The sequence below is a fragment of the Triticum aestivum genome, chromosome 7A, assembly GCF_018294505.1.
Source record: "Triticum aestivum cultivar Chinese Spring chromosome 7A, IWGSC CS RefSeq v2.1, whole genome shotgun sequence".
NCBI lineage: Eukaryota > Viridiplantae > Streptophyta > Magnoliopsida > Poales > Poaceae > Triticum > Triticum aestivum.
Window position 1 is genome coordinate 684,414,127 of NC_057812.1, and position 140,146 is coordinate 684,554,272.

Below are 140,146 nucleotides of genomic sequence, written 5' to 3' on the forward strand. Positions count from 1 at the left end.
AATATGCCAACCCAACATGTACCTTTGGAGACACCTGTAGAGCTCCTTTATAATCACCCAGTTACATTGTGACGTTTGGTAGCACACAAAGTGTTCCTCTGGCAAACGGGAGTTGCATAATCTCATAGTCATAGGAACATGTATAAGTCATGAAGAAAGCAATAGCAACATACTAAACGATCGGGTGCTAAGCTAATGGAATGGGTCATGTCAATCAGATCATTCAACTAATGATGTGATCCCGTTATCAAATAACAACTCTTTGTCCATGGTTAGGAAAAATAACCATCTTTGATTAACGAGCTAGTCAAGTAGAGGCATACTAGTGACACTCTGTTTGTCTATGTATTCACACATGTATTATGTTTCCGGTTAATACAATTCTAGCATGAATAATAAACTTTTATCATGATATAAGGAAATAAATAATAACTTTATTATTGCCTCTAGGGCATATTTCCTTCACTTTCAAGCACATCGAAGAAAGAAGTCGCAACAGTATGCATGGATGGGCAGAACGCTACCTAGCGTGTGCCGGGAGGGAGGTACTTTTGAAATCTGGTACACGGACCATTCCCACCCATAGTATGAGTTGTTTTAGGCTGACAAAGAAGGTCTGCAAGCAGCTCACATCATCCATGGCAAAAATTTTGTGGAGTAGTTCTATTGACAGGCGTTCTCTGCATTGGATATCTTGGGAGAAGCTGTCCACACCAAAAGTACATGGCGGCATGGGCTTTCGGGAGTTTGAGAAGTTCAATCTGGCACTTCTCGAGAAGCATGGCTGATGGCTCCTAACCCATCCGGACACCCTCTGTTCGAGAGTTCTCAAAGGAAAATATTTTCCTAATGGAGATTTCATGCAGGCTAATGCTCTAGCTTCTGCTTCGGCAACATGGAAGGCGATCATAGTGGGGCGCACATCATTGCAAACAGGTCTAATCAAGAGGGTAGGCAATGGCGAGCCAATTTCTGTTTGGAATGACACATGGATTCCTACCACCACCTATCTCAAACCTATGGGACGGCAAGGGACCGATCATATCGAGCGGGTCTTTGAACTAATTGATCACCAGTCTGGTACTTGGGATGTTCGGGTAGTGAGGCGAAATTTTCTTGCACTTGATGCCGAGTCAATACTCAATATTCTGATTCGATTTAATGGTGAAGAAGATGTTCTAGCGTGGGCTCTTGAAAAATCCAGTGAATACACTGTGAAATCAACCTACCGTGCTCTGGTGACTCGAGACGAGTTGCATGCTCTAGAGGAAGGGACGGTAGTGGAGACCTCAATGTCAGAAAAACAATTGTGGACTGCTCTGTGGAAACTCAAGGTCTTACCTAGAGTTCGGGTCTTCTGGTGGAGGGTGCTTCGGGGCATCCTTCCAAATTATGCTACCATGCACTATCGCCATATCCGCACCACATCGCTTTGTGATCTTTGCAAAGCCATGGACGAGGATCTGATGCATGCCTTGGTCCATTGTTCTCATGCTAAGGCGTTCTGTACAGCGGTAAAAGAAGTCCTTGGGATCAAACTTCCAAGACTACACCCGCATACATGGGCGAGGAACCTAGTGGTGGATACTATGTTCTCATATTACGAGGATGCAAAATTATTAAGATCATGTATTTGATACGTCTCCATCGTATCTACTTTTCCAAACACTTTGGCCCTTGTTTTGGACTCTAACTTGTATGATTTGAATGGAACTAACCCGGACTGACACTGTTTTCAGCAGAACTGCCATGATGTTGTTTTACATGCAGAAAACAAAAGTTCTCAGAATGACCTAAAACTCCACGGAATATCTTACAATAGATAAGAAATAATCCTCGCCAAAGATGATGACCAGGGGGCCCACACCCTGTTCACGAGGGTGGGGGGCGCCCCCCCTAGGGCGCGCCCCTACCTCGTGGGCCCCCTGGAGACCTCCCAACTCCAACTCCAACTCTATATATCTGCTTTTGGGGAGAAAAAATAGGAGAGAAGATTTCATTGCGTTTTACGATACGGAGCCGCCGCCAAGCCCTAAAACCTCTCAGGAGGGCTGATCTGGAGTCCGTTCGGGGCTCCGAAGAAGGGGATTCATCGTCGTCGTCATCATCAACCATCCTCCATCACCAATTTCATGATGCTCACCGCCGTGCGTGAGTAATTCCATCGTAGGCTTGCTGGACGGTGATGGGTTGGATGAGATTTATCATGTAATCAAGTTAGTTTTGTTAGGGTTTGATCCCTAGTATCCACTATGTTTTGAGATTGATGTTGCTATGACTTTGCTATGCTTAATGCTTGTCACTAGGGCCCGAGTGCCATGATTTCAGATCTGAACCTATTATGTTTTCATCAATATATGAGTGTTCTTGATCCTATCTTGCAAGTCTATAGTCACCTATTATGTGTTATGATCCTTTAACCCCGAAGTGACAATAATCGGGATACTTACCGGCGATGACCGTAGTTTGAGGAGTTCATGTATTCACTATGTGCTAATGCTTTGTTCCGGTTCTCTATTAAAAGGAGGCCTTAATATCCCTTAGTTTCCATTAGGACCCCGCTGCCACGGGAGGGTAGGACAAAAGATGTCATGCAAGTTCTTTTCCATAAGCACGTATGACTATATTCGGAATACATGCCTACATTACATTGATGAATTGGAGCTAGTTCTGTGTCACCCTATGTTATGACTGTTACATGATGAACCACATCCGGCATTGATACGTCTCCAACGTATCTATAATTTTTGATTGCTCCATGCTATATTACCTACTGTTTTGGACTATATTGGGCTTTATTTTCCACTTTTATATTATTTTTGGGACTAACCTATTAACCGGAGGCCCAGCCCAGAATTGCTGTTTTTTTGCCTATTTCAGTGTTTCGGAGAAACAGAATATCAAACGGAGTCCAAATGGGATGAAACCTTCGGGAACGCGATTTTCTCATCAGATAAGACCCAGGAGACTTGGACCCTCCGTCAAGAAAGCCACGAGGCGGTCACGAGGGTGGAGGGCGCCCCTCCCTAGGGTGCTCCCCCTGCCTCGTGGGCCCCTCAAAGCTCCACCGACGTACTCCTTCCTCCTATATATACCTACGTACCCCCAAACGATCAGATACGGAGCCAAAAACCTAATTCCACCGCCGCAACTTTCTCTATCCATGAGATCCCATCTTGGGGCCTGTTCCGGAGCTCCGCCAGAGGGGGCATCGATCACGGAGGGCTTCTACTCATCATCCAAGCCTCTTCGATGAAGTGTGAGTAGTTTACTTCAGACCTATGGGTCCATAGTTAGTAGCTAGATGGCTTCTTCTCTCTTTTTGGATCTCAATACAATGTTCTCCCCCTCTCTCGTGGAGATCTATTCGATGTAACCTTCTTTTTGCGGTGTGTTTGTTGAGACTGATGAATTGTGGGTTTATGATCCAGTCTATCTATGAATAATATTTGAATCTTCTCTGAATTCTTTTATGTATGATTGGTTATCTTTGCAAGTCTCTTCGAATTATCAGTTTGGTTTGGCCTACTAGATTGGTTGTTCTTGCCATGGGAGAAGTGCTTAGCTTTGGGTTCGATCTTGCGGTGTCCTTTCCCAGTGACAGAAGGGGCAGCAAGGCACGTATTGTATTGTTGCCATCGAGGATAACAAGATGGTTTTTTATCATATTGCGTGAAACTATCCCTCTACATCATGTCATCTTGCTTAAGGCGTTACTCTGTTTTTAACTTAATACTCTAGATGCATGCTGGATAGCGGTCGATGAGTGGAGTCATAGTAGTAGATGCAGGCAGGAGTCGCTCTACTTGTCTCGGATGTGATGCCTATATACATGATCATACCTAGATATTCTCATAACTATGCTCAATTCTGTCAATTGCTCAACAGTAATTTGTTCACCCACCGTAGAATACTTATGCTCTTGAGAGAAGCCACTAGTGAAACGACTGGCTCGAAGCCAAAGAGCCGGTCAACCGCTTCAGAGCTCAAGAAGACGAGAACTACAGAGGCTGAAGCCAGGAAGAGGAAACACTCTGAAGCCTCTCCTTCTGCCCCCACTCAGAAAAAGCGAAAGATCAAGAAAGCTCGGGCTGCTCCCACAGAGCCCTTGATAGTTGAACCTATTTCTATGGTTCACCCTGACGCAAAACGTCAACTGACGGTTCATGAGCCTGCTTCCACAGAGGCTCCTGAAGCTGAAGACATTCCAGCAGCTGATCCCATCGCTACTGAAGACATTGGTCATTGTGACAATGTAGAAGATGATGCAACCCTTCCTCAGTTAGAACACAGTGAACTCATCAGCATTGGTCGTCCACTGACACCAATTGCACAGGATGCTTCATGGGCGGATCGCCCTCAAGAGGAAGAAGACTATGAGGCCCAGCCCACTCCAACCCCACAGGCGTCGTCTGCGTTCCGCAGGCTTCGCAAAGGTCCAAGGCCTCAAGTCTATGCTGAAGACATTCCGGCTGCATCAGCCGCAGAAGAAGCACCACAAGAGCCCACTCCTCAGCTCCACCAAGAAGCAGTTCTCCAGGAGAACATGCTTGTGACCGACCCTCCAGCTAGTCAAGCGGAGGATGAAAATCTTGAGGCTGCCACAACCAACAACGAAGCTAATGTGGAGCCCTCCCCAGCAAAAGCTTCAGAAGATAGTGAAGCCACTGAACCCACAGCTTCTGTTCCTGAGTCTGCTGCAGGTCCCCAATTCAACTATCATGTTGAGCACAGGCCTCAGGTCCAGAAGCCAATTCCCAGACTGCCAAGGTTTCCAGGTCCTGCATCAGCACCTGGCTTCTTCAACATCAATGGCTTCAGGGCAGACAACACGTTCTTCGATAGCTCCAAGAACCCCTACTCAAGAGAAAGGATATCATCTGATCGGTTCTGGAGCTATCCTCAGCGAAGCTACTACTCTTGCATTCTTTACAACCAAGGTCGCATCTTTCCACACAAGCGCCTTGACGTTGAAGCTATAGCTGGTCTGCCCTGTCTAGAAGAAGCGTTGGATTGCTTCAAGCAAGTGGGTCTGCCGCAGTTTGTCACTGATGAAGAGCATTGGAATGAAGAGCTGCTGCTACAATTCTATGCCACCCTTCACATCAAAGGATACAGTAGAGATCCGAAGACTTGGATCCTGGAGTGGATGACTGGCAACGTCCATCATGAAGCCAATGCATTTGACATCATTGAGCTCACTGGCTTGCCCACTCCAGGTGATCTGTTTGAGCAAGGCTGTCAACTGCATGCTGAAGCTATTGAGAGCATCTTTCAGCGGCCAGAACCTAATATGAGCCAAATGCTCAGCATGATGAAGCCATTGCCCCCAGATGCTGCGTATCCCACAGAGTTCTTTGTTGAAGACCTTGAGTACCTGCCCAGAACCATCTATCACATCATCCGGCGGACTCTCTGGCCTATCAAAGGGCACTCTCCAAATGCCAAGCTTCAGGGGGCAATGAAGACTTTAGTCTTCAACATACTTCATGGCAAATGCTTCAATGCACAGGACTTCTTCATACGCCAACTTGCTGCATCAGGCATGGATCTGCTTGGTTTGAAATTCTACGCCCCTTGGGTCATGCGGCTGATCAAGCTACACTCCGCCATCAAGTATCAGCCCTCAGCCCGCAACCATCGGATCTTCCTGTCTGACATGGACATGTCAACTGAAGCCATATATTCTGAGCCTGGCAAGCAACCTCTAAGTCTTCAGAATGCAGAACATCAGAGCTTCACTTAAAATGTTGAAGGCGGTGAAGCAGTTTCTCGGGTGTATCCTTTGGCTGGCACTACACGTGCACCACACCCTGCTTCAACTGAAGCCACTGACAGTGCCACTGCTTCAAGACCCAAGAAGCGCACTCGCGTTCTCAACAACCGAGAGCTTCTTGTGGCCCTTCATCAGAAACAAGATAGGCATCATGACTAGCTGAAGCGTCAGATGAAAAGCCTCTTGGTGGATGTTAATCGCACTCTAAATCTTGCCACCAAGAACGCTTTCGTTGCCCATGAAACCTGTCGCCGCACATGGAAAGGGCTAACGATGATGCTTTCTGAAGCTGATCTTCAAGAGGATGGCTTCACTAAGAGACTCAAATTTGACTCCACACCTCCTCGAAGAGCTGTGCTGCTGGGGACTCCATCTCTTGAAGACTCTGAGTTTTCTTCCTCTGCTGCCACAGTCACTGCCAGAATCATTGAGGAAGAAGACGATGCTACTTCACCACCATCTGCTTCAGCACCTCCAAGCTCTTCTGCACCGCCAAACAACATCAACAACCCTGCTACTTCATCTACTCCTCATGGGAACGAGTAGAGGCTCTATGTCTTCAAACCTTTTTGGTCATTACTGACAAAAGGGGGAGAATCATATGAGATTAATAGTCTTCAAGCGGGTTCATATGGGCGGGTGCCTTATATTTTGCTTCGTGCTTACAACTCTCGTTTTTGCTACATTTGGTTCTTATGAGTTGTAACACTTAAACCAGATGGTCGTCTGCTACTTGTTTGCCACCCTGTTTTGCGAAGATAAATTCCGCATGTGCGACGATAAATTCCGCACTTATCTCATTCTGCAGACGTCCATTTTCCATTATGCATGTCATTATCTTCATATACTTTCACATGCATAGTGGATTGTCATCATAAGCTGAAGTGGATCTCCACAAGTACAACCTGCCATGTGCATTTGCATTCCAAAAGCAAATTAACTTATATGCACATCTTCAGGGGGAGCCCTTGCAACTTATGAAGACAATTCCTTATCCTTTACAATTTCACAGACTATATTCCCCGTTGAAAACTTCAACTAGTTTGTCATCAATCACCAAAAAGGGGGAGATTGTAAGTGCATCTAGTGCCACCCCTAGTTGGTTTTGGAGTATTGACGACAAACCTAGTTGAGGGACTAATGTGTTTGTGAGAATTGCAGGATAACACATGTAGAAGTCCCTCATTGATTCTGTTTTACTACCAGAGATGACCCCTAAAAATGTATGAAGACATTGAAGTCAAAGGTGGTATATGAAGATATTCACATTGAAGACTATGACAAAAGAAGACACGATATGAAGCCTATGGAGCTCGAAGACTTAGATCTTTCGTAGTTCTTTTTCTTTTGTGTTGAGTCATAGGAACCACCGTACTGTTAAGTGGGGTCCAGGAGAACCAGTCAGAATGACTGAAGTGATGCCTAAACCAAAAACCTATGTCTTCGAGTGAAGACAATGAGAGCGAATCTTGTCCAGAGCCGGACAAGTCAGCTTTGCTTGTAGCCCAAGTAAAGTTGCCATGAGAGTTTGAAATCTGACCGTTGAGACACGTGTCAGTTCCTTAGTGACCCAGGGTCATTTTGGACAAATCAGGTCGGGTTGCCAAGTGGCTATAAATAGCCCACCCCCTACAACCATAAACGGTTGGCTGCTCAGATTGAGAGTACGGCTTTTGTCGTTTGAGAGCAACCCACCTCGAAGCCTTTGAGAGAGAATTCCTTGCGAGGATAAAGCCCTAACCACCAGAGCCTGAGAGAATTGGGCATCACTTAAGTCTTCTTGTCTGTGTGATCTGAAGACTTACTACACTTGAGGACTGTGCATCCTCCAGACGGTTAGGCGTCGCGTTCAGAGCATCCAAGAGACATTGTGGATTGCCAGTGAACGAAGTCTGTGAAGGTTTGGGAGTCTACCTTGAAGACTTACCAGAGTGATTGGGCGAGGACTATGTGACCTTAGCTCAAGGAGAATACGGTGAGGACTTGGTGTTCTGAGCTGCGCGTTCAGGACTGGGTGTCCGGGACTGTGTGTCCTAAGGTTTAAATACCTAGCCGCTCCAACCAGATGTACAGTTGTCACAGCAACTGGAACTGGTCCAACACATCATTGTCTTCAACGAGTCACTGGTTTCGTCTTCACTTCCTTTTACTTACTGATTACTCATTGTGAAGTCATTGCATGTCTGTTCTATCTTTTGTCCTCACAACGTGAGTGAATGATCTGTTTGGCTTCATAACATCTTCCTACCTGATCCTTATTACACTACAGCTATTTGTCACTGTGCTTTCACTCTGTTGATACTTGACCATGGCTTGCCTAGTGTAGTCTACCTTCCGCTGCATAGTAATAGGCATATCTCTACTGTTTGTCTTCATAACTTCCACGTTTTGAAGACTTTCATAAAAATCGCCTCTTCACCCCCCCTCTAGTCGATATAACGCACTTTCAGAACCCCGACATCCTCTTTCTCTCGGAGACAAAATTGGATGGAAGGAGGATGGAAAGATTCAAATGGATACTTGGCATGAGTAATATGGTGATTAGGGATTGTGATGGAAAAAGCGGTGGCCTGGCCTTGATGTGGAAGAAGGGAATAAACATTGAGCTGCACAATTATTCAAGATATCATATTGATGTCGAAGTGGTGGAAAGTGACGGTTTCAGATGGCGGTTTACTGGTGTTTATGGAGAACCCGCAAGGGATAGAAAGTGGAAAACATGGAAACTTATGAGGATTCTTCGTCAACAACTAAACCTCCCATGGTTGTGCGCAGGTGACTTTAATGAAATCTTATATAGTCATGAAAAAAGAGGAGGGCCACCCCGAGCACATAACCAAATGGAGAACTTTAGAGCAGCACTAGATGACTGTGGGTTGCGAGACTTAGGATATATTGGTGATAGATATACCTGGCGCAACCATAGCCATACAGCAGCCAATTATATTAAGGAAAGGCTAGACCGAGCGGTGGCGTCAAGAAGCTGGTGCATGAGGTTTCCTGAGTATAAGGTCCTAAATGGAGATCCTTGTCATTCTGATCATAGGCCGGTTACTGTATTTGTGGAAAAATCAAGCAATGCAGCAACAAGGGCAAATAATGCACACAGTTTCAGATTTGAAGCCAAGTGGCTACAGGAGGAAGAATGTGAGAAAATTGTAAACGATGCTTGGACATCAGTTTCACTTGGAGGAGGCCGAAGCATCTCACAACTATTAAAAGCAGTGGCTCATGACCTCCAAGATTGGGACTCTAATGTCTTGGGCGACCTTCCGAAAAGAATAAAGGAACTAAAGAAGGATCTGGAAAAGGTGAGAAGACAAGAAATCAATCAACAATCCATAGCTAGAGAGCACTTCCTGAGAGATAAGCTAGATAGGCTGGAACACCAATGGGATACTTTTTGGCGCCAACGGGCTCACGTCAAGTGGCTTCAGTCAAGGGATAAAAATACAGCTTTTTTCCACGCATTTGCATCAGAAAGGAAGAAAAAGAACACACTGAAGAGACTGAAGATAGAGGATGGCCACTGGATTGAGGGAAACGAGTCTCTAAAGGAGCATATAGCAGACTACTTCTTCATCATTTTATCCTCTACGGCAAGCCAAAGCAATGGGGTTGTTCTGCAATCTGTCCATCTGAAGATAACTGCAGAAATGAATGAAATATTATGTGAAGATTATTCAGAGGAAGAAGTGAAAGCTGCTCTAAATGATATCAGTGATCTAAAAGCCCCTGGTCCAGACAGGATGCCAGCAGTTTTCTTTAAACGTTTCTGGCATATGGTGGGCGAGCAGGTTACAAAAGAAGTCCTCAATGTTCTAAGAGGAGGACAAATACCAGAAAACTGGAATGACACATTAGTGGTGCTTATTCCAAAAAATGCCAAGCCAGAGAAGATCAAAGACCTGCGACCCATAAGCCTATGCAACGTGACATATAAGCTAGTATCCAAGGTAATTACCAACCGCCTAAAGTTAATTCTTCCAGACATAATATCGCCAAACCAAAGTGCCTTTGTACCAGGACGACTAATATCAGGTAACATCCTCTTGGCATATGAATTAACACATTTCCTGCAGAGAAAGAGAAAGGGATTGGTGGGCTATGCAGCAGTCAAGCTAGACATGAGTAAGGCTTACGACCGTGTAGAGTGGAGTTTCTTGAAGGATATCATGCATAAACTCGGATTTGATAGTGGCTGGATTGAATTAATAATGAAATGAATCACCACTGTAAGATACCAAATTAAGGTAAACAAGGATGTTACAGACATAATAATTCCACAAAGAGGATTGAGGCAGGGGGACCCCCTATCCCCTTATCTTTTCTTACTATGTGCTGAAGGTTTCTCGTCCATGCTATATGCTGCTGAACAAAGTGGAAGACTAAAGGGAGTCAAAATATGCAATGGAGCACCTAGCATCAGCCATCTCCTGTTTGCCGACGACTCGTTACTTTTGATGGAAGCGAATGCTAGAAATGCCCAAGAAGTGAATCACATTCTGGAGACATATGAAGCTTGTTCAGGACAGATGATCAACAAAGACAAATCATCAATCCTCTATAGCAAGAATACAAAACCATGGCATAAAGAGGAAGTGAGGCAGATGTTACATATATCAAGGGAAGGATTATCCTCAAAATATTTGGGACTCCCAACCTATGTTGGTAAATCAAAAACAAAAACATTTGAATATATAAAAGAGAAGGTGTGGAAGAAGATACAAGGATGGAAGGAAAAGATGTTGTCAAAGGCAGGAAAAGAAATACTAAAAAAAGCAGTAGCACAGGCAATCCCAGTGTATACAATGGCTTGCTTTGACATTACAAAGTCCCTATGTGATGATCTGAGTTCCATGATAGGGCGTTATTGGTGGAGCCAAATGGATAAACAGAAAAAGATACACTGGGTGTCATGGGATAAACTTTCAAAGCCAAAGAAGGATGGAGGATTAGGCTTTAGGGACTTGCACTCATTCAATTTAGCTGTGCTAGCTAGACAGGCATGGAGACTGCTACAAAACCCAACGTCATTATGTGCCAAAGTCTTATCTGCAAGATATTATCCAGGGAAATCAATATTGGAAGCCACCCCCAACAAAGGTATCTCCTATGTATGGCGTAGTATATTGAAAGGTTTGCAATTACTGAAAAAAGGCATCATATGGAGGATCGGAGATGGGGAAAATATCAAGATTTGGACTGATTCTTGGATACCAAGGGAAAGCACCAGGAAAGTTATCACGAAAAAAGGACGTAATATCATAACTAAGGTGGCAGAACTAATTGATTTCAGCACAAACACATGGGATGTACAGCTGGTTTAGCAAACATTTATTCCAGAAGATGCTACCATAATTCTGCAAATCCCTATTCAGGAACATGCAGAGGACGTCGTCGCTTGGCACTTCGATAAAAAAGGTATTTTCTCTGTGAAATCTGCCTACAAGGTAGCAGTCGATGCTAGAGACCGTGAGTCTCATTCAGGTCTAACATCTTCTTCCAGTGCAGCTGCTGAAGAAGGTGATTTTAAGTGGAGAAGACTGTGGGAGCTTCCTCATCCCAATAAGATACTACACTTTCTATGGCGGGTGACAACATACATCCTACCTCTACGAATGAAGCTTCGAAGCAGAGGTATGGAAGTGGACACCCGATGCCCTGTATGCGCTAGATTAGATGAAGATGGAGGCCATTGTTTCCTTAAATGCAAAAGAGTGAAGGCCATATGGAGGCAAACCCAACTTGAACATGTTAGGCTCCAACTCTTAGCTTGCCTAGACTCCTTTAAATTCATGGAGGAAGTGCTCAATCTAAAGGAGGAGGAAAAATTAAAAACTTGTTTGCTCTTGTGGTTTTGGTGGCATCAGAGAAATAAATGCAATGCTGGAGATGCTATGAAAACAAATGATGAAATCTCCTTTTCAATTAATCATCAGCTTGCTAATGCAATCAATTCTATGTAGCAAAAAGACAGTGCAAAACTCAAATGTACCTCAAAGTGGGCTCCACCTCCTGCTGATATCCTGAAGATCAACATAGACGGGGCCTTCCACGAAGAATTTCATTCAGGAGGCTGGGGGTTCACTATAAGGAACAACAAAGGCGAGCTTTTGGCAGCGGGAGCAGGTAATTTGGAACATGTGACTGAGCCTCTACATTCAGAAGCACTGGCGATGTTCCATGCCGTAAATGCAGCAATTCAGCTGGGATGTGATCGAGTAATCTTTGAAACCGATTCGTTGGTGCTGAAGCAGGCTATCACATCTGAAGATTATAACCTCTGTGCCTTAGGTGTGGTGTTTAAGGAGATCAAATTTCAATTACAGATTGGCCTATCTGATGTATGTATTAAACATGTTTCAAGGTCGTGTAACCAAGCCGCGCACACCCTTTCTGCGTACGGCACAATCATGAATGTAGGCACTTTTGAGTGCTGGCTTGATCAGTTTCCAGATTTTGTAAATGACTGTGTAGCTGGCGATTTGTCCAGCAATCTTATGTAATGGAATGCATCAGTGTTCCTTTCAAAAAAAAGAGGTTCAGGCACGGCGGCACCGGCGCCTCCCACCTTCCGGAGTCCACGGCCGCTCTGTCTCTAAGGGCACGTCGTCGACCCGGCCGTCCCCGACTCCGCCGCCGCCGCCGCCGCCGAGGTTGGGTCCAGCCTCCGCCGCCACCCCCCTGCTTCCCCCTCCTGTTCGGTTTGAAAGCCTGATGTCCCTTCTGTTTCGTGCCTGGATTACTACGTGTTTACATGTGGATTGTAGGAGGTGTTCCATCTATTGTCCTAGTATATAATATTCTCATCACCCTGATTGCAGAATGCCGTTGTTACATTGCTCTGTTTGCTATTGGGTGGAGTATCCGGTCTATGCCTCCCCACCTGCAAATTAAATAATTAATCATGGATACACTTATGGAAATACATAGAGACGAATAGATCGACCACATGAATTATGAATGGTCTCATTGGTTGCATATGAATCAAATAGCCCTGACACAACCTCTCGAGACAAGTAGCTGGTATGTAAGGGGACAACGCTGTATGGTTTCATTCTGAGTTAATGGAACCAGGGAGAGGCCTCCCTATTCATCGAAAAAATAGCCCTGACACTTGTTTTTGAGTGTCAGTGAAGCCGATTGTTATCCTAGTATTTCTATTGCTCATCGGAGCTATATACTATGCTTATGCCATCTGCTGAAACAAGCTGACTATTACTTTAATGTTCTCACATTAAGCGCCCCGGGTCCTAGCTTCGTCCCGCCCCTCCCGCTCTGGACCTGCCCTGCGTCATGGGCGCCGGTGGCAAGGGATATAAGGCCCCGACCCTGCAGCTGGAGAAGCTGCTGGCGCTCGGCCTCGACCAGCGCACGGCGGAGAACGCGCTTGTCAACAGCAAGGTCACCGCCAACCTAGCCGCCATCATAGCCGAGGTAAAACTATTGCTGCAAGTTAAATCAGTGCCATTTATCTCTTCAAAGCATACAATGTTTCCCCTTAGGACCCTCGCATGTCTCTCGCCCTCGCTCTCGCGATGCTGCACCTCCCGCCCGCCATAGCCGCCGCCGCCCCCGCAAATCCGGCACCGCAGCATGCCTCCGCGTTGCCGGGAGGCGCGGACGCCGACCGCACCCACACCTCCCCTACCCCAGCCACTTTCCCCCGCCACCTACGAGAGATTCCCCGAGGTTCTGTGGCTAATCTCTCCGATACCGCAAGCAGTGCTCATGGTGACTCGAGCGGCGGGGTGGAGGGAGCGCGCAACCAGGATTCGGGATGCCACCTTCGAGTGGATCCGGTGCGTGCAGGAGTGGAAGGCGGCGGACCAGGCGGTGGCGACGGCAACCGAGCCGGTGGCGAGATCTGCAGCTGTGAAGGTCGCGGAGATCTGTCAGAAGAGGGCAGAATTGGAGCAGAGGAAGCTGGCGCGGTGCATCTTCGAAGAGGCCACACTGGAGGAGAGAACAAGGATGCCCCCATTTCCGCACTCGCCGCCGGCGGAGTTCATGATTTGGGCACGGGCAGAGGCGAAATCAAGCAATCAACGACGGGCGCTCCGATGGGAATGCATCCTGGGCGTGCTGCCACCGAGAGATTGAGGACTACGGTGAGGAGCGGGGGCCGCACCAACCCCCCTCCGTGCCACGACGCCCTCGAGCCGCCGTGGTTTGGTGACCGCGGTGAGGTTCCTTCTGGCGCTCGTTCAAGGTCACGCGAGGGGATTTGTATCCCTGGGAACTAGACGACTGCTGTGATTCATCGAATTGAAAGACAGGCGACTGCTGGGCGGAGCTTGTGCTCAGAGAAACAGGGGCTCTCGCCAGCGGTGACGCAAGGGCCACCGAAGTTGGGGGAATTTTTTCCTGTAATTCAAACAGGTCTGGCCCTGCGGAGTGGCATGAGCCCTATTGTCACGTCGCTTCCACCAATCAAGTGCAGACGGGTGAAAACGCCTTTGGAGTTTACGCATTCTGCTTAGGGAGACGCGGATGAGGCTATATCTAGGGTTTTCGGACAGCTTTGGTCCATTCCCTCCCCTCCCCGCCGCCACCCCCATCCTCGTCCCCCAAGTCGAGCTGCATCCACCCTGGGATGGCTCAGGAAGGATTTAGTTCGTGCTGGTTGTTTCTCCCCGTCCGATTTGTTCTTGATCAAGAATCTCCGGCTCTTTGATCCTCCACCAATACAACTCAAGATCGTCAGAGAAGGGATTGGAGGTGGTTCCAAATCCTTTGCTCAGGTGGTTGCCATGGCGAACAAGGGTGCGCCAAGCGGAGTGCAGAAGCAACATGCTCCACCCCCGCAGAAGAACCCAGCTCGTCGTCAAGGGACCGGTGGGGCGCGTCCCAATCCCGTTGCCCCTCCCCCCAAAGGCGCTGCCCCTCCCCAACAAGCTCTGGTAGCGCCTCCGCCGCCGGCTCCACCTGCCCCGCTTGTCCAGATCCTCGACGAGCGGTACAAAGACATGGTATGTTTCAATTGTGGCGGCCCTGGTCATTACGTGGGTAACTGCATTCAGAAAAAGATCTACTTCATCTGCGGACTGGAAGGCCACAACGTGAACAATTGCGCTGCCTGGGCTCAACCCCATCCAGTGGCCACTTTCTTTGGAAGCTCGGCCCTGGGGTTGGGGTTCTACCATATCGATGCACCAGTGGGACGTGAGGCAAACTGGCTCAACTTCAGGAATTGTGGAGAGGTCTGGGTGATGAAAGGTGAGATCAACAGGGCAGATCTAATCAAGAACCTGTCGGGCATCTTTTGCAAGAACAAGAACTGGTCCTGGCAAGTCAGACAACTAGCAGATAAAAAGTTTCTGGTCAGGTTTCCCCCCTGGAAGGATGTAGATGAGCTAATTGAGTTTCCAGCCTTTGAGCTGCCCATTGATGGAGTTTCAGTGTCTGTGGAGAAGTGGACTGGGGCGATCGACCCTTTCAATGAACTGACTGAAGCTTCGGTGATTGTAGAAGGCCTGTCTTCTAAATGGTGCACGTGGAAAGTTCTATCACAGATTGCTTCATGCTTTGGGATCCTGGTGGACCTGGAATGGAATGGTCTGATGAAAAGTTTCTATGAGAAAGTGAGGATTAAGATCGCTTGTAGAAACCCAACAAAAATTCCCTTTGAGCGAATCATGGAAATGAGGAAGAAGTTGTACATTCTGTCTTTCACTGTGGAAGGGTTCGAGCAAATTGGTGCTGATGGTCCCAATGATGACAATGGTCCAACTGATATAACTGTGGATGAGGATAACAAGGATTTTGAAGATGAGGAAACTGACAGGGATATCCTTGACGATGGTGAAGAACCTATCGATGACCTGGACCTGGCCAATAGGACTAACAAAGTGAAATCTCCAGTTGGGAAACAGAAGAACGATGAGGGCAGTGCTTCCTTCCATCCTGCTATCTTGGCTGAAGCTTGCATTTCTCCTATGAAAGTGGACAAAGTGACAGATGAAACACCACAAGTACAAAACGATTGCTCTGTGATACCTTTCTCTGATGCTATCAAGGTCTTAAGTGTTCCCAGCGCTGGGGTCGTGACAGATCTGCTCCCTCTGCAGTCCAGGAGTGTTGTGTAACTCCCTCGATGTCCATCCAGAAAAAGTACTGCTCAGAGTTACTGAAAGAGTTAGATGATGTTGATTCTGACACTACTAGCGAGGCTGCTGATTCTGAAGAGGAGATGGGCACTTTGGATGCTTCTGTGGTCGATGGCCTGAAACTTATGGCCCTGGTGGAAAAACTGCCCCTTCCCAATGAGCAACCTGCTAACAAAAACAAGTGGGGCCCAGTGATTGCTACAAGGCCAAGTACCAGAACTCACAACAGACAAAATATCATGGAGAAGGTTGCTGCCTACAAAATGAAAAAGAACCTGGAGGTCCCCAACACTTTCAAAAGTAAGTCTTTTACTTCTGAATCTACATCTAGTTTAGGAGCTTATGCTTCTGTTGTGAACATAAAAATTGGGGATACTGATAGTGAAAAAGATCAGATCATTGATGACTTGATTAGAGGTGAAACTGAAAGGTGTTTAGTTTTTGCTTCTAAAAACCCTGAGATATCTTTGCCTGACAATTTAGACACTGACATCTATGGGGAAAATGAAGTTTGTACTCCTGTCAGTAGCATTCCAGACAAAAACACGTTAGGGGGCACTGCTGATGCTGTTTTTGACTCTGGGAATGCAGTAAGAGGTGGACTTTTTAGTCTGACACACCCCTTTAAAATACCATGATTGGTGTCTTTTGGAATATTAGAGGTTTAGGGCAAAAAGGTAAACTCCAGTGCCTGTCTGATTTGGTTAGTAAATATAAACCTGATTTTTTAGGTTTTCAGGAAATTAAGAGAGAGACTTTGTCATACGCCTTCCTTAACACTTTAGCTGGTTCCACTGCTTATGAGTGGCATATACTCCTTGCAGTGGGCACTGCTGGTGGTATCCTTGTGGGTACAAATTCTAATTTCTTTGAGGTCCTAGATGTAAATATGAAAAATATTGTATTAGTGTCACCTTGAAGAATAAGAATGATGGCTTCTGTTGGCACCTGGTGGCAGTATATGGGACAGCATATGCTGTGGATAAAGTAGATTTTATTGCAGAATTGCATGAGAGCATGGAGGGCTTATGCTATCCAGTTTTATTTGGGGGAGACTTTAATCTAATTAGGGAGGCCAAGGAAAAAACCTCAGGCAATATCAATAACTCTTGGGCTTTTCTGTTCAATGATTGGATCAACAAATGGGGGTTAATGGAGTATAAACTGTCAAATAGGGTTTTTACCTGGAGTAATAACCAAGATAACCCAATTTTTGCTACTATTGACAGAGTTTTCTCTGCTACTAGCTGGGATAGCCATTTCCCTCTTACTTCTCTGTGTGCCCTGCCAAGGGTTGGGAGTGACCATGCTCCCATCCTGTTAGACTCTGGGGTAGGTGCACACCAGCTAGGCCTTTTAAATTTGAGAAATGGTGGATTGGCAGCCTGATTTTCAAGCTCTAGTTGAAAAAATATGGGCTACACCTTCCCCTTTTACATCTGCCATTGAGACCTGGCAGTTTAAAACTAAGCTTTTTAGGAAACAAGTTAAAGGTTGGAGCATTAATATTGAGGCTGCTATGAAAAAGAAGAAAAAGGAGCTTCTCCAGGAGTTTGATATTTCAGACATTTTCTCTGAACAAAACAGAATTAATAGTGAGGATATCCTCAGAATGAAACAAATCAAGGAAGAGCTTCATGAGATTTGGAGGAAAGAAGAAACTGCCATGTGGCAGAGATCTAGGGACAGGAAAATCAAAGAGGGAGATAGGAATACATCATACTTCCATGATGTGGCTAATCAAAGAAGGAGGAAGAATCAGCTGTCCATCTTAGAAGGCCCTGATGGACCTGTATACTCTACCAAAGATATGCTGGAAGTGGCAACTAACTTCTATAAAAACCTTTTTGGGTTTGAACCTAAACCTAACATTCACCTGGATGATCATTTTTGGTTTGAAGAGGAACGAGTGACTATAGCTGAGAATGAGATATTAGAAAGGCCTTTTTCAGAAGAAGAAATTAAGGAAGCTATTATGGGCTCATATGCCAATGGAGCCCCTGGGCCTGATGGTTTATCCTTTATTTTTTACCAACATTTTTGGGATATTATTAAAGGAGACTTTATGGCTCTTGTGAGGGATTTTGAGAGTGGGTCTCTGGATATCCAGAGGTTAAATTACTCTATAGTCACTCTCATTCCTAAAGAACCAGATGCTAAGAATATGAAAAAATTTCGGCCTATTTGTTTAAGCAACTGCTCTGTGAAGATTTTCAGCAAAGCCATGACAAATAGGTTTCCCCTATAGGACATAGGCTGCTGGCCCCCTGCCAGTCTGCTTTTGTGCGAGGTAGATTTATACTCGAAAGTGTGGTGTCTGCCCATGAGGCTATTCATGAAGTTCATAAATCTAAAGAGCCTGGGATTGTTCTCAAGTTAGATTATGAAAAAGCACACGATCGTGTCAACTGGGATTTCCTAGTGGAGATGTTAACTTCCAGAGGTTTTGGCCCTAAGTGGATTAGGTGGAACTTGTCAATTCTTAAACAAAGTTCTTTCTGTGTTAAAATTAACGATGTTCTAGGTCCTTATTTTGTGGGGGGGGAAAGGGCTAAAACAAGGAGACCCTAGTTCCCCTATGCTATTCAATTTGTTGGCAGATGTATTCTCCCGAATGCCGATGAAGGCGGTCAATAACAATATAATATCTGGGATTGTTCCCAATATTATCCCACGTGGTCTTATCTGCTTGCAATATGCAGATGACACGATATTGTTTCTCAACCCTAAAACTGAGTATGTAAAAAACTTAAAGTGGTTGCTTGCCTGTTTCAGAAACCTTTCTGGGTTGAAAATCAACTATGATAAGTGTGAAGTAGTGCCAATTAATATGAATACTGATGAGGCTAAATTGTTATCCCAAATTTTCTACTGTAAGATGGGAGATTTCCCTCTCAAATATTTGGGGGTTCCTCTCCACTACCTTAAACTAAGAAGGGAGGATATACAATACATTATAGATAAAATCATCAAAAGGATTTGCGGTTGGAAGGGGAGGTTACTCAGTTATGAGGCAAAACTTGTACTACTTAAAGCATGTATCACTAGCATTCCAATGTACTTGATGTCTGTGATAAAATTTCCTAAATGAGCTATAAATGCTATTACATCTCAGATGGCTCACTTCTTCTGGGGTGACCAGGGAGATGAGCACAAATATCATCTTGCTAAATGGGGAATGATTGCTCAGAAAAAAGAGTTTGGAGGTCTGGGGATTCCCAACTTAAGAGAGTTCAACATGGCCTTGCTAGCCTCTTGGGCAAAAAGATACTTCATAAACCATGATAATGATTGGGGGAGACTAATTGATTATAAATATAGAACTGATAAACCCAATTTACTTTGGGCCAAACAGGGTGTAGGGTCGCCCTTTTGGAAAGGGGTTACCTGGGCTTTTGAGGGTATTAGACCTTTTTTCAGATGGAACTTGGGAAAAGGGGACAAAATCAGTTTCTGGGACGACACTTGGGCTGGGGATTCTTCCCTGAAAACTCAATTTTGGGAGGTATATGAAATTTGTCAGCAACAGAAATGTGTAGTAGCTGAGGTGTGGGATGGTACTAATTTGAAACTCACGTTCAGTAGATGTGTGGATTCTGGCTTTATGAGTAAATGGCATGACCTGATTCAGGTAATCTCTACTAAGACCTTAACTGATGAGGAGGACCAGCCTGTCTGGCTTTTGGAACCATCTGGGAATTATTCTGTTAAATCCTTCTACAACATGATAAACTGGGGAGGGGTGTCTACCCCAATTTGGAAAAACTTCTGGAAAATTGTTGTTCCCAACAGATACTTGGTCTTTTTGTGGTTAACAAATAATAACAAAATTCTTACCAGAGACAATTTAAGCAAAAGAAGGGTGGTTGATAACTTGTGTTGTTTGTTTTGTAATGAGAATGAAACTGTTCAGCATTTATTCTTTGATTGTGTAGTGTCTAAGCAAATTTGGCTTGATGTAGCTGATACTTTTAGTATTAATATCCCAAAAGATATGGCTGAACTATCTTCCTTTTGGAAACTGAACAGCAAAACATCTGTGATTAAAATTGCTTGTGTTGCCTCCATCTGGGGGATTTGGACTATGCGTAACGACATGTGTTTTCAGGGGATATCATGGACAAGTACCCGGGCGGTGTTGGGACGGATCAGCTCATCTCTACACCAATGGAAGATCCTATGCAAAGGCGACCAATCGGTGCTGCTCCAACGCTGCCTCCTACTCCTGGACCGACGAAGAGGCGAGCTACTCAGGATCGCCTGGGCTGGGGGCTGAGAGCGTGCTCAAAAAGGCCCCGGGGCGGGGATGTGCTGAAGGCTCATTCGGGGTGACTGGGATCATCCTGTCCCCCGTGTGTGCGCTGATGAACTTCTAGAGTGTGTGAGTTTTGAGCTGCCCTGCGTGGAGCGATTGAGATCTACTGTTATAGTTTGTGGTGTGGGGTGTTGCGTAAAATACTATCTGGTTTGCTGCTTCTTGTGAACCCGGATGCTGTTAACAGTCTGGGTCTGTGCTATGCCCCGTTTTTAATAAAAAGTGGGGTGGGGGGAAACCCCTTTCGATAAAAAGAAAATGTTTCCCCTTTTAACTGGATTTGCCTATGAACAGGTTGGTATCACTTGTTGTGACAAGTTAGTAGGGAATCTCCTGTATGCCGTAAGTATTTTTATTAATTTTTTCTCTACTTTATACAGTTGAGATTTTTGATGTGTGACTTATGAGGATGCACTTGCTCGTGGATGAAATAGGTTGCCACTAAATACCCAAACAATGCACTTGTCCATCGTCCTGCTCTCATCGACTATATTGTGTCCATGAAGGTAATATCTGCCACCTTTTTCATTCTTCTTTTTACATTTTCGGGAGTGCGCATGAAGAATGGACACTTTGTTTCAGAGCTCATTTGTCTTAGTTTTGTTAATCTGAAGTATTTCATTATGTCACTATTTTTCAGATAAAGAACCCTGCACAGCTAGACGCTGCTCTGTCATTTCTTACTAATGTTGGTCCTGATCCTTTGGATACTGGGAAGTTTGAAGAAGCCTGTGGTGTAGGTATGTTGTGCGCAACAACAATATATACGCTTCTAACAATTTTAACTAATGCATGTCACATTCACGGACAGGACACTAAGATCATGTACAGTGCAAGTGCTTAGAGAGATGTTCAGAAAGATAAACCATTTTTTTACTTGCAACGTAGGATAGTCTTCGTGCTTACGTTGATGGATGAGTGCTTGATTAGGCACCAATGTTTAGGAGGTGCTTATTAGTTTAACTAGTACTGTTAATATTATATAATAAATATCTGGAGTAGATGTAATTCACATATTTGCTTAATGATGTGGCAGCCATTCTGCTGCTTGGCCATGGCAGCTGCTCTTTAGTCGCCGGGAGAGTTAAACCCGGTCAGGGCTATAGTTGGGGAGGGCTGTCCCTGGATGGCCCTCCTGGGTAGTGCGCTGCGGCCTGCAGTTTATGGCCTTGCTGTAATCTGGGTGGCCATCGCCGCTTTGTAAAATCTCTCTTCCTATCTTAATAAAGATTGGCTTCGGCCTTTCGATGTGGCAACATTCTCTGTATGAACTCACACACCTTTCAGTCTACATACCCTAAGAAAGTCTATGATGGTGACTCGATAATGTGGTTGTTTGGATGCTACAATAATATAGGACAAGTTTGCATTTTGATGATCAGATATGAAAGGAACACCTTTCTCTGAAGCAGCATATTCAGTCAATTCTTTCAATTGGCCGCCTTATTGATTGGAGTGCAATGTGTAACTGCAGGCGTGGTTGTTTCAATTGAAGAGATTCATTCAACTGTCACCAAGGTTCTACATGAAAATATGGAAGCTATATTGGAGCAGCGTTATCATATAAATGGTTGTCTTCCAATTCACCTTTGTATTACACATTTTTTTGATTTGTTACTTGAGGGAACTGATCCTTCATCCTGTGTTATCCTTCTTCCAGTTGGTAACCTATGCGGACAGGTTAGGAAGAGACACCCCTGGGGTGATGCTAAGGCGACAAAGGTGCAAAACAGTGCTATAGATAAAGCACTTGCTTATTTGGGTTGTATTAACTTCAGTTTAACCTCTTCATATTTTGCTCATACAGGAGGAGATCGAGAAAAGGCTTGCAGAGATATTGGGTCCAAAGACGGAAGCTGACAATGTAAAACCAGTAAAAACAAAGAAAGGAAAACCAGCAAAACCTGAGGTTGGTGCGCTGAAGTAGAGCCTTTGGGTTTAATAAAGTAGGGCGATTTAATTATTAATTAGCTACCTGTGCTTTCTTTGAAATCCAGGAGAAAAAGGTTGCAGTAGCTACTGTTGCCCCACCATCTGAGGACCTGAATCCATACTCGCATTTTCCTGAGCAGGCAGAAAACAACAAGGTATCATGAACTGTTGAGTTAAATCAATTAAATGTCTGTTATTGTTATGCATATAAATTCTGCAAGTACTGTTCTCTGATATCCCCATATGTTAGTATTGTTCTTCTAAGCGCTATCATTGGCTGTTCTGTTGGTTGTCACTTGTAAAGAATGCATGAACTTAAGTGGTTTTGATTTCTTTGCACGAGCTAGGTTCATACAGAAATATTCTTCAGCAATGGGAACATATGGAGGGCACATAACACAAAGGAGATTTTAGAGAAACATCTTATGGCAACTGGTGGAAAAGTGTCGACTCGTTTCCCTCCAGAACCTAATGGATATCTTCATATCGGTCATGCCAAGGTTTTTATAATCTTCATGAAAAGCATTTCCATATATACCACTTCCATGGAAAGTGGAATAGTATGCTTACATTCTTCATTTGATGCAGGCTATGTTTATTGATTTTGGACTGGCTGAAGAGCGGAATGGCTATTGTTACCTTCGGTAATAACATTTGTTTTTTCTTTTCATTTGGAACAATCTTTTCCTGCTTGCCATGCTATCCTTTCCTGGCTATGTTTACTGATTTTGAACCGACTACTTATTTTAGTTGGGTCTGTCCTGACCGAATACTGCTTCAATTTATGTTTCTTCTCTTACATTATATACTGCATCTATTTAATTATATATTTCCATATTCGATCTGGAGTTCTGATTATTTTTGCTTGGTCTGAAAGTGCTTACATAGAATTCTTGCTGCTTTAGTTCTTCCGCATTCTCATTCATGACAAAATGAACTGCTGTCTATCTGAAAAACAGGTTTGATGACACAAACCCTGAAGCTGGAAAGATGGAATATATAGACCATATCCAGGAGATAGTTCATTGGCTGGGATGGGAGCCCTATAAAGTTACATATACAGGTGATTATTTTCAAGCTTTGTATGAGCACGCAGTTGAGTTAATACGGAAAGGGCTGGCCTATGTAGATCACCAGGTTCTTTCTCTCCTCCTTTCTTTATCATGGTACAAAAATTTAAAAGGAGGAAATGAGCATGCATATCGAATCCTTGAGAAATAAGATGTGCAAATGCTGACTGGTATATGATTTCCAGACTGCAGAACAGATCAAGGAAGGCAGGGAAAATAACTTGGATAGTCCATGGAGGGATAGACCTATTGAGGAGTCACTAAAGTTATTTGAAGACATGCGGCGTGGGTTAATTGCTGAGGGCGCAGCAACTCTGCGAATGAAGCAGGACATGCAGAATGATACCAGAAACATGTACGACTTGATTGCATACAGAATAAAAGTAAGTTGCAAAACTCGTTTTGTGAATTGAATGGCCATATCTTATCAATACATAACTAATCCTTTATGCCATATAGTTCACCCCCCATCCACATGCTGGTGACAAATGGTGTATATATCCAAGCTACGATTATGCCCATTGCATGGTGGATTCACTTGAAAACATTACTCATTCGGTAATTTTCCCTTTTCAAAATAGCTTTGGCTTGTTTAAACTATAACACGACTAACTGAGTGTGGTTATTCATTAGCTGTGCACGCTTGAGTTTGACATACGACGTCCGTCGTACTACTGGGTACTTGTTTTTTTTTTTTTTGGAAAAGGGGAACGCCCCGGCCTCTGCATCAGGAGTGATGCATACAGCCATCTTATTTAAGAAGCAACAAAAAGTGCGTACAAAATTCCAAAGTCTCTAACTGAAAACAATAAAAAGCAGCCCACACAGAGCGCAGAAGGCTAGAAACACTAACTAGCCAATAAAGGAGCCACAACCGGCTGGCTATATAGATAGGGAAACTAATTGCCTATCCTATTACATGACCGCCATCCAAACCGGTTGAAGATATCCCGAGCAACCATCTCCCACCGGGTAGATCCAGTAGCCAAATGCTCCCTGGCCTCCATCGGAGTGAGTAATGACCATGAACGGATCAGCGCCGTAGCTCGGAAGATAACCTTCAAAAAATGAATTCGTGATGATCTGTTAAAAACCAAATCATTTCTGCACAGCCAGATGGTCCATAATAAAGCGCAGACTCCAACCCGAATATGTCTTGCTATTGTAGAGTCAAACCCATATAGCCAATTCCCAAATAAAGCATTAACAGTATTCGGTGGAGTTATATTAAAAGCAATGTGGACCGTCTGCCAGAGAACCTTGGCCAGCGGGCAATCAAAAAAGAGATGTTCAATTGTCTCATCTCGATCACAGAAACTACACCTAGTAGGTCCTGTCCAATTACGCTTTATTAAGTTGTCCTTTGTTAGAATAACTTGTTTATGAACAAACCACATAAACACTTTTATTTTCAAAGGTACTTTGACATCCCAGACACTCTTGGACGTTGGAATGGAGCTTGTATTAATAACATCAGTATACATAGACCTGACTGTAAATACCCCAGACGTAGTCAACTTCCAGCGTAATTTATCCGGTTGGTCAGAAAGTTGAACCTCCATTAGTCTCCTAACTAACTGGAGCCAAACCTCCCAACGATTACCCGCTAATGACCGTCTAAACTGAATATTAAGGGGGATAGATTGAAATACCGTTGCCACGAGTACCTCACGTCGTTGAGCAATACGATATAAAGACGGATACTGAATGGCCAGAGGTGAGTCGCCCAGCCAAGCGTCCTCCCAGAAACGTGTAGTTGCCCCATTGCCAATGACAACTTTTGTCCTATTGAACATTAATTGCTTGACTTTCATGAGCCCTTTCCAGAAAGGCGAATCCATCGGCCTAACTGTTACCTGGGACAAAGTCCTAGTCTGGAGATACTTGCTGCGAATGATTTGCGCCCACATAGCTTCCGAACCGCTAGCGAGCTTCCACAACCACTTACTAAGAAGGCATCTGTTCTTAACCTCAAGATTCTCAATGCCAAGCCCGCCTTGGTCTTTGGGTCGACAGATGATATCCCACTTAGCAAGCCGGTATTTTCTTTTAAGCTCATCACCCTGCCAAAAGAATCGTGATCGATAGAAGTCCAGTCTTTTCCTCACTCCCACTGGAACTTCAAAGAACGATAAGAGCAACATAGGCATACTCGTGAGTACCGAGTTTATCAAAACTAATCGGCCTCCATATGACATGAGCTTACCCTTCCAGCAGCTCAGTTTCTTTTCAAATCGATCCTCGATACACTTCCACTCTCTGTTTGTTAGCCTACGATGATGAATCGGAATGCCAAGGTAGGAAAAGGGCAGACTTCCCAACTCGCACCCAAACAGTTGCCTATAAGAGTCATGTTCGTCTTTAGCCCTACCAAAGCAGAACAATTCGCTCTTATGAAAATTAATCTTTAACCCCGATAATTGTTCAAAGAGGCATAACAACAACTTCATATTTCTCGCCTTGGCCAAGTCATGCTCCATGAATATAATTGTATCATCAGCGTATTGAAGAATGGATACACCTCCATCCACCAGATGAGGTACTAAACCACCCACTTGACCATGGTCTTTAGCCCTTCCGATCAATATTGCTAACATATCCACCACGATGTTAAACAGAACGGGGGACATTGGGTCGCCTTGCCTGAGGCCCTTATGAGTCTGGAAGTAATGACCGATATCATCATTGACTTTAATACCCACACTCCCTTTTTGCGTAAAAGATTCAACCTGATGGCGCCAAGCCTCATCAAAACCTTTCATACGCAATGCCTGTTGAAGGAACGGCCACTTGACCTTGTCATACGCCTTCTCAAAATCCACCTTAAAAATTACCCCATCTAATTTTTTAGAGTGAATTTCATGGAGCGTTTCATGAAGGACAACTACCCCTTCGAGGATGTTTCTGTCCGGCATGAAAGCAGTTTGGGATTGCTGTACCACAGAAAGCGCAATCTGTGAGAGCCTGTTTGTCCCGACCTTGGTGAAGATTTTGAAACTAACGTTAAGAAGGCAAATTGGCCTGAATTGCTCAATTCGCACAGCCTCCGTTTTCTTAGGAAGCAATGTGATAGTTCCAAAATTCAACTGAAATAGTTGAAGCTGTCCAGAGAAAAGATCGTGAAACATAGGTAACAGATCCCCCTTAATAATGTGCCAACACCTTTTATAAAACTCCGCCGGAAACCCATCCGGACCGGGAGCCTTGTTGTTTTCCATCTGTGCAATCGCATCGAACACTTCCTTCTCCGTAAATGGGGCTAGCAAGATATCATTTTCGACAGCCGACAGTTGAGGAACATCCTCAGTTCGAGACTCATCCAAAGTTACACAATTAACCTCTGGTGGTCCAAATAACTGCCTATAATACTCGGTGATGTAAGTTTTTAGATTATCTTGCCCAACAATAGTACCCTCATCCTGCTCAAGTTGGAAGATACGTTTCTTACGGTGCTTTCCATTAGCAATGAGGTGAAAGAATTGAGTATTAGCGTCCCCTTGAACCACTTTGTGGACCTTGGCTCGCAACGCCCACTTCAACTCTTCCTCACGGAGAAGTTCTTTCAGCCTCTTTTCAGCCTCATGTTTAACCTGGATCTCAGCAGGCAGCAGAATCATAGATTCGGCTTTAGTGTCGAGGGCCTGTATAAGAGAAAGGAGTCTATCCTTCTCAATCTTATACACCCCACTTAGGTGCTTAGCCCACCCCCGTAAAAAGCTTCTTAGATGTCTTATTTTATTCTGCCAACGCTCGACCGCCGTCATACCCCCGACCCCCTTAGCCCATTCCCTGGCAACGAGGTCTAAGAACCCTTCTCGTTCGAACCAGGCCATTTCGAAAGAGAAGGTGTTTTTGTTTCCCACATAGTTGGACTCCCCGGAGGCGACAAACAGTGGTGTGTGATCTGAAATTTCCCGCGTTAAAGCTTGTACCGTCACCAGAGGGAACTTCTGTTCCCACTCCACGCTGGCGAGAACTCGGTCTAGCTTTTCATAAGTCGGGTTTGGCAACGCATTAGCCCAAGTAAACTTTCTACCAGAAAGTTCAATCTCCCTCAGGTCCAAACTCTCAATAATAGTATTGAACATAAAGGACCATCTCCCGTCAAAGTTATCGTTATTCTTCTCCTCTTTCCTCCGAATGATATTGAAATCACCCCCGACCAACATTGGAAGCTGTTCGGACCCACAAATTCGAACAAGATCCGCCAGAAACTCCGGTTTAAATTCGGGCTGTGCAGCTCCATACACCGCCACCAAAGCCCAGTCGAACCCATCAACCTTTGACCTAACCCGAAACTTAACCGCAAAGTCACCCATTACCACACTCCTGACCTCAAGGGAATCACATCTCACTCCCAACAAGATGCCTCCCGATCGTCCATGTGGCGGTAGGCAATGCCAGTCGAAATCAACACCACCCGCAAGAGAAGAAAGAAACTGCGGTGAAAAATTGTCTCTTCCAGTTTCGGAGAGAGCAATGAAATCTAATCTGTGCTCCAAAGATGCCTCAGCAAGAAACCTTCTTTTAGCCAAGTCCTTAAGACCTCTACTATTCCAAAAGATTCCTTTCATAATTCATCATGGAATTTTTTTGCCGTACGAATCCTAGCGCTTCTACGTACCGCGGATGCTGGATACACCTTTCGCTTCCACTTACGTTTAGATTTGTCATTGTCCACCATCCGGTCCTCATAACCGGGCAGTGTTGGTTGAAGGACGTCAACCTCTACGTTGGTGTCCTCCTCGTCTGGCTCATTACAGGATGGTGCAAGGTCCGCACACAAGGTGTCTAGCACTCTTACTCCCAACATACCAATCTCAGCGTCAGTCATAGGACGCACAGCCGCTAGGTTTCGAATGGTTTCTAATGCGCGATCCGCCTCCAGATCCAAAAGATCATTAACCGAGTTGGAAATTTCAGCATTATTATTCCCTAGCGAAATCCCTACTTGAGTCGCATTATGAATAATCTCATCCGTAGAAAAATGCATAATGGAATTGGATAAATTGACCGACATACCGGAAGTGGCCTCGATACCACGAAGCTTGGCCGCCCTCGTAGCGCACCTCTGCTGCATGTCGTCAACCTCCGGATGATCCAGGAGACGGGAACTCATCCGCCGCCCCTCGGAGACCGGATCAGGGATTCCGCCAAATGCAACAACCTCCTCCCGAGAGGCACCAGTCACGAGAGGAAGTGCCGGACGGCTCCCACCTCCGGCAGTCAGGGGGCCAGGGGTAGAAGGTACCGGGACCACCTGTCCAAGCACTCCTTCCGCCCCGACCCTCAGTGCTGTTGGAGTCGTCATCCCGCCAGCCGAGAATGAGGGATGGCCCGGGATCACCCTCCCCGGACCCCCTCCAATCACGGCAGTCGAAGCCGCCTCCGTCGAAGCCGAAGGGGAAGAGTGTGGGGCCTCCTGCCCCAGACATCCTCCCTCAGAGCCGGCCAGCGCCAGCGCAGTAGGCGTTGCCGGGGCCACCTGCCCCAGACAAGCACCCACCCGCCCAGCAGAAGAAGTAGCAGTCAGCCGGCCAACCGACAAGGACTCGTCCCTCTCAGGAACCCTGATCGCAGCCATCAGGTGATAAGGGATCGAAGGCTCCTGCCTGCGACCCCCCTCCAAGCTCGTAGTCACTACCTGCACCTCAGACGTGCCAACATTATCCAAGGTAGGCGAGATCTCTATCTCCGGACCTTCCTCCAGTCCAGAAACCTCCACTCTCGGACCCTCAAGGTCCAACGCAGGTAAGGAATGCTCGAAAACCTCAGAAAACTCCACCCGCTCACTCCATAGTCTCGGGGGTGCCGAAGCTGGCTCAAAGGTACCAAACCTCAGAGTGGTCGTCGGCACCGAAGAAGGAGGTGCCGTATCCCCGCCGGTGGTCTTGACCCGAGACCCCGGTCCCTTGGCCTCTGGACCAGGATCATCTACCGGAAGCTCCTTGCGCCCCCTGTCATCATCCCCCTCGTGCATATCAACGTCCACTGAAGCAGGTGTGTCGGCAAACAGACTGTCATCCTCAAACTCAATTTGAAGGTTATACACCTGACCGCGATAAGCCCACTTCACCACGTCCGGAACATACTCAATGTCCAGGATACTGACTAGGATGCGAGCCACTCCCTGAGCTCTGGTGAAAGCCATATCTACTCGCTCGGGCTTTCCCACCAAAACAGCCATACTAGCAACAACCCTGGCATCCTGCAAGGGCCTGTGTGGTACCCCCAAAAACCGCAACCAGGCCTGGGTAAGTGGTGTACCCTGAGGCTCACTCAATTTCCACTCGTGGAACTCCAGAATGCCCTCCGTACCTGGCACCTTACACATCCCGAAACTCAATAACCTCTGTAGATCCTCCACCGATGGAAACTCCACCCTGAACGAGTTTGGCTCAAGACTGACTAACTCCCATAGGAAGTCCCCCGGTGCCAGCTCCCGGAGCCGCTGCACAATTTGGGCCTCAGAGACTTCACCTCTAGTCACTTTTACTATTCCAGGCGTCCCACCGCGCACCTCATCCGAGACCTCCTGCTCCATCAGAGACTCGAAAAACGTGAGCTCTGAACAGAACACACCATACATCATCAGCTTTGGTAGCTGCTCCCTCAAAAGTGGACAAGCCCCTGACTCATGGTCCGGCTTACCACACGTATCGCATAAGACCGCCACACACTCAGCAATGAAGTGGCCTTTGTTGCCACAGCGATAGCATAACATTCTTTCTTTTTTTCGCGCATATTTTGCCGCCCTGTCCAGCTCAGCTTTTTCAGATCCCTCCACTGACATTACCTCAACTTCGCCATTATTAGTAGGAACCGCCTCCGCCAACGCTGTAACGACCTCCATAGCCTGGCAAGTCAACTCAGTATCATCGGAATTTACACCAATCGGTGTCTGATCGACGACAACATGCTGCTGCCTTGGGCGATAGCGACCACCTCGGCCGCCCCGTCCACCACGGTTACCACGAAAGCCACCACGGTTCCTATGAGCTGGTCCGGCCGGCCCTTCGACGAAACCTCCCGTAGGCCCCAGGAAAGGTCTCTCGGTCGAGCCATCACCTTGCCAAGCATGCCCCCGCCCACCACCTGTGGACGAGGATCCCCGGTGCTGTCCGTCACCATACGCATCGATACCATCATCACCCCATTGAGCACGGGGCACCGACGAGTCACCCCCCCTCACCGGAGCCATCTGCAGCTGCGCCTGCTCCAAAGTCGGTGCCGTCGGATTGTGCGACTGCCGAGGCACGAACATCGGCGGTCGGGCCCCGGCCTGCATCGCCTGAGGACGCGGCTGTCCAGCCGGCGCTGGAGCAGGTGGCCGATGACCCTGGCCCGCAGTCGCTGTAGGGAAAGGTGCCGGTGGCCTAAGTCCGCCCCGACCAGCGATAGGAGGCGGGGGTCTACCCGCCGGCACAGCTCCGCGGCCGACCGCGCCTGGCCTGGGCTGGCCGCCGTGCAGAGTTTGTCGGGCGCCAGTTGGCCCCTGGGCCACCTGGTTTGAGGCCGGAGGAGCGGCCGCGCGCAGACCCGAGCGGCCCCGACCCGCGGCAATAGAGGCCGCCTCTCCGCCCCGGCCGCCTCCCGCAGGCTGAGGCAAGCCTCCGCGCCCCACGCTGCCCGGGACGCCGGCCTGAGCGCCGGCCTTGGCCAGGGGAGGGCCTCCGCCCGCCATACAACGAAGCGCGGGCACCCGACGAGCGCGCCCCGCCCCACGATCAGAGAAGCAGGAGCGCAGCCTGGGCAGCAGAACCCTAGGCCGCCTCGAACGAGGAACCTCTGTCGACCCGTCGATCGTGCATGGGGGTGTAGCGATCTGCCCTCTAAAACTGTCCAAGTTAACCTGGGCTTCATTCCCGGTTACCTCAGGCCCACCCAAAACAGAGCCCGGCTCACTCAGAACCGGCCCGTCAGGAAGGCCCTCGAGCGCACAGCCCAGGAGAGCGTTCAAACGCGTCGCCCGCTGTTTCGAGATCGAGATCAACCGACTCGCCGGCGATCTCACCATGGCCGCCGCCGGCACACTGCCAGAACGGACAGGCCTCTTCTTCCGTTTCACTTGAATCCAAGAGTCCGGATGAATCATATCGAAAAGAGTCAGGTTCGGTAGACTAACCTTTGGAAGGGGACCCTTCCATGGTCGGACCGCCGTCGCCGCCGTTCGACGGTGAACCACTCGCCGGACCATCTCTTTCTTCTCTCCCGCATGAAGCCCCACCCTTGCCGGATCTTCAACTGGCAGCACTCTATCCACCGTCGAGGCCACCTCGTCCTCATCATAGCCCGCTTGGAAGAACTCGCAGACTAGGTCAGATGGGGTCGGCGTTGGTGGAGAAGCGTCCGGCTCGCCACCGTCACCGTCCGCATCATCCTCGTCGGCTCCGGCCAGCACCCAAAACCGGCCGCCGACCCGATCCACCACCCCCGAGTGCATGTTCCCGGCGCTCGTCGGCCGGGTGGTTGCGTCGCCCCGGTCGTCCCGGTCGCTCGGAAGGTGGATTACCTGTGCAATGGCCGCGGACGCCTCCCGCATCGTCTCAGGCGTCGCCGTCAAATCGATCATTTCGATCTTCTCTGTGTGAACCTCCTGCAAAACTGACAACACATGGACATCGAAGTCAACTAAAAGAAAACGCATCCCTACCTCGATCTGAACGTCCGCCGTCAGGTAATCGCCGGCAAGGATGTCGTTATCCATATCACGAAGTGACGTCCAGCGCGATGACGGAGAGTGCTGTAGCCGTCCCTCGATCCACCCGCAGCTCGGATCCGAGAAACGAACCACCCACTGATCCGCCATGACCCGGATCTCATCATCCCCGGTGTTATCTTCTGAGATCTCCGGCGGAGGTGATGGGGTCGGCCTCGCGACTGGCGGCCAACGTGCGCCGGACGGCAGCGCGCCCGGCGGATTCGCGTCCGGAGGCCTTGCGGCGCCGCCATATGTTTGGGAGTATTCAAGGCTGAACATATCACATAATGTTATGTCTAAAAGAGAGGTATGTTAATAATTGAGAAACCAGCCTTACCACCCTGTTTGATCTATATTTATGGATATTCATTGTCCTTGTTCTGTTGCAGTTGAATCGGCTTGTGACAGAGAAGTGGGTAGATGGGTGGGATGATCCTCGTTTGTTAACACTGGCAGGACTGCGGCGACGGGGAGTGTCAGCAGCTGCAATTAATTCATTTATCCGTGGAATGGGGATAACAAGAAGGTAAATGAACAAATGATATTTAACAAATGGCTTTTCATGAACTGTGCTTTGTGCCAGGCGCACAATCGCAAAATCTCTGTTTCTGCTACTGATTGCCCTTGGTATTCTTTATGTCCAGTGACAATAGCTTAATTCCTTTCGAACGTCTTGAATATCACATCAGAGAAGAACTTAACAAAACAGCTTCTCGAGCCATGGTTGTTCTGCATCCTCTAAAGGTATGGCATCTGGTTCCTGCTGCAAATCACTCCGTGTCTTCAGCCTTTAGAAGTCCCTAACATATTCATGGTGCCTCCTTTTGCTAAATTAGGTTGTAATAACAAACTTGGAAGATGGAGAAGTCATAGACCTTGATGGAAAGAAGTGGCCTGATGCTCCAGCTGATGAAGCTTCGTCCTACTACAAGGTGCCTCTCTTGTTCAGTATATGATGCGAAGAATAGGTTTTGTTGCTACGGCACAACTTTGTTTAAAATTCTGTTTGGAGAATGCAGTAACGGAAATATTATAAGTTCACTTTATCTTTGGTGCTTTATACGTTTTACCTTATGTTCATGCTTCGTAATTTATTATTCGCTATCTTTTGACAGGTTCCGTTCTCAAGAATTGTCTACATTGAAAAAACTGATTTTCGCCTCGAGGACTCGAAAGACTATTATGGGCTAGCTCCTGGTAAATCCGCCCTGCTAAGGTAAGTGATTCAGAACTACTGTTCTTTTGTGGAGAAAGTTGATCTGGATTTACTTTACTATTCATAGTTCACCTACTCTGTATCGGCACAAATTTACAGTATGGTACTTGTCAATTTAATTGCTAGGTATGCGTTCCCGATAAAATGCACAGAGGTTATTCATGGCGATAATCCAGATGAGATTGTTGAGATTCGAGCTGAGTATGACCCCTCAAAGACCTCTAAACCTAAGGTAACTGGTCACTTAAATCCTTACATTCAAATCTGAAAATTCTATAGTTAGTGAGTTGAGGGAAGCCATAAAGAGATGCTGACTTATTTCGCGGTTCGTTCAGGGTGTTGTGCACTGGGTTGCCGAGCCATTAAAGGTGGAAATAAGACTGTTTGAGAAGCTGTTCTTATCAGAGGTATAGTTTTGCTCACCGTTCTTGCTGTCTGTCATTACAACAGACTTGTGTAGGACAGGGAAGTCACTTCCTTGTGAATGCATTTCTTGCCCTTGTGAATGTTTTTTTTTTGTTTTTGGGTGAGCACTTGTTTCATTCATGTTTCCTCCAGTGCTCACTTTGCCTCCCACCTCAACAACATTATTGTGTTGCACCAAAAACAGCTCGCTTGTCAAGTATTTGTATGTTTATATTTAGTGTGTTCCGGAGATACCATGAGCTAGTTTTTATTACCAGATACACAAAATGGAAGATTTATTCAATTTCCGTAGCACATGGTTAACCACATGCTGTGTTGATTTATTCATTTTCTCAATGTATGTTTGAGAACGATTTGATTGTGCTCAGAAATACCAACTACTCCCTCCGTAAACTAATATAAGAGCGTTTAGATCACTAAAGCAGTAATCTAAACGCTTTTATATTAGTTTACAGAGGGAGTACTCCCCAAGCAATAGAAACGTGTGCCTCATTGAAGGCGTAATGTCATGTCGAAGTTCTTGGACTCCAGTTTCCGGTGGCCTATGGTGGTATTTGGTGTTTCTAGAAAAAATGCTAGATATGTTCTCCACACGTCGCATTGAGGGGAAGTGTCCATGGACGTGGATTTTTGGAACCTGGATGCAACCCAAAAAATGGGCAAATAATACTAAAAAAAATGAAAAAAAAATCTGAACTTCATACTCGCAAGTCTTGCAAGGAAATGACATATGTGATATTCCGAGCAAAAAGATAAAATCAGCGCTATAAAATAAACCATGCTTGAATCAATTTAGAGGCTCATTTTTGTTTTCTTCGCCAAGAATACAACAGATGTTGTTACCTCGCGAAACTTCACATGTGAGTGTACCCCCCTTCCCAAAAAGAACTTCACATGTGAGTGGAACGTTCACCATTTTTGCGGCATGTTCACCTTTGTGTTCTTGTATTTTCGAAATTTAAATCCCTAAGAAAATGATGACAGCAACACGCTGCCTTCCGGGCCCACCCTCATAAACTCTCTGTGCTCCGGCCCACATTATCCATCACCCATATCCCCAGGCTCAAATCCATCCACGTAGCACCACTCACGTCCCCCCACGTGGCACCCCTCCCCGCTCTTCCCTCCACCTTCCTCCCGCCTCCATCTTCCACCCACCCCCCTCAACTCTCAAAAACCTCACCTCCCAGTCCAGAAAAATGCTTCACCACCACCACCACCTCCTCTCCTCCTCCGCCTCCTCCTTCCCTCCCGCCGCCGCGCAATCCCTCCTCCTCCTCCCGCGACAGCCGACCGCCAGCCTGCGCGCCCTCCTCTCCATGGCCGACGCCGCCTCAACCTCCAGCTCGTTCCGCCCCCCGCGCGCCGTGCTGGCGGCGGCGGTGCCGTCCCTGGGCGCCGAGGAGACCGCCGCGGCGGCCGACGAGGCATTCCGGAGGCACACCTCGACGGGCCTTCGGAGGGGAGGTGGCGGCGTGGCCGTCGTGTGGTTCAGGAGCGACCTCCGGGTGCTCGACAACGAGGCGCTGGCGCGCGCGTGGGCGGCCTCCGGCGCCGTCCTCCCCGTCTACTGCGTCGACCCCCGCGTCCTCGCCGGCGCCACCCACCGCTTCGGCTTCCCCAAGACCGGAGGCGAGGCACACCACACCACAGCAAATTTCCACGGCATCGACGACACTGAAGCTCGATTGATCCGACTGACCGACTGACTGATCGATCGTTGCAGCACTGAGGGCGCAGTTCCTGATAGAGTGCCTGGGAGACCTGAAGCAGAATCTCCAGAAGCGCGGCCTCGACCTGCTCGTCCGGCACGGCAAGCCCGAAGACATCCTCCCTGCGATCGCCAAGGCCGTCAGCGCACACACAGTAAGCTAGCCCGTCTGCACAAATCTCACATCCACCGAGCCGGTTGATTGCTCCAGCTTGATACTGAATCTCCGGGTCGATCTCCAGGTCTATGCCCACAAGGAGACCTGCAGCGAGGAGCTTCTGGTCGAGCGCCTCGTGCGCAGAGGCCTGGAGCAGGTGGCCGTCCCTCAAGGACAAGGAGGAGCTTCTGGCCGGAGTAATAAGCCTCTCAGCCCGAAGCTTCAGCTCGTCTGGGGGGCGACGATGTACCACATCGACGATCTCCCGTTCCCTGTCAGCGACCTGCCGGACGTGTACACGCAGTTCAGAAAGGTAGGAGCTCTCCATTCATCCTGACTGCTCTGCAAAGTGCAAACTGTGGTGAGGCTGTTGCTGGCTGTTGTTCGTGAAATGTGATGCTTCTGCCGTGCAGGCGGTCGAGTCGAAGTCCTCGGTCCGGAGCTGCGGCAAGCTGCCGCCTTCGCTCGGGCCGGCCCCGGGTTCCGGCCTGGACGAGATCGGAGGGTGGGGCTCGATACCTACTCTGGAGTCATTGGGTCTGAGTGTGACAAAGGCAGGTTCAGTTAACTGTATTCTATTGATCTTCAGTACCCCACTGTAGTACCCTTTGTGGACATGATTCTGGAATTTCAGTTACAGTTCGTACTGTTTGCCCCTCTATGTAGTCAGAGAAGGGAATGCGTTTCGTCGGAGGAGAGAGCGCGGCGCTGGGAAGGGTCCATGAGTACTTCTGGAAGAATGATCAGGTGAAAGTGTACAAAGAGACCAGGAACGGCATGCTTGGGCCGGACTACTCCACCAAGTTCTCCCCTTGGCTTGCTTCGGGCAGTCTTTCGCCGCGCTATGTTTGCGAAGAGGTGGATATTTAACGTTTTTCTGCAGACATTATCAGCTCCTTCTCTCCTGTGCTAAATGTTTGGTGATAATGCAGGTTAAGAGATACGAGAAGCAGAGAATAGCAAATGATTCCACATACTGGTTAGTCAGTGTGCATTTCTGGCCTAAATTTCATGTTGAAGGTCTTGTAAGGAATGCTCAGATTCACTGTCTGGTATGCCGTTCCTGACACGGCGATGGTTTCAGGGTTTTATTTGAGCTGATATGGAGAGACTACTTCAGATTCCTTTCAGCAAAATATGGGAACTCCATTTTCCACTTGGGTAAGGATACAATTGTCTCTCATCGTAAGAAAATGTATCATTCTGAATTCTTGCTTTCCCAGTTTATTACGAAAATAATGCGCAAATGTTTTATCTGGAGAAAAGGTCACGGCCAGCAAAAGAGCATAATCCTTTTGTGAATGCTGTAGGGGGTCCGAGAAAAGTGGCGTCCAAGTGGAGCCAAGATCAGGCATTGTTCGAATCTTGGAAAGATGGTCGGACCGGGTACGGCATACTCCAAGTTGTTCCATCTTTTTGCTGCTTGCCATACCTTCTGAGTTCTGAATCTGGTCATGGTGAATTTCAGGTACCCTCTTATTGATGCCAACATGAAGGAGCTCTTAGCTACAGGTTTCATGTCCAACCGTGGCCGGCAGGTAACTTTCGACATAGTGCTGATCATCAGCATGACTGCGCATTAGAGTTTAATGCAGGCCATCTTTTTGCATATGCCAATCGTTCAATGATCTTCTATGCAGATTGTCTGCTCTTTTTTGGTCCGGGACATGGGCATCGATTGGCGAATGGGAGCTGAATGGTTTGAAACATGCCTTCTGGATTATGACCCTGCTTCAAATTATGGTAATTGGACATATGGAGCAGGTCAGTGTTTCCTTGTGTCTCATTACTATCTTGGTAGTTCATACTAGATAGCATATAATTAGGAGCTCATGCACACATTCAACTGAATTTTGCTGAAATATTAACAGGAGTTGGCAATGATCCACGAGAAGATCGATACTTCAGCATCCCCAAGCAAGTAAGCAGCAAGACTAAATACCACTAATATCTGAATACTTGTTTTTACCAGATGAACTTCAGTTAATCATGCTACCATAAACCATCAGCATATATTAATAAGCAAGTGAGCATCGCGACATAAGAACACCGCAAAATTATACTAGGTTTTATGAGCATCAGCTTATCGCCTCATAACCATAACCATAAGATGATGATGTCAGAGCATGGTGATCTGCACTACTCATATCTTCAACAACCTGACCATGAGTGAACATTCCTCTGTAGGCCAAGACATACGATCCTGATGGCGAATATGTCGCGTACTGGTTACCAGAGCTTCGTTCACTCGCAAAGGAAAGGAGGAACTTCCCAGGGGCCTCATACATCAAGCAGGTAGTTCCACTGAAATTTGATGGTGGGCATCAGAGAAAAGATCAGCAATTCAACAGGCAGACAAGGCCAAAGAATATTTACAGAAGACAAAAGTAATACAGTGTATGTGTTGATTACCATGGATGAAGAGTCAGTAGGAGATGGGGCAAATGTTACAATAGTTGGTTCAAAAGCAAATGAGAGGTGAAGTATCACAAAGCTTCTGTGAAATGTATGTATCAGTGACAAGGTGAGCTCAGAAGTACAAAACCTGATCCTGATCTTGCTGTACTGACCAACAGTCAAAAGATATGCTGATGGTTTATCGTGACGAAAAAGTAGCTCATAACAGCCAATAACACATCCAGCACAGATTAACATGGCAATTATATAGAAACTAAAGAAATGCTGTCATTTCCATTAAACCTGAACAAAAACCTCAATTCTCAACAACAGAGTTTGACAAATTTATTTTGCCAAAACTAGCCTCGCTGCCCGCAAAACTGAACGAAAAGATATATACACATAACTACCGATGACATGCCACAAAGAACCTCGAAAACGGGAAGCTTCCGAAGGTGATGACTTCCTATGTACAATTTTCCCTTGTTACAACTACAACTTCACAGCGAGGTCATGAAACTGATAAATGTAGCTTCAATCCTCTGTAGCAGCCCCTCCCCTTTTGTTGTAGCCAACGCGGTAGCCCCTGGTTGGTATAGGAATGCCGAGTGACTCATCAACGCTTTGTACTTTCCAAGCACAGAACTGCCTGTCATTGACAAGGGGATTGCTTGCACGAACTGGTGGAGATCCCATGAAGTATGGAGGAGAAGCCTGCAGATTGTCAAACCAACTGTTATTAAGAGGGACTTGGTTAAATGACAAGAAAATGTCAGACTGTTTGTTTAGCTGTGCTAACAATTTACTCCAGCACAGCTCAAAAGATAAAAAATGAAAAGAAAGTTCAATCCAAAATGAAATAGCCTATGACTGGAAAGTGCAAGCACATTTCACAAACATCAGAGAAGGAGAGAGAGAGATAGAGACTAACCTTGCTCACCATAAAATCAGAGAGATCTTGTGCACTTTTAAAATCATACTCCCTGTACGGTCTGAATAAAGAAGAAGAAAAATCATGAGTCTTTTAATAAAGATCAAAATGTCAAAACTCAAAAGAAAAATCTGATCAACTTTGCAGATGTTTAAAAGCCCAATTAATTATGAAAATGTCATATCAGAGCAGAGTGTGTACTAGCTGTAAAATCATTGCATATTGTTTATATCCATCTAAAATACAAATGAGAAAAATCCTGATTGGGACAACTCTAGATGATCCAAATGATTTCAGGCAACAATATGCATTCAAAATAGTTAAATTTGGTAATTTCTTAGAAACATACAAGATGCAGAGTGTGAACCGTAGTAAAATCTAGTTGACCAAAGAATTGAAAAAACACCTGCTGCTTTTGCATGGAATTGGACATCTGATCACTCCATCCCTGCTTTCTGTGTTTTGGTAGGCTTCCATCATTTTTTCTGTCCTCTGCTTCTGTAGCTCTTTCTTTTCCTCCATCGTCCCATCACCACGGCGTTCGAGACCTCTTTGTAAGATGTAACCTATGCACAAACAGTCAGTCAGTCACAGTTTGCTGTGCACAGAAACTATATTGGCAGATGGAAACCTTTGGTGGCTAACCTGATGACGGATTCACGACACTCATCAGATGCTCCATCCCCATGTCAGAAAAAGGAAGGAAGATGCTTCACTCAACAAGGACCTGCACATTGATTGAAGTATTCCCCAATCATGAGTAGGAGTACATCAATCTTAAATAAAGATAAAGTATCTCTGCACAGTTTCATGCTTGCATTGAATGGCGAGAGCCCATCAAAGATCTCCCTAGTACTCATTTTACACGCCACTAGAAAAAACAAGTAATGAAATTCTTTGAGCATGTTGTGCACAATCGAGTTCTGATTCAGTAATTATGTTTCAATTATTCTGCAATAGAATAATAATTAATTGTGCCTCAGTTATTCTGCTTAAATTGTTCTGCATAAGTACAACTGGTTCTGCCTCAGTTATTCTGCATAACTACAATTAGTTCCGCTTCAGTGAGCCAGCACAACAATCTCAGACTTTTCTTGTTGATAATAATATATCTGGTCTTGCCACAATCCATGTCGACATGCCACAGAGTCGTAAAATTCAACCGTCTTTTTCCCGGAAAGACTGGGAATTTTCATCGACTGATACGCATCTTAGCAAACATCTTCAGAAAGCAAGAAGTCTCGCAGCAAACCTTCCCCGCACAGACAGATTTAAACCCCCTATTATCGCCTAGCCGCCATCCCTACGGCGGAGCGGCCCAATCTCACGACGGCGGCGCAGCAAGCACGGCCACGACGGCGGAGAAGGGCACAATCTCGCTTCCTCCAAAGAACCCGCTAACCAGAGGCACGAGAGACGAAACCAAGAAGGAGAAGGAGGCGGGAGGAGGATAAGGGCCAAGAACTCACCTGAGCGCGTAGGCGGGGGCGAGACGTGGAGAACCGGCAGCGTCAGGCGGGCTGGCGGGCGGGCGCGAGCGGAGGGGAGGGGTCCGAGGGGAAAGCGACGGCCGCCGGAGAGGAGAGGAGGGCTTGGGTTCGGGTGGGGCTCTGGGTTTGGTTCGCTCGGGCCGAGGTATTTATCTGCCCCGAGGCGCACGGGACGGATGGACGGCTGGGATGCGAGGGCGGGGGATTTTTTCGCGGGGAGGGGAAGGGTTTGGGTTTGGGCTGCGTTGCATCATGTGACGGTTGTTCGCGTCATGTGGCGCGCACGCGCCCCGAGGGAGGAGTGATGGGGTGCTCCGCGCCGAGCGCCACGTGCGTCTAACTTTTTTTCCCCCTTGTGTGTGATATTTATATATACGTGCAATGAAGAAGGATCTATCTGCACCCTCCTGATGAAAAAACCAAAATAAATACTAAAAATTCTGATTTTTTTGTGTGTGGTAGATAAGTTTATGCATGAGGTACGCTCCAAGTTTCAACTCATTTGAACATCTGAGTAACTCCCAGCAAAAAAAATAATAATTCAGGATCTGTAAAAAAGTTTACTGTTCACACACTGTTCTGACCCGATTTTTTCTTTTGCTGAGAGCTACTCAAACGTCTAAATAAGTTGAAATTTGAAGCGAACCTCACGCACAATTTTTTTTGGATTTTTTTGAACGGGTGCAGATGAGCCTGGGCACTGAATTGGGTTTTCGATCTAAATACGCTTCATGATTTGAACTGGGTCAACGGCGTTTAATTTTGGATTTGCTTCATGATTTGAACTAGGTCAACGGCTTTTCGGAATCAATTCTAAGGTGTTTAATATTGAGTTTGACTCGTAATTTTGACTGGATCAACGATTTCTTAAATTAATCCACAACGACCAACCTAAAACACACCGGTCCCCATGTCCTCTCGCCACATAGAAAAAGAAAAGGAACACCAATATATGACACCGTAGCACCAACACGATACCTGCGGTCACCAGTGCAGTGCAAGAGACTTTCACATATAAGTATGAGTTGGTTGGTGAATACCAAAGAATCGCACTATCAATAAAGTCCACCAAAACACGATATTACAAAAAGAACAAAGACACAGAGGCCATCTTCCCCACGTGTGAACACCAAATAACAAACAAACATTATGAAATCCAACGACACCAACAACGCAATGAAGGGCGCTCAACCTTCTACTTTTAATCAAATGTACTATCTCACCGCGCTTCATAGTAAGATTTAAATCTATTCAAACATCTCGAAATAATACTATGTTTTTTCAACAATGGAGTAGTAGGCATGACATCCAACTTGTTGTTTCTCTTGTTCGCACGTTTTTAGAACCATATATCGATACCTAATAATAAATGGGCTATTGCTCATGGCGGTACGTCTCAGAAATTACCCTTAAAGTTGCAAAATATTGCCTACAACTGTCACCTATAAGTTTTTTTGGGAGACACAATGCCTCCTATAAGTGATAAAAAATGTTTTTATACAGACGAATACCCCGCCTGGGCCGGCCAATGCAGTAGGGACCTCATATATCGCGCTCTGCGCGCTGGGAGAAGACGTAGCGCCTGTTTGGGCCGACCCATGTCCGTGCAGCATTTTTACAAATTTCGTTTTTTATTTTTCTTTTCTATTTTATTTTTTCTACTTTTAATAATTTGGGACTTCAAAAAAGTTTTGAAAATTAAAATATGAGATTTTTGAAATAAAATATTTAATAAACCATGAAATATTGGTGGATTCAAAAAGTCTTCATGATATTAAAAACAATTGCTTATTAAAAATGTTCAAAAATTTAAAACAAATATTTGGGAAATCAAAAAATATTCATGATTTTCTGAAACGTTGTGTATTAAAAAATGTTAATGAAGTTAAAGCAAAATTTTGCCAATTCAAAAAATGTTCACGAATGGGAAAATATTCAAAAAATTCAAAAACTGTTTGTGACTTACAAAATAGTTTAATCATTCATAAAATGTTCACTGATTCATTCTATATCTTTACCTAATAATAAAGCCCTTATCGCTTCTAGCGGTCCGTCCGAAAAAATATTCCGGAAGTTGCTATAAATTACCCACTATGCCATCCATAATCGAAGAAAGTGATTCAATTTTTCGGATCAAAAGTCGCCGTCCAGCTTCGTTGTTTTATAGAGGTGAGACCGATATAAACCACACACCCACAAGCAGCAGAGTGGTTGATGCATAGCTCCTTTAACACATGTCCTCCCCCACGTATGCGTTCATGGGCCGGCTCATGGGCGGGGCTTCACTCCCCTATTTTTATTTCATTTCATTTTTTGTCTTTTCTTTTCTCATTTTGTTTTCTCTCTACTTTAAATTAATTTGGGATTTTCAAATTTTAAAAGTTATGAGTTTTCAAAAAAAATCGAGAACTCATAAAATATACGGGAATTCAAAATGTTTAGGAAATCATAAAAAATTTGAATATTCAAAAAATGTTGCTGGTTTTGCAAAACTGTTCGCAGATTATAAAAAATCATGATTTGGAAAAAATGGTTGAGAAATAAAATCATGTTCATGGTTTTGAAAAAATGATCGTGTATTCAAAACATATTCGGGAATCTGAAAAAAATATCCATGAAATTTTAGAAAATGTTCACAAAAATAAATATTTTTTAAAAAAAAGTTTCCGCACAGGCATATTTGCTAATCTAATAATAAAGAGGCTATTCCTTATGGCGGTATATCATGAAAATTACCCCAGAAGTTGCAAAATATTGCCCACCAATGCCATGTATAAGTGATAAAACACGTTTTACAAGGGAGAATCCCCTGTCTGGGCCGGTCCATGCAGTAAGGACCTCCTATACCGCGCTTTGCGCGTTGGGAGAAGACGCAGATCGCCTGTTTGGGCCGGCCCATGTCCTACAGACTGCTTTTTTAATTTTATTTTTCATTTTTCATTTTTCTTTTCCCATTTCTTTTTTCTACTTTAAATAATTTAAGACTTGAAATAATTTACAAATTTTTAAAAAGTGATTTTATAAATAAAGTATTGAATAAATCATAATTTTATTGTGGATTAAAAGATGTTCCTGACTTTGTAAAAATGTTTTCTTATTAAAAAATGTTCAAATATTTCTAAAAAATATTTGGGAAACAAAACATATTTATGATTTATTAAAATATTGTGTATTAAAAATGTTAATCAAATTGAATAAAATTTCAACAATTCAAAAAATATTCGTGAATGGAAAAATATCCTAAAAATTCAAAATCTGTTTGTGACTTACGAAATAGTTTATTCATTAATAAAATGTTCGTGCATTCAAAAAATGATCATGCATTTAAAAAAATATTCGTTAAATCAAAAAATGTTTGTGAATCAAGAAATTTGTTTAAGAAAATGTTCAAAATTTAAAAAATGTTTGCAAATAGTATAAAATGTTCATGAATTCAAAAAAATGTTCTTGATTTTAGAAAATGTTTGGTTTTTTAATAGTGTTCACAAATTTAAAAATATTTAAATTTCAAAGTTCATTAGTTTAAAATTGTTCATGATTTCATGAATTTTAGAGTGATAGTGTGTCTCGGTGCTGCAACAAAATATGGTCATGGCCGTTGGAGATTGTGTTTCTTCCCGTTGCAACGCACATGTCCTTTGCTAGTCAATCAAATAGGCCTAGAATTAGCGAAATCACATCTAGACAAAAAAAGTACTATTTTCTAAGTCTAAGCAACTTTCTTTTGTATAGTTGCTTAGAACCATAGTTTCATATATGTGTGTGGACAACATGTATCCGAAGTGAGTACTAAACAATAAACATGCATGTTGTGCCAAATTTTAAGGGTTCCAAAGCTTTGTGTCACCTGGGTTGTGTATTATGACACTATAGCTCCGTAGGAATGATAGACTACTCATATCAACAAAGGTGCAACTTCATTGCCTTATTAACCGGTACTCATCATCTTGTCATTGCCGTCGGTCCACCGCTTGTTCGCGTGGATCCACTTGGGGCACTTGCTCCTCAAGTACTTGCACTCCACCCTATCACCAAGTAGCCCTACCACCGGACTTGGAGCCTTCACTGGTTTATGGACGCGTCATGCGCACCAACGAGGCACGCAGTCGATGATCTTGACGGCGAGCTCATCGGCAAAGTGTCGCGGGACATGCATTGCCCCCGCCCCCTCGATTATGGTTTGGTGGTAGAGAGGTGTTCATGTCTAGCAACCATGGTAGGGCAGGGGCACTCCCCTACCCCTCACGACACCAGTGATTGTTTACATTGGAATAATATATAGTATGTGGAAATTTTGTGAAGCGTCTCAACTCTCCCTTAGGAGAGCCCGCACGTATATATTAATATAACGAGGATTATCTTGTGAGAGCATACAAGCGCACGACTAGGAACATGACAGTTGGCGATTACCTTGGAGAGATAAGAGAGAATAAGAGATCTTCCTAACTGCTGCTAACTCCTTAACAGAATGACATATATGTGTGCGTGCACACCAAGATGTCTAACATCGTCCTTAATCACAACTTCATCAAGTCATCAAGTTGATGTTACCCTTGAATTCTTGAAAGTTTCTCATGGGCGACGCTTTTGTAAAGCCATATGCAAGATGATGCTTTAAAGGAATAAATCTGATTTCTAACTGTTTATTTGCAACTCATTCTCTGACAAAGTAAAAGTCTATTTCAATATGCTTAGTACGAGCATGAAAAACTGGATTAGCATACATGTAAGCTGCACCAAGATTATCGCACCAGAGACAAGGAGGTTGCTTGTGACACTCCAAGTTCTTTGAGTATAGGGCAAACCTCTATGCTTGACCTGAAAACAGTGGCTTGTTTCTTCGCACATCATTAAATTAAATTTGGTCCATAGAAGATGGCAAACCCACTTGTTGACTTTCTATCATCCAAGTAACCAGCACAATCTGCATCTGAAAAGGCAATAATGCGACTAGACGAAGATTTATTGAACGTCAAACCAACACATGAGGTGTTCTTCACATACCTTAGAATACATTTTGATGTTGTCCACTGAGCAATAGTGGGTGCATGAAGAAACTGACAAACTTTATCTACCGCAAAGGAAACATCAGAGTTAAATACTGAAGTGCACCAACTATACTTCTGTAACTGGTATTATCTTCCAGATCCAGGAGTTCTCCTTTTATCAAAGACAACAATATAGTCATTGTTTGTAGCACATAATCACATTTGCATGTTGCTCGAGACCTTATTTGGTAATACAAATTATGTTCTTGATGTTTATGTCACTGTATGCACCAAACAAGCAGAACAATCCAATGGAAGAAGACATAATATTAATGGTTCGGCGCATTACATCCCTTTGAGCATGGCATGGAAATGTAGCACTATATACCAAAGCAAATCCTAACGGTAGTAGTCCAAGAGAACCAATATATATGGTTCTTCCAATTCTAATCCCATCTTTGAGAGAAAACTACAAGTTTACACATATCCTAATTTTGATCCTATCTTTGGTATACCTGACTTCAATAGATAATTCAACATCAGCATCACAAGGGAGCGTGCCACCCTTTTGCATTTAAATCGGTTGAAACAACTGAACCTCTCCACAAACAAAATCTGCAAAGCACATTCAAACATTCTAGAGCATGCTCGCAATATAGAGCAATAAATGAACCGAAAGACGATAATAAAGGCCCTAACTTCGCACAATCTAAAAAATGCTCAATTCAATTTCTTGATACAAGTATGTTTGAATTAGAAGTTTCTATTATAACCAAGTCTGCAGCTCAAACAAAAATATTTTAGCATTACTGACCACTGTGTTTTTTACGTTCTGTAAGGTGTAGATCTGACTAAAGATACGCACCATGATTAGTACATAGTAGTAATTTTAAGTCCATCCATGCATAATGGATATTAAGGAGTTATCCTTTTCTAAATAGCGCGTATGCCACTACGCACACTGGATTTCATGGTACTAAATATTCAGAAAATAAATATATCATGACAGTCATAGTAACTAACTTAATGCAATGAACGTTGCAAAAGGAGAAAATGCTTCCTGCAGAATTTTAAATAGTCATATTAACTAATATATTTAAATTTCAAGAAGTGAACAACAATACCTCTTAGAATGACCGAACCTTAAAACTTTAACCCTAACCTTAGCATTGCAAGATTAACATTATGCGCGATGAGAAAGAGCGGCACTTGCAATTAAGAAAACCAAATCAATTTTTGTGGCACCATAAAACTTGATTGACCTCAATTAAATCAACAACTAGTACAACACAATCTAAGCAGCGGAAATATTGTTTCCCTAAGGATTAGTGTCAAATTGATTTTCCCAAGGGTCGGAGGAGGCGCAAGCGGGGTGGAGAGGGGTGAATCGAGGGGATTTTATCACCGCATGTGCACGTTAGGGTTTCACCACGATGATGCTGCCCTTTTTATGTGTTGCGAACTGAAGTCTCCAAACTACCCCCAGCAAAGCACATGAATAATCCACCAATGCAATTGAAATTGAGCTTTTATCAGACGACGATCGACCCCAAGATCTAACGGCTCAAACGAAATCAGCCCGAGGTCCAACGGCTGGCATCACAGAGAATCTTTGATCGGACGGCCGACTGTCCCTGGGCTCTACGAGGCATCCCTTTCTTGCAGGTGTTTACTCCTGGGATATGCATCAGGTCATCGCGTCGATGGAGTAATGGATCTAAAAACAATGCAAGCGGAGTGATGCTTATAGTTATTTTTTTTGGAACCAGATGCTTATAGGTAATTAGCTATATGGATTTGGTCGGATAATGGATGAAACATGCAATGCATAGTGCGCTGCTTCGCTTCACTTGAGATTGGACTCAGAGTGGGAGTACATGTCCGCGGACAGGACACCCCCAATGCCACTTCGGTATTTCGCCAGTTTCAAAACTTCGCTCCGTGCTAGGAGCTGGTTCCGAGCCACTCCGTAGGATTCCACTGCCGCTCCCTCCGCTCCGGGAGTCGTAGCCGTGGAGCCGAGTGAATCCGAACAGGGCTTTATTATGGATCGGAGGAAGTATCCTTTATCTATCCTTCATTTGCGTGCTCAAACCATCGACGCATTTGATTGAACACATGACGCGCGACGACGGGCGGCGACCCTGGCCGGCCCTGAACAGAACAGCAGCGGCAGCACACGCCGAAAGCACGCACGAGGGCCAAACAAGCACGCAACACTCCCACACACAAGCCCGCATCACACACAGCGGCAGCACACTGAAGCATCCACGTACGACACACACACACACACACGCTCGTCCAGGAGCGCCGGGCAGCAGGCCGCACGGACACAGACTGCCCCATCTGGCAGTGATCCGCGAGGGCGTTGGCCGTGCCGCACGCACGTGAGGGCGGCGGGGTACACACACGGCCGGAGGGAGATCTCTGTGCGCGTGTCAACCCTGGCGTGGCTCCATGGCGTCAAATATGTGTTGAATATCCAAAGATGTGTTGAATATCCTAAGAACATCTTCAACAGCACGTTAAAAACTCATTTGCCGTGTGTCCTTCGTCTGATTTGACGCGGCCGGCAGCACTGGCTTCAGCAGCCGCGCTAAAACTGAGAACGCGCGTAGCTCCAGCTGCCGCGCTAAAATGCAGCGCACGCTAAACATTGCGTACATTTTTTAATAAAACGATAAATAAAATTCATAGATCAAAACGACACATAGATATTTTACATAGTTCCATAGTATAGATCGATAAAAAACTACGGTGCAATGATTTTTTTTAAAAACTACTCCCTCCGTCTCATAATGTAAAACGCTTTTTGACATTACACTAATGTCAAAAAATGTGTACTAAATAGTGCAACTACAGCCTACTCCCAGTCGTCATCATCATCTTCATCATCCTCGCTGGTCTGGTCCGAGGTATCGAGCCACATGTCTTCCCAACAGTCATCATTAGACGAAAAGATCGACTGCCCACCATTTTCAACGATTTCGCATTGCGATAACGCCAGGGCCTTCCGCCGACGCCTGTCCAACCGCTCTGCACGGCGCCTTGCCATCTCCTCGCGACGCCTTGCCCAGAAGGCTTCCTCGTTGGCGACGTCCTCCGGGTGGCGCCGGCGCCACTCCACCATGGCCCACTTGTCCTCCTCGGAGACGAGGAGGCGGCGCTGCCGCCGAGCGTGCTTCGCACGGTTCTGGTTCGTGATAAGACGAGGCGGAGGGGCGACGTCCTGCGTCTGCTGGCGCGTTTGGACATCCTGGAAGTTCATCTGCTGGCGCGGCCTGTCTAGGCGCCACGCCGCCGCGTCGTAGGCGCGTGCGGCCTCGTGCGAGATCTGGAACGTACCGAGGCCGAGTCGGACGTCGCCGGACCGAATCTCGGCAGAGTACCAGCCGTCCGCCGCTCCTCGGCGGCGCGGCGGAATGGTGGCGCGTCGGTGGGCGAGGCGCTGGAGCGGCGAGGAGAGGAAGCGGTGGACGCGCTGGAGCGGTGAAGAAGCTACGAGGCGCGCGTGGCGCGTGACGAGCGACGCAATTTATAGGCACGCCCGGAAGCGGCGCGCCAAAAGTAGCGCGCGAGCTACCGCCCTTTCCCGCGCGCACTTGTTTCCCACCATCGCTGAAGCGCGCGAAACCGTTCAGCGCGCGCTAAAAATCAAATTTACCGCGCGCGCCTTCTGACACGGCTGTTGGAGATGCTCTAAGCTCTACCACCTGCCTAAGATGCAGCAATGCGATGGAGGATCGTGATCACTTGTTCTTCACCTGTCCGGCAGCTCGCAGGATTTGGCGTGCAACGGGTATTAAACCACGATTCAACCCTACGGCTGATCTCTTCACCACCATGCTACCGGCGGCATTACCTTCTTCTGTTCGTTCCTTTATGCTTCTTCTCATTCTTTGGAAAATCTGGGAAGCTAGGAACAAGAAGGTTTTCCAAAGTTTGGAATTTGATGTCAAAACCTCTGTAAAAGCTATTCTTCAGGACCTTATTTTGTGGACTCACCGTCTCAAGACGGAAACTTTAAAGGAACACGCCGGGCTATGGCGTAGACTTCCTCTCCTAACGTATTAGGTGATCCCTGTAAACTCTAACCCTTTCTGAAATGAAATATACAAAAATGTGTTGAATATGTGATATATGACATCAAAATTATATCATTGGATTCGTATATGGATGACGTCTCTTATGTACATATCAATTGTTTGATTCCTAGAATTGAATTCTATATATAAATAGTTTTAAATATTTTTTTAAATGTTTTCTACTTACAAAGTACGAGGATTTACATCCAACCAAACATCTTGGAAATAATTTTTTATTTGATGCAATTAAAGTAACAAAAATCATGTAGTATAAATTGTAGTAGGCACGACGACCAACATATTAAATTCGAGGACATTTCACTCTTTGACACCTCAAACGTTGTACTTACAACAATACTAGACAATCATATTAGATAAAAAAACTAGAATATCACACTCTACATGTAAACTTTGGTTAGGATACTTGTTAGAATAATAATTGTACCTCTACTAAGATATTTTAAGATAAGAAAGTAGATACAAACACATATAAATATAGTATAATACATCAAAGTGGCACAAAATATTCCGGGGATGAATGAGATTTTGTCGTCCTTTTATGATTACCTTTGATTTAAATGGAATTTAGTATGTTAAAATGTTTCAAACTAAATATATAAAAAATAACACCGTTCTCAAGAGAAAATACATTTCTACTAAGATTCTTGTGCTCATTTAGCAAATCATTGTTCTATTTTTAATGATTCGGTTGTATAACACTGAAACTGGAACCACAACATTCCATGTGTTATTTGATATTGTTATTATACATTGTGTGCTAAATGCTATATAAGAAAATGTATTCAGATTTCTTATCATAATAATTTAAAAAGTAAAAATAATTAGTATAAACATGCGCCATACTATTTATGTTAGTCCATTGAGAAATGATTTATCGGTAAACATGAACAAACATAGCGCTTAAACATTATCTGTTACTGATGTTATTCTCTAATTGGATTAAGTGGGTTTTTATAAGATGGATAAGAGACTAGTTAACTCAAATCCAATATGCATGAATGTTGGCAGTGATGAATTAAGACAATGAGAGGTATAATGACAGCGGTGAATTAGGGCAGAGAAATATGGGAAGAAGCACCTGAATGAATTCCTGTCTGGTTCTACAACATTTTTTTTGAATTTATAATGTTAATAAGTTAAATAATTTTAAATTATTTGTTTTGAACTTTGAAATTGAGTATGATTTTAAACTGTTGAAACTATATATGAATTCTCAATATTTATATTTGCCTTCATTTTGAGTTCTTATTAAAATTTTGAAATACTGAAAATAATTTTTCAATTAAAATATGGGAGAAGATAATACGACTTATTCAAAATAATAGATATTGGAAATGATTTAATACTATTGGAATATTTTTCTGGAGTAGAAGAATATTTTGAGAGTTAATTGAAGTCTAAAAGTTTTAACACCCAAAGTAACTTTAAGATAATAAAATAAATTTATAAAATATAGTTTGGCTTGGAAATACTTTTATTAGGCCCTAAGTAAGTATTTCATTTTCTCTAGTTTTCTGATATTTTTAGAAATTCTTTTGGACTAGTTTTGAACAAAGCAATCGCCAATGTCCAATCTATTCTGTCGACCATGAAACTTCCTAAGCCCTTTTTCTCCTTACCTAGGTCGAACATAATGCACCACATTCACATGAACCCTTCTCCCTCGTAACAGTGCTGTGACATTAATTGTTGGAGAACATTGCATGGAAAACAAAAAATCTACACACACGCAAGATCTATCCATGAAGATGCATAGCTACGAGAAGGGGAGAGCATCTACATACCCTTATAGATCGCTAAGCGAAAGCGTTTATCAACATCGTTGATGTAGTCATACACCTTCTCGATCTGTCCCGATCAAGTACCGAACGTACGACACCTCTACGTTCAGCGCACGTTCAGCTCGATGACATCCTCGCCTTTTCGATCTAGCAAAAGAGGCGAAGTAGTAGATGAGTTCCGGCAATTGTACTTCTTGAGCTTGCGTTGATTCTTCCCTTAGAGGAAAGAGTGATGCAGCAAAGTAGAGATAAATATTTTACTCAGTTAAGAACCAATGTATCAATCCACTAGGAGGCACAAACAAGTCTCCAATATATGCACCTGCACAAACTAACAAACACTTGCACACAACGCGAAAAATGGGTTGTCAATCCCTTCACGGTCACGAACAAAACTGAGATCGAATAGAGATAGATATAAAAGATAAATAAAAGAGAAAATTAAAGTAAATATAAATAAATCGCAGCAAGGTGTTTTTGAGTCTTTTTGGTTTATAGATATGAAAATATATGATGGAAAATAGACCCGAGGGTCATAGGTTTCACTAGAGGCTTCTCTCTTGAAAATAACATACGGTGGATAAACAAATTACTGTCGAGCAATTGATAGAAAAGCGCATAATTATGACGACATCTAAGGCAATAATCATGAATACATGCATCACGTCCGTGACAAGTAAACCGACTTCTGCCTGCATCTACTACTATTACTCCACACACCGACCGCTATCCAACATGCATATAGAGTGTTAAGTTTATAAAAACGGAGTAATGCCTTAACTAAGATGACATGATGTAGAGGGATAAACTCAAGCAATATGATATAAACCCCAACTTTTTATCCTTGATGGCAACAATACAATACGTGCCTCGCTACCCCTTTTGTCACTGGGTGAGGACACCGCAAGATTGAACCCAAAACTAAGCACCTCTCCCATTGCAAGAAAAACCATTCTAGCTGGCCAAACTAAACCGATAGTTCGAAGAGAAATACAAAGATATCTTAATCATGCATAAAAGAGTTCAGAGAAGACTCGAATAATATTCATAGATAATTTGATCATAAATACACAATTCATCGGAGCTCAACAAACGCACCGCAAAAGAACATCGAGGAGAATATTGTATTGAAGATCAAAGAGAGAGAAGAAGTCATCTAGTTACTAGCTATGGACCCTTAGGTTCATGGTGAACTACTCACGCTTCATCGGGAGGGCGGCAAGGTCGATGTAGAGTCCCTCCGTGACCGAATCCCCCTTCGGGAGAGTGCCAAAAAATTCTCCAAGATGGGATCACACGGGAACAGAAGCTTGCGGCGGCGGAGAAGTATTTTTGGTGTGCCCTCTGGTATAGAGGTAATATTTGAGGATTTACAGTGGAAGAATTAGGCCAGGAAGGTCCACAAGGGGCCCACAAGCCAGGGGTCCCCCCCCCCCCACGGCTTGTGGCCGTCTCGTGGGTCTTCTAGCCTCCTCTCCAAGTCTCATGGGTTTCTTCTGGTCCAAGAAAAATCACCGTAAAGTTTTATTCCGTATGGACTCCGTTTGATATTTCTTTTCTGTAAAAGTCAAAAATAAGGAAAAAACAGAAACTTGCACTGGGATCTAAGTTAATCGGTTAGTCCCAAAAATAATATAAAATAGCATATTAATCCATATAAAACATCCAAAACAGATAATATAATAGCATGGAACAATAAAAAATTATAGATACGTTGGAGATGCATCAGGCAGCATGACGGCGTGGTGAAACTTCTCCGTAGGGGTCCGCTAAGCAGAACGGACGTGGACGGGGGAGGAACTAGAACTGGAGGGAGAGGGGGCGCCGCACACGGCTTGGGGATCGTGGTGTGTGTTGCCTCCTCCCCTCCTCTCATATATATAGGTGGAGGGGGAGGGAGGCAGCCTAGGGCACCCCCAAGGGGGCCGGCGGCCAGCCCTAGGCGCCCCCTTTCCTTCCTAGGGGAGGTGGAGGAGATGGCAGTAGGGGGACCGGTGGCTCCCTGCCTTAGGTGCCCCCTTTCCTTCCCTAGAGAGCCGGCGGTCAGGAGGTGGGCGTGCCAGCCCCTTGTGGGCTGGGGTGCTCCCTTCCTTGGGTCGTTTGGCCCAATAACTCCCCGTAGGTCTCCCGGAACCCCTTTCGATGATCCGATAAATACCCGATGCATTTCAAAACCTTTCCGGAGACCAAACAATATCGTCCTATATATAAATCTTTACCCCCGGGCATTTCAGAGCTCCTCGTCATGTCCGTGATCTCATGCGAGACTCCGAACAACATTCGGTCACCAACTAACATAACTCATATAATACTATATCTCGTCAACGAACGTTAAGCATGCGGACCCTGCGTGTTCGAGAATGATGTAGACATGACCGAGACACTTCTCCGGTCAATAACCAATAGCGGGACCTGGATGCCCATATTAGTTCAAAGATATTCTATGATGATCTTTACTGGTCGAACCTTTATGACAACATACGTAGTTCCCTTTCTCTGTCGGTATGTTACTTGCCCGAGATTGGATCTTCGGTATCTCCATACCTAGTTCAATCTCGTTACCGGCAAGTCTCTTTACTCGTTCCGTAATACATCATCTCGTAACTAACTCCTTAGTCACTTTGCTTGCAAGCTTCTTGTGATATTGTATCACCGATAGGGCCCAGAGATATCTTTCCGTCATACGGAGTGACAAATCCCAATCTCGATTCACGCCAACTCAACAGACACCTTCGGAGATACCTGTAGAGCATCTTTATGATCACCCAGTTATGTTGTGACGTTTGATAGCACACAAGGTATTCCTTCGGTACCCGGGAGTTGCATGATCTCATGGTCGAAGGAATATGTATTTGACATTAAGAAAGCAGTAGCAATAAACTAAACGATCATATGCTAAGTTAACAGATGGATCTTGTCCATCACATCATTCTCCTAATGATGTGATCCCGTTATCAAATGACAACTCATGCCTATGGTCAGGAAACCTTAACCATCTTTTGATCAATGAGCTAGTCTAGTAGAGGCTTACTAGGGACACAATATTTGTTTATGTATCCACACATGTATTTAAGTTTCCGGTCAATACAATTCTAACATGAATAATAAACCTTTATCATGATTAAGAAAATATAATAATAACCACTTTATTATTGCCTCTAGGGCATATTTCCAACATGAATTCCAAGCCACACCTGAGAAGTTCGACACTGCCCGAGCTCTACTCGAGCAAGACACCACCAGGAGAAAGCCGCCTCGTTGCGGTTGGGGATTGAGCCATTTTGTCATGTTGCACCGCAAGCATGAAGTCACTAGAGCCCAAGGACCACTGAAACATCATCGCCATCAACTTCCCCAAAGCTTGTGTCACCTACTTCCATGTTGCCGTCCACCTGTCGGTGACAAATCACCGCCCGCTCAAAACCCTAATCCATTTTTGCTCTCGATTCTCATATCTTCATAAAATCTACTGGCCAACATTAAGTCTGATGAAATTGAACCGGCACGACTCAATCTTAGTTGTTAGCTTTCACTCAAATCAAAAGGTTCCTGTTTTATTCAACACCTAAGTGGTATCGCTCCACCCAGGCATGCTACATTTGTCGCTCCATCCTTGTTTTCTGTGTTTTGGTAGGCTTCAATCATCTTCATGTTCTCTGGTTTTGTATCTCTTTAATATCCTCCATCGTCCCATCATCATGATGCTTGATGCCTCTTTGTAATATGGAACCTATGTACAAACGGTCGATCAAGGTTCGTCGTCCCCGGAAACTATATATTCAGAGCCTCCCTAGCCGATCCACTACTAGGAAAAACCTTAGTAGTGCGAGGGATAAAAGCATAGCAGTAGTGTGGGCCTTGCGCTACTGCTAGCGCACTGCAGTACTACTTTTCTTAGCAGTAGCACATGCTAGGCCCCACACTACTACTAACAATCAGTAGCGCGGGCTCGTACCCTGCGCCACTACTATACCTGCGTATTTTATTTCTACATATTTATGTTGTATTTATACACCCTTACACAAATTTTTTATACAATAACAATGATATAACAACTCATCATCATCGTAGTAATATAACAATCTCATCATTATGATCATCATAAGTCAACCACTATTAGCTAAGTGTTATCATCCTAGGTAAATAACTTCCTAGCAAATTACAAGTACTAGGACCTACTAGTCTCTCTTAGGTAAAATAAAATTAAACAGAAAAAACCCCTGCTTCTCCATTATGAAGCATAGAGATCCACCGGTCTCCATTTTGTGGCCTGCGCTCATTCACTATTTTTTCTCCATCCTTTGATTTTGGGACCCTCATCTAATTGAGAAATTGAGTATGCACATTCGGAAGTCTTCATCCATGGGTGTAGCTACCAATTGCCATCTCACCTTCGACATACATTAGTAGATGCACAACATCATTCGGGAGATTATGTTGAAGAACATAATAGTAACATAGTTAGAATGTGGTTTACTTCAGAATACTGTATGAAAAAGATGGACTAGTAACACAATAATAAAAAAAATCTTAGCATGATACCACCGCTCAACTCGTGGTATAGTGGCACATATCCACTATAATTTTGGCCAACCCCATAAATGTTCTTAAAATTCAGAACATCATTAACAAACGAGACAAGGTAATTCTTTTCCTCCTAAGTTAGCTCTGAGCCATAACTGTAGTAGGTCTCGTCTATCATCTTTTCTGTATCTTTGGAAGAAAGGAAATAAGTTGTCAATTATTAAAAAAAACAAGTTTAGTAGGGATGAATAAAACTATTTTTAGATAAGCAATATAGATTATTTAACAAATTTGTTAACAAACGCACACGGAGATAGAATTGAAATCATGCCCAGATCCACCCAAATGTCTTTATCTTGAGGAATGCCAATATCAAAGGTTATTTTCATACCCTCCTCAAATCCGTAGGCCTTGCATAATCCTTTCCAATTTGAGCTTTAAGGCATATATGGTGGGCACTCCCTCTCTAATATTTCGACCGTCGGTGATGGTTGCTCCTCCCTTCTTTCCCGAGTGCATTACCTAAAGGTCTAGCACAAGGGAAAGAAGAAGTGACCTCCATGACAACAGTCGGGATTCTTCCTCACTGATATTTCAACCGTATATGATGGTCTATATACATCCGTATGTAGTCCACATTGAAATATCTAAAAAGACTTATATTTAAGAACGGATGGAGTAGATGTTTCTTTATTAAACCAATAAACATTGCTGCTAATTGATTTTATGCATTTCCTATTTAAATTTATTAGTTGGTTGATCTATTTTCAGTGTAATATTTTACAATTGAGTTTTTAGAGTCTATACATAAAGATAATTGTTAAGGAGGTTGCTTATAGTGGCTCGCCGGCTGCAAAAATTTATATTTTCAACTTGCCTCTATGTCCAATTCCTGTCTCCTCCCCTGCGGGCGAGGTTTCCGGAGCCGCGGCCAAGGTGCCGCCCGCCGGCGTAGTGGTTGCCGGCATGGCGTACCCAGTGCTCTTGGTGGCCACCGTGGCCGGAGTGGCCGGCAGCGGGTTCGCCGCGCGAGGTCACTTATCACCCCCAGCACCTAAGTTGTGTGCACCAAACTGCTCACCAGTTTTCATTATTAAGAACGTTTTTGTCACTCAATCAAAAGGCTATGCTCACAAAAATTCAGTAGTGCCTTGCGCTAGAGGAACATGGAAGAATAGACGGGATTAAAATTTAGCCAGTTGAATTAGCTTCCCAACACATACACGGAATTGTGAAGGAAAAAACAGAACACAACAGACATAGCGAGAAGCTTCTACATCACCAGCCATTTGGGAGTTCTCCCACTACAGGTGCAGGGCTCTTCGGTTGGGTCCTGGAGAGCATTTGAAATCAAAAGTCAAATTTATGTAAAGAAGAGAATTTATTGAAAGAATTTCTTATTAACACAAACTTGAATTTCGTTTTCTTAATTATTTGACACTGAATTTTTTTTCTTCCCTATCTGGTATCGAGTCTAAAATTTATGCCTGACTCTTTTAATACTGTCATAAATTGCACACAAAAAACACTTTTACCCCTCGTATAATATGAACCGGCCATCTGTCCCAAATCGCCCGCTCCTGATCCATCCCCGCCGGCCACTAACAGCATGACCTGGCCACTAACTACTCCTTAACTACAAGCACGGCCACTAACAGCACTTTCATAGCATTGCCTCAACGGCCACACAAATACATACTTCCTCCGTAAAGAAATATATGTACAAATCCATCGTTAATATTCGCTATCCAAACAACCCCTAAGAGCGTCTAACAACTCCTGTGCATGCATGCAAGCACACACTAACAAACTAACTGATCCTCTAAGTTCCAACTTGATCCGTCCAGCCGACCGGTTTAGCTCAGCCTGCACGCGTCACGCAGCTAGCTAGCAGCCGAACCGGCGGGATACACACATACAGCTAGAGATCTGCATGCAGCTATTCAGCTATGTAGCCACATACAGCAATCTTAGACAGTAGATGCCGTGCGTGCTTATTGTAAGCCAAGGGCTTTTCCGGACCACTCGACTTATAGACTGCCATAAGCCGTGTGTTTTGTAGTTGCCGGGTGTTTTTTTCCTGTAGACTCAGTTTAGAGGAACATAAGCCGAATACCCGAAAAAAAGCTCTCGGCTTATAGTCTTTCACACGGCAAAACGTGATTTTCCTGTAGTGACAGCTGCGCATGTATTTTTTTAGACTTGGTGTTATATATGAAAGAAATAATTTTTCGATGTCAAATAGAGAAAAAAATTAACACAACGTTAAATAAGGAACTCTCTAATTTGTTACAGCTAGGTGATCAGAACTCTTCCTGATCTAGCAACAAGTCTGTCGGACCTAACTCTGTCCTCAGGCCTGATGAAGATGATCAGAACATGGTCATTGCAGATCTAGGAATAAATGTAACTCTAACCTGCGCAACTCACTCACCCGGGGCACATTAGGCGAGCGTGGAGGCGGAGCAACAGCATCATGACGATGCAGCAGCACAAGGCCTCTTCATCCCCTTCTTTTTGGTCCCTCGGCTAGGACGGCGAAAGCGGAGGTGAAACGGCCGAGACAGAGGCTGAGCAGCAGCAGTAGGATGTTGTCGTCCCATCCTCCATGGTCGGCCGGGCAGAAGGGCCACAACAGGTTACACACACACACACACACATTCAGGCCACTCAACAGCATGTCACTCACCTGTTCAAAAGAAAAGCATGTCACTCACATATGTAAAGTAACGTATGGGGCAACGCAGTCATGCAGGTTGCCTGCCAAGTTGAGTGTCTATATAAGTTTGCCCCCGCCGGGATTGCATGAGAACACACCAAGCAGGCAGGCAGGCGCACCAGGCTAGCGTTGCCTGATCAGCAGCTGCACATATAGTCAGGCGAGTCGAGTCGAATCGAGGCAGTATAGTTTAGCTGGAGCTTGAGAGGGTCAGATCATGGAGCTCGTCGGGAGTTGGAGGAAGGTGATGCCTTACATGGCCATGGTCTTCCTGCAGTTCGGCTACGCCGGGCTCTTCCTCCTCTCCGTCGCGTCGCTGCGCCAGGGCATGAGCCACTACGTCCTCGTCGTCTACCGGAACGCCATCGCCGCCGCTGCCATGGCTCCCTTCGCGCTATGGTTTGAGAGGTTCATATTACGGATCTGTGAATCATCCCTAATCGTCGTTTAATATGTCTAGACGTTTATACTAGCTAGCTGGCTTCGTGTAGAATGTATTTTGTTCGTGGTCAGCCGTGCTCATGTCAGGGTGGCGCCCGGCCCGCCGTTGCACCGTCAGAAAACCTGTGGCCATGTCAAATTGGTCACTCGTTTCGTTGTACCTTTAAGAGTTCAGTTTTTGAAGTAGTATGAAAATTCATGCTCTAAGTTGTGTATGGTAACTTTTTTTTTGCGAGATGTGTATAGTAATGAACTTGGTAAGTAGGTGTGGCAATTTATCAATTGGTTGTTGAGCTACATTCATATTCTTATGTCCTCAAATGGGACAAGTTCTAGGTTTAAGATTAGCTTGTTATTTGTTTTCACGGAATTAAAGGAAACAACAATACGTTTCCTGAAATGTAATCCACATAGTTACATTATTTTGCTGTCTTCTCATATTCCTTTTAGCAGATATGTTTGTCGTCATCACCTAATTCATGTTTACAATTTTTATTACACTGGGCCTTGAAATAACTAACGGAGATCTGTAACAAGATAAAGAAAAAGGTTCATGTTCATTTTATGCATTATCTTTTTGTAGACTTTTGGTGCTACCTTATGAGTTAATAAGATCTTTCTTGATCGAAAAACTGAGCAACCGCTGCTGAGCATTCAGAAACGTCTGAAATAACGCTAGCACTTCTCTTTGCCCGTTGTCGTCAAGTTTTTCCTTGATAAACCAAGTAAGGAAAGCGACTTCATGTCTACTCTTCATTTGGCGTGACAGGAAAACAAGGCGCAAAATGACCCTCTCCCTGTTCTACAAGATCGTTGCTCTGGCACTACTCGAGTAAGGATCCAACACACACTTGTTGCATGATAGTAGTATTTTTGTGATTTCATTATTTGATGCATTCTTACATTTATACTTGTTAAAATTATTCAAGGCCAGTCCTTGACCAGAACTTCTTCTACATAGGAGCCCGTAACACGTCGGCGAGCTTCTCTTCGGCACTCACCAACGTATTGCCTGCCGTAACATTTGTAAATGCCATCCTGATCAGGTGAAGCTCCGACCCAAACCGATATATTATTAACAGTAGAGCGATCCTCTCTTTTACATTTTTCGTGTTTGAAGAGCTTCTATTTTATTAAGTAGGTAATGAAATAAATTGGTCAACAATGTAGGATCGAGAGAATAAACATCAAGGAGCGGCGGAGCCAGGCGAAGATCGCCGGCACGGTGATCACAGTCGGCGGAGCGCTGCTCATGGTACTCTTCCGCGGCCCTGTCCTCAACTTCCCATGGACCAAGCATGCCGGAAGCCACGTCGTTGCCGACACGGCCAACCACAGCAGCGGTTGCTGGCTCTTGGGCATCGTCATGATCCTGTTGAGCAGCTTCTGCTGGTCCGCCTTCTTCATACTCCAGGTGAGTTCACACTCTTCTTAAATTAGTTTCTGTTCCAACTGCATCCCGATGTATTTGTGGTGACCATCGATTTTGTTTGCGATCTTCAGTCGCACACGTTGAGGAGTTACCCGTCCGAGCTCTCCCTGACCACGATGATATGCGTCATGGGCGTCGTGCAGAGCGGCGTGGTTGCGCTGGTGATGGAGCGTGACACCAAGGCTTGGGCAATTGGATTCGATATGAGGCTCGTCACGGCCGCCTACTCCGTAATTAGTTGTGACCAATTTGAAATCAGACTTGCTTCCGTGGATGGTTCCAATGACTAACTCGCTGCTTAACTAATTTCATTTCAGGGCATAATGTGTTCAGGGGTTGCTTATTATTTGCAAGGGATAGTTATCCAAGAACGGGGGCCAGTGTTTGTCACTGCCTTTTGCCCTCTCTGCATGATCATAGTGACTGTGCTAGGCTCCTTCATTCTTTCCGAGGTGATCACATTGGGAAGGTATGTATATGCTTCACTTGCGAAACATATATTCTCCTGCATCCGCATCAATTGGTGGCTGCACGTCCACTAAAACCGCGACACTTATTTTGGATCGGAGGTTGTATCTGTTATTCATCCATTCACAAATTTGTTTCCATGTAGGATCACCGGTGCAATGATTATTGTTGTTGGTCTCTATGCTCTCATCTGGGGCAAGAGCAAAGACCATGTGAATCAAGTTGAGCGCAATGACAATTTTGAAAAGCACAACTCTTTTGAGCTACCGTTTACTACCACCACCATTACCAAAGCAAGCAACCTTGATATGACAATCACCGTGGCTGCATGCAGCAACGAAAGCCCCATGGAGAATCAACTTACAAAGTGATGACTTGAGCTCATCGATCTTCCGATGTTTCCTTGGACTAGTAAATGCGTACGTGCATTGCACGTTGTTATTATGTAGTATATTAATCGCACGCTGATATTAGGTAGGATATTATTTGCGTGTTAATTATGAAATTAGCATGGCATTGATATTTGGTATGATATTAACCGCATGCTAAACGTGTTGAGCGCTCACCATTGGAGCAGTCAGAGTCGTTGGATTGAACTGGTTTGATAGCCGGGATTTGTTGGGTCTGCACCTTTAGGCATTTTTATATTTGTATAGATGTATAGATATAGATATATTTCTTGTGTCACTACTGTACCAAGATGTAACTCTAGGTTGAGATTCTCATATCCACGGAACTGTCAAATAAAGCGTATGTTTTGTTGAGTGCCTCATTATCAAGGTGTCGTGAATGTGTGAGCATCTCCAGCGGTTGTCCTAAAATAGGGCATTGAAGACACCAAAAGGTGAGTTTTAGGGCATTAGATTTTATCTCTCATACAGTGACCTAAAATAGGGCACTACAATGATATTCTTAAAATTCCAATAAAGTTGACGGGCGGTCCAGATTTTGTGCACTGGCCTTTCACTAGGTTCGGTGAATATATTGTCCGTTCCGCTTATAACATGGCAAGGACGAACCAATTCTTGTCTGATCGGAGTGGAAATGGTGGGGGGCAACACTCCAGTTAGTCTTTGGAAGAAAAGTTATGGAAGAAGCTTTGGAATATTAAGGCTCCAAATAAGATGAAAGTGATGCTTTGGCGTTTTGCTCATAATTGTCTACCCTCGGGAGAGCAACTTCTCCGCCGCCAGGTGCCAACGAGGACTGACTGTTATTCCTGTGGCGGATCGGAAGGTATTGAGCATGCTTTGCTTTTTTGTGGACATGCCCGTGCTATCTGGGAGGAGATTAAGGATGTTTTTGGGATCAAGCTATATCGTTCATCCTTTACATCTCCAAAGCAATGGCTTTTCAATTTCCTATCCTATGGTTCTGATCGAGATGTCTCTATTCTGACTATCACTCTTTGGCACATTTGGGAGGCTCGGAATTTTGCTCGTAATGAACCCGTTGCTCCTCTCCCGAAGCATACGGCTGCGAGGGCGCGTGCTTACATTGATTTGATCTTCCAACATCTGTTCAAAACTCATGCGGCTAGACGTGAGACCCCTGCTTCTAGCTCTCATTGGTCTCCGCCACCGCATGGTTCTTTGTTGGTGTCTTCAGACGCATCTGTTTCTTTGGACCGGGGCTCCTCAGCAATTGACGTGGTGATTCAAGACCATTCGGGCAGTGTGTTGCCGCTGCTTCAGAACCCTTGCCGGGTGTTTCATCCTCGGAAGTGGCAGAGGCGATGGCTCTTCGTCGTGCAGTTTATTTGGCTCGCCAAGAGAACTATATGCATGTGATTTTCCAATCCGATTGTCTCTAGGTGATGCAAAGGCTGCACTCTTCTGCACGAGGCCGCTCCATTGTGGGTTCTATAATCGCTGATATCAAGACGACGTGTGGGGCTCTGTCTTCTGTGACTTTCAAGCATGTTCGTCGGCAATGTAATGTTTTAGCTCATGTTTTAGCTAGATCTAGTTTGAACTCTGTAAGTCTTTATATTTTCCATTCTGCTCCGGATTGTATCCGGGAGACTCTATGTAACTTTGTTGCTTGATCAATAAAGACCGACGTTCTCTCAAAAAATAGGGCACTACAATTGAAATTTAACACAAATAATATAAACATGACATCAGATTCATCAATCCACAACATCAAATTATTACTATTTCATCAATCCACATCATACATAAAAACTCATCACACATGACATGAAACATAGGGATAAAACTAGTGGTCTTTTTGCCCATGCCATGCTCACCACTCCTCGACGAGAACTCCACCTTCTAGGCAAATCCTCGAACACCTAGTGTGCAAGGAGGAAACCGGCCGAACGTGCGTCTGAACCAAGGTGATTGCCGTCCCGGCCCAGAATGGCCTCATAGACGCCTCAGAGGCCTCGTAGATACCCAGAGGTTGAGCTTGCTAATCGAAACAATAAAACAAAAAAATAGTTTAAATATACCCAAGATTGATCTTATTCTGAAGGTGTTCTCACTACGAATTCAAATACATATAAAAAGTTCTAAAATGAAGATTTGGTTCAAAAGACATCAGTCATTCAAATTATGACAATGAATGAAATTAGGGAATGCTTTAGATCCCCCCGTATTTCTGAGGATCTGTCCAAATTGTCCAATGATAGATTTAAGAAAATTACAATTTCAAAATTCCAACTCCTCTAGTGCTGGAAGATTCCACATTTCTAGTTGGATGGATGTGGGACGGCTCCATGACAAAAAAAGAGTAGGTGACGGAGCAACAGTTGATATTGTCTCCGAGATTGCCACGACCAAGATCAACACTCCTCGTACTCAGCACAAGCCTCTTGAGAGAAGGTGCAACCAAACCTTGGGAATATATTTTTGGACATCGCTGCATTGTCAGTTCTTCAAGGCAACTGAGATCCACAGATATTTCAGCTGGTACTGAAACTAAGTTCTTGCAATTTGTAATTGTGATTTTCTTGATGGCCGGTACATGTTTAACATGTTTGAGGCATGATAGATTTGGGCAGTTATCAATCACTAGGTCTGCCAGGGACGAGAAAACACCAGCGTTATCATTTTTCCTTACCTCAGCTATCTCACTTTGGTTTATACGCTCTGAGATATTGGATGCTGATGAACACTCGCGTCCATCGCAAATTATAAACGAAGGTGACATTAAGCTGAGGCAGGTGGCAGGTGGGAGGTTGTAGAACTTGAAGCTGTTAGATGTGTATAGTTTATTGTGTTCATCCTCATTGAATAAGGGGCTTTTCTGCACTTTAGCACATCTGTATATGTACTGGTCATGGGCCCTCAGTAAAGCTAGTTGCTCATTATCTAACATGGTATCAGATGCTAGGTTAGCCTCCCTCTCCCGCACGCCGCAGCTCCGTGCATCCCGTATCTAGCCTCCGCCTGCCGCCGACCATCTCTGCCCGTCTCCTCCTTGGCCCCGCCCGGCCACGCCGCCCAGCCGCCTGATTCCGCTCCCGCCGGCCTTCCTCTCTGGCCAAGTCCTCCTCTCCAGCCGTCGCGCTCCACTCCGTCCTCTCCCTGTCCGACTGCCGCTGATCCAGGCCAGTCCGGTTGTCGCCGTCCCCGGTCCGCTGCTGCTCCCGGTCCGAACGGCTGCAGCCGTCAGCTACTCGCCTGGCTGGTCTCGGCCAGGAGCCGCCAACGACTCTGCCCAGTCCTCGCCAATGCTGCTCTCTGCTCGCGCGGGCTGCGCTTCCTGCTCGGGCGCCTAGCTTGAGCGCCTAGCTCGAGCGCGTTCTTGCCCGATCCTGATCTGGTCTTCTGCATCGGTTGACCAAAAAAAACCGAGGAAAGCAGAGGAGCAGTAGGAAGACTTCTTCATGTTTTCTTCGGGCTATGTCGCTGTTCCTCGGTGCTCGGTGATCTTCGATGGCACCAACTATGCTGAGTTTGTGGGCTTGATGCGTATCCATATGCGTGGTCTTCTTCTGCGGGTGTTCTCTCTGGCGAGGTCCCCTGTCCGTCATGCCCGGTTGCGCCAGTGGTCCCAATCCCACCAGTGCCGCCGGTTCTTGCTGATGATGCTTCTCAGCTGACCGGGATGCTGCCAAGGCTCTGGATGATGCTGCGGTTGATGCTTATGATCAGTAGGTATCCGCTTATTCCGATGCTCTCTCTGTGTACCGGGATGATCTAGCAGCTTACACTCAGTGGTGCAATGATGATGCTCGTGCTGCTGCTGTTCTTACTGCCAGTGTCCTCCCTCAGTTTGTTTCGGAGTTCATGGGAGTTGGCACAGTTGCAGCGACGTGGTCTTATCTTTGTCAGCGCTATCAGCCCTCTGGTGATGCTCTCTATCTCTCTGTGGTGCGTCAGGAGCACGCCCTTCAGCAAAGTGATTCCTCTGTTGATGAGTTCTATTCACAGTGCTGTGCCATCTGGTGTCAGCTTGACTCTCTTCGGACAGTTGTTTGTGGCACCTGTCGTTGCTGTCAGACTACTCGGTCTGATCTGGAGTTTCAGCGGGTCCATGAGTTCTTATCTTGTCTCTGCTCTGAATTTGAGTCCAAACATGCTCACTTGCTTGCTCGTGGTCGTGTTCCAATCTCGGAGGTGCTTGCTGAGCTTCATGCTGAGGAGACCCGTCTTCGCTCTGCTGGTTTGCTGGTGGTCCCGTTTGTGTTGGCTGCTCGGGCTCCTATGTCATCTGCTCGGCTCACCGCTCCACCGCTCCTCCCCACACCTTCAGGGGGGTGAGTCGTCCTACTTATACTGAGAGGGGCCGGTCGCGCCGTGACACCTTCTGTGGCTACTACTCTCGGCCCGGTCACCCAGAGTCTGATTGCCATGAGAAGAAGCGAGACCAGCGACGCTCCTCTTCCAGTGGGACTCCTGAATCCTCCTCGACTTCGTCACTCACTGACCAGGACATTGTGAGGCTCAAACGCCTCCTGGCTTCCTCAGGCTCTTCGTCGACTGGCTCAGCTGCTGCTGTGGCTGCAGCCATTTCTTCACAACCGCAGGCATCTACACAGTCAGGTACATCTTCGTGGGTTTTGGATTCTAGAGCCTCCTTCCATATGTCTTCAGATTCTTCTATGTTGTCTTCTCTCCGACCTCTTACTTCGCCTGTTAATGTTCTTACCGCCGATGGCACACCTCTTCCTGTTGCTAGTCGTGGTCTTCTTTCCACTCCCTCTTTTTCTGTTTCCAGTGTTTCACATGTTCCTCATCTTACCATGAATCTGTTTTCCGCTGCCCAACTTACTGATTCTGGTTGTCGTGTCATCCTTGATACCGACTCTTGCTCCATTCAGGATTGACGCACCAAGGCTTTGGTTGGTGCTGGCCCCCGGCGCCATGAGTCAGAGGGCCTTTGGGAGGTTGACTGGCTTCGTGTTCCTTCCGCTGCCATCACTCCTGCCAGCTCCCATGCTCTTGCTGCCTCTTCGTCTTCGTCCTTCCAGCAGTGGCATCATCGCCTTGGTCACATCTGTGGCTCTCGCTTGTCTTACTTAGTTCGTCAGGGCCTTTTGGGGTCTGTATTTGGAGATGTTTCTTTACATTGTAATGGTTGCAGACTTGGCAAACAGACCCAGTTGCCTTATCCTACCAGTGAGTCGGTATCTCAGCGTCCCTTTGACTTAGTTCATTCTGATGTTTGGGGCCCTGCCCCCTTTGATTCGAAAGGTGGTCATCGCTATTATATCTTGTTTATTGATTATTTCTCTTGCTACACCTGGCTCTACTTCATGAAATCTCGTAGCGAGGTTCTCTCTATGTATAAACGTTTTGCTGCCATGGTTCACACCAAGTTTTCCACGCCCATTCATACCTTTCGTGCTGACTCCGCTGGTGAGTTTATCTCTCAGCTGTTGCGTGGTTTTCTTGCGGAACAGGGTACTCTTGCCCAGTTCTCATGTCCTGGTGCTCATGCTCAGAACGGCGTTGTCGAACGTAAGCATCGTCATCTACTTGAAACGGCTCGCGCACTGATGATTGCCGCTTCCCTTCCGCCTCACTTTTGGGCCGAGGCTATTTCTGCATCCACTTATCTCATCAACATTCAGCCATCGACTGCTTTGCAGGGTGGTATTCCTATGGAGTGTCTCACTGGACGTTCCCTGACTACTCCGCTCTTCGGATGTTTGGATGTGTGTGTTATGTCCTTGCCCCACGAGAACGCACCAAACTGACTGCTCAGTTGGTTGAGTGTGTCTTTCTTGGCTATAGTGATGAGCACAAGGGCTATCGAAGTTGGGATCCTATGGGTCGTCGCTTGCGCATCTCGCATGATGTGACTTTTGACGAGTCTCGTTCTTACTACCCACGTTCTTCTTCCTCGAGTTTCTCTGTGGACGACATTTCGTTCATGCTCCTTCCTGACACACCCGGCTATGTGCCTCATGTGTCACCTCTTCCTCCGGCACCTCTCATTCCTTCTCATTCCCCATCGACACCGTCTTCTCCATACTCCTCCTCCACCTCTCCACCTTCATCTCCAGTCCGTCGCCCTCTCTCACCATTTCCTCTCCAGTATACTCGACGATCTCGTACTGAGGATGTCTCCTCTGACGCGCCTTCCACCTCTGGTGCACCTCCTCTCACGCCTTCCCCGGTTCACAACCTTCGTGCTCGGCCTCGCCCCCCGCCTGATCGCTACTCCCCTGATCGGTATGGTCTCTCTGCTATTGCTGAGCCAACTTCCTACCGAATTGCCATGACTCAGCCTGAATGGCAACTTGCGATGGCCGAAGATCTTGTTGCTCTTGAGCGCTCTGGCACATGGGATCTGGTTCCCCTTCCTTCCGATGTCCATCCCATCACCTGCAAGTGGGTCTACAAGGTTAAGACTCACTCCGATGGTTCTCTTGAGCGCTACAAAGCTCGTCTTGTGGCCCGTGGTTTTCAGCGGGAGCAGGGGCACGATTATGATGAGACATTCGCTCCTGTGGCCCACATGACCACTGTTCGCACTCTTCTTGCAGTGGCTTCTGTTCGCCAGTGGTCTATCTCTCAACTTGATGTTCAGAACGCTTTTCTCAATGGCGAGTTGCGTGAGAAGGTTTATATGCAGCCACCACCGGGGTACTACGCTCGTGATGGTATGGTCTGTCGACTTCGCCGCTCCCTCTATGGTCTTAAACATGCCCCTCGCGCCTGGTTTGAGCGCTTCGCCTCTGTGGTGACTGCAGCAGGTTTCTTACCCAGTGATCATGATCCTGCGTTGTTTGTTCACACGACTCCTCGTGGTCGGACTCTTCTCCTCCTCTATGTTGATGACATGATCATCACTGGTGACGACCTTGACTATATTGCCTTTGTTAAGCGCCTTCGCGATCAGTTTCTCATGACTGATCTTGGTCCACTTCGCTACTTTCTTGGGATTGAGATCTCCTCGACCTCTGATGGCTTTTACATCTCCCAAGAAAAATATATTCAGGATCTTCTTGCTCGCGCTGCTCTTGGTGATGAGCGTACAGTTGTGACTCCTATGGAGCTCAACGTTCAGCTTCGTACCTCTGATGATGACCCTCTTCCTAATGCCACTCGCTATCGTCACCTTGTTGCAAGTCTTGTCTATCTTGCCGTTACGCGTCCTGACATCTCCTATCCTGTCCATATCCTGAGTCAGTTTGTTTCGGCCCCCACCTTTGTCCACTATAGTCATCTCCTCCGTGTTCTACGATATCTTCGTGGCACGATCTCTCAGCGCTTTTTCTTTCCCTGCTCCAGCTCTCTTGAGCTCCAGGCCTACTCTGATGCTACCTGGGCCAGTGATCCCTCTGATCGACGCTCGCTGTCTGCTTACTGTGTCTTTCTTGGTGGCCCTCTTATTGCCTGGAAGACAAAGAAGCAGACTGCAGTTTCTCGCTCGAGCACAGAGGCTGAGTTGCGAGCCATGGCTATGTTGACTGCTGAGGTGATCTGGTTACGGTGGTTACTTGAGGATTTTGGTGTGTCTGCTACTACCTCCACTCCTCTACTGTCTGACAGCACCGGTGCTATCAGTATTGTGCGTGACTCGGTGAAGCATGTGCTCACCAAACACATCGGTGTGGATGCCCACTTTGTGCGCGCTGCTGTGCAGGATCAGACTCTCGCCCTTCACTATGTGCCCTCGGAGTTACAGTTGGCTGACTTCTTCACGAAGGCACAGACTCGAGCACGGCATGGATTTTTCCTCTCCAAACTCAGTGTTGTCGATCCACCATGAGTTTGAGGGGTGTGTGTGTGTTAGATGTGTATAGTTCATTGTGCTCATCCCCATTGTATAAGGGGCTTTTCTGCACTTTAGCACATCTGTATATGTACTGGCCATGGGCCCTCAGTAAAGCTAGTTGCTCATTATCTAACAGAAGCACCTCTATGTCATTGCATTGTCCTCTTGAGATGAATTCAACCTAGACCATGACAGGTTAAGCATATCAAGATAATGCTTATTCTGTAGTTGGGCTTCTACTGCATGATCCTTGATTCCTTGCTTAGCTTGCTGATATTATTTATCTTCAAGTGACCAAGGTTGTTCATATTCTTCATCAACCTAAATCCTCGCCCCTGCTCATCAGTGGCTAGATCAACAGTCGCTTCATAATAAAGTTCTTCTTCCCGAAAACTTCTAGACCTTGAATTGCATTGAAATCCATCTGATTCAAATCTCTGTAAGCATATCAGACTACTTAAGTCATCTGGCAAGCTTTCTAGAATGCATTTCTGTAGACATAGAATCTGCAGATTATAGAGCCGACAGAACTCGGCGGGGAGACTCTTGAAAGGTGAAGCTCTCGAGATTTGAAGGCACCGAAGATTTGCGGTACATGTGATGACAAATATATCAAAAAAAGGATAGAACGATCTGGGAGTCGAACCCGTGACCACCTAAAACATAAACTATTGTCTTACAAAACCACTGGAATAACAAGCCTTCGGTGAAAAATGTAAAGCCAGACGCTTTAAGTAACAGAAGGGTTAGGAATTTTAAAAAGGTTTTAGGAACACTTTGTGAACCGGTTCCTTTTTCCATAGTTTTTTTCCTGTTACATTTCTTCTTTATTTTTCAAAAAATGGTTGCGCTTTCAAAATGCTGTTCAAATTTTCAAAACGTTTTTTATTTCCAAATTTGGTTCATAAATTAAAAAATATTTGCATTTTCAAAAATTGCAATGTAACTTCAAAAAATATTCGTGTGTTTAAAAAATTGTTCAGAATATCAAAACATGAATAGTTTTTGGAAAAGCACGAACAAAATTGTGAAGACAAACATTTGAACAGGAATACAAATTTAAATTCCAAAAGATTTTTCAGAAATGCAAACAACACATGATGTCAAAAAAGTGTTGTAAATTTTCCCGAATATTTCTTCAACTTGGGAACAATATTTATTTAAAATAGATTCATTTTTTAATTATGAACAAATTCCAATAGGCGCCCGACCGGAGGATGACGTCGCTTAGTTGGGCAAGGCCTAAGATTTCATTTTCTTTTCTTAAAAAAATTGAAATGCCAAAATAACAATTTTAAGTAACTACTTTAAATTATGTTTCCTATGCTTTAGGAAAGCATTTACTGTTTTCAGTTCTATAATTTTGTATTTATTAGTTATGTTAAAAACTTAAAATAAGAGTTTTAAGTACATATATAAATTATGATTTTAAATATCCTTTTCCATCGAACCTGGCATGGATGCCTACTCGGACATGCTACGCGGGACATGGTGTTTTTTGGACATTCTTGAAATGACCCTAACTTTTACCAGCAGGTGGCATGCCCATCGTCGGCATCCATGCCCCCAAATTTTTTTTCATGGTCTTGTATAACCAATTCAAAGCACCAAGCCAAGTTGCTTGGGTTTTTTGACAAGTTTTGTATTTTTCTTGAAATGACCCCATTTTTTCATGGGCTTGTATGACCAATATTCAAGGCACCATGCAAAATTGTTTGTGTTTTCAATCAGTTTTGCATTTTCTGAAGTTTTTTTTTTGTTAAAAAGGACGATAAATGGCCGGACGTGTTACCGAAAATCGTCCGAACTAGGTATGTGCCTACCTTCTTGCAAAAGTGGGGTTCATTTCAAAGATGCCAAAAAAGACTATGTTCAACGGAGGGTGTTCGCTTAGGCCAGAAGGGTCTTTTTGAAAGCTCGTTGTTTTTCGATATCCGTTAAATGACAAATGTATTCCACCAGCTTCTACAACCAATTTAAGGCACCATGCCAAGTTATTTACATTTTTGAAAAGTTTTGCATTTTCTGGAGTTTTCTCGGTGAAACTAGGCCCATAAATGGTCAGACGCGCCACAACATGTAAATAGTGTCGGAAGTTGTTCGAACGTAGCATGGATGCCTCATATGCATGTGCCAGGATGTTACAAGAAGCTGGGATCATTTATCCATGGCCTTACAAGTTTAGATGAGTGTATTTGTAATTTATGTCATTTACAATCAACACAAACATTTTTCTTTTGTCCTAGAAATTTCTTGAAATTTATCAACAATTTTGGAATTACAAAGTGTGTATGACAATGTTACAAACTAGAAAACTTTTTCCAAAATTGTTAAGATATTACGAAAATCTGATGGAAATTTCGAACAAAATGGCAAACCACATACTTTAAAAAAAATAACAACTTTTCTGAAACACATACATTTATTAAATTTGTGAACAAAACAATTCAAAAACTGAACATTTATGAAATTTCCGAACCTTTTTCGAAATTAAAAATAATATTTTATGTTATACCAAACAATTTTTCAAATTTTTGAACAAGTTCACAAAGAATAATAAAGTTCAAAAGTAGAAAAATGAATTAACAAAAAGAGAGGAAAACGGAAAAAATCGAAAATAAAAAATGCTTAGGCCCTAGAAATTGAAAATTGTTTCCAGATAATGTTAGTATAGTTGAAAAATATTCATAAATTTGAGAAAATGTTTGCGTTTTCGAATAAAGCTCAGAAATTTGAAAAAGTAGTGGCATTTTGAAAAGAAATGTTCGAAAATTTAAAAATTGTTCGTGCTTTCAAGAAAATATTCATACGTTTGATAATTTATTGTAATTTTGGAAAACATATGTTTGCATTTCACAAGAATGTTTACAATTCTGAAAAGAATGTTCTTAAATTTGAAAAATATTGATAAAATCAAATTATTTTTCATAAAAAATCGCACATTTGAAAGAAAAACCCACGTTTCCCTAAGAAGTTCAAATTTTGGAAAATGTTTCATTTTTAAAAAATATTCATGTTTTAAAAAAATTCCAAAAGATTAAAAACACATTACTTTTTGTTGAGCTATAAAAAACGATTTAGCTACAATGCCCCGTGTTGGTCGCTACAGTGTCCATCCAGGTTGTACAGTATCAATTTGTTCTGTGACAGTATTTCTAAGAGAAAAACTCCTATAATATGTCCAGTTAGGTCATAAGAAACTGCGCTGCAATTGTATCAGCAAATCGTGTTTGTTCTGGTGGTATTAGCAAGGTCACCTCCACCTGAGGTCCTGAGTTCGAAGCCTAACAGGCAGAAGATTGTTTTTGGATTTTCGAACCTTGCTACAGTACATACTCACTAATGGGCCGGCCCAAGGCGGACTCAGAAATATCTTCACGAGTATTTTCTGGAAATACCATCCTACCCTTTATTATGAAGGGGTATTAACAGATCTCGTCCGTTGATATATTTAGGGGGGGTTGTATCGAAGAAGAAGTGATTCATTAATGTACCATGACAAACAATTTCAAAATGACCCTTCTGGCGATTTAGAAATACTCCCTCCGTTCGCGAATAAGTGTACATCTAGCTTTTGTCTTAAGTCAAAGTTTTAAAATTTTGACCAACTTTATAGACAAAAGTAGCAGCATTTATGGCACTAAATTAGCACATTTCAACTCGAATCTAGTGATACTAATTTAGTGCCATAAATGCTGCTATTTTTGTCTATAAAGTTGGTCAAAATTTTAAAACTTTGACTTAAGACAAAAGCTAGATGTACACTTATTCGCGGGCGGAGGGAGTAGTCATCTGCTTTGAAAATATATAGCGCAGCTGGAGAAATATTTGCAATGGACCACTATGTTAGAATATGTATAGGACTAGAGATAGACTAGGATTCTACATATCATCTTGTACTCCAAGTCATAGGCTTCTTGCCCTCTAAGGCTGGTCATAGTGGGGAGTAACTTAGAGTAGTAACATGCATACGTTACTACTCTATGTTACTACCCTTATAATGGGAAGTGTCATATGTGTAGTAACATATACATGCACATTTATTGTCTTGTAGACTCATTTTGCATTGGAAAGCGCTATGTGATGATAACATATTAGGTTACTCTATTTGCCTCTCTCCTCATTAACTACTTGCCACATCAACATTTTTGCTTATGTGGCATCTATGTTACTACCTATGTTACTCCCACTATGACCAGCCTAAGTCTTGTACACCTAACTGGCCCTTGCCCTCTAAGTCTTGTACTCCAAGTCATAGGCTTCTTGCCCTCTAAGTATAGGACCACTATGTTAGAATATGTATAGGACTAGAGATCAATTCCGATTTTCCAATTTTCTTAGTAGATTAATCTTCTTTAGCCACCAAATAAATTCTATAGCCCTCATGTTCCGGTGAAAATCAGTGAAAGATTTGGCGGCGATCAGGTGCCACGATTGTCTCGATCACGCGCCGACGCCGCTGCATGTGGCCGGCTTCAAGATCGAAACTGCACCAGCGAGCGCCATCGAGAACTCCATCGACAAAAAAAGAAGCAACGACAGATCGATGAGGCACAGGCATGGCCGGGCGCTGCAGCAGCCGGCCGATGCAGCGCCCGCTACAGCTTCAGCCCTAGGGCCGTGACTCTCTCGTGATCTCCCATGCCCCCATGCAATGAATCAACCAGTGTTGGTCTGCTGCAGATCGGCGGCGGCGACGCTCCACCTACTAGCTGATCCGTGCTTGCACTAGCGGCAGTGATTCCCGTCCTCCACCTGGTCGCCGGGCGCTCGCCTTTTCTCCGCTACACCGAAGACTTGCAGCCCCTCCAAAGCCGAGAAACACAGGTGCTGCTCGTCGCCTCAGCCACTAATCAATGAGTAATTTACTGATTTCTTGGGCTGAGAGAGGCAAACAACAATAGTAGACAGGGGCGGAGCCAGAAAATTTATTCATTGGGTTCACTCGATAACTACATTCCGCATAGCTTTATTTTATTTTTTATTTTTTGAAACCCCCCTATATTAATTAATTAATAATGTTATTACAATCATTCATTACAAAATTTGCTACACACGACGGAACACTATTAAGAAGAATCAGTTTATCAAGGTATGTACAAACTCTTAAAAACTTTCCTTATTTTTTTACTCTTCTGACTCGTCATCGCCTCAGAAATTTAAGCCTTAATGCAACAAGTATCTTACCGAATCAATGAAAGCATTAAGCCGGATTCGATTTTGCTTTTTTGTAAGATCAGTTTGTTTATCAGAACAACCTGAATTGACTGAACTTGATTCATCAAAGCATCACATCTTTTTTACTATTGCATTATGAAAGCTAATAACATTAGCCTTAGCATCATGGGTATATAGTCCGTTTTTCTTGTTCCAACCATTCCAGTCATTAATTGCAAATGCGCTAGCCCAGCTTGTCCCTTATTGTAATATTTGAAAAGGTAGCAGCATAAACACAAGGCCTTATGCACTTTATCACTATACTCAAGCCAAGGACCATATTTATCAACAATCTAGATTAAATCTCTGTTGAGTATCTCCAATCTTCCTCTGTGGGTAATCAAAATTAGACGGTGGCCTATAAGGCCCCTCATTAAATATTTGCGCCTAATCTCATCTTACTTTTGTGGATTTCTTGTGTACTCTGAAATTTTCTTCCGATCATCCGGATCATAAGGCAACTCATCTAAGTTAATTTTTGCATGAATGGTAAGCTTTGCGAAATTAGCTGCAGTGACATTTGATGCACTTTGCCTACGTCTTATCTAGTGACCGAGTTCCCTTCGAAAAATGCGGCTCCGTAGACTATATCAATTAAAGTTCATGGAGTATTTTTCTTTAGAAAAAGACGTGGGCAAAACAATAGCTATTGTACTGAGCTATTAGTCTAGATAGAAAATATACAAGAGAGAGAAGATGCGGCAATTTAATTTAATTACGTCAAGTTTTGGGATTCAATAGTTGCAGATGTCGATCTGCATCCACGTGCGTGCGGCGGCGGCCGAGTCGCCGAGCAACACGAACAGCCAGATGGGAATTGGAGACACGAACAGAGGAATGATTAAGAAAAGCAGAAGATCAAATTTTTTTAGGGTAAGCAGATGATTAATGAGGCGTGCCCCGTGCGGCTGCATGTTTGCTCTTTCCTTTTGGGCCCTTTGTTCCACGTGAGGTGTATTTTGTTTGTTAGGGTCAGCCAAAATATTTTACTGGATTCATATCACATAAATACATATATATACACACGAATTAGGCAAAATCCATTGGGTTCAGTTGAACCCAATAGCTCTACGCTGGCTCCGCCGTTGATAGTAGAAGATGCATTGGAAGTTTGAACTGATGACATGCTGTATGTGTTGATTTATAAACTGATGTCTTTGAACAATTAACCACGGAGTAATTTAGAACTAAAAAAATGTGTGCATGCATGGATGAAACCCAAATCGATTCATGCTACAGAAAAATAAGATGATGACATATTTTCATTGGCGACCTGCAACAACAGGAGTTTCTACACATATGGGGGGAATGGATGAAGCAAACTATTTATTTGGTATTCTTTTGTACCCCTTATTATTATTTGTATTTCTTTGTCTTGTTTGATCTATTTGGTTTGATTGTTAATCATCGAGTTTCAGTTCTACATATATTATGCAGTCGACCAAATTTATATATATGCTTTGGCATGAGGTTTTCCTTGGATAGCCAGGAGGTATTATTTGGCCACTGCAATATGAGATATTCCTTGGATACTTCTTTAGTTATACGAATTTTAGAATTTTAGGACCCCATTTTGTATTTTGTCTCGGGCCCCCAAAATTCCTGGAGACGGCCCTGTCCGTCATAGCGCATTTTTTTGTGTCTCCGCCTTTGTGCGGCTTCATCATCCACAACAACTACATTATCGACCACGACTACCTCGGCCACGGCTACATCATGATCAGCTTCCTCGACATCGACATATAGGGCTACGTCTACAACTCATCGGCAACAACTCCAGTCAACAGCGTCCGCGTCGTCACTAGCGTCCACGCCACTCCCGCTGTGACTGCGGGAGGAAATAGAGGAGAGACAAGGAAGGCATCAGAAGGGGACGCAGTCACCGCCCTAGGTGCCGACACATCAGAGACGCAGTTGATGACGGCGCAACGAAGAAGACGACAGAAGCGCAAGACTTCAAATTCAGTCGCAATCGTCCGCTTCACGCCCGCTACGACTGAGGGGGGATGTTAGAATATGTATAGGACTAGAGATAGACTAGGATTCTACATATCATCTTGTACTCCAAGTCATAGGCTTCTTGCCCTTTAAGGGCCTGTTCTAAAACTCTCCCACTCTGAGCTTTCCAAAGTCCACGTAAAAAACGAAGCCGAACGGATTAGCTCCAAGAAGCTGAAATAGCGAAGCTGGCATGGGCCGTAGTGCAATTTTACGGAGCGAGCAAAACCCAGCTTCACAAATTAACGGAATCTGGAGTTCCATGTATTTACGGCATTTTGCCACCGCCAAGGAAAACGATTGGCGCTCACCTCCTCCTCGCAGGGCTCGCGTACAGAACCGAGCCAGTGCCTCTCGAACCATCCTCTGCGTACAGATCCGCCCACCCGGCCTCTTTCCCGCCGGATCCCCTGCTCAGCGGCGCTTGTCCCGCCACCAGTTTGGAGCAGCGAGCCCGTGGCAATGGCGAGCTCAACAGAACGCCATTGACGCCGGACCAGGAGCAGCAGCCAGAAGGCCGAGCCCTCTCGCCCAAACCACAAGGTGAGCTCCAACAAAGATGATCTACCTATGTCAGACTTGGTGTTCATGTGTTGTAAATGCAAACTGATTTTTTCTGCAGTGTAGTATGTGTACTGCTAAGATATAAGCAAAATTCAACCAGAGATATTAGTTTGAATTGTAGTACTGGTAAGATATTAGTAAGCAGTATGAACTAGAGATTGTGAAGTGTAGTACTGGTAAGATATTAACAGTTAGAATTGTGTAGTCCTGCCAAGAACGCTCTAAGTTTCGTGTAAATAGCGGAACCATGTTATAACATAATTGCTAGCATACAGATTGATTCCAGTTCTAACATGAGGAGTCGAATGTAGTTTATTTGTGAAGTGTAGTTCTGATATGACATGCTTTTGGCTTTGCAAAAAACTTCAGTTTTCATATTATCCTAGTATATGTGAGGACCAATGTGACATGCATTTTCGTAGAGAAGTGTCAAGCATGACTGCTGAATGGAGTGTTGAAAACACTCGGATTGTGTGCGAGTTGTTCGTCGAGCAAGTGGATGCTGGAAATAGGCCAGGCAATTATTTGACCCCAAACGCATTTGATGAGGTGACAAGACAATTTAAGATGAGAACCGGGCTTGACTACACACATACGCAGTTGAAAAACAAATGGGACAAGCTTAAAGCTGATTTCACCTTGTTCAAGAAACTCAAGTTTCGGGAGACCGCAGCCGGATGGGACTATGTGAACAACACCGTGTCACAAGATGATGAGTGATGGAAGAAGGCTAAAATTGTGAGTTCTTTTGCTGTTCAAGATGCCAAACTACTCGATTGCAACACAAAAGATGATTGTTGCGGCTACCATGACACTACACAACTACGTCCGCCTCCATGACAAAGAGGATCTCCACTTTCTTCGGTATGAGAGGGATCCGGATTATGTTCCAACTATTCCTAATGCATCGGATGCTTCAACAACGGCAGAAAGCGGTCCTAACATGGATTTGTTTAGGCATGAACTAGCTACAGCCATTGCTCTTAGTTGGTGAAGAAATCATGTTCATGATTTTCTATGCGTGACCATATTGATTTGCAAACTTATTGGCAAATGAAACTTTTGTGGCATGAACAAGTATTTCTGCTAAATTATGACCTATGTTAGCTCCGAAGATTTGGGATCTTTCAAATATTACATAATTGTTGTATATTTGTTGCTCCATGTTGCTCCATGTAGATCTCTCTGTACATGTTCCTGTATAGCAAAAGTAGCTGCAGTAGCTACTATATTAACAAGAACTTTGCATGCTATAAGCCCAAGGCACCACGTACAGCCCCGCCCAGCCATATGTGTATCTTTTTTTAACACGCCAAATGTGTGTATCACCACGGACAGCCTAGCTAGCCCAAGGCATGACAGAAAAAAAAACTCTGCTGCACATCTGGGCTGCCTCCAGCCAGCCCAATGGGGAGCCTAACAGGCTTTTTGCCTCCCAGCTGGGCTGCAGCGAAGGGAGATGCCAGCGTCCCTCCAGAACTTTTTTTGATCGCTGGGTGAAGTGAGGAGCTCGCTCCAGAAGCTGAAATCGTGGATTTGGTGGAGCTGGGAGAGTTCCAGAACAGGCCTTGTACACCTATATAATCCTTATGAGGGTCACATCAATACAACACACAAATAGTAACATCCTATATTTTTCACTATTGAATTCATGCTCCAGCCAACTCATCCAAAAGTCAGAACTGATGGAGGAAGGTGGGCAATATATTTCAACACTCCCCCTCACGACTAGGCTATTTTAGTCCTTAGACATGGGATCGATGTAGGCTGCAGAATCGTTTTATTTAATACTGCGTTGGCAGGGTCTTGAACTCAAGACCTCTTGGCTCGGATACCATATTGAATTCATGCTCCAACCAACTCATTCAAAAGTCCGAACTATGGAGAGGGCCAAACATTACACTCCAACACCCCTCCTTACGTCGATGCTTCTTTGGAGCTATATGACGTGTGCGGCGGAAGCGGGGGCAGGCCGCAATTATTTATTGCGTTTACTGGGTTTTGAACCCTGAACCTCTTGGTTGTAAGTTTATGCACCTTGTATGAAATTATATAATTGCCCTGCATCGTAGTATCAAGGCCCCTCGGTAGATCATTGCTAGTTTTCCATAAAGCTAGTACGATTTATCTCTGGATTTCAATCACTCGCATGGAAAAAACCACTCTGACTTGGCGCTTTCTAGCTGGTGACCTCCGCCTAGTGAAACTAGACTAACAGTATCATGTCATACACGCAGTATCTAGGAATATCGACGTGCTGATAGTCATGGCACTTGCACAGGCTGGCATCGGCGACAGTCCTCTTCAGGTGCCAGTCGACACCCAAGATGTACACACGGTTCCCTTGTGGGAATCTCGGGTGGCATTGCTCTGGCGATCCAAAAGCCCTGCAGCAACTCCTGCTCAGGAACAGAACTTGGCCTCCCAGGTCCTTCACCTCCAACCACTGGCCCTCGGCCAAGCCCACCTCGAATACCTGCAGCCCTCCGTTGATCATCAACCAGGACACACATGGCCTTTCTGCTCCACCGTACCATCAGTAGCTTTTTCTTATCAGCTGACACGACCAGGTGGCAGACAGTGTTGTTCACGGGTTGAACGGATGGGCTCATCTTCATCACATGCTCGCAGCCATGGTGGACGAGGTCATGGGAGGAGAGCTCCCCTGAGTGTGTGACGGTGAAGATCTTGCCACGGTAAGATGCCATGTTCACGTAATCAGCACCACTAAACAAATAGCATCTTGGGTCGGCCGGCCAGAGAGGCTCAATCATGAAGTCCCTTCCGTCGAGAATCGCCACGAACGAAGAACACATGACGATATTGGACGGCTCCTTGTGGTGCCACGGGATCTCGATGAGGGCATCCGATGCGTGGAAAGGGTTGCGAAGGTACAAGCACCATCGTCCTCCGCGACGGTTATTGTCATGGCAGCAGAGGATCCAGCCGCCGGAGGAGCCGCGGCAGCAACGGACGAAGCGGTTGAGCCAAGGCGTGGTGCCCCGTGTCGGCAGCTGGTGCCGCGCGGCGAGGCGCCAGGAGCGGCATACGGCCCCGAAGCTGAGGTGGTCGGCATGGGAAGTGAGATGGCCGAGGATAAGGCCGGCCAGATCCGGCCAGGGAGAAGGCGCCTTGCCGAGGATGAGGCCGGCAAGATCGAGCGGGAGGTCCGGCCAGGGAGAAGGGGCCTTGCCGAGGCAGAGACCCATGGTCGATCGATTAGGCTATCGCCCCTTTCTCAATGCAACTTCAAGGTCTTCTAGGGTGACTTGGTCATCACCATCTCTATCTAGCTCCTCAAAGAATCACTTCCCTGCAGCAACCATAAAATATATACCCCGGTGAAATCTTGGTCTAAAAGGATTGCCGTTCATAGTCCAAGTAGAGTTTACTAATATTATAAAACAATAAGATGGTACTATTACGTTCTCCGTTGTTCAACGAGGCTAACTGCTAATGTGCAAGTGAAGCTCACAAGCCTAAAAAACTACTCCCTCCGTCACAATATAAGACGTTTAGCTTGCAAAAACGTCTTCTATTGTGGAATGGAAGGAGTATTTTCTACGTGAGCAGAGTAGAAGAATCTCGTATCAGATAATCAGAATTACACTGTTAGCACAGATCCTCAATCTGCCATAATGTATTTGTTGGTAGGACTTAGTTGTATGGATAGGATAGTAGAGGGTGGACATTGTAAAAGGTGCAGGTGTATACATTGTGTGGAAGGGGAATGGATAAGGTAGAGTTCTCTAGAAAAATCTACCTCCTCTCTCTCGTCGGCGACCTCACTTCCACCCAAAAAAATCAACATGGCATCAGAGCGGGTGACGGCGATGGGCCCTCGCCGGTGGTGAATCAGCTACTCGCAGTGGTGCTTACTGCGAGGTGGAGTGCAGAAGGGGGCGTGCCCTAGGCTGGGGCAGAGCAAGTTCTAGGAGCACGAGTGGATTAGAGTGGAGAAAGAAGGGGTAGTGCTGCTGGTAGCCTGGAGCGGAGAAGGTGACATTGCTGCCACTGCTGCTGCTGTTTGGCTAGAGGAGAGAAGAAGGGGGCGCTGCTGCTGCTGTTTGGCTGGGGCGAAGAAGGAGTCTTAAGAAGAAGGGGGCGCTGCTGCTACTGCTGTTGTTTGGCTGGAGAGCAGAGAAGAAAAGGGAGGTCTGCTTGTTGTGAGGTTTGTTGGTTAAGCCCAGAATAACTATGGAATGGGAGATAACAGTGATTCTCCGGCGGTTGTTACAGCCGGAGAACTCGCGGCCGTGTTACAAGCGATGGACGAGAGATACCAGGCTTTGTTCAACGCAATCAGTAGGCAAGCTGGAAGTCCTAGACCAGAGGCTGAAGTCAAGGGGGAAATTCAGCCTTTGCAGATGCCACATGTGAAGCTTGAAGGTCCAGAAAGCTATTCCAGCTGGGCAGAGCATGCCGAAACCATCTTGGTTTCAAGGAATTTGGAAGGATATGTACTTGGAACAGTGGAGAAACCCATAGAGGAAAATTCGAAGGAGGGACAGAAGTGGAAGGTGATGAATGCTTTTGTGAGGGCATGGCTTTTAAGCTCATTGTCATCTCAGATTGCAAAACAGGTGGAGCGGATTAAGGACGCTTCGGAGATTTGGAGGCTCTTGAAGGGTACATATTCAGGAGTGGGAAATGAAATGTTGGCATGTAGGTTTCAAAAAGAACTACATGAGCTGAGTCAAGGTGAGAAGACTGTGGTGGAGTATGTGTCAAAATTGAAAAGGTTGTGGAGTGACCTGGACTACTACGAACCGGTTGAGATGGAATGTGGGAAATGTGTTGAAAAATACAGCAAGTGGACTGAAAGAAGGCGTGTTACGGTCTTCTTAAATGGTCTTCATTCTAAATTCGAAAATAGGAGAGCAACACTCTATGGTATTGGAAAGTTGCCGAGTCTAGAACAAGCCATCTCTGCTATTATAAGTGAGGAGACTCGGTTGAGATTGGAGGTTGGAGCGGCTGTCCCAGAGGGAGTGGTGCATAGACGTTCAGCTCTCCTAACTGCAGAGAGCGGGAATTATCCAATAACCGGGACTAATACATATAGTCGGGTGTGTTTCGAGTGTGGTCTAACAGGACACCTGAGGGCAGCATGCCCACAGTTGATGGGAGGAGGCCGTGGTAGAGGCTTGGACTGGCGTGCCAGGGGTCGTGGTCGAGGGTTTGATGGATGTGGTGGTGGTCGTGGAAGAGGTATGCGTCCAGCAGGAAGGGCAAATACCTCGGTTGTTGTTGAAGAAGCACCTAGAACTGTAAGCATTGAGATGACAACTGATGAGTTAGAGAAGTGGCATCAGTTTAAAGGTTTGAGCCTTGGTGATAAGCAATCCTCAGAGCCATCTCCATCATCTGCATCAACTAATTTTTCTGGTAATAGCTCTTTTACTGGGAAGTGTAATGATAATTATAAGAGTGCACAATGGTTAATTGACTCAGGGGCATCCAGGCATATGGCCGGCTCAACTAGAGGTTTTTATAACTATGTCTCTGATCTAAACAAGGAGAGTGTGAGACTAGCAGATGGCTCTACTCAAACTGTTAGTGGGTCTGGGGATGTCAAGTGTAGCCCAAATATATCATTATCTTCTGTGTTGCATGTTCCTGCATTCCCAATTAATCTTCTGTCAATAAGCTGCATCACTAAAGACCTGAATTGTGTTGCTATATTCTTCCCTCACTGGTGCATTTTTCAGGAACTTGGGACTGGAAGAAAGCTTGGGATGGGGAGCATGCATAATGGGCTATATTATTTGGATAATGATATATCCCCTATCGTGGTTGCTGCTGTGTCTTCGTCACCACTAGAAGAATTCCTACTTCAACATTGTCGGTTAGGACATCTGTCTTTTGCTACATTGGGCGAACTATACCCTAACCTTTACATCAAGATCAACAAGGAGAGACTATTGTGTGATCCTTGTCAATATGGAAAGCAGACTAGAAGCTCTTATGTGTCATCCAATAATAGAAGTGATGTACCACTCCAAACTATCCATTCAGATGTGTGGGGTCCTAGTGGAGTAGTGTCTTTAAATGGGTATCGTTATTTTGTTACGTTCATTGACTGTTGCACTAGAACTACTTGGGTCTATGTTTTGCGTAATAAGAGTGATGTGTTTGAATGCTTTAGGGATTTTCATAATTTGATCAGGACTCAATATAGTGCATGTGTGAAGATACTACGTACTGATAACGGTACTGAGTATGTGAACAACGAACTTGATGAATATCTTTCAAGTTATGGAATTGTTCATTAGACTACCTGTCCAGGTACCTCTGAACAAAATGGCCTAGCAGAGAGGGAAAATAGGCATCTCCTGGAGATTGCACGGTGTATAATGTTTGCTATGAATGTCCCTAAATTTTTGTGGAGTGAAGCAGTGATGACTGCAGCCTATTTGATGAATAGGATGCCTTCCAGGGTGCTTGGTTACAAGACACCAATAGAATGTCTTACTGGGAAGACGACATACGTGGTTCCACCAAAGTATTTGGATGTACATGTTTCGTGAAGGATTACAGGCCTTCGGTTGGCAAGCTAGACTCAAGGGCATTAAGGTGTATATTTGTGGGGTATTTCAATAAGAAGAAGGGTTATAAATGTTGGTGTCCATCTGAGAAGAGAATGTTTGTGAGCATGGATGTGGTATTTAGAGAACATGAACCGTTTTATGGTGAACCAACTGACTTAACCGATGTGTTTCCTGATTTTCCTGCTAATGATATCTCAGATACAGATTGCGAGGTAGGGGGAGATAAAGAAGAGGAAAACAATGGTGCAACACTGAGAGAGGTGATAGTTGGAGCAATTCCAAATGAAGATGGGAGTACATTGGAAAAAAGAACAAGAACATATAGAAGAAGACCACCAAGATACCTCAAATGAAGCACCACGGTGGCCAAAACCGAATGAGGAACAAAATCTTCGAGTGTATACACGAAGACACCGGACTGAGGAGGAACAACTGCAGGGGGAGGAAACTACTCAGTCGAGCCAAGAACAACCTGAAGCACAAGAACAACCTGAGACACATCCTTCAACTTCAACCCAGGATCCATTGTTATCCTCAAGCAATGGTAACACTTCTTCTCACTATAATGACTTAGATATTCCTATTGCACATAGGAAGCAGCCCCGATCTACCGCACGGAAACTGCCTTCAAAATTGGCACCTTATAGTGTCTCCAACTATATATCTTACACATCGGTTGGGGCTTCATATAAATCTTTTATTGCAGCACTAGATGCTGCCGGGCATGTCCCACATAATTGGCAAGAAGCAAAAATGCATCCACGATGGAGAGAAGCAATGCTAGAGGAAATGGCTGCTCTCGATAAGAATAATACGTGGGTAATAACCACACTCCCTGCTAATAAGAAAGTTGTAGGCTGCAAATGGGTGTTTACCATAAAACAAACTCCTGATGGGAAGGTAGAAAGATATAAGGCCAGACTTGTGGCAAAGGGTTATAGTTAGACATATGGCGTAGATTACGATGAGACATTTGCTCCTGTGGCGAAAATGAATACCATTAGAGCTTTAGTGTCAATTGCAGGAAATAATAAATGGAACTTGTGCCAAATGGATGTTAAAATGCATTTCTTCATGGAGATTTGCAAGAAGAGGTATATATGGAGGTTCCACCGGGATTTCATAGTCCTGAAACAGAGGGTAAGGTTTGTAAACTGAGAAAATCACTATATGGGTTAAAGCAGTCGCCCAGGGCCTGGTTCGGAAGATTAAGAAAGGAGATTTGCTCCTTGGGGTATCAGCAAAGCAATGTTGACCACACACTCTTTTTCAAACATAATCATGATAAAATTGCAATTCTTGTAGTCTATGTTGATGATATCATAATTACAGGAAGTGATGAGGTGGAGATAAGGTGTTTGAAGAAAATGTTGTCAAGGACATTTGAAGTGAAGGATTTGGGGCATCTACACTACTTCCTGGGAATTGAGGTGGCCTACGGAGCACAAGGTATTTACCTCTCACAGTGAAAATATGTGATGGATTTACTTGCTGAAACTGGGATGCTGGAATGCAAACATGCTATAACACCAATTGAGCAAAATCATAGAATCACATCAGATGCTGGTGATCCAATTGATAGAGGCCAATATCAAAGGCTGGTGAGAAGATTGATCTATCTATCTCATACTAGACCGGATATAGCATATGTTGTGAGCATTGTTAGTAGATACATGCACGATCCACGAACAGATCACCTAAATGCTGTGAGTCGAATCTTGCGGTATCTCAAAGGATGTCCTGGAAAGGGAATTTTATTTTCAAATTATGGGCATCTAATATTAGAGGGGTATACTGATGCTGACTGGGCTGGGTGTTTAGATGATAGAAGATCTACATCGGGCCACTGTATATTTCTTGGGGGTAATTTAATTAGTTGGAGGAGTAAGAAACAAAGTGTGGTGGCTAGGTCCACTGCAGAAGCTGAACTGTGGTCTATGGCTTTAGGGTTATGTGAGCTGATGTGGTTGAGATTTTTGTTAACTGAACTCCGGTTGTATAAAGGGGCACCACTTCAGCTGTACTGTGATAATCAGGCCACTATAAATATAGTGAACAATCCAGTGCAACATGATAGGACTAAATATATTGGAATTGATCGACACTTCCTGAGGGATCAGTTAGATGAAGGAACACTTTATTAGTTTTGTGAAATCTGGTGAACAACTTGCGGATGTATTAACTAAAGGTGTTAGTGTTGTATCTTTTGCAAGAACATGTAACAAGATGGGGCTTATTGACATCTTTGCCCCATCTTGAGGGGGAGTGTTGGTAGGACTTAGTTGTATGGATAGGATAGTAGAGGGTGGACATTGTAAAAGGTGCAGGTGTATACATTGTGTGGAAGGGGAATGGATAAAGTAGAGTTCTCCAGAAAAATCTGCCTCCTCTCTCTCGTCGGCGACCTCACTTCCACCCAAAAAAATCAACAGTATTTCTTCTTCAATTTACACACATGTAGAATACATCCATGTAAACATGTATGATTGTTTTCAGAATTTTTTAAAATATTAAAATATGTTTTTTGATTTATTTTTTAAAACAACCTCCATGGAGGTCGCCCGCCATTGGCATTTTGCCCATAAACTGCCCGTGCCAAGCCGCTGGCCGCTGGGCCATACAAGGAACGGCACTCACTGAGAGATCAAAACAATACCAGTAGCAATGAAATGACAATGACAGCAAGACAGTAGACTTGTTGGTATATATACCAGGAAAAGCGCCGTTGCCTTGAAGGGAAGCTCACAAAGTTAAAGTAAAAGGAGTCGTTGTTATTCCAACATACTGATTTTATTTTTATTTATTTTTTGGCGGGTGAATGTACTGATTTTGATGGTAAACCTCCAGCTTACCAGGAGCGCAAGAATAAAAATACTGCTCATCAATATCAACTGAATTTTATACGCTGGTTTCACCAAGTTTCGCCAAAAGAGACAGCTCCAACAGTGTATTGTATTCTACCCTTGTAACTCCAAGATTTATCACTAACAAGTATCACTTGACCATGTGTGAACTAGCGGAACGTCTTGCCTTCTCAGGCCGACGGCTTCGTGTTATGTAGATGGGGCGCACCTCCCATAACAGCGCATACATGCGGTTTGGATTACATTCTTGAAGATCAAGACAGGAGATAGAGATAAGAGGTTACATGAGATAATCATAAGACTCCAACAACCTAACTATCTCAACTATATCCTATGAGATGCGCCGGTCACCTATCGTGACATGTTGCATGTTTAACACCCTCCCTTAATCACAACTCCATTAAGTTGAGATTATACTTGAAATTTTCAAAACTCTTGACCGGCAGTGCCTTTGTGAATCCATCTGCAATTTGATCACTGGAGTGCACAAAACGAATGTCAAGTTGCTTATGAGCCACCCTCTCTCTAACAAAGTGAAAATCTATCTCAATGTGTTTGGTCCTGACATGAAACACTGGATTAGCTGAGAGATAGGTGGCACCAAGGTTATCACACCACAAACATGGAGCTTGTTTAATTTTTATATCAAGTTCCTTGAGCATGGACTGAACCCATATGATTTCAGCTGTGGCATTTGCCAATGCTTTATATTCTGCCTCTGTACTAGATCTGGAGACTGCAGCTTGCTTACGAGCACACCATGAAATTAAGTTGGGTCCAAAGAAAATAGCAAAGCCACCAGTAGAGCGTCTATCATCAAGACAGCCTGCCCAATCAGAATCAGAGAATGCACTGACAAGTGTAGAGGATGATTTGCTAAAATTGAGACCCATGCTTAATGTGTTTTTGACATATCTAACTATCCGTTTGGCAGCAGTCAAATGAACAGTTGTGGGTGCATGGGGGAACTGACACACTTTGTTGACAGCAAAAGAAATATCAGGCCTAGTAAGAGTAAGATATTGAAGAGCTCCTACCAAGCTTCTGTATTTTGTGCTATCCTCTTGATTCAAGAGAGTTCCTTGTGTGAGAGATAACTTTTCTAAACTGGACAGTGGAGTAGGTGTAGGTTTGCAACCCTGTAGACCAGCTTTTCTTACCAAGTCAACTACATACTTTTCTTGAGAGAGATGAAGTCCATCCTTGTGCCTCTTTACTTCAATCCCAAGAAAATAATGCAAGTCTCCAAGATCCTTCAAGGCAAAGTCTGCACTCAAATCTTTTAACAACCCTGTGATAGCTTCATCAGATGAGCTTGTCACAATAATATCATCAACATATATCAAGACAAACATGCATGTATTGAACTTGTTGTAGATGAACAGAGAGGTGTCAGACTTTGAAGGGACAAAACCAAGTGTTTGCATTTTGTGACAGAGACGGGAGTACCATGCTCTTGGTGCCTGTTTCAAATCATAAAGTGCTTTGTCCAACTTGCAGATATGAGAGGGTGCACTTTTACTTATAAACCCAGGAGGTTGTTTCATATATACCTCCTCTTCCAGAACACCATGAAGAAACGCGTTCTGAACATCAAGTTGCCTGAGATTTCATCCCCTGGAAACAGCAATAGACAAAACAAGACGGATAGTGGCAGCTTTAACGACTGGGCTAAATGTGTCCTTATAATCTATGTCATACCGTTGTTTAAAACCCTTTGCAACGAGCCTAGCTTTGTAGCGATCAATAGTTCCATTAGATTTCCTCTTTATTCTGAATACCCACTTGCAGTCAATTAAATTTTTATCTTGCTGTGGGGAAACCAAATGCCAAGTTTTATTTTTCTTGAGTGCCATGTATTCTTCATTCATAGCATTTTTCCATCTTTCATCACCAAGTGCTTCCTGGAGCGTCTGGGGTTCACCTGGTTCACCTGTAGAACAAACCATACCGTATTTGGTTATGTGTTTATAATTAACAGGATGTATTACCCCATGATGTAGTCGTGTACGTCGTGACGGTGCAGCATCAGGATTCTCAGCCACAGAAAATCCCGAAACAGAAGCTCCTGTAGCAGAATATGCTCCCGCCGGATCTTCTGTGGCAGTTTGATCAGGTGCAGCATGTTCTGTAGGCGCAGAAGATCCCGGGGCCTCATCATTAGTGGATGATGGCGGATCAGCCTCGGGGCGGACGCCAGTCTTCGGCGCGCGCGTGGGTGCACAGGAGTCCGCGCCTGGGCCCGCAGCAGATCCGGACCCAGTGTCGGGCCGGCGAACCTGGTCGCGCCGCTTGTACGTGACCGGTTGGTCACGGAAGCGCGTGCCGTCCTGGCGAACCGTGTTCTGCCACGTGTCGGGCGGGGGTTGGCGCGGAGAGGCGCTGGGGCCGCCGCCAGTTGGAGCGTGACGCGCGGCGTGCGTTGGACTGGAGACAGCCGCACGGTCGGCTGGCGCTGTCTCTTGCGCATCTGGCGCGTCTGCCGGCGCCGATACCGAGGAAGATCGACTGAACTGCTGCTGTGGAGCCGATCCCAAGGAAGATTTGCCTCCTAGATGCGGACACATGCGATATGGACCTGCCGGCGCGTTTTTTTCACTGATTTCTTCATTATTTTCGCTGTTATCTCCTGGAACATCATCAGAAAACTCATGCACACCATTAGTAGCAGGATTAGTCAACATTTGATCATCAGAATTCGGACCCCCTTGATCAAAGGTGGTAAGATGAGTAGGTAAGAGGAGAATTTCTTCTCGGAGGCGAGCACCGGCATTTGGGTGAAGGGTGGCGAAAGGAAATTGTGTTTCGTCAAAAATGACGTCACGGGATATATAGACAAGGCCAGTGGAAATATCTAAACACTTGACACCTTTGTGTTGAGGGCTATATCCTAGAAAAGCACATTGTTTTGAGCGAAGCATGAGTTTTCTTTTGTTGTATGGACGAAGATTGGGCCAACAAGCACACCCAAACACGCGAAGAGATTTATAGTCTGGTTTGATGTGAAGAAGTCTTTCTACTGGAGTTTGATTATTGATGACTCGACTTGGAAGCATATTAATGATGTGAACAGCAGTAAGAAAAGCCTCATCCCAAAATTTGAGGGGCATGGAGGCTCCTGCCAGGAGAGCTAGCCCGACCTCAACTATGTGTCTGTGCTTCCGTTCAGCGGAGCCATTCTGTTGATGGGCATGAGGACATGAGACATGGTGTGATATGCCAAGTGTTTGGAAGAAGGAGTTGAGTTTTTCATACTCCCCCCCCCCCCCCCCACCCAGTCCGATTGGACTGCAAGAATTTTGCTATCAAATTTTTGTTCAACCAAGGCTTGAAAATTTTGAAAAACTTGAAAGACATCAGATCTCTTTTTGAGAAGATAAATCCACACAAACTTGCTATAGTCATCGATAAAGCTTACATAATACTCATGTCTACCAACAGAAGTGGGAGCAGGACCCCACACATCGGAAAAGATCAATTGAAGTGGTTTGATAGAAACACTAGTAGATACTGGATACGGTAATTGATGAGGCCCAATAAAATACATTTGTTATACATGGAAGATGGAACAGAGAGTGCAAAATGACGTATGCCAAAATGGGGAGACATTATTCATATGAATTGCGGACAGAATGATGGATAGAGTAAAACTCAAGTGATGAGGAGAATCTGCTATGGTGTAACGTTGATTCAGCTAAAACTCAGCTTCAGTTCCCAAATGATTGTCGCCACAATAGATGCTACACAAACGAAAGAATTGATCAGTAAAGTCAAGGATGGTTAAAATTGTGGAGAACAAGTGCAAAATGTTTAATCGTACATCACAATAGTGTAAGAAAAATATGAGTACAATCTGGAAGAAGTTTGTGTAAACACACGTACCATAGGGGAAGACTAGCTCCACTCTACTGACATCAGGTTGCCTCTTACCACGGGCTGCTTTAGATCCTCCATCTTACAACACCATTGAATCGATACATTTTGTATTTCTGAAATTGCGTTTTCTCCACCAATTGATACAATGTCTGGACAACTCCAAATCAGTAAGTTCTCAAGTGATGTGAGATTAGTGGTCCAAAGGCTGCCTGGAATGGATGTTATATGGCGACACATACAAATCCTCAATGTAACAAGGGAAGCAAGGTTTTTTAGGCAGCTGGGAACCCATGCAGAGATATCCCCACAGTTATTTAAGGTGAGACTTTGGAGGGAAGATGGTAACAGAAATCCCTTCTTCCAGCTCAGTCTACGACAATCAGTGATCCTCAAATCCCTCGGAGAAGAAATATTCCCAAACCTTTCATCGGGTAGGGACCATAAACTACCACAAGATTCAATAAGAATTCTTTCAATGGCAGGTAGATATTCTTCTGCTAGGAGATCATCAATGGTCCACAGCTTAGAACACGACAAAATTGTTAGGGAAATAAGGGATGGGAATGCTCTAGATCCGCTCGTGCTTCTGAGGACCTGTCCAGATTGTCCAATAATAGATTTAAGAAATTGACATCGTGAAATCTGCAACTCTTCTAGTGCTGGAAGATTCCACATCTGTAGTTTAATGGATGTGAGACGGCTGCATGACAAAGAAAAGTACGTGAGGGAGCAGCAGTCAACATTTTCTCCGAGATTCCCACAACTAGGGTCAACACACCAATCATTCATACCCAGCATAAGCCTCTTGAGAGAAGGTGAAACCAAACTTTGTGAATATATTTTTGGACATCCTTGCACCGTCAATTCTTCAAGGCAACGGAGATCCCTAAATCTTTCAGCTGGTACTGAAACTAAGTTCTTGCAATCTTTAACTGTGATTTTCTTGATGGCCAGTACGTGTACAACATGTTCGAGGCATGATAAATTTTGGCACTTAACAATGACCAGGTCTGTCAGCGACGAGAAAATACTGGTGATATCATTATTGTTGTCAACTAGCACCTCAGGTATCTCACTTAAGTTTATACGCTCTGAGATACGGGATGCTGATGATCTCTCGTGTCCATCACAACTGATAAACAAAGGTGGCATTAAGCTTGGCGAGATCTCAGTTGGAAACCAGGTTGGCAGCGACACACCTGGATAACCATGGAGGAGCAGAGACTTGAGGCAGGTGGGAGGCTGTAGAACTCGAAGTACTTCTATGTCATTGTCCTCTGGAGACCTCAACCCAGACCATGACAGCTTCAGCATCTCAAGATACTTCTTATTCTGTTTTTTTTCTTTTTTTTCGAAAAGAGGGATTCCCCGGCCTCTGCATCAGAACGATGCACACCGCCACATTTATTAAAAAGAGTAAATAAGGTTGAACAAGGTCTTAAAGTTTACAGACAAAAGGAGCGGCAAGCTCACACAGAGCCTCAATGCCAAAACAGAAAGCTTAACAAGTTACAACCGGCTGGCAAATTAACAGATAGGTAAACTAATCGCCTATCCTATTACATGACCGTCATCCAAACTGGTTGAAAATATCCCGCGCTACCATCTCCCACCGTACAGATCCAGTAACCAAACGCTCCCTGGCCTCCGTCGGAGTGAGTAAGGACCACATACGGATCAGCGCAGTAGCCCGGAATAAAACCTGCAAAAAATGAATAGTTGTTGTTCTGTTAAAAGCCAAATCATTTCTGCAGTTTCAAATTGCCCATAACAACGCACAAACTCCTACACGAATGTGTCTAGCTGTTTCGGAGTCTATCCCAGCAAGCCACGTCCCGAATAACGTGTTGACCGAAGTCGAGGGAGTAATGTTAAAGGCAGTTTGCACAGAGCGCCACCAGCCTCGTGCCAACGGGCAGTCAAAGAAGAGGTGCTTGATGGTCTCCTCCCGATCACAGAAACTACACCTAGTAGAACCTGTCCAGTTACGCTTAACTAGATTGTCCTTTGTTAAAATTACTTGTTTATGTACAAACCACATAAACACTTTAATCTTTAAGGGGACCTTAACTTTCCAAGCCTCTTTGGAACTAGGAATCACACTTGAGTTAATGATATCAATATACATCGATTTAACTGTGAACTCCCCAGATCTAGTAAGCTTCCACCACAACTGATCGGGCTGAGGATTTAACTGAACCCCCATCAATCTCCGAACCAAGTGAAGCCATGCTTTCCATCGGTCACCCACAAGCACCCTCCTAAACTGAATGTTGAGCGGAATGGACTGCAGAACCGTGGCAACAAGAGCCTCACGGCGCTGAACAATACGATAAAGGGACGGATACTGGGTCGCCAAAGGCGCGTCGCCAAGCCACGTATCCTCCCAAAATCGAGTGTCATTACCATTACCGACAATACACCTAGTTCTGTTAAAGAAGGTAGCTTTGATTCTCATGAGCCCCTTCCAGAACGGCGAATCATTTGGTCTCATAGTGACCTGGGACAGGGTCTTGGACTGCAAATATTTACTGCGTAAGATCTGCGCCCATGTTGCCTCCGTCTCAAGTGCCAACTTATACAGCCACTTACTGAGCAGGCATCTATTCTTGACTTCTAGATTTTCAATACCAAGCCCCCCTGGTCCTTTGGTCGACAGATAATATCCCATTTGGCCAGTCGGTATTTTCTCTTAAGTTCATCACTCTGCCAAAAGAATCGGGATCGATAGAAGTCCAGCCGTTTCCTAAACCCAACTGGGACCTCAAAGAAGGATAAGAGGAACATAGGTAAACTCGTGAGCACCGAGTTAATAAGGATCAACCGGCCTCCATAAGACATGAGTTTTCCCTTCCAGCAACTCAGTTTCTTCTCAAACCGATCCTCTATGCACTTTCACTCGCTGTTTGTTAGCTTAAGATGGTGAATGGGAATACCTAGATACGTAAAAGGTAGAGCCCCAACTTCACAACCAAACAATTGTCTATATGCCTCTTGTTCATCTTTGGCTCTACCAAAGCACAACAGCTCGCTTTTATGGAAATTAATCTTAAGCCCCGTCAATTGTTCAAATAAGCATAACACTAACTTCATGTTTCTCGCTTTGGCCAAATCGTGTTCCATAAAGATGATAGTATCATCAGCGTACTGCAGGATGGACACACCACCATCAACCAAATGAGGCACCAAGCCACCCACCTGACCGGCCTCTTTTGCCCTTCCTATCAGGATCGCCAACATGTCCACCACAATATTGAATAATATTGGAGACATAGGATCGCCTTGTCTCAATCCCTTATGCGTTTGGAAATAATGACCTATATCATCATTCACTTTGATTCCGACACTCCCTTTTTGCATGAATGCTTCCACCTGGCGTCGCCAAGCTTCATTAAAGCCCTTCATGCGTAAGGCCTGTTGAAGGAACGGCCATTTGACTTTATCATATGCCTTCTCGAAATCCACTTTGAAAATAACCCCATCAAGTTTTTTCGTGTGGATCTCATGGAGCGTTTCATGAAGGACCACCACCCCTTCCAGGATGTTCCTGTCCGGCATGAAAGTCGTTTGAGTAGGCTGCACCACGGCATGCGCAATCTGTGTTAGCCTATTCGTCCCAACCTTGGTAAAAATTTTGAAACTGACATTCAGAAGACAGATAGGCCGAAATTGCTCGATTCTCACGGCCTCTGTTTTCTTAGGAAGAAGGGTTATTGTTCCAAAATTAAGCTGGAAAAGCTGCAAATGTCCCGAGAACAAATCATGGAACATCGGCAACAGGTCCCCTTTAATAATATGCCAGCATTTCTTATAAAACTCAGCCGGAAAACCATCCGGACCGGGTGCCTTATTATTTTTCATCTGGGAAACGGCCTCGAAAACCTCCTTTTCCGAAAAAGGGTCGGTTAATATATCGTTCTCCACCACAGTGAGTTGAGGTACATCTTCGATTCTAGACTCATCCAGAGACACACAGTTCTCCTCTGGTGGTCCGAACAATCGTTTGTAGTACTCGGTAATGTAAAGCTTCAAATTATCCCGCCCGATAATCGTACCCTCATCTTGTTCTAGCTGGAAGATTCTCTTCTTCCTATGTTTGCCATTTGCAATCATATGGAAGAATTGAGTGTTCGCGTCCCCCTCGACTACTCTTCGTACCTTGGCCCGCAGAGCCCACTTTAACTCTTCTTCCCGAAGCAGTTCTTTCAACCTCTTCTCAGCGTCAAGCTTAGTATGAAGCTCGGTGGCTGGCAACACCGTGGTTTCTGCTTTTACATCTAAGGACTGAATGAGGGCAAGGAGCCGTTCCTTTTCAACCCTATATATCCCACTCAGATGTTTAGCCCATCTTATTCTGTAGTTGGGCTTCTCCTGCATGCTCCTTGCTTAGCTTATCAATATTATATATCTTCAAGTCACCAAGCTGGTTAATATTCTTCATCAACCTAAATCCTCGCCCGGGCTCATCATTGGCTTCATTGGCTACATCAGCACTCACTTCATAAAGTTCTTCTGCCCGGGAACTTCTAAACCTTAAATTACACTGAAATCCATGTGATTCAAATCTCTGTAAGCATATCAGATTACTGAAGTCATTAGGCAGGATTTCTAGCTTGCAATTATCAACAGATAAAATCTGCAGATTATAGAGCCAACATAACTCGTCAGGAAGACTCTTGAAAGGTGAAGCTCTTGAGATTTGAAGGTACCGAAGATGCTTCAAGTTTCCAATAGCAGCTGGTAACTCATTAGTAGTGGCACAAACAAACACACGCAGACGTAGAAGTTCACTCCACCATTTCTCCATTAAACTAGCTGGAATTTTGTTCTCCGCTAAAGGCCCGTTGCAAAGAAGGGTACGGAGCTCTGTGAAGCGACATAGACTCAACAAGCTGGGATAGTCCATGTCTGTGCTAGAGAGTATTGACAAATGGCGAACACTAGGAGGAATATTTTTTAAGTCACTCCTTCTTTTCAATATGAAGCAGTCATGCTCTGAAACTTTCTGTGCCATGTCATGCAGCAAGTCATGCATTAAGTATTCACATTGAACTTCTTGAAAGAAGGACCGATTTAAAAGGTCATTGAAGTAATCACAGCCAATATCTCGAAGTGGAGTATCACCTTGAGGTTCAACAAAGCCTTCTGCCACCCAAATTTCAGCTAAACGTTCCTTTTGAAATTTATCATCTTTGGGGTACACGGCACAGAATGAGAAGCACCTCTTCAAATGGAAAGGTAAATACATGTAGCTCAACCGAAGGGCTGGCAAAATTTCAGTCTCTTCCTGGCTCAACTCCCACAGTTCACTCTCTAGTACATCATTCCAATGTGCTACTTGAAGGTTCATTCTTAATATTCGTCCAAGAGTTTTAGCGGCTAAAGGAGAACCCTTTAACTTAGGAACTATCCTTCTACCAATGTGCTCTAACTCAGGATCATTATTGCTGGAACTCCCAGATTCAAAAGCACATAATTTGAAAAAATTCCAAAAAACATCATCCTTTAAACCTTGCAATGTAATGGGATCCATCGTGCCCACTCTGTGAGCAACCTGTGGACTTCTAGTAGTGACCAGCATCATACTTCCCGGTAGTACATTCTTTAAAGGTGCACAAAACCTGTTCCAGCACTGCCCATTTTCCTTCAAAACATCATCCCACATATCATCCAGAACAATCAATAACTTTTTAGTTCTTGCAATCTCAGAAAAGTTCTTCTGAAGCAAATTCAAATTTTCAGTTGTTGCATATTTTTCAGGACAAGACTGTATGACCTCTTTAGTTAACCTCTTCACGTCAAAGTCATCTGAGACGCAAACCCAAATTATTATGTCAAAATGAGACTCCACTTGTTCATGACTACATATATGTTGAGCCAGAGTGGTCTTTCCGACACCCCCAATTCCAACTATGGGTAAAACAGGAAGATCTGATATTCTTGATTCACTACCAATTTGGTTTCTTGCTGATGTACTTGGTGATACATCAACTGCAGTATTTCCTTTCTGGCATTTGGGATGAGCATCACTACTATTTATTGGTGCACAAAGCAATTCAATTATATGCTTTAGCTCCATGTCACGACCAAATATTTTTGTTTCATTTGGGAAAGAGCTAGTCTCTGGCCTGACTGATTTGTCAAACCGTATTGTGATATCATGCAACCCCATACCACGGAGGTGCATGTAAATATTATCTAGCCTTTTCTGAATACCATCCACTTTGTTAAAGCTCCCACGAATGACACTATTGAAGAAGTCCATGAATGAAGATTGGCTTCCATTCCCATCCACTTTCACCTTCAGTATGTACCATCTGAACTCATCAAGAAGGTCTTCCGCATCATACACTCCATCCCTGAGTTTTGGAAGGAGCTCTGCCACATAATGCTTGTGGCTCCTCCACTCTGCTCGATCAATGAGTTCATACATTGCGGGAAGAGTATCCCTAAGGCATTGTAGGCCATTCTTCAATCGAAATAATTCCTCATCGAGCCCTTGCTCGTTTGTACCGCTAAATTGAGATAAAATAGTAGATCTAGCCCACTGAAAAAGATAGTCACACTCTTTGAAGCCACTAATAACCCCAATAGCATCCATTATACCGATGGTGACTGGAGTATGAAGGCTGCCTTCCGCCCTGTTGACAAAAAAGTGGAGATAATGAGCATAGCTGGGTATTTTCCCACATATTGTTTAGTATAGAAAAGCATAGTTGTGCAGTTACACTTAGCTTACATGTATAAAGAAGGTGTTATGAATTTGAGTGTGTCTTAAATAAGTCATTGATAATCAACATTTTTTACGAATTTGAGAGTGTTAGAAATAAGTCACTGATAATCAAAATATTTTTAAGAATAAGGTCAACTTGTTTGAAAACAAGAATTATACAAGAACAGAATTAGGGCAGCATTTAACGAACAAAATTATTCTCCTCTCGTAGCTGGACGATGTTTAGTGCCCGGTTACCGTCAAAAAATTTATTTGCTGCCCAACTAACCCATGACACTAAAACATGTGTTCCTTGAATTTGGAACTAATGGATTGAAATAAAAATGGATATCATTCTAAGTTGATACAGTCTCAGTCTGATTTAATTAACCTCAACATGTATGTTTTAAAAAGAGGTACTATATTAATGTATGTCCTTAAAACAATCCTGCAATGGTAGCTGGATATGATAAATGTCACATATATATTACTATGCTAATTACAAACTCTCTAGAAATTCCAAAATTAACCAGAAAAAATGAGGAAAAATCTTAGCACTCCAACTCATGAAACTGACTTATAAAGCTTGGGTTAAGAATATTACTCCCTCCGTCCCAAAATAAGTGTCTTAATCTTAGCACTTATTTTGGGACGGAGGGAGTAATTATTATCAGTAGGCACAACTTTCTAAATATGTATCGAGTGAAGCGTTCCCTGTTGACATCTACATAACTATTTCCTCCCTTGGAAGATAAACAAACAGTGTGTCTGAGTAGTTGGACAGCATAAACCACATGCAAAGAACACATATCACAATCATAAAGTCTGGATGCTAGACAAGAGAAGATAAATTTCAACTTGATCGGCTACTATGGCACATGATATAGCGGTCTGACTTGCTTGCCACTACGGATATTAGAAAGAAGATATGCTGGTCGATCAAACGATCAAATCTACTACTGGCAGAACACGAGAGAAAGTGGAAACTAGCTGATATTAGCTGTTGCGGAAGATGAGACTCAGTCTCTCTTAAGTATTATCAGACAGGGCAACCAACATTAGCACCGACATGTTGGATTGTGTAGTGGTAGCGGAGGCCCTCCCCAATAACACTCAAGAGTTCGTTGATGTCAGAACTAAGAAAGTGCATACACTTTGGTTTCTGCTAGTTGTGGTGCTTAGGCCTAGCTGAGAGTAATAATACTCATGGAATGAGGTGTCTCCAAGAGAACTCTTCAAACCGTCAATGTCATTCCTGACAACAGAATAGATTCGCCGACTGCTGCCATGGCAACTAAAACCTAGCTGAGTAAAACTCCATACTGTCTACATTTAGCAAATTCCCAATTTAGAGGCAGCGCTTGATGCATGTCGCGCCAAAAGCCCAAAATGTTAGCAAGAACTTGTTGGGTGACAGCACCATTAGGGTCAGTTTGGACTTTGGAGGGGTATTGTTTGGTAAATCTTTCCTATTTAGGTCAAAATTTTGAACTAAATACCAAAACTTTACAATGAAATGATCCCTACAATAACATGTTCAATAGATTCATGTAGGAAATATTAAGGTAAAACTAATTAACATGTTCAATAGATTCATGTAGGGAGTATTTATTAGAGCTATATGTTAGACACTTAGTTTTTTCTTTGGAATATGGACATATGACATGTATATAAGAATAAGGATATGCCTTATATTTTGAAATGATGGCAGTACCTGATATATAACTTACTATGCACCCAAAATTATTTCTCAGTTCAGTAATATTATGGTTTCAACATTTGATTAATATATGATTATGTTCGGTAAACCGTTCTTCAAGCTATACTATTGTAAGTACTTAAGTTGCAACAATTCAAAAATATCCCAAATTCCCAATGACAAAAGGTAAAAATTCTAAAATCTAGAAATTTACAATAGTGGTCAATAACCCATACGCATGCATAAGCTATATGTGTTAATACACTCTCTGAAGGGACATCTAAGCCCCTATGTGGATTCTGGTGTAAATGACAAGTGGTTAAGGGACTAGTGAAGTTTACAAGTTGTATGAATAGGTGTTAGTCCCATGGCTGAAAAGAAAAGGCTGTCAGGGACCCCCTAAGAAAAAAATAGCTAGTTTAAATTATGCATCTTATATTATGCTTGAGTAAAAGGAAAGCCAGACTATTGAGGAGGGTTTATGTGGTGAAAAAGGGTGTGAGATTCATATCTTGCTTGAAAGAGAGAACCCTAAGAGAAGAACTAGAGAGAAGCCACGGTTTTAACCTGGTCTTTGCACCCCTACCAACGATTACGAGTCGAACGACTAGTCTAGACTAGTCGCTCGACTAGTCTATGAGTCGCAAACTGGCTGTCGACTCGGTTTCTCGTGTAAACTACTTGTATGAGTCGAGCCAGTCATCGACTAGTCGACGACTAGTCCAGACTAGTCGACATGTTCGAGCCGAACGACTTAAAAAACTGGGGGAATATAAATACGATGCCTCATCCCGCGGGAGACCTAATCCTTTCTTTCCCCTCCTCACCTGGACGCGCCCGTTGAGCCCTCCTCGCGTCGCCGGCCGCTAGATGCCTGCCGCCGCGGATCTGAAGCTCCACCGTCGCCGGCCCCACGTCGTGGATCTGAAGCTCCACCGTCGCCTTCGTCTCGCGCCGCTGGCCCCTCGTGCTCTTCTCCTCTTCAGGCAGGTGAGCCTCAGTGCTGCTCTGCCTCGCTGCTGGACTGCTGGTGCTGCTCTGCCTTGCCCCTCCTTTCCCCTCCTCTTTCTTCTTGGCTTGCCGCTGCTGTTGCTCTGCTTCGCTGCTGGACTGCTGGTGCTGCTCTGCTTGCTGTTGGTGCTGCTCTGCTCGCAGATAGACTGCTGGTGCTGCTGTGCTTGCTGCTAGTTGCTGGTGCTGCTCTGCCTCAGTGACTCCACTTTGCTTGTTTCAATTGTATACTGTATTTGTATGCTTATATAGTGTAATACTACATACTACTACTAGGTATTATTAGTTATTTACTGTAAGTTCAGTGCTACAGTACTATGTCGACTAGTCTAGCACTAGTCTAGAATAGTCTATGAGTCTCAACCTTGGAACGACTCGTCGACTCTTCGACTTGTAAACGTTGACCCCTACTGAACCTGGAGGTCCCGGATGGGACTTCTGGGTGACCAGATTGTTCATCTGGTAAACCAGACGGTGCTCTAGATTGAGGCCTGTAGCCTCTGGATTCGTCCGGAGCTCAGTCCGGATACGTTCTGGAACTTCAGGCGGGAGTTCAACCTAGAAGTTCCATAGAGGAACTATAGACTAGTTCGCAGAGAGCAAAATGGCAAATTCAGTGGCACCATACAAATGGTCCACGCCTTCTTCCCCACTTGGAGTCCAACTTGAGCCATAAAGAACTCCCTCTTCTCACCATTTTTGAATCTTCAAAGCTTGATGAGATCCTCCCCCGGTGCTCTAAAGCCTTCGTGCCTTCGAGGGGAAATGAAAGAGCCAACCCCTTTGGAACCCCTAAACGGTTGGTGTCGCCCGGAAGCTTCCAATTGGGGATTTGTGCTCCAAGAAAAATTGTGAAGTTTTATGACCACCTCAAGCTCAACTACTAGTGTTGGCCGAGCCTCGAGGACAAGAAGGAAGAGACAAGGCGACATGAGGTGCTTTGTTGGCCTCCCCCTTCCCAATAGAGATTAACACCCCTCCAAGGAGGTGAACTTCGAGATAAAAACTTTGTCTCCATCATACAGTTATTTCGTTCCCAAGCCTTTACTTCGTCTTGGTGTTGCTAGCTTGCATATCTTGTGGTTTCCTTGTGCTAGTTGTATCATGTCATACGGGGCGATTCATTTAGTTGCACACTTAGAAAACTTATTATTCTACAATTTCTAAAAGAAATAACAAAAGATTAAAAATGGTAGTCATATATTCACCCTCCTCTCTAGTCCAAATCTCCTTCACTCCCTTGGTCAGAATGTGGATAGGATTTTTCACAATTTTACCCATCTCATTTACGCAAAGTTTGACCATTATATATTTACACAAATAAGTATTGCAAAAAGAAACTGAAGCTACTTATCATCTAATTGTGATAATAATATTTGTGTAACAAACTTGAATAGTTGTACATCCTCTCTGAATTATGATCAATTTTAAACAGGATTAATAATTTTTGGGCTGAAATAATGTGCATACCATAACTGAAATATGACAACACTCTAAAGTACAACCTTACATATTTGGCACGAGTAGTGCCAAACATCCAAGTAAAAATGCTAAATGAAAATGCTCTAATTCATGATATATTAAATGGCAAATTTGTGTCACGAGATAACCTTATATTTGAGTTCCTCGGGCCATAGTCAAGGATGTTGTCCTTGCTTGTCTGGGTCACAATTTGAAGCTCCCAAATATCTCTATCTGCATGCCCTCCAATAGCACTAGGCGCTGGGTTCCTAGAACATTCAAATGACAAGTATAGGGTGAGTAAAATCACATGATATGTACTCCTTGAAAAGGAAAAGGGGCAGATATAATATGTTTACCTAATGATAGGCTCGTATTCATAGTCCATGGGTTCAGCAGTTTCCTGGTACATACTTGCATGCGTCGATCTATCATCCCCTCCCACCTTGTCAGGTGTTGACTCAAATCTAGTGCCACCATCATGGACCCCCATAGAAGCTGAGGAGATCACCAACATATCACAACCTTTTAGATAAAGGAGAATGGTACTCCCTCCGTCCCATAATGTAAGACGTTACTCAAAAAACGTCTTACATTATGGGACGGAGGGAGTATTTCTTTATGTTACTGCAATACGCTGGACAAGCCATTTAAAATAGTCAATTCCTCACTCAAACAAAATTACTATGACAAAATACTTGGTTTTGAAGGTATTTCAAATATTTGATTATCAAAACATAAACCTGAAAAATGTACAGCTTACGGTATTTTTGTTTAGAAATTCATATTACTGGAAAATCATTTGTAATGTTGATAACTTGAAAACAAATAATTATATATTTTCAAAATCTGTAGTTGGGAATTTTGAATGACACAACACTAAGTGCTATTTTGTGTGTGTGTGTGCCCGCACATTTTGTTGATTTGCATAAAATCATTCTTTTGGCACGTTGATCCCCACTGAAACTTGGTTGCCTCAGAGGAGTAGGCATCCTTAGAAGCCAAACATAATCCAAGATGATGAGGGTTAGAATCCCCTTCATTTGATCCGTAGTGAAATTTGAATATTTTCTGAACAGACAAAAAAATGTTTTAAATGAGATGCTTACGTGAGGAGGTCGTATATTGGTTGTGGACCAAGGCCTGCATGCTCTGGCCCTACAAACAACAAAATTGCAAAGGTTTAGGAGTAACAGCTATGTGTTCGATACTTCGTACTATGATATTGTTACCATGGGGATCTGCACCACACCGGTTGCACCAAGGAAAACAGCTAATGAGCTGATTTCATCCATCATAAGAAAATAGTAATGGAGTGATATACATGTAGCAGAACTCTTTGAAAATTTTGTAGTCATATACTCCAGTAATGTATTAAGAGACACGTAAATCAGATTTTGATAATCAATTATTGATTGGAAGTTGGCACACGAAACAAATGCTAGCGTGCTAGTTACAAAATATTTAATGGGAGATGTACATAAATGAATTTTGCATTTATAGTACTCTATATTAAGGTTACTAATTTATATAATTTTTATGGGCCATGAAAACAACACGATTTAGGGTGCATTTGGATCTCAGGCAAGGACTTGTTGTTTGGTATTGCTAAAAAATCCTAGTTTTTTATGGCATTTTTGCCCTTAAATGCAAAAAAAAGGATTGCTGATGATGCGAGCCAAATTGGCTCTCTCATGTGGGCAAGCACGGACAAAGCATCTGGTTTTGCTATGCATCCAAGGCGTATAGGTGTCCACATGTCTTATCTATAATTTTAATTGTTAAACGTCTCAACTAACCAAGTCAAACATGCTCGTCTATCTCGCAACCAAACAATGAACCTTGCTCCCGTGGACTATAGCACAACCTGGCTAGATGCCTATCTAAGCTACAGTAGCTAGAGATCCACGTTTAGTCATGAGATAATGTTACGCTGAATTAGTACAAATCCTATAATATACTTACTTACAGATATAAATACTGTAAAACCCTAATATCAAATACAATATGCAAAAGTAATACTCCCTCCATTTTAAAATATAAGGTGTATTAGTTTTTTTTATAAGTCAAAAGTTTTTACATTTGACCAAATAAAATATGAAAAGATATCTCATGACGAATCTAATAATATAGATTAGGCATTCTAGTTATTGATTGTTCTATAAGCTCGGTCAAACATAGAGAAGTGACTTTTCCGAAAATTAATACACCTCATATTTTGGAAAGGATGGAGTATGACCAAAAGAGATTTTTCACCAGGGTAGCTTTATTTTTAGCCAAAAGGTTCATTAAAAAAATGTTCATCAAAATAATTTGCAATGGCTAGAGTGAAAAAGAAAGCATCGCTTATTTTTCAATACCTCACACGTAAGTGACAATTTTTCAATATCAATCCTCTTAAGTGCATTGACAATCTGGCTTATAGTAGGCCTTTTCTGCCGATCAGATTCCACACAGCTTAAAGCTATTTCGATGCATGTCTTAACTTCTTGTAATATGTGTGACCACATCGTTGCATGTACCCTTTTTTGCCACTTCTCACATACCTGCAAAATGAAACGAAATGTTCACATGTTGCATCCCTAGAGAGCAAGAGTAAGTCATGGCGTAACTTTATATGGAAAAGCAAGTGGTCACGATTCAGAAATTATTTTCTTACAGACTCAATGAATTTGAGTGAAGTAGTATCTCCATGATCATTGTAGCCTTTGCGTCCTGCCATTATTTGTATAATTATAACACTCAAACTGAATACATCATATTTTGGCGAGATTTGATGGTTGTTGATGTGTTCTGGTGGTATGTATCCGCTGCATGGTATCAAATACAATTACTTTTGTAAGGAAATTATATAGAAGTTGATTACTTCTCGGTAGGTATGAACTCACAGTGTTCCATAACATGTTGTTGTGGTGTATGTTTCTGTTGACGGAAAGAATCTTGATAAACCAAAATCGCCAATTTTGGGCATCATGTTGCTGTCCAGCAATATATTCGCTGGTTTCAAGTCCAAATGGAAAATGGAATCATTATGAAGATGATTTAAACCCTCAGAGACTCCCTTAATTATTTTGTAACACGTGTTCCAATCAAGTTTGCATGACTCGTCTGCAGGTGTATTACCAAAAAGTAAATGAAGAGATTAATTAAAATAGATCATAGATTAGGGGAAACAAGTATTTCTCTTTCTGCACCATAATATTGTCCAAGTGAATCACAATCTTACCAGAGACGTGTTTGTCAAGGCTTCCACCCAGCAAGTATTCAAAGCAGAGAACTCGTTTGTCCTCGCTAGCAAAAATGTATTTTCCACCGTGTTCAACATATTCACGCCGTGTTTCATGACAGTAGCCAACTAACCGCACGATATTGTGATGTTGGACTCTCATGAGGTTAGTGCACTCATTCTCAAACTGCTTATCGCTGTCGTATTCTGGAGGCATGTATTTAAGCTTCTTCACAGCAATCTTTTCCCCGTTATCCAATACTCCCTGTTAAAGATCTCTTATTAATATCGTGCATGGGCTCTTGTAACTAGCGGCCGTCTTGTTTGATAAAACAGAATTCCCAAATATAAAGAAGCAAGTAACAATGATACCTTGTAAACCACTCCATATGCACCATGACCAATTATGCGGTCATCGGAAAAATTATCAGTAATCTGTCTTAACAACTCGAACGAGAATGGTGATGTCGCCCCACTTGTGTGTTGTAATCCGTTCAGCATTGTATTCTATATCTCCTAGTACCACAGAAAATTTCAGGACATGGTAAGTGCATGTGTAGGCAGATGCATAAGGGGTAGCTAGTCTCATAAATGCAAAGTTAGGGAGTAAAATGTGATAAATTTCTCAAACGTAGCAGGTAGTATAAAAAGGGTTAGTAGTGTCACGAATGTGAAAATGTGACAACAATTTTAATTGGGTAAAGCAGTGTGATAAGTATTTTAGGGGTGAAAACTGCCATTTCCTTTACTCTAACCTTTACAAAGCAGATATATGTATCATCAGAAGACAATAAGGAATTGTGTTGGTTAAACCCTGTCTCCCTCGGCCTTCTGTGAATTTAGTTTGTTTTCTTCAGATAAGTGTCGCTAGACACATTCAGTTTCGACAGTAGCTAGTCGTTTTTCTGTTAGCGTTTTTTTCTCGCCAATTGGTTGCGTCTCGTGCGCCTTGGCTCAGTCGTAGTAGGCCCAGCACGAAGCTCGGATCATGGGGATGGACGTGGTCAGTAGTGGAGCACGTTGCTCGGGCACGTTGGTGTACTCTTGATGAATAAGAAGAGCAAAACAGAAAAGCTGCAGGTGTTGAGCGCAGCACAAAAACTGTGTGTTCTTCCTCTCAGAATCCCCTCTCTCTCTCTCTCTCTCTCTCTCTCTCTCTCTCTCTCTCTCTCTCTCTCTCTCTCTCTCTCTCTCTCTCTCTCTCTCTCGTTCGAGCTAGAGTTTAGGGAGACAATTGGCATCAGAGCGATTAGATCCTGTGGCCATGTCGCAGAGCGGCGCGCCGCGCCAGTCGCGCACTCCTCCACCCGCGAAACAGCGACGGCGCTCGCCCACCCGCGGCAGGAGTAGAGTTCGACGTGGTGGCGGCGAGGTGGTCGTGCAGCAGGTCGTGCGCGAGTCCAGCAGTGGCTCCGGCGCAAACCTGCAGTTCCCGATGCTGACGCGTGGCGGGTACACGCACTGGGCGATGGTCATGGAGGTAAACCTTCAGGCCGCGTCGCTCTGGGACGCGATCGAGGACGACACCGTCCCTCGCGTCGACGACAAGAAGACCCTGGCGGCGCTGCTCCGATCGACGCCGGCCGACATGCACTGCATGTTGATCGGGAAGGGATCGGCCAAAGCGGCGTGGGAGGCGATCCGGGTCCAGTACCAAGGACCTGATCGCGTGCGCGACGAACGACTGCGGCGTCTGCGAACTGAGTTCGAAACCGTGGTGTTCACGGACGGCGAGAAGATCCAGGATTTCGCCATCCGCATCTCCAACCTCGCCGCTGCACTGCGTTCACTGGGGAACGCCGTCGACGAAGAGAAAATAGTGAGAAAATTCCTTTCAGTTGTTCTTTCGCGTTTTGCACAGATCGCCTTCTCGATGGAAACCCTCCTCGACCCTGCATCGTTGACTGTCGAGGAGGTCACGGGCCATCTGCGCGCGATCAAGGAGCGCATGGATGGAGACCAGGGCAGCGGCTCCGCAGGCGGGCAGCTGCTCCTCACTGAGGAACAGTGGGAGGCACGCAAGCGCCAGCCCCGTGGCGGTGGTTCTGGCGTCAAGAACGACGACCGCGGCAAGAGGAGCGGCCAGCCGCGTCCTACCTCGACTCCGCCTGGCTTGGCTCAAGGCGTGGACAAGGACCAGTGCCGTTACTGCCGCAAGAAAGGCCACTGGGCCAAAGACTGCCGCAAAAAGAAACGCGACGAGGCTGCCAAGGCAGGTGCAGCACCGGTGCCGGTGGCCGCAAACCTCGCCGAGGCAGAGGAGGACGGCGGTCCTGGCCTCATGATGGCGTGTGTCGAGGAAGTGCGCGAGGGCATAGATCACGCGGCCACCCCTGCATCAACACTGGTGAGCGCGTCGTGCAACTCTGCGGTGCACAACGGCGGCCAAGTCTTTCTGAACGAAGAGAAGGCCGTCATCACGCCCTCCCTCGACGGCGATCAGGGGCGGCAGTCGTGGTTCCTCGACACTGGAGCCACGAATCACATGACAGGCTCCCTGGAGTCCTTCGCGGAGCTGGACAGGTCAGTGTCTGGCACGGTGCGCTTCGCTGACGAATCAATGGTGAAGATCTGCGGCCGTGGGACGGTGGTGTTCGCCGCCGAGACGGGTGATCACAACGCGTTCACTCAGGTGTACTACATACCTGCACTGAAGAACAGTGTTGTTAGCCTGGGACAGCTGGATGAGAGCTGGTTCGATGTGCACATCCGGCGTGGCGTACTCACCATCCGCAATGATCGCGGGCAGCTCCTCGCCGAGGTATCGCGCTCCACCAATCGCCTGTACAAACTCGTCTTCACGCCTGTACATCCAGTGTGCCTTGCTGTGGGGGCGGTCTCTGATGCCTGGCGCTGGCACGCACGGCTCGGCCACCTGCACTTCGACGGCCTGGAGAAGATGGCCAAGAAAGAGCTGGTGCGCGGGCTACCTCAAATTGCTCACGCCGAGGAGCTGTGCGAGGTCTGTCTCGCAGGGAAACAGCGTCGCATTCCATTCCCACAGAAGGCCAAGTACAGGGCGACGGCACCACTGGAGCTTGTGCACAGTGACCTGTGCGGCCCCGTCTCTCCACCAACACCTGGGGGCGGCGTTACATGCTCGTACTGATCGATGATTGCAGTCGCTTCATGTGGGTGGAGCTGCTCAAGACGAAGGATGAAGCCGCGTGCGCCATCGTCAAGTTCTAGGCCGCAGCCGAGCTGGAGTGTGGGCACAAGCTTCGTGTGCTCCGCACCGATCGTGGCGGAGAGTTCACCTCGGCCACGTTCTACAAACACTGCGAGAAGAGCGGTGTGCAGCGGCACCTGAATGCGCCGTACACGCCGCAGCAGAATGGCGTCGTCAAGCGGCGTAACCAGACGCTCCTGGGCATGGCAAGGAGCATGCTCAAGGCGAAGCAGGTGCCCAACCTGTTTTGGAGGGAGGCCGTGCTCACCGCTGCTTTCATCCTCAACCGCAGCTTCACGCGCTCCGTCGATGGCATGACACCGTACGAGGCGTGGTATGGCCGGAAGGCTGATGTGAGGTTCCTGCGCATCTTTGGGTGCGTTGGCCATGTCAAGGCAGCAGGACCACATCTGCGCAAGTTGGATGACAGGAGCACGCCGATGGTCTTCATCGGCTATGAGATCGGGTCCAAGGCGTACCGCATGTATGATCCAGTGATGAAGCGCCTGCACGTGTCCAGAGACGTGGTTTTCGACGAGGAGGCGCGCTGGAACTGGGAGGCGCCGGGGGGGGGGGGTCGCCGGTGAGCAGCTCCTTTACCGTCGAGTACCCTGCGTACGCCACAAGAACCGGCGTCACCAAGGCCGCTGCAGCAGAAAAAGCAGCGTCGTCACCTACCTCTGCAAGTTCGTCTCGTGCCTCGTCTGCTGCAGGCAGCATCGTCCCCGACACGCCCGCGGCCACGTCGCCGCCCACGCATGGGGGAGGAGTGGATGTGGTCACGTCAGAGACCACGCCGATGCCCCTCGTGTCACCACCGGCGGTACAGCCGTATTTGTTCGACAACGCGGACAAGGTCTCTGCACCACATCGATATCGCCTGGTCAAGGAGCTGCTTGGCTCAACCTCTGAAGTACCAAGAGGTGCTGAGAGCCCCCCGCCATCGGAGGGTAGTGGTGATGATGAGGAGCTGCACCTAGTGACGGGGGAGGAACCGGCGTCCTTCGCCGAAGCCGAGCACGAGGACTGTTGGCGCCGGGCGATGCTCGACGACCTGCAGTCCATCGACGACAACAACACCTGGACGCTCACCACGCTCCCTGCAGGTCATCAAGCGATCGGCCTCAAATGGGTGTTCAAGCTAAAGAAGGATGAGGAAGGGAACGTCGTCAAGCACAAAGCCCGCCTCGTTGCTAAAGGCTATGTGCAGCGTCCTGGCGTGGACTTCGAGGAGGTGTTTGCACCGATGACCAGACCGGAGTCCGTGCGGCTCATCCTGGCGCTGGCGGCGCACCGTGGCTGGCAAGTGCATCACATGGACGTCAAATCGGCGTTCTTGAACGACGACCTCAAGGAAGTGGTCTATGTGTCCCAGCCACCTGGGTTCGTCGCAGAGGGGCGTGAGCAGGCTCTGTACAGGCTGCACAAAGCCCTGTATGGTCTGTGTCAAGCTCCAAGAGCATGGAACGACAAGCTGGATGCCAGTCTGACATCTCTCGGGTTCACGCGCAGCGTTGCAGAGCATGGCATGTACGCGCGTGGAACCGGGGAGAGCCTGCTCATCGTCGGGGTGTACGTGGACGATCTGGTGATCACCGGCGCAAAGGAACGGGAGGTCCTCGGGTTCAAGGAGGAGATGAAGCAGCTCTTCTCCATGAGCGACCTGGGCCTGCTTCGCTACTACCTCGGCTTGGAAGTGAAGCAGGAGCGTGGACGCACCACCATCACACAGGCAGCGTACGCCTCCAAGCTGCTCGACAAAACTGGGCTGATGGGGTGCTATCCAACTCGCACTCCTATGGAGCCACGGTGCCCGTTGAGGAAGGAGAGCAAGGAAGCCGCGGTGGACGCAACGCTCTACCGCAGCGTGATCGGCAGCCTGAGGTACCTCGTACACACACGCCCGGACATTTTATTCGCCGTGGGTTTCCTGAGCAGGTTCATGGAGGCGCCGGCAGCAGACCACTATGCAGAAGTGAAGCACCTCCTTCGATACATAGCGGGCACGCTGAGCTACGGCTGCGTGTACCGCTACGGCGACGGCGAGTCCCTGACAGGCTTCAGTGACTCCGATCACGCCGGCGACGTGGATACCAGGAAGAGCACTTCTGGCGTGCTGTTCTTTCTTGGTGAAAGCCCCGTCAGCTGGCAATCTCAGAAGCAAAAGGTCGTCGCAATCTCATCTTGCGAGGCGGAGTACATCGCGGCGGCGACGGCGGCTTGCCAAGGAATTTGGCTTGCGCGTCTCTTCGGCGAGCTGATGAATCAACCAGCGGCGCCGTTCTCATTGTTCATTGACAACAAGTCTGCGATCTCCCTCTGCAAGAACCCAGTTCTCCATGATCGCAGTAAGCACATCGACCTTCGATATCATTTCATTCGTGATTATGTTGAAAAGAGATGGGTGGCCGTGGAGTTCATCGGTACAAGGGAGCAGAAAGCAGACATACTGACGAAGCCGTTGAGCCGTGTTCGCTTCCAGGAGCTGCTTGGCAAGATTGGGATCGTCGACGTCAAGCTCGTTCGCCAGGGTTGAGGGGGAGATTGTTGGTTAAACCCTGTCTCCCTCGGCCTTCTGTGAATTTAGTTTGTTTTCTTCAGATAAGTGTCGCTAGACACATTCAGTTTCGACAGTAGCTAGTCGTTTTTCTGTTAGCGTTTTTTTCTCGCCAATTGGTTGCGTCTCGTGCGCCTTGGCTCAGTCGTAGTAGGCCCAGCACGAAGCTCGGATCATGGGGATGGACGTGGTCAGTAGTGGAGCACGTTGCTCGGGCACGTTGGTGTACTCTTGATGAATAAGAAGAGCAAAACAGAAAAGCTGCAGGTGTTGAGCGCAGCACAAAAACTTCAGTGTCTCTGTGTGTTCTTCCTCTCAGAATCCCCTCTCTCTCTCTCGTTCGAGCTAGAGTTTAGGGAGACAAATTGGTCGTAACGCTGTAGCTTAAAAATGAATGATTCTTCAGCAATTCAGACAGATCTAGCATCAAGCTAATAATTAAGAACATGGCGAAATTGCACCACCAATCCACAACAATGAGCATGGTATACTGATGAGTGACATCAAAAAACAAGTTGGTAAATCGACCCAAAAAAAAAGAACTAATGAAGTAACCAATAGAAAAACGGCAGGCCGCTTTCTCCTGTACATATGACATGAGCGGCACATCAAGGTACAGCCGAAGCAAGAGCTTGCCTACCTGGGGTGGGCTGCGCTGAAGGTGGAAGAAGAGTTCGACCAAGGGAGCAGAGGGAGAGCTCAGGAGGATATGTGCCCAAAAACACAGATCCAGCCGGTGCCCAAAGATCTGAACTAACCAAATGGCGTCCAGAGTTCGGTATTCATCTAGAGTGGAGAGAGAGTCGGCAAAAGCAACTTCCGCTCGCTCATCTCCTTCCCGCCGCCGCCAAGAAACCTCGCCGTGCGCTCGGCGGTGGCCCGTCTAGCTGCGCGTGGTCAGAGAGAGGAGCTCGACGGGACGGAGAGGAGGAGGCCGGGCGGCTCGCGCCGCCGGCCCGAGCGTTGGGTCGAGGCAGAGCTAGCAGGGAGAGAGACCGCGCGCGGCTAGGGTCAACCGGTCAAAGGCGAACGGCGGCGGAGTGGTGTGGGTGAGGGGAGTCTCGGGGGAGTGAATGAGTGGCCTTTTTTATGCAGGTACCCGCCAAGGACAACTCAGTTCAGTTCACCTTTGCTCCGGATGCTTATTCAAAAATACACCCTCTGTAAACAAATATTACTGGAAACGGACAGGCGCTTTGCTGCGTCATTATAATTTGTACTATAACAATGCTCGTGCGTTGCAACGGGATATAAATATTCTAGCATGTTAGTTTGTGATTTACTTGTCAATAATATTGTATCATGATCATGTTATGAGCCTGTAGCAACGCACAGGCATTTTTGCTGATGTTTTCTAATAATTAATCAATATACTCAACAATTCTCAGCAACCTCTCTGCCAGCTAGTGCCTTCTTACTAGCCCGATACAGGTGTTGAGAGAGCCCCAAATCCCACATCCCATCGCGTGTTGCTGGAGAAAACATCAGAAGTAGGCTGAGAATCTCATCGCCTGCATATGGGCGCTGCCACACCACCTTCAAATCCATGTCGTCGGAAGAAGGAGGGGCGGTTGACGATGGGTTACAACCAGATCAAAATTTTCCAAATCTGCACAACGCTTAAGAGATTGCTGTCATTGCAAGCGCCTCGTCATGAGACAGCTTGATCCAGCGCATGCCGTATTGCCGTCGGGGAAGAGGGGTTGAGAGAAAATGGGCCGGGCAATGTGTTCAAAAGCCTATAACTAAAGAAGGGTTGGAAGCCATGAGACTGGGATCTCTTAGGATCATGTGGTATCAAAGCCCTTCATGGATCATCGCATGTCACATTGTGGATGTACAGAGGAAAGCAAGTCGAATCCTCCATAAAAGATCGATAAGAGTTGAACAATCTTTTTTCGAACCGTGAAAAAGATTCTATGTGTTAGTTGCGAGTCAGGGATTTTGAAAACCCCACTGATTCTGTTCATATTCTGCAAAAATTGATGATGTTCTAGAGATGTAGTGCATTTGCCACGCACAAAAGCATATGCCATAGGGAACGGATCGAACTGGAAAAGGTCGTTGCACTGCGCATACGAGCGACAGTTGCAACACCGTTTTCTCCCTCCCTCCCTCGCTCGCTTTCCCCCTGTCAGCTCCCTCCCCTTTCCCATCATCCTCGGGCGGGCGGTCAGGCCAAGAAGGTCTCCTCCCTCCCTCCCTCCGCCCTCCTCGATCCGAATTCCCGGCCCCTCCCCGCTCGATCCCCGCCCCCGCCCCGGCCTTCCCCTCGCCGCGGGGCGCTCGCTCGGAGGGCTGGGGGTGCAGCCGGAGCCGAGGTGGGCGGCAATGCCGGAGCCACCGGCGGGCCAGCGCTTCTCGGGCCTCCGCGGCGCGCGGTGGCGCGCCGATCTAGGCGTCCTGCCCGGCTCCCCCGACGTCCCCACCACCGAGCTCCGCCGCGCCGCCGCCGACTCCCGCCGCAGGTCAGCCCCCCCTCCCCGTTTCTCGCAATGCTTCCGGTCCCGGCCGGCGGAAGGCTCCGTTTCTTGAAACGCTGAGCTACGCGGAGAGTTGCCGCTTCTGTTTTATGGCGCCCGTGTCGTCAGATCAACCAACCGAATCTCCTGCTTTGATCGGCGCGCATGAAGAAAAAGAAGATCAAAATTCAGGCATCGCCCCGGTCTTTCTGGGAATGGAGTCAATGGACTATTGCTATCCTGTCTCAGTGTTTGATTCGGCTCAATGTTAATTAACTCGCCGTCATGATGCTGGACTGTAGTGAAGCTACGTGCATATATAGGCTTTATGCGTGCTAATCATCGCGAGGAGTTACATTTCTCTGAGCATTCATTTCCCTAGTTATTGTTGCAAGGAATTTGTAAATCAGTTGTTATCGTAGGGGGGGAATGTGCAAGTCTGTTAGCTTCGAGGGTTTTGACTCCTGGCCTGCAACTGATGTTTGTTGTTGTAGATACGCTAATTTGCGGCGGCGGCTGCTGATAGATCCCCATCTCTCCAAGGACGAAGACGGTGCTCCTAATCTTGTTGTGGAGAATCCACTGTCACAGAACCCAGGTGGGTAAGCTTTTCCTCAACTTGACGTTGCTTGCGGCACCGAGCCTCCACTGAAATTCTTGTAGATTTAGGCTGTTACATCAGATACTCTGGAGCACCTTGCTCACACCACAATGGTTACTGATAAAATTGATGATGATCTGTCACCATCTCTCTGGCTAAATGGTTGGTGCTAGATGACTCAGGGGAGGCAGGGTGGGATCAGGATGATAAAGTGGTAACGTGTTAGTTCAGATAGCCCTTTTTTTCTGAGTAGCCAACAACCATGTCTCACCGCAAGCCCTCAGCTGATAATAGACTGGTTACAACCAACATAACATGCTGTTGTTTTTCTCAGCAGTTATTCATTTTCTTGGTTCCACATGTATCCTCGGCAATACAAGGAAGATATATCCTTCACGCGTTCTCTGCATTTTTCATGAATAGCATGAAGACATTCAGTTGCATTGCATCAGCTCTTTTTTTCTTCTTCTAATCATTTTGTACACCATGAATGCAGAAAGCACTTGGGGTCAATATTTCAGGAATGCAGAACTAGAGAAAATGCTGAACCAAGACCTGTCCCGACTCTATCCTGAATTGGGAGAATTTTTCCAAACAACCACATGTCAGTCCATGCTTGAACGCATACTGCTAGTATGGAGCCTTAGATACCCAGAGTTTGGGTATAAACAAGGTAAGTCGTCGGTGCGTATTCAGCTATTGTGCACTTCTCATATGGCCTAACATTGTGGAATCTAACTAAGGCTGCAGAGCCTACAATATGTTATGCCTAAGAGAATTGGTTTCACAGGGCTCTTATTTATTACTCCCTCCGTAACAAAATATAAGACGTTTTTTATGCCCTATGCAAAACCAAAAAAACATCTTGTAGTTTGGTACGGAGGGAGTAAATTTAATGCTGAGCCATTCTTTTCAAGATATTTTACAACCACAAACTGTTTCTTAGATATCTGTAATATATTGATGGCAATTGATGATGTAATTACTGGTAGATTCCATGACATAAGCACATTGAACTTAAGTTTGTTTATTAAATCGAGTAGCATTATTTTTGCCATATAGGTAATAATTGTGTAGGTGCACATCTTTCCCACATGTGTAACTCATCATGCTATTTTAGCTGCTACATAATGTTTTAACTTACTAGGGATTCCTCATGTTACCTCCTAATTGCACTAATACCCATCTATTTTTGTTGCACAATTGACAACAGAAATCACTTCTCACTTACAGGAATGCATGAACTCCTAGCTCCTCTGTTCTATGTCCTTCACATTGATGTGCAGCACTTTAAACAAGTTAAGGAGCTTCATGAAGAGCTTCTTGGTGACGATTTTGATGGCCAGACATTTCCAGATAGGTTTTTGCTGAACAGGAGTGACAGGGCTAACAATTCTGAGGGCGGTGCAGCTAAAATTAGAAGTTTGGACGAGCTTGATGCTGATACTAGGGACCTCCTCTTGATAAATGATGCATATGGAGCAGAGGGTGAGCTAGGTATCATTTTATCTGAAAAGTTCATGGAGCATGATGCCTATTGTATGTTTGAGAATTTGATGAACGGGTTGATGAATGGTGCACAAGGTGTGGTTGCTATTACCGATTTCTATTCTCTCAGTCCTGCATCAGAATCAAGCATGGGTTTAACACCTGTAAGGGAGGCATCAGCTGCCATATATCACTTGCTTGCTAGTGTGGATTCCTCTCTTCACAGTCATCTTGTGGAGTTGGGAGTAGAACCTCAGTACTTTGCACTCCGATGGCTTCGAGTCCTATTTGGTCGTGAATTTACACTCGACAATCTTCTGTTTATTTGGGATGAAATCTTCTCTTCTCCAAACCATTCATATTGTACAGACATAAAAAATCGGGGAGACTATCAGTTTAAGGTTTTATGTTCTCCCCGTGGTGCCCTGATTTTGTCAATGGCAGTCTCAATGATGCTTCATCTCAGATCCTCCTTGCTGGGAAGTGAGCATGCGACTTCTTGCCTGGTGAGATTATTAAATTTTCCTCAAGATATTGACTTGAAGAACTTGATTGAGAAGGCCAAGTTATTGCAGTCGTTAGCTCTAGAAGCAAATCTTCCGTTGTCTCCCCTGACAGGAAAATCTCCCTTGACTCCACCCAATTATTGGGAAGAGACATGGAAGATGCTTCAGATGTCAGGAGACAAACGAAGTGGTGGTTCAACTGTTAGGATAAAAGGAAGGGGATTTTTAAGAAGAAGCGTGTCCAACACCGAATCAAATGTTTCTAGAACAAAGGGTGCCAATGTTGATAACAGCAATTCGACTTCAACTAGCCAGCCTGAGCCTATTGTTGATGAACTGAACACCACTGATATAGTTCCTGTCAAATTGATAAACAGTTTACCAACCATGCCTATAGTACACCAAAAGGATTGTGTTGGTCAAGGTACTGCAGAGATCGTTAGAAGTACCTCAAACAGTCTATGTGAGGCAGGCCCGCATGATGGTTACCATACAACTTCTGCCAAAATTAGAGATCGTATTGATGGAGCTCGTGAGTATTTATCAAGGAATAGGCCTCCATCCTTTCGGCGTCGTACTGATCATGACCATGATGCCCGTCATGAGGAAGAACCATGTGTTTCCCATGGCGCCAAGGTGGTTAATGAGCCAGATACACTGTCTGTGCATAATGATAAGACTGATGAACCCTGTCAGGGTGATGGTAAGACTGATGAAGCAGCAATTACAGATCGAACATTTGAATCGGTGGATTATCAACCAAATCAAGAGCATAGCATATGTTCTGACGTAGGCCCAAGTTTGAAGGTGGCTGATAAGGAGTTGGTCGGAACATTAAGGTCTTTTGGCGAATCGATGGTTGAAAATATTCAGGTAAGCATGCTTGACTAAAGCTGCTGATCGTAAAATTTAAAGTATGTTACTGCCACCTGAACTTTTTGCAACACATCACTGTTATTTTCGTAAAGAGTCAATGACATATATAGCTCATACCTAATTGAAGGTTTTGTTAAAGCTCCTACTTCATGTTGGTGCTTTATAGATCTATATTCTGCTAATTTTAGATACTGGTGGATTCATTTTTACAGTACATTTCATCTGTAAATCCCCTGTTGAGTCTCCTATACAGAATAATAAAATTGAATTGTATCTGTTGTTAAGTTTACAACCCAAAGCTCAGATCATGAATATCACTCTGAATAAGTGTGTCCATCTGTTGTCTAATGTGCTTTTATTCAACAGGTTATTGAACTACACTTTCGACCAAATTTACCCATGGCATCAGTGCAAAATGGTCCCGGAAGCACAGAGCAAGCCAAGGCGCTTGCAGCCCTCGAGGAACTCAAGAAGATCAGTGATCTTTTACGTCGTGTTTAACTAGTACAACGTCTATCTGCTCTGGATCTTAACTAGTACAGTATAACTATCTCTTTTGTACACATTTAACTTTCATTTGACAAGACCTCCAAATCAATTGTCTAGTGATGCAGAATACATCTTTTCTAAGTAGTGTGTACATGATCCAGTAACCTGATTAAAAACATAATTGTATAGTTGATCAAATCTTGGCTGGCTGTAAATAATGGCTGTACATTTGATCAAATCTTGGCTGGCTGTAAATAAGTGGAGCTACAATCATTTTCTCTATTGCTCGCTTCTCTTTGGCCTGCTCTTTACCAACGATGGATTTGCAAAAAAGTGTCGGTGTCCTTTTCCATGTCATATTCTTTTGAGAGAAAGAAATATGGTGCTTTTATTTATTATCAAAAGGTGTTACATTGTTCATTAGTCTAGTTGTCTATCCATTGCACTAGCTTTTATTTTCCTTGATATTAATCAGATCTAAGATGCCCTTCGGGTGTCTTTATTAAAAATAAGTGTTGCATTGTTCATTAGCATCTGAATGAGGAATTTGGGGGGGTTCATCGACCCAGGTACATGATTTCAGAAAGAAAAGATACTGATCTAGGTACCTCATGGCCTCATGTGCTGCCATGTTGGCTTCCCTTGGGCAAAACTCATACTTCACTAAATCAAAAGCAATTGCTCTCAGAATACATACATGAGATATCAAAGGTACATTAGTGAACAGAGTCCCTTGTGAATTGTGATCCTAATGTCAATGAGTCAATCTACGTGGCATTTCTTTTGTTACTAAATTCTGCACCAAAAAATGTGCATCTGATTCTTGGGGGAACTAAGAACCTGCTGCTGTGGCCGCATCAGATTATTTGGAACTAAATTAAGAATCCAGTGCTGGCAGGCATTACACCCATTTGTTTAGCTTGTTTATCTGAACACCTATGGCAAGATAGATTGATTTAAATCATTTAATGACTCATGTAAAAAAAAGAGCATGTTTGGGCCACTTCTCATCCAAGCCACATCACAGATTCACAGGTTACTACAACTCCACAAGGCGCAGCAATGAGATGGGAGAGTCACCGGGATTAAAAAAACTGGGATAACAAAAAATTGCCTTTGTAACAACTGAGTGGGTACACACAGATAAATTCAGTTCAACAACCAAAAGTTGATACGATGCTGTGATTTTTCTCATTCTACAAGTACAAGTACAGATGCTCCCGCGTATGCAGTGATTCTCTCTCTTCCTCTCCAAAGCTATGATTCTGATCCCATCGTCCTGCAAGCAGTGGATGCAAAGGTCAACTCGGTCCAAAATGATTGCAAGATTAATCATGGCAGATGACACCGAAAGATTCTGGTGGAACGGAAGTTGCGAACCCTGAATTTTGCAGTGACCAGACTAGTTGAGAAAAGCTATTGAAATTCATGGTATAAATCAAACTAGGCAGATTACATATCTCTTAGTGGTATTGGAAGCATGGGAGGGACACTGGCATGGTCTCCCATCTCCAACAACCTATGTCCGATATGCAATCGTAGATAAACAGCAGGTCGTCCACATAAAAGCTCTCAATAAGTGGATGCATCAGGACAGTTCCTACAGGATTGCCCCTGAGAATGAGTAATCAGGAAAGCTGAACTGCAATTAACTCTAAAGATCCAACACATAAGGACAAGTACAAAAATGAATTCTCAGAAGGCTCCGATTCAAGTGAACTCAGCCTCCTAGGTAAACTATAGCTAAATGCAGTTGAGACGTGACTAAAATCTCAAGTTCTTAATGTTTCTTGTCACACACAAACCAAAAGCTGCTGACCAACAGTTGTTCTAATTCTACAGGATCTGCCAGGGGATAATAACAATTTAAAAGGCTAATACTCAGTTAATCGCACCAACATATGTCCAAACAGGAACCTATTAGTTATTATGCTCATCAACCAATCCGCTGGCGGAAGTCTCAGGGGCTCACCACCAACCTACCACTTACAATCAGAGTTCCAGCTTTGCAGTGTATTTATACTTGACTTACTGAGGTAATACCCAAAAAAAAAGAATCTACTATAGTGGGGAATTGGAAATTCAATCTGCAGGGCACACTAAATCCCAAGCATTCAATGTCCCCACTCCTTCCTCGACCTATCAAAATAGTGCGCATATATAATCAGTCTAGCGCAGCACTTTCAGGAAACAAAATTTCCAGACTTCTATAGATGCACTTCATATTCGTAGCTGTCTAGCTGAATGAAGATAGTAAACTAAGGTAGTATTGGCATGGTACCAAGCACCAAAATCATAGTTCCCACTTGGACAAACTGAGTCTGAAACATACACCCCATATGCTTCAAAAAAGCTAAAATCTCACCATAGTTGTTAATTACTGAATCCAAAATCATACAGTAGACAACAGGGAAAAACTTATTCCAGTAACACATAGCACGAATTACACAGCTAAATGAGTTCTTTCAAATAATCAACGGAAGCAGCCAGTTCCTAAAACTTCAATCACCCAAAAAGCCATACCGTCCATGCCGACGAGCCACCCACGGGGGGTGCGGTGCGCGCCGCTCAGGCGACGGCGACGGGCTGCGCGGCGGCCGGCGGCTTCTGCGGGGGCTCCTTGGCGTCGGCGAAGTCCTCCTCGTTGTAGACGACGGTGAGGAAGAGCGAGCAGGAGGGGCAGCGCGCGATCTCCTCCCCGAGGCGGAGGTCGGCGAGCGTGATCTGGAAGAGGTCGCCGCAGGGGCACGGGTACGTGTACGCCCCCAGCTCCTCGCTCCACTCCATGTCCTCGATCTCCACCTCGTCGTACGCCGACATCCTCGCGCGCCGCCGCGGCACAAACCCTAACTCGCTCCCCCGGCAAAAGTCCTCCGATGGTTTCGCGCCGCCGCCGCAAGCGCAAGGAAGGAAGGCAGAGGCCGCGTGCGAGGGGGCAAAGTGGAGAACGTTTCTCTGCTGTCCCCCTTGCTTATATCGTTATTTATTTATTCGAGAGCGAATTTCACATAACCCCCAACTTTATGGACCATGGAAAAAAATCGAAAGCACTAACGCCCACACATGTGGCAATATTGCAACTCGTCCATACGTCTGGATCACTGTCCAGTTAAGTTTGCACGAATCTTGACACACCGAGTCAGTTTTCGCGTGCCACATAGGACAATGCCGGTGTGTGGGCATTGGAGAGGTCGCCCACACGACCAACAGCACGTGGTTGCCAGCTGCGCTGTGTGGGCGAACTAGTTTCTACCCACACAGCCATCATCTAGTCCACGCGTGTGTGAGTGAACTGCTTTTCGCACACACGACAATCATACGTTGTTGGATGACAACTGTAGTTGTGTGTACATGACAACTAGACAAACACACATAGCAACTATGATTCGTTTGCTAGACGGCAATTACAGTTGCGCGTACGTGGCAATCAAATAAATATACATGGCAATTATGATTAACCATACGTGGCAACTAGGTAACACACATGGCAACTATTATTTGGTCATATGTGACAAGTAGTTAATCACACATGACAACTATGATTTGATTACACGTGGCAACTATCATAAATAGACATGGCAACTATAGTTAACCAAAATAGAGAGAATTGTCATACTTTTACAATCATATTTGACATCCCGGATAACTACATCTGTCATCCCGGATGGCAACTAAATCGTCATCCCGCGGGTATCTAATGTAGCTGCGTCAGGACATGTGGGCATATTTGCTTCGTGCCACACGTGCGGGATGGGAATGAGTAGTACTTGTTGGGCGTGTGGCACAAAGTAGTTGTGCCCACACATGTGGACAATTATACTGTTCGCCCACACACAGCCCGCGTGGGCTGTCCCCTGCTCATGCCACACACGGTGTGTGGATGAATGCCTATTATGCCACATGTGTGGTGGATATCGACGTCAAAAAAATATATCACACTTTTAGTTATTATTATTAGTCATAAAACCATATTTTTACTAGTAATAAATTGCTACAAGACCAACCCCAAATATCCCATGTGTTATCAAAAATAACCGGTGAGACCCACTTCTCAGGCGTTACTTTTGCCGCGGTGATAAATAACTCGTTAACATTTCTAAATTATATGGAGACTTTGAGTTTTTAGGCGAGATTCAGTGATGGACAAAAAAAAGTTTAGAACAATGATTCTCATAAAATGCTCATGCAAATGTGCTAGATTTTCACCGAACACTAACCATTTTTTTGTAATTTCCTTGATTTTTCTCAGTCTGTCTAGAAAAAAAATTATCGAAATTTGCTCAAATTTGGATGACAAATCGTAGAATGATGGTTCTCTCAAATAGCTCTTCCTGATGACATGAAGCTTTTCCAAAATAAGTATTGAACAATTTTTATTTATCAATTTCAAAGAATTGTATCATTTTTTTGAAAAAATGATTGTTTTTATTCTAAACGCGCACCGGATAATGGTAACAAAGGGAAACTTTTGAAGAATTGTCATTGCGCGGCTTGACAAGTGGGATCGGGCAGTTTGTTTTGACATCTTCTGCACAGTTTGGGTCTTGTGACAATCATCAGCACAAAAATGTGACTTTATGATCTTATAAGAATTCAGATTGTGGTATTTTGGCACAAGTCTCCACGAATTTAGTGTTGGGAAACGTAGTAATTTTAAAAAAATTCCTACGCACACGCAAGATCATGGTGATGCATAGCAACGAGAGGGGGAGAGTGTGATCTACGTACCCTTGTAGATCGACAACAGAAGCGTTTGGTTGATGTAGTCGTACGTCTTCACGGCCCGACCGATCAAGCACCGAAACTACGGCACCTCCGAATTCTAGCACACGTTCAGCTCGATGACGATCCCCGGACTCCGATCCAGCAAAGTGTCGGGGAATAGTTTTGTCAGCACGACGGCGTGGTGACGATCTTGATGTACTACCGTCGCAGGGCTTCACCTAAGCACCGCTACAATATTATCGAGGACTATGGTGGAAGGGGGCACCGCACACGGCTAAGAATATGATCACGTGGATCAACTTGTGTGTCAAGGGGTGCCCCCTGCCCCCGTATATAAAGGATCAAGGGGAGGAGGCCGGCCGGCCCTCTATGGCGCGCCAAGGAGGAGTCCTCCTCCTAGTAGGAGTAGGACTCCTACTAGGAGGGGGAAAGAAGTGGGGAGGGAGAGGGCAAGGGGGGCGCCGCCCCCCCTCTCCTAGTCCAATTCGGACCGGGGGGAGGAGGCGCGCGGCCCACCTTTGGCTGCCCCTCTCTCTCTCCACTAAGGCCCATATGGCCCATTACTTCTCCCGGGGGGGTTCCGGTAACCCTCCGGCTCTCCGGTTTTTTCCGAAATCATCCGGAACACTTCTTGTGTCCGAATATAGCCGTCCAATATATCAATCTTTATGTCTCGACCATTTCGAGACTCCTCGTCATGTCCGTGATCACATCCGGGACTCCAAACTAACTTCGGTACATCAAATCTCATAAACTCATAATATAACTGTCATCGAAACCTTAAGCGTGCGGACCCTACGGGTTCGAGAACAATGTAGACATGACCGAAACACGTCTCCGGTCAATAACCAATAGCGGAACCTGGATGCTCATATTGGCTCCTACATATTCTACGAAGATCTTTATCGGTCAGACCGCATAACAACATACATTGTTCCCTTTGTCATTGGTATGTTACTTGCCCGAGATTCGATCGTCGGTATCTCAATACCTAGTTCAATCTCGTTACCGGCAAGTCTCTTTACTCGTTCCGTAATACATCATCTCGCAACTAACTCATTAGTTGCAATGCTTGCAAGGCTTATATGATGTGCATTACCGAGAGGGCCCAGAGATACCTCTCCGACAATCGGAGTGACAAATCCTAATCTCGAAATACGCCAACCCAACATGTACCTTTGGAGACACCTGTAGAGCACCTTTATAATCATCCATTTACGTTGTGACGTTTGGTAGCACACAAAGTGTTCCTCCGGCAAACGGGAATTGCATAATCTCATAGTCATAGGACCATGTATAAGTCATGAAGAAAGCAATAGCAACATACTAAACGATCGGGTGCTAAGCTAATGGAATGGGTCATGTCAATCAGATCATTCACCTAATGATGTGATCCCGTTAATCAAATAACAACTCTTTGTTCATGGTTAGGAAACATAACCATCTTTGATTAACGAGCTAGTCTAGTAGAGGCATACTAGTGACACTCTGTTTGTCTATGTATTCACACATGTATTATGTTTTCGGTTAATACAATTCTAGCATGAATAATAAACATTTATCATGATATAAGGAAATAAATAATAACTTTATTATTGCCTCTAGGGCATATTTCCTTCAGTCTCCCACTTGCACTAGAGTCAATAATCTAGATTACACAGTAATGATTCTAACACCCATGGAGCTTTGGTGTTGATCATGTTTTGCTCGTGGAAGAGGCTTAGTCAACGGGTCTGCAACATTCAGATCCGTATGTATCTTGCAAATCTCTATGTCTCCCACCTGGACTAGATCCTGGATGGAATTAAAGCGTCTCTTGATGTGCTTGGTTCTCTTGTGAAATCTGGATTCCTTTGCCAAGGCAATTGCACCAGTATTGTCACAAAAGATTTTTATTGGACCCGATGCACTAGGTATGACACCTAGATCGGATATGAACTCCTTCATCCAGACTCCTTCATTTGCTGCTTCCGAATCAGCTATGTACTCCGCTTCACATGTAGATCCTGCTACAATGCTTTGTTTAGAACTGCACCAACTGACAGCTCCACCGTTTAATGTAAACACGTATCCGGTTTGCGATTTAGAATCGTCCGGATCAGTGTCAAAGCTTGCATCAACGTAACCTTTTACGATGAGCTCTTTGTCACCTCCATATATGAGAAACATGTCCTTAGTCCTTTTTAGGTATTTCGGGATGTTCTTGACCGCTGTCCAGTGATCCACTCCTGGATTACTTTGGTACCTCCCTGCTAGACTTATAGCAAGGCATACATCAGGTCTGGTACACAGCATTGCATACATGATAGAGCCTATGGCTGAAGCATAGGGAACATCTTTCATTTTCTCTCTATCTTCTGCAGTGGTCGGACATTGAGTCTTACTCAACTTCACACCTTATAACACAGGCAAGAACCCTTTCTTTGCTTGATCCATTTTGAACTTCTTCAAAACTTTGTCAAGGTATGTGCTTTGTGAAAGTCCAATTAAGCGTTTTGATCTATCTCTATAGATCTTAATGCCTAATATGTAAGCAGCTTCACCGAGGTCTTTCATTGAAAAACTCTTATTCAAGTATCCCTTTATGCTATCCAGAAATTCTATATCATTTCCAATTAGTAATATGTCATCCACATATAATATCAGAAATGCTACGGAGCTCCCACTCACTTTCTTGTAAATACAGGCTTCTCCAAAAGTCTGTATAAAACCAAATGCTTTGATCACACTATCAAAGTGTTTATTCCAACTCCGAGAGGCTTGCACCAGTCCATAAATGAATCACTGGAGCTTGCACACTTTGTTAGCTCCCTTTGGATCGACAAAACCTTCTGGTTGCATCATATACAACTCTTTTTCCAGAAATCCATTCAGGAATGCAGTTTTTACATCCATCTGCCAAATTTCATAATCATAAAATGCGGCAATTGATAACATGATTCGGACAGACTTAAGCATCGCTACGGGTGAGAAGGTCTCATCGTAGTCAATCCCTTGAACTTGCCGAAAACCTTTTGCGACAAGTCAAGCTTTGTAGACAGTAATATTACCGTCAGCGTCAGTCTTCTTCTTGAAGATCCATTTATTCTCAATTGCTTGCCGATCATCGAGCAAGTCAACCAAAGTCCATACTTTGTTCTCATACATGGATCCCATCTCAGATTTCATGGCTTCAAGCCATTTTGCGGAATCTGGGCTCACCATCGCTTCTTCATAGTTTGTAGGTTCATCATGATCTAGTAGCATGACTTCCAGAACAGGATTACCGTACCACTCTGGCGCGGATCTCACTCTGGTTGATCTACGAGGTTCAGTAGTATCTTGTTCTGAAGTTTCATGATCATCATCATTAGCTTCCTCACTAACTGGTGTAGGTGTCACTGAAACAGTTTTCTGTGATGCACTACTTTCCAATAAGGGAGTAGGTACAGTTACCTCGTCAAGTTCTACTTTCCTCCCACTCACTTCTTTCGAGAGAAACTCCTTCTCCAGAAAGTTTCCAAACTTAGCAACAAAAGTCTTGCCTTCGGATCTATGATAGAAGGTGTATCCAATAGTTTCCTTTGCATATCCTATGAAGACACATTTCTCCGATTTGGGTTCGAGCTTATCAGGTTGAAGCTTTTTCACATAAGCATCAACGCCCCAAACTTTCAGAAACGACAACTTTGGTTTCTTGCCAAACCACAGTTCATAAGGCGTCGTCTCAACGGATTTTGATGGTGCCCTATTTAACGTGAATGCGGCCGTCTCTAGAGCGTATCCCCAAAACGATAGCGGTAAATCAGTAAGAGACATCATAGATCGCACCATATCTAGTAAAGTACGATTACGACGTTCGGACACACCATTGCGCTGTGGTGTTCCAGGTGGCGTGAGTTGCGAAACTATTCCGCATTGTTTCAAATGTACACCAAACTCGTAACTCAAATATTCTCCTCCACGATCAGATCGTAGAAACTTTATTTTCTTGTTACGATGATTTTCAACTTCACTTTGAAATTCTTTGAACTTTTCAAATGTTTCAGACTTATGTTTCATTAAGTAGATATACCCATATCTGCTTAAGTCATCTGTGAAGGTGAGAGAATAACGATATCCGCCACGAGCCTCAATATTCATCGGACCACATACATCTGTATGTATGATTTCCAACAAATCTATTGCTCTCTCCATAGTACCGGAGAACGGTGTTTTAGTCATCTTGCCCATGAGGCACGGTTCGTAAGTACCAAGTGATTCATAATCAAGTGGTTCCAAAAGTCCATCAGTATGGAGTTTCTTCATGCGCTTTACACCGATATGACCTAAACGGCAGTGCCACAAATAAGTTGCACTATCATTATCAACTCTGCATCTTTTGGCTTCAACACTATGAATATGTGTGTCACTACTATCGAGATTCAATAAAAATAGACCACTCTTTAAGGGTGCATGACCATAAAAGATATTACTCATATAAATAGAACAACCATTATTCTAAGATTTAAATGAATAACCGTCTCGCATCAAACAAGATCCAGATATAATGTTCATGCTTAACGCTGGCACCAAATAACAATTATTTAGGTCTAATATTAATCCCGAAGGTAGATGTTGTTGGGGAACGTAGTAATTTCAAAAAAATTCCTACGCACACGCAAGATCATGTGATGCATAGCAACGAGAGGGGAGAGTGTTGTCTACGTACCCACGCAGACCGACTGCGGAAGCATTGACGCAACGTAGAGGAAGTAGTCGTACGTCTTCACGATCCAACCGATCAAGCACCGAAACTACGGCACCTCCGAGTTCGAGCACATGTTCAGCTCGATGACGATCCCCGGACTCCGATCCAGCAAAGTGTCGGAGAAGAGTTCCATCAGCACGACGGCGTGGTGACGATCTTGAAGTACTACAGCAGCAGGGCTACGCCTAAACTCCACTACAGTATTATCGAGGATTATGGTGGCTGGGGGCACCGCACACGGCTAAGGAATAGATTACGTGGATCAACTTGTGTGTTCTAGGGTGCATCTACCTCAGTATATAAAGGACCAAAGGGGGGAGGCTGGCCGGCCACAAGGGGCGCGCCAGGAGAGTCCTACTCCCTCCGGGAGTAGGATTCCCCCCACCCAATCCTAGTTGGAATAGGATTCGCGAAGGGGAAAAGAGAGAGAGGGGGCCGGCCACCTCTCCTAGTCCTAATAGGACTAGGGGAAGGGGGAGGCGCACAGCCCATGTAGGGCTGCCTCTTCTCTTTTCCACTAAGGCCCATCAAGGCCCATTTAGCTCCCGGGGGGTTCCGGTAACCTTCCCGGTACTCCGGTAAAATCCCGATTTCACCCGGAACACTTCCGATATCCAAACATAGGCTTCCAATATATCAATCTTTATGTCTCGACCATTTCGAGACTCCTCGTCATGTCCGTGATCACATCCGGGACTCCGAAAAACCTTCGGTACATCAAAATGCATAAACTCATAATATAATTGTCATCGTAACCTTAAGCGTGCGGACCCTACGGGTTCGAGAACAATGTAGACATGACCGAGACACGTCTCCGGTCAATAACCAATAGCGGGACCTGGATGCCCATATTGGCTCCTACATATTCTACGAAGATCTTTATCGGTCAGACCGCATAACAACATACGTTGTTCCCTTTGTCATCGGTATGTTACTTGCCCGAGATTCGATCGTCGGTATCCAATACCTAGTTCAATCTCATTACCGGCAAGTCTCTTTACTCATTCCGTAATACATCATCTCACAACTAACATCTTAGTTGCAATGCTTGCAAGGCTTATGTGATGTGCATTACCGAGAGGGCCCAGAGATACCTCTCCGACAATCGGAGTGACAAATCCTAATCTCGAAATACGCCAACCCAACATGTACCTTTGGAGACACCTGTAATGCTCCTTTATAATCACCCAGTTACGTTGTGACATTTGGTAGCACACAAAGTGTTCCTCCGGCAAACGGGAGTTGCATAATCTCATAGTCATAGGAACATGTATAAGTCATGAAGAAAGCAATAGCAACATACTAAACGATCGGGTGCTAAGCTAATGGAATGGGTCATGTCAATCAGATCATTCACCTAATGATGTGATCCCGTTAATCAAATAACAACTCTTTGTCCATGGTTAGGAAACATAACCATCTTTGATTAACGAGCTAGTCAAGTAGAGGCATACTAGTGACACTCTGTTTGTCTATGTATTCACACATGTATTATGTTTCCGGTTAATACAATTCTAGCATGAATAATAAACATTTATCATGAATAAGGAAATAAATAATAACTTTATTATTGCCTCTAGGGCATATTTCCTTCAGTCTCCCACTTGCACTAGAGTCAATAATCTAGATCACATCACCATGTGATTAACATCGATAGTTCACATCATCATGTGATTAACACCCATAGTTCACATCGCCATGTGACCAACACCCAAAGGGTTTACTAGATTCAGTAATCTAGTTCACATCGCTATGTGATTAACACCCAAGGAGTACTAAGGTGTGATCATGTTTTGCTTGTGAGAGAATCTTAGTCAACGGGTCTGCCACATTCAGATCCGCATGTATTTTGCAAATTTCTATGTCAACAATGCTCTGCATGGAGCTACTCTAGCTAATTGCTCCCACTTTCAATATGTATCTAGACCGAGACTTAGAGTCATCTAGATTAGTGTCAAAACTTGCATCGGCGTAACCCTTTACGACGAACCTTTTTTTCACTTCCATAATCGAGAAACATATCCTTATTCCACTAAGGATAATTTTGACCGCTGTCCAGTGATCTACTCCTAGATCACTATCGTACTCCCTTGCCAAACTCAGTGGTAGGGCATACAATAGATCTGGTATACAGCATGGCATACTTTATAGAACCTATGACTGAGGCATAGGGAATGACTTTCATTCTCTTTCTATCTTCTGCCGTGGTCGGGCTTTGAGTCTTACTCAACTTCACACCTTGTAACACAGGCAAGAAACCTTTTCTTTGACTGTTCCATTTTGAACTACTTCAAAATCTTGTCAAGGTATGTACTCATTGAAAAAACTTATCAAGTGTCTTGATCTATCTCTATAGATCTTGATACTCAATATGTAAGCAGCTTCACCGAGGTCTTTCTTTGAAAAACTCCTTTCAAACACTCCTTTATGCTTTGCAGAATAATTCTACATTATTTCCGATCAACAATATGTCATTCACATATACTTATCAGAAATGTTGTAGTGCTCCCACTCACTTTCTTGTAAATACAGGCTTCACCGCAAGTCTGTATAAAACTATATGCTTTGATCAACTTATCAAAGCGTATATTCCAACTCCGAGATTCTTGCACCAGTCCATAGATGGATCGCTGGAGCTTGCATATTTAGTTAACACCTTTAGGATCGACAAAACCTTCTAGTTGCATCGTATACAACTCTTCTTTAGTAAATCCATTAAGGAATGCAGTTTTGTTTATCCATTTGCCAGATTTCATAAAATGCGGCAATTGCTAACATGATTCGGACAGACTTAAGCATAGATACGAGTGAGAAAATCTCATCGTAGTCAACACCTTGAACTTGTCGAAAACCTTTTGCGACAATTCTAGCTTTGTAGATAGTAACACTACTATCAGCGTCCGTCTTCCTCTTGAAGATCCATTTATTTTCTATGGCTTGCCGATCATCGGGCAAGTCAACCAAAGTCCATACTTTGTTCTCATACATGGATCATATCTCAGATTTCATGGCTTCAAGCCACTTTGCGGAATCTGGGCTCACCATCGCTTCTTCATAGTTCGTAGGTTCATCATGATCTAGTAGCATGACTTCCAGAACAGGATTACCGTACCACTCTGGCGCGGATCTTACTCTGGTTGATCTACGAGGTTCAGTAGTATCTTGTTCTGAAGTTTCATGATCATCATCATTAGCTTCCTCACTAACTGGTGTAGGTGTCACAGAAACAGTTTTCTGTGATGTACTACTTTCCAATAAGGGAGCAGGTACAGTTACCTCGTCAAGTTCTACTTTCCTCCCACTCACTTCTTTCGAGAGAAACTCCTTCTCTAGAAAGTTTCCAAATTTGGTAACAAAATTCTTGCCTTCGGATCTGTGATAGAAGGTGTATCCAATAGTTTCCTTTGGATATCCTATGAAGACGCACTTCTCCGATTTGAGTTTGAGCTTATCAGGATGAAACTTTTTCATATAAGCATCGCAACCCCAAACTTTAAGAAACGACAGCTTAGGTTTCTTGCCAAACCATAGTTCACATGGTGTCGTCTCAACGGATTTAGATGGTGCCCTATTTAACATGAATGCAGTTGTCTCTAATGCATAACCCCAAAACGATAGTGGTAGATCGGTAAGAGACATCATAGATTGCACTATATCCAATAAAGTACGGTTATGACGTTCGGACACACCATTATGCTGTGGTGTTCCATGTGGCATGAGTTTGTGAAACTATTCCACATTGTTTTAATTGAAGACCAAACTCGTAACTCAAATATTTGTCTCCGCGATCAGATCGTAGAAACTTTATTTTCTTGTCACGATGATTTTCCACTTCACTCTGAAATTCTTTGAACTTTTCAAATGTTTCAGACTTATGTTTCATCAAGTAGATATACCCATATCTGCTCAAATCATCTGTGAAGTTCAGAAAATAACGATACTTGCCGTGAGCCTTAACACTCATCGGACCGCATACATCAGTATGTATTATTTCCAATAAGTCAGTTGCTCGCTCCGGAGAACGGAGTCTTAGTCATCTTGCCCATGAGGCATGGTTCGCAAGCATCAAGTGATTCATAATCAAGTGATTCCAAAATCCCATCAGCATGGAGTTTCTTCATGCGCTTTACACCAATATGACCTAAACGGCAGTGCTACAAATAAGTTGCACTATCATTATTAACTTCGCATCTTTTGGTTTCAATATTATGAATATGTGTATCACTACGATCGAGATCCAATGAACTTGTTTCATTGGGTGTATGACCATCGAAGGTTTTATTCATGTAAACAGAACAACAATTATTCTCTGACTTTAATGAATAACCGTATTGCAATAAACATGATCAAATCATATTCATGCTCAACGCAAAAACCAAATAACACTTATTTAGGTTCAACACTAATCCCGAAAGTATAGGGGAGTGTGCGATGATGATCATATCAATCTTGGAACCACTTCCAACACACATCGTCACTTCACCCTTAACTAGTCTCTGTTTATTCTGCAACTCCCGTTTTGAGTTACTAATCTTAGCACTGAACTAGTATCAAATACTGAGGGGTTGCTATAAACACTAGTAAAGTACACATCAATAACATGTATATCAAATATACTTATGTTCACTTTGCCATCCTTCTTATCTGCCAATCACTTGGGGTAGTTTCGCTTCCAGTGACCAGTCCCTTTGCAGTAGAAACACTTAGTCTCAGGCTTAGGACCAGACTTGGGCTTCTTCACTTGAGCAACAACTTGCTTGCCGTTCTTCTTGAAGTTCCCCTTCTTCCCTTTGCCCTTTTATTGAAACTAGTGGTCTTGTCTACCATCAACACTTGATGCTCTTTCTTGATTTCTACCTTCACAGCTTTCAGCATCGCGAAGAGCTCGGGAATAGTCTTGTTCATCCCTTGCATATTATAGTTCATCACGAAGCTCTTGTAGCTTGGTGGCAGTGATTGGAGAATTCTGTCAATGACGCAATCATCTGGAAGATTAACTCCCATCTGAATCAAGTGATTATTATACCCAGACATTTTGAGTATATGCTCACTGACAGAACTGTTCTCCTCCATCTTGCAGCTATAGAGCTCATTGGAGACTTCATATCTCTCAATCCGGGTATTTTCTTGAAATATTAACTTCAATTCCTGGAACATCTCATATGGTCCATGACGTTCAAAACGTCTTTGAAGTCCCAATTCTAAGCCGTTAAGCATGGTGCACTAAACTATCAAGTAGTCATCATATTGAGCTAGCCAAACGTTCATAACGTCTGCATCTGCTCCTGCAATAGGTCTGTCACCTAGCGGTGCATCAAGGACATAATTCTTCTGTGCAGCAATGAGGATAAACCTCAGATTACGGATCCAATCCGCATCCTTGCTACTAACATCTTTCAACACAATTTTTCTCTAGGAACATATCAAAATAAACATATGAAAGCAACAATGCAAGCTATTGCTCTACAACATAATTTGCAAAATACTACCAGGACTAAGTTCATGATAAATTTAAGTTCAATTAATCATATTACTTAAGAACTCCCACTTAGATAGACATCCCTCTAATCTTCTAAGTGATTACGTGATCCATATCAACTAAACCATAACCGATCATCACGTGAGATGGAGTAGTTTTCAATGGTGAACATCACTATGTTGATCATATCTACTATATGATTCACGCTCGACCTTTCGGTCTCCGTGTTCCGAGGCCATATCTGCATATGCTAGGCTCGTCAAGTTTAACCTGAGTATTCCGCGTGTGCAAAACTGTCTTGCACCCGTTGTAGATGGACGTAGAGCTTATCACACCCGATCATCACGTGGTGTCTGGGCACGACGAACTTTGGCAACGGTGCATACTCAGGAGAACACTTTTATCTTGAAATTTAGTGAGAGATCATCTTATAAAGCTACCGTCGAAATGAGCAAAATAAGATGTATACAAGATAAACATCACATGCAATCAAAATATGTGATATGATATGGCCATGATCATCTTGCGCTTTTGATCTCCATCTCCAAAGTACCGTCATGATCTCTATTGTCACCGGCATGACACCATGATCTCCATCATCTTGATCTATATCAATGTGTCGTCACGTGGTCGTCTCGCCAACTATTGCTCTTGCAACTATTGCTATCATATAGCGATAAAGTAAAGCAATTATTTGGCGCTTGCATCTTATGCAATAATGAGACAATCGTAAGGCTTCTGCCAGTTGCCGATAACTTCAACAAAACATGATCCTCTCATACAACAACTTATATCTCATCACGTCTTGACCATATCACATCACAACATGCCCTGCAAAAACAAGTTAGACGTCCTCTACTTTGTTGTTGCAAGTTTTACGTGGCTGCTACTGGGCTTAGCAAGAACCGTTCTTACCTATGCATCAAAACCACAACGATAGTTTGTCAAGTTGGTGCTGTTTTAACCTTCGCAAGGACCGGGCGTAGCCACACTCGGTTCAACTAAAGTTGGAGAAACTGTCACCCGCAAGCCACCTATGTGCAAAGCACGTCGGGAGAACCGGTCTCGCGTAAGCGTACGCGTAATGTCGGTCCGGGCCGCTTCGTCCAACAATACCGTCGAACCAAAGTATGACATGCTGGTAAGCAGTATGACTTATATCGCCCACAACTCACTTGTGTTCTACTCGTGCATATAACATCAACATATAAAACCTAGGCTCGGATGCCACTGTTGGGGAACGTAGTAATTTCAAAAAAATTCCTACGCACACGCAAGATCATGTGATGCATAGCAACGAGAGGGGAGAGTGTTGTCTATGTACCCACGCAGACCGACTGCGGAAGCGTTGACGCAACATAGAGGAAGTAGTCGTACGTCTTCACGATCCAACCGTTCAAGCACCGAAACTACGACACCTCCGAGTTCGAGCACACGTTCAGCTCGATGACGATCCCCGGACTCCGATCCAGCAAAGTGTCGGAGAAGAGTTCCGTCAGCACGATGGCGTGGTGACGATCTTGAAGTACTACAGCAGCAAGGCTACGCCTAAACTCCGCTACAGTATTATCGAGGATTATGGTGGCTGGGGGCACCGCACACGCCTAAGGAATAGATCACGTGGATCAACTTGTGTGTTCTAGGGTGCCTCTACCTCAGTATATAAAGGACCAAAGGGGGAGGCTGGCCGGCCACAAGGGGCGCGCCAGGAGAGTCCTAGTTGGAATAGGATTTGCGGAGGGGAAAAGAGAGAGGGGGGCCGGCCACCTCTCCTAGTCCTAATAGGACTAGGGGAAGGGGGAGGCGCACAGCCCATGTAGGGCTGCCTCTTCTCTTTTCCAGTAAGGCCCATCATGGCCCATTTAGCTCCCGGGGGGTTCCGCTAACCTTCCCGGTACTCCGGTAAAATCCCGATTTCACCCGGAACACTTTCGATATCCAAACATAGGCTTCCAATATATCAATCTTTATGTCTCGAGCATTTCGAGACTCCTCGTCATGTCCGTGATCACATCCGGGACTCCGAACAACCTTCGGTACATCAAAATGCATAAACTCATAATATAACTGTCATCGTAACCTTAAGCGTGCGGACCCTACGGGTTCGAGAACAATGTAGACATGACCGAGACACGTCTTCGGTCAATAACCAATAGCGGGACCTGGATGCCCATATTGGCTCCTACATATTCTACGAAGATCTTTATCGGTCAGACCGCATAACAACATACGTTGTTCCCTTTGTCATCGGTATGTTACTTGACCGAGATTCGATCGTCGATATCCAATACCTAGTTCAATCTCGTTACCGGCAAGTCTCTTTACTCGTTCCGTAATACATCATCTCATAACTAACATCTTAGTTACAATGCTTGCAAGGCTTATGTGATGTGTATTATCGAGAGGGCCCAGAGATATCTCTCCGACAATCGGAGTGACAAATCCTAGTCTCGAAATACGCCAATCCAACATGTACCTTTGGAGACACCTATAATGCTCCTTTATAATCACACAGTTACGTTGTGACGTTTGGTAGCACACAAAGTGTTCCTCCGGCAAACGGGAGTTGCATAATCTCATAGTCATAGGAACATGTATAAGTCATGAAGAAAGCAATAGCAACATACTAAACGATCGGGTGCTAAGCTAATGGAATGGGTCATGTCAATCAGATCATTCACCTAATGATGTGATCCCGTTAATCAAATAACAACTCTTTGTCCATGGTTAGGAAACATAACCATCTTTGATTAACGAGCTAGTCAAGTAGAGGCATACTAGTGACACTCTGTTTGTCTATGTATTCACACATGTATTATGTTTCCGGTTAATACAATTCTAGCATGAATAATAAACATTTATCATGAAATAAGGAGATAAATAATAACTTTATTATTGCCTCTAGGGCATATTTCCTTCAGATGTAGAGGTAGCGTGCCGACTACGATCACATCGACTTTGGAACCGTTTCCCGCGCGCATCGTCACCTCGTCCTTAGCCAATCTTCGCTTAATCCGTAGTCCCTGTTTCGAGTTGCAAATATTAGCAACATAACCAGTATCAAATACCCAGGTGCTACTGCGAGCATTAGTAAGGTACACATCAATAACATGTATATCACATATACCTTTGTTCACCTTGCCATCCTTCTTATCCGCCAAATACTTGGGGCAGTTCCGCTTCCAGTGACCAGTCTGCTTGCAGTAGAAGCACTCAGTTTTAGGCTTAGGTCCAGGTTTGGGTTTCTTCTCTTGAGTAGCAACTTGCTTGCTGTTCTTTTTGAAGTTCCCCTTCTTCTTCCCTTTGCCCTTTTTCTTGAAACTAGTGGTCTTGTTGACCATCAACACTTGATGCTCCTTCTTGATTTCTACCTCCGCAGCTTTCAGCATTGCGAAGAGCTCGGGAATAGTCTTATTCATCCCTTGCATATTATAGTTCATCACGAAGCTCTTGTAGCTTGGTGGCAGTGATTGGAGAATTCTGCCAATGACGCAATCATCTGGAAGATTAACTCCCAATTGAATCAAGTGATTATTATACCCAGACATTTTGAGTATATGCTCACTGACAGAACTGTTCTCCTCCATCTTGCAGCTATAGAATTTATTGGAGACTTCATATCTCTCAATCCGGGCATTTGCTTGAAATATTAACTTCAACTCCTGGAACATCTCATATGCTCCATGACGTTCAAAACGTCGTTGAAGTCCCGATTCTAAGCCGTAAAGCATGGCACACTGAACTATCGAGTAGTCATCAGCTTTGCTCTGCCAGACGTTCATAACATCTGGTGTTGCTCCAGCAGCAGGCCTGGCACCCAGCGGTGCTTCCAGGACGTAATTCTTCTATGCAGCAATGAGGATAATCCTCAAGTTACGGACCCAGTCTGTGTAATTGCTACCATCATCTTTCAACTTTGCTTTCTCAAGGAACGCATTAAAATTCAACGGAACAACAGCACGAGCCATCTATCTACAATCAAGCATAAACAAGCAAGATACTATCAGGTACTAAGTTTCATGATAAATTTAGGTTCAATTAATTTACTTAAAGAACTCCCACTTAGATAGACATCCCTCTAATCCTCTAAGTGATTACGTGATCCAAATCAACTAAACCATGTTCGATCATCACGTGAGATGGAGTAGTTTCATTGGTGAACATCACTATGTTGATCATATCTACCATATGATTCACGCTCGACCTTTCGGTCTCCGTGTTCCGAGGCCATATCTGTATATGCTTGGCTCGTCAAGTATAACCTGAGTATTCTGCATGTGCAACTGTTTTGCACCCGTTGTATTTGAACGTAGAGCCTATCACACCTGATCATCACGTGGTGTCTCAGCACGAAGAACTTTCGCAACGGTGCATACTCAGGGAGAACACTTCTTGATAATTAGTGAGAGATCGTCTTATAATGCTACCATCAATCAAAGCAAGATAAGATGCATAAAAGATAAACATCACATGCAATCAATATAAGTGATATGATATGACCATCATCATCTTGTGCTTGTGATCTCCATCTTCGAAGCACCGTCGTGATCACCATCGTCACCGGTGCGACACCTTGATCTCCATCGTAGCATCGTTGTCGTCTCGCCAATCTTATGCTTCCACGACTATCGCTACCGCTTAGTGATAAAGTAAAGCATTACAGCGCGATTGCATTGCATACAATAAAGCGACAACCATATGGCTCCTGCCAGTTGCCGATAACTCGGTTACAAAACATGATCATCTCATAAAATAAAATTTAACATCATGCCTTGACCATATCACATCACAACATGCCCTACAAAAACAAGTTAGACGTCCTCTACTTTGTTGTTGCAAGTTTTACGTGGCTGCTACGGGCTTAAGCAAGAACCAATCTTACCTACGCATCAAAACCACAACGATAGTTTGTCAAGTTGGTGCTGTTTTAACCTTCGCAAGGACCGGGCGTAGCCACACTCGGTTCAACTAAAGTTGGAGAAACTGTCACCCGCAAGCCACCTATGTGCAAAGCACGTCGGGAGAACCGGTCTCGCGTAAGCGTACGCGTAATGTTGGTCCGGGCCGCTTCGTCCAACAATACCGCCGAACCAAAGTATGACATGCTGGTAAGCAGTATGACTTATATCGCCCACAACTCACTTGTGTTCTACTCGTGCATATAACATCAACATATAAAACCTAGGCTCGGATGCCACTGTTGGGGAACGTAGTAATTTCAAAAAAATTCCTACGCACACGCAAGATCATGGTGATGCATAGCAACGAGAGGGGGAGAGTCTGATCTACGTACCCTTGTAGATCGACAACAGAAGCGTTTGGTAGATGTAGTCGTACGTCTTCACGGCCCGACCGATCAAGCACCGAAACTACGGCACCTCCGAATTCTAGCACACGTTCAGCTCGATGACGATCCCCGGACTCCGATCCAACAAAGTGTCGGGGAAGAGTTCCGTCAGCACGACGGCGTGGTGACAATCTTGATGTACTACCGTCGCAGGGCTTCGCCTAAGCACCGCTACAATATTATCGAGGACTATGGTGGAAGGGGGCACCGCACACGGCTAAGAATATGATCACGTGGATCAACTTGTGTGTCAAGGGGTGCCCCCTGCCCCCGTATATAAAGGATCAAGGGGAGGAGGCCGGCCGGCCCTCTATGGCGTGCCAAGGAGGAGTCCTCCTCCTAGTAGGAGTAGGACTCCTACTAGGAGGGGGAAAGAAGTGGGGAGGGAGAGGGAAAGGGGGTGCCGCCCCCCCTCTCTTAGTCCAATTCGGACCAGGGGGAGGAGGCGCGCGGCCCACCTTTGGCTGCCCCTCTCTCTCTCCACTAAGGCCCATATGGCCCATTACTTCTCTGGGGGGGGGGGTTCCGGTAACCCTCCGGCTCTCCGGTTTTCTCCAAAATCACCCGGAACACTTCCGGTGTCCGAATATAGCCGTACAATATATCAATCTTTATGTCTCGACCATTTCGAGACTCCTCGTCATGTCCGTGATCACATCCGGGACTCCGAACTAACTTCAGTACATCAAATCTCATAAACTCATAATATAACTGTCATCGAAACCTTAAGCGTGCGGACCCTACGGGTTCGAGAACAATGTAGACATGACCAAGACACGTCTCCGGTCAATAACCAATAGCGGAACCTGGATGCTCATATTGGCTCCTACTACGAAGATCTTTTATCGGTCAGACCGCATAACAACATAGTTGTTCCCTTTGTCATCGGTATGTTACTTGCCCGAGATTCGATCGTCGGTATCTCAATACCTAGTTCAATCTCGTTACCGGCAAGTCTCTTTACTCATTCCGTAATACATCATCTCGCAACTAACTCATTAGTTGCAATGCTTGCAAGGCTTATGTGATGTGCATTACCGAGAGGGCCCAGAGATACCTCTCCGACAATCGGAGTGACAAATCCTAATCTCGAAATACGCCAACCCAACATGTACCTTTGGAGACACTTGTAGAGCACCTTTATAATCACCCATTTACGTTGTGACGTTTGGTAGCACACAAAGTGTTCCTTCGGCAAACGGGAGTTGCATAATCTCATAGTCATAGGAACATGTATAAGTCATGAAGAAAGCAATAGCAACATGCTAAACGATCAGGTGCTAAGCTAATGGAATGGGTCATGTCAATCAGATCATTCACCTAATGATGTGATCCCGTTAATCAAATAATAACTCTTTGTTCATGGTTAGGAAATATAACCATCTTTGATTAACGAGCTAGTCTAGTAGAGGCATACTAGTGACACTCTGTTTGTCTATGTATTCACACATGTATTATGTTTCCGGTTAATACAATTCTAGCATGAATAATAAACATTTATCATGATATAAGGAAATAAATAATAACTTTATTATTGCCTCTAGGGCATATTTCCTTCAGTTAGGGTTCTCTAAAATTCACTATATTAAGAAAGAAAGTCTCTCGGGGTTTAGGGTTTTCTCGTCTGCCGTCGGCGCCCGCCGCCGATCCTGCCTTGTCTCCTGTGGCTTAAGGCCATGGAGATGCAATGGATCCTGGCCAGGCGAAGGGCTCATACTTTGTTTTTAGATGTTTTTTAGTCTGTTTAGGATTTGTGTCCTACTCAGAAAGGTGAGGCGACGGTGGATCCCTGAAGATGGAATAATATTCTTCCCGTCTAGCCCCATTCCAACGGTGCGTCTCACGTCCTCAGAGGACGTGTAGAGGTGTGTCTTTGATGACCCACAAGTGTAGGGAATCTATCTTAGTCTTTTCGATAAGTAAGAGTGTCGAACCCAACGAGGAGCAGAAGAAAATGATAAGTAGTTTTCAGTAAGGTATTCTCTGCAAGCACTGAAATTATCGGTAACAGATAGTTTTGTGATAAGATAATTTGTAACGAGTAGCAAGTAGTAAAAGTAAATAAGGTGCAGCAAGATGGTCCAATCCTTTTTATAGCAAAGGACAAGTCTGGACAAACTCTTATATGAAGTAAAGAGCTCCCGAGGACACATGGGAATTATCATCAAGCTAGTTTTCATCACGATCATATGATTCGCGTTCGGTACTTGATAATTTGATATGTGGGTGGACCGGTGCTTGGGTGTTGTCCTTACTTGGACAAGCATCCCACTTATGATTAACCCTCATTGTAAGCATCCGCAACTACAATAGAAGTATTAAGGTAAACCTAACCATAACATGAAACATATGGATCCAAATCAGCCCCTTACGAAGCAACGCATAAACTAGGGTTTAAGTTTTTGTCACTGTAGCAACCCATCATCTACTTAATACTTCCCAATGCCTTCCTCTAGGCCCAAACAATGGTGAAGTGTCATGTAGTCGACGTTCACATGACACCACTAGAGGGATGACAACATACATCTCATCAAAATATCGAACGAATACCAAATTCACATGACTACTAATAGCAAAACTTCTCTCATGTCCTCAGGAACAAACGTAACTACTCACAAAGCATATTCATATTCATAATCAAAGGGGTATTAATATGCATAATGGATCTGAACATATGATCTTCCACCAAGTAAACCAACTAGCATCAACTACAAGGAGTAATCAACACTACTAGCAACCCACAGGTACCAAGGTTTGGATACAAAGATTGGATACAAGAGATGAACTAGGGTTTGAGATGAGATGGTGCTGGTGAAGATGTTGATGGAGATTGACCCCCTCCTAATGAGAGGATCATTGATGATGACGATGGTGATGATTTCCCCCTCCCGGAGAAAAGTGTCCCCGGCAGAACAGCTCCGCCGGAGCCCTAGATTGGTTCCGCCAAGGTTTCGCCTCGTGGCGGCGAAGTCTCGTCCTGAAAGCTTGCTTATGATTTTTTTCCTCAACGAAAGACTCCATATAGCAGAAGATGAGCATCGGAGGGCCACCATGGGGCCCACGAGGCAGGGGGACGCGTCCAGGGGGTATGGCGAGCCCCCCACCCTCGTGGCCAGGGTGTGCCCCCCCTCTGGAACTTCTTGCGTTCAGTATTTTTTATATATTCTGGAAATAGCTTCCGTGAAGTTTCAGGACTTTTGGAGCTGCGCAGAATAGGTCTCTAATATTTGCTCCTTTTTCAGCCCAGAATCCCAGGATTTTTTGTCCAAAAGGACCCCCTGCCGAACGCTATTGTCAAAAAGGACTATCTGCAGATAAAAACGTCAAAAAGGACCCCCTGACTAGTGGCGGCAGGTGCGGCAGGCGACACGTGGCACCTGCCGCCACACCAGGAGGCGGCGGGCCCCGCCGCCACCGCAGGAGGCGGCCGCGCGGTGCACAACGGATTCGGCACAGTGCAACGGAACGGGTGAGGCCAGGTGGGCCACGCCGCCACTGGCTGAGGCGGCCGCTGCTGCCCATGCCGCGCCCAGGCCGACAGCAGCATCTTCACGGGAAGCGAGGCGCGGGCCCGGCCGCCACCGGGTGAGGCGGCAGCGCGCATGCGGCCCGACAGCCCTGACGGCGCTGATTTCAACGGCGCTGATTTCTATGACAGCGACCTGACG

At 44.8% G+C, this 140,146-nt stretch overlaps 7 protein-coding genes and 1 pseudogene across 8 annotated transcripts; 4 read left to right on the forward strand and 4 right to left on the reverse strand.

Annotated features, from left to right (window-relative positions):
- The first annotated feature begins 13,075 nt into the window (after positions 1-13,075).
- LOC123153730 (glutamine--tRNA ligase) lies at positions 13,076-33,535 on the forward strand. Its single transcript, XM_044572705.1, has 21 exons — positions 13,076-13,216; positions 20,498-20,545; positions 20,638-20,709; positions 20,844-20,943; positions 21,678-21,773; positions 21,864-21,925; positions 22,011-22,112; positions 22,201-22,290; positions 22,483-22,635; positions 22,724-22,779; positions 23,095-23,272; positions 23,391-23,588; positions 23,665-23,763; positions 23,839-23,897; positions 32,138-32,213; positions 32,296-32,432; positions 32,551-32,650; positions 32,743-32,838; positions 33,022-33,122; positions 33,249-33,354; positions 33,458-33,535. Exons 1-21 carry the CDS (start codon positions 13,076-13,078, stop codon positions 33,533-33,535), a joined length of 2,148 nt encoding a protein of 715 aa, XP_044428640.1.
- A 1,186-nt stretch (positions 33,536-34,721) lies between these two features.
- On the forward strand, positions 34,722-38,000 carry LOC123149308 (cryptochrome DASH, chloroplastic/mitochondrial). Its single transcript, XM_044568939.1, has 12 exons — positions 34,722-35,180; positions 35,275-35,414; positions 35,502-35,729; positions 35,830-35,970; positions 36,083-36,274; positions 36,349-36,395; positions 36,501-36,577; positions 36,727-36,802; positions 36,885-36,954; positions 37,057-37,180; positions 37,288-37,337; positions 37,604-38,000. Exons 1-12 carry the CDS (start codon positions 34,748-34,750, stop codon positions 37,805-37,807), a joined length of 1,782 nt encoding a protein of 593 aa, XP_044424874.1. The 5' UTR covers positions 34,722-34,747; the 3' UTR covers positions 37,808-38,000.
- Positions 38,001-38,083: 83 nt separating this feature from the next.
- On the reverse strand, positions 38,084-40,367 carry LOC123149309 (uncharacterized). Its single transcript, XM_044568940.1, has 5 exons — positions 40,214-40,367; positions 39,390-39,471; positions 39,151-39,310; positions 38,745-38,805; positions 38,084-38,527 (listed from the first exon to the last, which is right to left on the reverse strand). Exons 2-5 carry the CDS (start codon positions 39,430-39,432, stop codon positions 38,348-38,350), a joined length of 444 nt encoding a protein of 147 aa, XP_044424875.1. The 5' UTR covers positions 39,433-39,471; positions 40,214-40,367; the 3' UTR covers positions 38,084-38,347.
- An 18,063-nt stretch (positions 40,368-58,430) lies between these two features.
- Positions 58,431-61,457, forward strand: LOC123149310 (WAT1-related protein At1g44800). Its single transcript, XM_044568941.1, has 7 exons — positions 58,431-58,760; positions 59,563-59,625; positions 59,723-59,839; positions 59,964-60,207; positions 60,297-60,455; positions 60,543-60,694; positions 60,839-61,457. The coding sequence occupies exons 1-7, from the start codon at positions 58,570-58,572 to the stop codon at positions 61,062-61,064; spliced, it is 1,152 nt and encodes a 383-aa protein (XP_044424876.1). The 5' UTR covers positions 58,431-58,569; the 3' UTR covers positions 61,065-61,457.
- A 17,334-nt stretch (positions 61,458-78,791) lies between these two features.
- Positions 78,792-79,859, reverse strand: LOC123152062 (uncharacterized; annotated as a pseudogene).
- A 13,740-nt stretch (positions 79,860-93,599) lies between these two features.
- On the reverse strand, positions 93,600-110,873 carry LOC123149311 (disease resistance protein RGA2). The gene is made up of 10 exons (XM_044568942.1): positions 110,417-110,873; positions 104,423-104,566; positions 104,051-104,315; positions 103,713-103,932; positions 103,484-103,634; positions 103,185-103,370; positions 101,934-101,982; positions 101,184-101,322; positions 100,974-101,093; positions 93,600-96,582 (listed from the first exon to the last, which is right to left on the reverse strand). The coding sequence occupies exons 2-10, from the start codon at positions 104,549-104,551 to the stop codon at positions 94,281-94,283; spliced, it is 3,561 nt and encodes a 1,186-aa protein (XP_044424877.1). The 5' UTR covers positions 104,552-104,566; positions 110,417-110,873; the 3' UTR covers positions 93,600-94,280.
- A 1,024-nt stretch (positions 110,874-111,897) lies between these two features.
- On the forward strand, positions 111,898-116,480 carry LOC123149314 (TBC1 domain family member 5 homolog B). Of its 2 annotated transcripts, XM_044568944.1 has the most exons (5): positions 111,898-112,244; positions 112,733-112,836; positions 113,336-113,512; positions 114,073-115,706; positions 116,076-116,480. In XM_044568944.1, exons 1-5 carry the CDS (start codon positions 112,108-112,110, stop codon positions 116,208-116,210), a joined length of 2,187 nt encoding a protein of 728 aa, XP_044424879.1. In that variant the 5' UTR covers positions 111,898-112,107; the 3' UTR covers positions 116,211-116,480. The 2 variants fall into 2 exon arrangements, with proteins under 2 accessions (XP_044424879.1, XP_044424880.1); XM_044568945.1 differs by lacking the exon at positions 111,898-112,244 and having other exon boundaries at positions 112,802-112,836; positions 114,053-115,706.
- A 696-nt stretch (positions 116,481-117,176) lies between these two features.
- Positions 117,177-119,147, reverse strand: LOC123149315 (diphthamide biosynthesis protein 3). The gene is made up of 2 exons (XM_044568946.1): positions 118,722-119,147; positions 117,177-117,477 (listed from the first exon to the last, which is right to left on the reverse strand). Exon 1 carries the CDS (start codon positions 119,016-119,018, stop codon positions 118,767-118,769), a length of 252 nt encoding a protein of 83 aa, XP_044424881.1. The 5' UTR covers positions 119,019-119,147; the 3' UTR covers positions 117,177-117,477; positions 118,722-118,766.
- Positions 119,148-140,146: the final 20,999 nt, after the last annotated feature.

Coding starts and splice junctions, on each gene's coding strand:
- LOC123153730 (XM_044572705.1), top strand. CDS start 13,076: ATGGGCGCCGGTGGCAAGGGATATAAGGCCCCGACCCTGCAGCTGGAG. Junction 22,113..22,200: donor GAAAACCAGCAAAACCTGAG/GTTGGTGCGCTG, acceptor TTTGAAATCCAG/GAGAAAAAGGTTGCAGTAGC. Junction 33,355..33,457: donor CAAAGACCTCTAAACCTAAG/GTAACTGGTCAC, acceptor CGGTTCGTTCAG/GGTGTTGTGCACTGGGTTGC.
- LOC123149314 (XM_044568944.1), top strand. CDS start 112,108: ATGCCGGAGCCACCGGCGGGCCAGCGCTTCTCGGGCCTCCGCGGCGCG. Junction 112,837..113,335: donor TCCACTGTCACAGAACCCAG/GTGGGTAAGCTT, acceptor CCATGAATGCAG/AAAGCACTTGGGGTCAATAT. Junction 113,513..114,072: donor AGAGTTTGGGTATAAACAAG/GTAAGTCGTCGG, acceptor TCTCACTTACAG/GAATGCATGAACTCCTAGCT.
- LOC123149309 (XM_044568940.1), bottom strand. CDS start 39,432: ATGGGGATGGAGCATCTGATGAGTGTCGTGAATCCGTCATCAG. Junction 39,311..39,389: donor TGTCGTGAATCCGTCATCAG/GTTAGCCACCAA, acceptor GTTTGTGCATAG/GTTACATCTTACAAAGAGGT. Junction 38,528..38,744: donor CTGATTTTATGGTGAGCAAG/GTTAGTCTCTAT, acceptor GACAATCTGCAG/GCTTCTCCTCCATACTTCAT.
- LOC123149308 (XM_044568939.1), top strand. CDS start 34,748: ATGCTTCACCACCACCACCACCTCCTCTCCTCCTCCGCCTCCTCCTTC. Junction 35,415..35,501: donor AGGCCGTCAGCGCACACACA/GTAAGCTAGCCC, acceptor GTCGATCTCCAG/GTCTATGCCCACAAGGAGAC. Junction 35,971..36,082: donor TGGGTCTGAGTGTGACAAAG/GCAGGTTCAGTT, acceptor CCCTCTATGTAG/TCAGAGAAGGGAATGCGTTT.
- LOC123149315 (XM_044568946.1), bottom strand. CDS start 119,018: ATGTCGGCGTACGACGAGGTGGAGATCGAGGACATGGAGTGGAGCGAG.
- LOC123149311 (XM_044568942.1), bottom strand. CDS start 104,551: ATGCTGAACGGATTACAACACACAAGTGGGGCGACATCACCATTCTCG. Junction 103,933..104,050: donor CCTTGACAAACACGTCTCTG/GTAAGATTGTGA, acceptor ATACACCTGCAG/ACGAGTCATGCAAACTTGAT. Junction 101,094..101,183: donor GAATACGAGCCTATCATTAG/GTAAACATATTA, acceptor TGAATGTTCTAG/GAACCCAGCGCCTAGTGCTA.
- LOC123149310 (XM_044568941.1), top strand. CDS start 58,570: ATGGAGCTCGTCGGGAGTTGGAGGAAGGTGATGCCTTACATGGCCATG. Junction 58,761..59,562: donor TTCGCGCTATGGTTTGAGAG/GTTCATATTACG, acceptor TTGGCGTGACAG/GAAAACAAGGCGCAAAATGA. Junction 60,695..60,838: donor GAGGTGATCACATTGGGAAG/GTATGTATATGC, acceptor GTTTCCATGTAG/GATCACCGGTGCAATGATTA.